This window comes from Tamandua tetradactyla, chromosome 19 (assembly GCF_023851605.1).
Source record: "Tamandua tetradactyla isolate mTamTet1 chromosome 19, mTamTet1.pri, whole genome shotgun sequence".
Taxonomy (NCBI): Eukaryota; Metazoa; Chordata; class Mammalia; order Pilosa; family Myrmecophagidae; genus Tamandua; species Tamandua tetradactyla.
Window position 1 is genome coordinate 69024576 of NC_135345.1, and position 144179 is coordinate 69168754.

Here is a 144179-nt window from a genome sequence, read left to right on the forward strand (position 1 = left end):
GTTACCTTCTCTTTCCCAGACCAGAGCTATGGCCTTTTAGGGAGTTCCTTACAGTGAATTGACCAAAGAAGAGAAAACTCGGGCCTGGTTCACAGATGATTCAGCATGATATGCAGGTACCACCCAAAAGTGGACAGCTGCAGCATTACAACCCCTTTCTGGGGTGTTCTTGAAGGACAGTGGTGAGGGAAAATCCTCCCAGTGGGCAGAACTTCGAGCAGTGCATCTGATCGTTCATTTTGCTTGGAAGGATAACTGGTCAGACGTGTGTTTATGTACTGACTCATGGGCTGTTACTAATGGTTTGGCTGGATGGTCAGAGATTTGGAAAGACTATACTTGGAAAATTGGTGACAAAGAGGTCTGGGTAAGAAGTATGTGGATAGACCTTTCTGAGTGGGCTAAAAGCATGAAGATATTTGTGTCCTATGTGAATGCACACCAGAGGGTGACTTCATCATAGGAAAGTTTTAATAATCAAGTGGATAAGATGACCCGTTCTGTGGATACCAGTCAGTCTCTTTCCCAAGTAACTCCTGTTGTTGCCCAATGGGCTCATCAACAAAGTGGTCATGGTAATAGGGATGGAGGTTATACATGGGCTCAGCAATATGGACTTTCACTCACCAAGGCTGACTTGGCTACAGCCACTGCTGAGTGCCCAATCTGCCAGCAGCAGAAACCCACACTCAGCCCCTGATATGGCAGCATCCCCAAGGTTACCAGCTGGCTACGTGGTGGCAGGTTGATTACATTGGACCACTCCCTTCATGGAAAGGGAAGCAATTTGTTCTAACTGGAATAGACATGTATTCTGGATATGGTTTTGCTTTCCCTGCATGCAAAACTACCATCCATGGGCTATGGAACGCTTTATCCATTATCATGGTATTCCACACAGCATTGCTTCTGATCAGAGAACACACTTCACAGCAAATGAAGTGCAGGAATGGGCACATGCTTATGGAATTCTCTGGTGTTACCATGTTCCCCATCATCCAGAAGCAGCTGGATTGATAGAACAGTGGGATGTCCTTTTGAAAACTCAATTATGGTACAAGTAGGTGGCAATACCTTGCAGGGCTGGTGTAATGTTCTCCAGGAAGCTGTGTATGCTCTGAATCAGCATCAGCTGTATGGTGCTGTTTTTCCTATAGCCAGGATCCATGGGTCCCAGAACCAAGGGGTGGAAATGAGAGTGGCACCACTCACTAATACCCCTAGTGATCCACTAGGAAAATTTTGGCTTCCTGTCCCCGTGACTCTGAGCTCTGCTGGTCTACAGATTTTAGTTCCAAAAGGGGGAGTGCTTCCACCAGGAGAAACAACAATGATTCCATTGAACTGGTATCTAAGACTGCCACCTGGTTACTTTGGTCTGCTTATGCCCCTGGATCAACAAGCCAAGAAAGGTACTACATTACTGGCTGGGGTGATTGACCCTGACTAACAGGGGGAAATAGGACTGCAACTATGCAATGGAGGTAAAGAAGTGTTTTCTTGGAATATAGGAGATCCCCTAGGGCATCTTTTAGTACTACCATGCCCTGTGATTAAAATCAATGGAAAACTGCAACAACCCAATCCAGGCAGGACTACCAATGACTCTGAAACTTCAGGAATGAAGGTTTGGGTCACTCCACCAGGCAAAGAACCATGGCCAGCTGAAGTGCTTGCTGAGGGTAAAGGGAACATGGAGTGGGTAGTGGAAGAAGGTAGTGATAAATATGAACTATGGCCGCATGATCAGTTACAGAAATGAGGACTATAATGCCATTTTTTCGTGGTATACTGTTTAAGTTGTTAGATATCAAGTTTAAGAATAAATATTACCCAAGGACTTGCACCCTATTCTGGAGAGATTTAATGTGTTTCTGGTTATATGCAGGATAGTTGAATATTGTTAGGTGAGAAAAAAAAGTGTCTTTTATTGTTTTCTATTTAGAAATTAGGTATGGTTTAAGGTGATGAATATAGCTGCCAAGTTGACAAAGGGATGAACTGTCATGGTCAAGTTCGGTCAACTTGGCCAGGTGTTTGTCTGATTGGGCAAGTGCTCCCTGTCTTTTGCTGTGAGGACATTTCATAGGAATAAATCATGATCACATCAGTTCCATCCACTGCTGTTTCCATTTGTAATCAGTCCAGGGGAGTGTCTTCTCTAATGAGTGATGCTTAATCTAATCACTGGAAGCTTTTTAAGGAGGATATAGAAGAGACATGTCTCTTCCTGCTTCAGTCAGTGATCCTTTCCTGTGGGGTTTGTCCTGACCCTCCATTGGAATCATCAGCTTCATAGCCTGCCCTACAGATTTTGGGCTCTACGTTCCCACAGTTATGTGAGACACTTTTATAAATTTTATAATTACAAATATTTCCTGTTGATTCTGTTTCTTTAGAGAATCCTAAGTAACACAACAGGAGAGAGGGGTTTAGAGAACAGCATGAGTATGGTTGAAAGAAGGAGGCTAGGGGTATGTACAATACCGGAAGGAAAGATAGCGGTATAACCTCTGTTCTTTTACAATGTTTATTTTCTCTGGAGCACATTCCCAAGTTAATTTTCTTCATATGGTGTCCATTGGTGGCAAACTTGCTGAGTCTTTTCATTTTGAGAATGTATTTTATCCTCACTTGGTTCTATGGCTGGGTATAAATTATAATTTTAAAATCATTTTACTTTGAAGGACTTTGAAGAAATTGTTTCTTTGTCTTAAACTATGCAGTATTGCTGATGTGCTTTCTAATGTCCATTCTTGCTCCTTTGTAATGACCTTGTTTCATTTTTCTCTGAAAGCCTTTAGGACTTCCTTTTTATCATTAGGAGTTCAGAAAGTGTTATCAGAATGTTTCTAAATATATCTTTTCTCATTATTTCTTCTTGGCCCTTAGGAGATCCTTTTCTTTCTTTACCTCAAGAACATTGTCTTCTAGTAATTCTTTTCTCCTCACTGTCTCTGTTCCCTCTTTGTGGAATTGTTATTAATGTACCAAGTGGATCTATCCTCCATGTAACTTAACTTTTCTTATTTCATCACTTTTTAATTTAATTTAATTTGTTATTTGTATCTATGTATACTTTATCTTTCAGATTGCTGATTGATTTTTCAAATGTGTCCTTTCTCATTTATCATGCCTACTGAATATTTTATTTTGGCAATTATAATTTAAATTTCCAAGAACACTTTCTTGGTTTATAGTTCCTTTTGTAAAAAACAATACCCTTCATTGTTTTATGCATCCAATTTCTTCTTCAATATTTCTGAAGACACTAACTAAAATTCATAAATTTTACATTTTCTTCATTATTTGAATTGTTTCTGTTTCTTCCAGGAGCTGGTTGTTTTGCCATTTTGTTCAAATCTGTCCCTTTCTATTTTTCTTCAGGTATCAGTTTACTCCGCAGTTTGGCTGTTCTGTTTCCTCAATAATCCTTTCACTTGGAAAGAAAGATTGATTTCTTTGAAGGGCATGACACTTGTCAGCAGGGATTTTCCCTATCGGATGGGTAGCCTGTGAACAGCCAAAAGGCAGACAGGGCTGGCACTTTACAAGTTTACAAAGCTTTTCTCTGGAGACAAGTTGCTTAACATTTTACATTTCTGGGTGCTGCTGCCTTTTCTTTTACTTTCCTGTCTCTATTTTGGAATACCTAAGCTCTCTCTTCTACATTCTCAGGGCCCATATCAGGAACCTTCCCCAGAAAATGATCTACTTCTTTGGAAAATGTGATGCTTATCCTATTATCTTGAACCAGAAGCCTCTGAGCTAACACCTTAAACTTTACCCACCATCTTCTAGCTTGTAGATATGATTAAACTTAAATAAAATTGTGATGCTGCATCTTGCATTCAAAAGCAACAGCAAAATTACTTTGCATTTTATAGCACTTTATTGTTTACATAATCTTATCTATCAACACATAGTAGGTGCCCACTAACTATTTTTGTAATGTTGAATGAAATTAAGCACCTGCATATGTATTACAACTGAGTTGTAATTAAATATATATAGCAGAACAAAAGTATTAAAATAACAATAATTTTTATGTTCAGCATCTATCATTTGTTAAAGTACATCTTTCAGACTACTAATAACTCCTTGGTATCTTTATGGGGTTGATTCGCTCCACTGGAGTGAACAGTTGTCATCAAGAAGTTTCCTTCCATCTGGATCATCAGGTAACATGATTATCCAAATTATGAAAATGATCACAAAAGATAAATCCCTAAAATTAGCTTTTATTAAAATGTTGTTTTCACAACTCCATTGGTTTTAGCAATTCCATTACAGCTCATAAAATTTGGTTTACTAAAAGCATGTTATGTTCTTCATATTACTCCCACTTGAATCATCTGAAACTTTGCTTTTGAAGACCTACTTTACGCTGTGAAGAAAGTTTACTCTAACTAGTAAGTGTTTGTGCTAAGATTTCAATTGTCAGAGGAAGAAGATGCTAAGATATTCAAAGGACCACTAAAATCTCCTGTACTATACATATTGTCCATACAAATAGCATCAGTGGTTTGCAACCTGCATTTTCTGCTGCCGTAAACAGAATTCTTGTTGGTAGGAAATGTTAACTCATAGAGACCTGTGCTGCTTTGAATCTGTTATGTATCTCAGAGAAGGCTATGCTCTTTTCATCCATCCCTGTGGGTACAGACCTATTGTGAGTGGGACCTTTTGCTTAGGTTGTGTCTATGGAGTGTGACTCAGCCCATTCAAGGTAGACCTTAATCCCCTTTCTGGAGTCATGAATGAGAGAAGAAAAAGCAGATGCATTTTAGAAAGAGAAAGAAAATGCTCCCAAGAGAACCCAGAATGACCAGAGGAGCTGAGAGAGCCATTTTGAAACCAGAATCCAGGAAAGAAGGACCAGAATATGTTGCCGTGTGCAATCCCATGTGATAGTGGAACCCCAGAAGCCAGCAGCCTTTCCTCAGAGAAGGTATCTCCTTCTTGATGCCTTAATTTAGACATTTTTGTGAACTTAGAACCGTACACTTGTAACCTAATAAATCCCTTTTGTAAAAGCCAATTCATTTCTGATATATTGCATTCCAGCAGCTTTAGCAAAGCAAAACAGAGCCCTATATAAACCTGATCCTTCATTGGATAGAAATCTAGCTGCTGTAACAGCTCAGAGTTTCACAGCTTAATCCTGTAATAACTATTATTTGCCTATGACATTAATTTTGAAGGATTTTACATACTAATGTGGAGAGGAAGGATCTGAAGTACTTGATTACTGAGAGAAAAAACTTTGGGGGACTGTGTTCTCTTCACAAGAGGGCACTGGAGGAAAATAAGGTGGCAATAGTCAAATAAGGAAGCCACCATTTTTTCTTCTCATATACATTCTACATGGATTACAGAGTAATCAAGGATGCCCCAAAACAACTATCCATGAGTTCCAGAAAGGCTAGGATATCACAATACTCTGAGGCCTGGGGAGGCTGGATATAGTAAGAGTATGCATGAGATAGTCTACTGAAGAGATTTGGGAAATTCATTTCATCTTCTTCTATTATAAATTTGCCAAAGGAACATAGTAATATTTAACAGAAAGGAAATGAGTTTGTCAATTTTTTGTGTCAACGTCTGCTTTAACATTCGTTATACAGTAATTTTTACTTATTCAGTTTCTTAATACAAGCTAAGAACTCTAACATAGGGCTTAGGCTCATTTCTCTAATAAACATTTTTAAAAGAATAGAATGATATTTCCTTAACACTGGAAAGAATATTTATCTTAAGCCAGTATCTTACTTAACAATGTAAAACTAGCTACACTACTTTTAAAATCAAGGATTAAACTTTGTTTTGATAACTCTGGCCAAAGCATGAAAATAAAAAACCTAAAAGAAAGCTATATCTCCTATAAAAGAAAAAAATAATTGTACACACATGCAGATATATTTTGTGAAAATAATTTACATACTAAATTTAGATTTCTTGTATAAATCTAAGAAAATCACCTAAAGCCTTATCAGAATTAATAAGTTCAATAAAGTGACTAGATAACAGATAAATACTGCAAAAAATTGACTATTCTCTAATATCCCAGCACTAGTCACAAAAAGATATTATAAGGAGAAAAAGTAATCTGTTAAAATAGAAACAACAAAATTAAATATCATATGGTAAATTGCTAACAATTGCCTTGTATCTACACCTTTTGCCATGTGACATTGAAGTTCCTCTCACTTGAAATGTAGAGTCTATTGTTTCCCCAAAATCAGAGCTTGCCTTTTGAATTGCTTTGCCTAATAGAATATGTGCAGGCCTCTAGAGGCCTTGAATGTTTTTGCTTGCTTAAACTTTTCCTTTTGCCTTGGGCAGAAGAATGTCCCTGGATATCTAGCTTGGTAGAGAAGGAAAGATATGGGGACCAGAGTCATGTTGCCCCAGCCAGGCAGTCAAAGCCATCCTAGATCAGAGAACAGCTAGCTGGCCCCCAGACATGTGAGTGAGCCCAGCGAAGATGAACAGTATCACTTAGCCAACCAGTACCTAACTGCAGACACAGAAACAGTCAAGAGCACTTAAGCCCTGCCCAAATCAGCCAATCCCTGAAAACTCATAAGACGAATAAATGTTTAACGTTAACTGACACTGAAGACCTGTATTTGTTACGCTGCATTCTCATGGCAGTAGATAACTGATACATACCATTTAAAAACATTACTAATGTAGAAAAATACTATTTCTATATTTTCTAAAAGGCTTCAAAATTATATGCTAACATTCATATAGCCTTTACTATTTGTTATCAATATCCCTGGTTAAAATTAGTATTTCCCATTCAATAAATGATGTAACTTAAGGCACAAAGATGTTAAGTAAATTTTCCTAAAACTCATAGCTTCTCAGTGTTGGAGTTAGGATTAGAATTCCAGTAATATGGCTTCATTATAGTAGCATTTGGACATTTTGCTTTCATAATTAGAAATGTATACTCATATATTTTAATTATAAATACACACATATATGTAGAGTAAATGGAATTTTAGTGAAATAAAACCATTTTTGTATATTGGCTCAGCCTACCGACAAAGGAAAAATTGCACCAGACGATGTAAACTGTCACGGAGACTTTATTCAGGGACTGCTCTAGCAGGGGAGAAAGAGAAGGACTCAAGTCTGGAAAAACAAAGGACCACGATTCTTTTAAGGGCTGGGAGTGATGTGGAAGAAAAGCACTGGAACAGAGTGTGGTGGTGAGATTCAGTAGTCAACTTGGCCAGGTGAAGGCACCTAGTTCTGTTGCTGTGGACATGAGCCAATGGCATGTGGACTCTCATCTGTCGCTGATTACATCTGCAGTCGGCTAGGAGGTGTGCCTGCTGCAATGAATGATGTTTGACTTAATTGGCTGGTGCTTAAATGAGAGAGCTCATTGTAGCACAGCCCAAGCAGCTCAGCATACCTCATATCAGCAGTCGTAGCTCAGCCAGGCCTTTGGAGATGCAGAAAGAAATCACTCCAGGCAAGTCGTTGGAACCCAGAGGCCTGGAGTCAGGAAGAAGCATGTCTAATTTTTTTGTCAAGCTAAAGGGAAGTTAAGACACTTTTAGCCACTATATTCAATCCTACCTCCACACAAACCTATACTCTAACAATGTTTAACTGATTGGATGAGGTGGACAGCTAATTGAAACTAAGCTAGTCCTATTATGTCTCCTGAAAGTATAAAATTAGGACCATGTCAGAATCTGTCAAAACTTGCACTGGGAGGGGAGATGACCTCGGCAACTATAGAGGGTCATTTGTGAAGCACATGACCAAAATACAGTCTACAAAGAAAGAGACAGAGAAGCAGATTCACGAAAAGAAACAGAGAACAAAGAGCATTTGGCCTCCCAAAGAAAGAGAGGAACTGTTTAGTGTCTGGCAGCTTTCTAGATCTTGGTTTCAATTATTTTTGAAGTACAATAACAATTCCTGCACTTGGTTCCTATAAGATACCTATTTGTCCCCTTATTAAATGCTCCATTCTTTCTTAAACCAGTTTGAGTGGGTTTATTTTATATGCAACTGATATAAGCAGAATAATGGCCCCAAAGATGTTCACATTCTAATCCCCAGGGACGTGTAAGTAGTTTACTCTACATGACATGCTGATGTGATTGATAGAACTTTTGAGATAGGAAGACTATGCCAAATTGGACAGGTGGGCCCAAGGTAAACACAGGAGTGCTTATAAGTAAAATAAATAAATAAATAAAAAGAGAGAGCGGTTGGAGATTCAAAGTAAGAAAAGCAGATATGATAATAGAAGCAGAGGTCAGAATGAGGCAGTTGCTGGACGAGGCAGGAGCTGGAAAATAAAAAGAAATGGATTCACCCTTCAAGCTTCCAGAAATGAATGCAGAAGTATCCTGCTTATACCTTTATTTTAGCCACATTTAACTCATTTCTGACTTCTGACCTCCAGAACCCCAAGATCATAAAATTGTCATGTTTTAAGCAGCTAAGTTCATGGTAATTTGTTCCGCCAACATAGAAAATTGATACAGCAAATAAAAACCTTGATTAAGAAATTTATTCTAGAAAATAAAATTCCAAGAAGCAGACCTATGGGTTGGAAGAACGTGAGAAATGATCTGTCCTGGCACGAGCAGCTTGTAGTCAGTGTTGTATCGAAGTAAAACAGGTGGTTAAGCTATTACTTGAGTCTCTGGAGACACTAATCACATGTAACCAAGGATGAGAAGCTAGAGAGCTTGCCTTTTGGAGGAAAGTTGTCAGGGAGAGATACCCTCAAAGTAACATCCACACTGGACTTTGCATGAATGAAAAACTTTTGCTGTATAAGTCACTGACATTTTGGGGTCTTTTTGTACAGCAAATAGCTGTACAATATATACAGCTGTATACGTGTGTATATACATATGTATATAATTTACATCATTTATATATTATTTATATATGATATAAATAATATATCTAAGTACAAACTAATATTTTCATGCTATTTTGCCTACTTTACTTAAAGCCAATAGTAAAGCTCTTAGAGCATAATTATTCCCTGATTAGCATATATTCATCATCCCCACCACCACCAGTCACACTTTTAAATTCATAGAGATCTCTCTCATTGAGCTAACACATTCTGATGTTCTGTCTGATAACAATAAAGAAGAGCTGGGAAATCACTGAGTCCTTTGGGTTGGGGGTTGTTTTAGTTTCCTAGGCTACTCCAAGAAAATACCATGAAATGGGTTGGCTTATACAATGGAAACTTATTAGTTTATAGTTTTGATGCCATAAAAATATCCAAATCACTCATTTGCCCTATTGATTGAAGAAAAGTGATGTTTTTTTCACAGAGACCAGCTGACAGCAATCCTTGGCTCCTTTGCCACATGGCAGTCTCTCCTTGTCTCTTCTCTCTGGGTTCTGTTTCCGCTTTTTGCTTCCTGTGACTTTTTCTTTCTTTCAGTACTCAAGCCACTTATAAATATTCCAGTAAAAAGATTAAGAGCGATCCTGAATGAGGAGTCACTCCTTAACTGATGCAACATCATCAAAAGGTCCCACTCAAAATGGGTTCATGCCAACAGGAATGGATTAACTTTAAGAACATGTTTTTCTTGGGTGCATACGGTTTCAAACAACCGCAGGGGTACAGCAACATGGTGGATACAATTTGTGGGACAAGTTACTATATGGTGTGTGACGGGAACACAGGCTTGGGCACAGAAGAGATTTTCAGCAAATGATCACTTTATTACTTACATAGCATAAAGGGTCAAAAAGAACAGGTAAAGAGGTCTCATTGTGGCCAGTCCCACAGAGAGGCCAACTGCTTGGGTCAGGGTTGGTGAATGGGCCTAAGTGCGAGGTTATACCGAGGGGGAAGGAGTCCTGCCACTCAGTAAAATGCATGCATCAAGCAACCTTTTTGCAGAGTTCCTGCCTTGGAAAGCAGCTAGCAGCTTGTTCCCAGTCTTAGGTTTGTGATATGGTCAGGCCATTTCATTTCTGGGTAACTTTTTTTTTCACAATTGAAACCTAACATCTCCCCAGGCTGTGAAATAGATACATACTGAAATGGAAACAAACTGAAATAGAAACATCTGCATGCAAAAAAAGTAAGGGAGAAAAGTAGGGGGTAGGCAAGGGCTGGCAGATGTCCCCTTACTATGTCCATGACTTCCTCAGCACTATTGGCAAAATATATAGAATTCTGAGAGTGATATCAACATGGTTACGTTTAAGAGCATTCCCTGAGAAAGCATCCCCAGAGATTTAACAAATAAAAAGACAAAACCCACTGGCTTAGAATTCTGAAGGATGCTAGAGACTGGAGAAGAACTCTATGAACACTGAATTAAAGAAACAAAAATATCAGGTAGGAAAATTCTGTCCTGGACTACCAATCCATTCTGATTCCCCTCTCCCTCCCTGAGTCCATACAGAGAAAGCATGATTCAGACTGTAGAGTGATTCACAGGAACAAATTGGAACTCCATGCATATCCAGGCACAGGGACTTAAGTCTGCAGCTACCCAAGGTGGAACAGAAGCCACTGAGGAGGGCTGCATACAAAAAGTTCCCTGGGGGGGGGGGTTAAAAATAGAAAGAGGGCAGTTAAATGGTGGTTCAGTGGCAGAATTCTCACCTGCCATGCCTAAGATGTTTGATTCCCAGAGCCTGCCCATGCCAAAAAAACAAAAAAAAGAAAGAAAGAGAGAGAGAGAGAGAGAGAGAGAGAGAGAGAGAGAGAGAGAGAGAGAGAAAGAGAGAAAGAAAGAAAGAGAGAAAGAAAGAAAGAAAGAAAGAAAAAGAAAGAAAGAAAGAAAGAAAGAAAGAAAGAAAGAAAGAAAGAAAGAAAGAAAGAAAGAAAGAAAGAAAGAAAGAAAGAAAGAAAGAAAGAAAGAAAGATCCTGCAGTAGAAATGCTGACAAAAGCTGTTGTACCCTAACTTAATCCAGTTTCAGTTGGACCACCAAAAGGCAAAATAGACTTCTCTGAAGGGACCAAACTTTCTTCCTGCTGGGGTGGAATACCTTAGGAAGGGAAGAAACCAGAGGCAGAAAATCCTCACAGAAAAAAAGAGGGGGTTAAACTAAACTGCTGAAGGATAGAATGGGTCCCAGAACTCATATGAGCTGGGGAGAAAAGTCTGCCAAACAAACAAATACAACAGATCAAGATTCTTGGAGAAAGAACAGAGAAAAGGAAGCTCTCTCTTAGAGGTGAAACAATGTCACATAAAAGGGAATCCTAAAAATTGTACCGTGTGCCCAGGGCAAAAACCAGGTGTAGAAAACCTGAGAAAATCTGAGCAGTTATATATGGGCTATTCTAAAGGTCTAGAATAAGTTAGACCAAGCATCAAAGAAGAGCCTTAAAACAAAGCCAATCAGCAATGAACACTAGACAAGAGGGAGAAACAAACCTTCAGGTTAACTCATCAAGATAATCAGATGCCTAGACATCAGCAAAATATTATGTCATACAAAGAAACAGGAAAATAGTTCTCAGTAAAGGGAACAAATAAAAACTTCAGAGAAGATTCAGAAGTTTGAACTAATCAAAGGTATTCAAATAAATCTCCTAAATCAATGCAGGAAAATATGCATTAGTAGATATAGTACATTAAAAAGACAATGTGTGACCATAAAGAAGAATTTGAAAGTATATAAAGACACATAGATATTATTGGGATTAAAGACACAATAGCAGAAATTAAAAATTCACTAGAGGCATAAAACAGCAGATTTGAATAGCCAAAAAAATCAGTGAACTAGAAGATAGGCAATTGAAATCTTACAGACCAAAGAACAGAGAAAATAGAAACTATTGAGCAGTGGCCCAATTTGAGTGACAGCATGAAGCACACAAACATACGTGTTGCTTCCAAACCAACATACATGCAGATTTCTGGAGAAGCAGAAGGGGCTGAGAGAGCCATTTGAACTTAGAAGCTTGGAGAGAAGAAATCTCTGGCCCTGGGAGATGCTAAGCTAAGAAATGAAACCCAGAGTGTTTCCCCAGAGCAGTTAAGTAAAGGGCCGCAGAAGCTTAGATAGGAAGCCACTGGAATCAGCAGCTGGAAGCAGTGGAACCAGGAACAAGGACCAGCAGATGCCAACCACGTGCCTTCCCATGTGACAGAGAACCCTGTACAGGAATCAGCCTTTCTTGAGTCAAGTCATCTATAGTGGTTTGCTACAGCTGCTAGAATGCAACGTACCAGTGATGGAACAGCTTTTATAAAGGAAATTTGTTAAGTCACAAGTTTACCATTCTAAGGCCATAAAAATCCAAACTAAGGCACCCACAGAAAGATACCTTGATTCAAAAAGTGCAGAAGACATTCAGGGTTTCTCTGTTAGCTTGGAATGCACATGGTGATGCCTGCTAGCTTTCTCTCATAGCTTCTTGTTTCAAATGGCTTCCCCAAGGGCATTTTCTTTCTTCATCTCTAAATCATTCTGTTTCAGCTCTGGCTGCTATGAGCTCTTTCCAAAATATTTCCCCCTTTAAAGGACTCCAGTAAACTAATCAAGACACCTTAAATGGGCAGAGTCACAGCTCCATCTAATCAAAAGGTCACACCCAAAATTGACAGGATTATATCTCCATGGAAACAATCTCACCAAAGGGTCCTACCCTGCAATATTGAATGAGGATTAAAAGAACAATGCTTTTCTGGGGTACATAACAATTTGAAACCAGCATAGTATCTTTTTCTGGATGCCTTAGTTTGGACATTTTTATGGCTTTGTAAATGTAAACTGGTAACTTCGTAAATCCCCTTTATAAAAACAGTTCCACTTCTGATATATTGTGTTCCAGCACTTTAACAAACTAAAACAATCAGAAGGGTAACTAAAAGGGTAAATGTAAAATGCAACGTACAACTTGTACTTTAATTCATATAAATATCAGAATATAATTGAGCATGAAAAAGAAATATTTCCTGATAAGCAGGCAAGCAAAATACACAGTGACAAAGTGGGACACAAACAACATAAAGGGAGGAAGCAGGGGGATATGGAAGCAGAGAAAATGTATACGTGATTTGAAGCTGTTAGTAACAAATCAATTAGTAGTTTCATAGATGTAGTTTGTGTAATACAAACACCAGGAGAACGACAAAGGAAATACTTTTAAAATATACAGAAACAGAAATGAGAAAGGAATCATTCAGATTATGACTCAAGAGATCAACTACACAGAAAAAGAGATTGCAATAGAGTAAAAGAGAGACACAAAATATATGACATATAAAAACCAAAGAACAGCTTCCGGGAAGATGGAGGACCCGAGTGGAGTGAGTTCACTCCTGCTCCGTGAAACAAAATACAAAACGCGAAGAAAATGTCCAGGACTGCAGGTCCCAGGCTGTGAGTAGTCTAGGAGGGTCTTTGGGCTAAATTTGGGGGGGGGGGGGGGGGGGGGGGCAAGATATTAGAGGGAAAGTGAGTGGATCGGGTGATGGGGGATCCCCACTGGGCAGGCTGTGGTGCACCGGGGAGGTGCGATTGGAGGGAATTGACCCTCCTCGGCTCCAGCATGCACAGCTGCCAGCTGGGGAAACTTCCCTATGTGTTTGTGGTGGGCAGCGCCCGCAGGGAGCCTGGAGGCCAGTAATTGTCCACCACAGGCCAGGCCTCGGGTGGGGAGAGTGATCATCCAGTCAGGTGCTAGAATAACTACCCGCAATCATGGTGTCTGGCAGGTCCAATGCTGCGGATCAGCTGAGCAGCTGATCCCCGGATCCCCCATGCACGGGTCAGCTCCCTGGACCCGCCAGAGACCTGCTAGTCAGCTGCCCCTGTAGAGCATGCGGACCTGGAGTTGCTCTGGCCAGGAGGAGTGGGGCTGAGGCAGGAGGAGACTCTATCATTTCAGCTGCTGGCCAGACCGGATAAGTACTGGTCGGCCGCATTAGACAAGTAGGGGAGAGCTTGAAGGTGGAGCCTTACGGTCGCCACCTGCTGGGGAGAAGTGTAGGCAAGCTAACTATATCCCTAGGTCTTTATTTTCATTTATTTTATTTCTTCACATTCTTTTTTACTTTCCACCTTTTAAAGCGTATTCTTTCTATACATATTTATTAGTAATATAATCGTTCTTTTCATTATTTTTTAAATTTTTATAGATATATTATTATATTTTACTCATTTCCTATATTTTATTTCACGTAGTATTTTTATTATTCCATTTCATTTTGGGGGAGGGGGTATGGTCCGGGCCTCAAACCCAGGTCTCCCATATGGAAGGCAAACACTTTACCACTGAACAACCCATGTACTCTCATTTATTTTTATTATTGCTATTATTATTTTTCTCTTAAATTTTCTCTCCCTCTAGTGTACAACAGCCTAACTTCACTCCCAGTATGTTCTGAGGTGTTGTCTTTTGATTCTGGTGCCTACTACTGTCGAGGTGTATTTTGTTGTGGTTCTTGTTTTGTGTTTCATATTTTTATTATATTATTTTACTTTATCATCATTATCATTATTGTTGTTGTTGTTTATGCATCGGTTAGGACTTCAGCTTGGGTTTCTGCATGAGAGTCAACCATTCTGCCACTGGAGTACCCATGCACCCTGGCCTACCTTATAATAGACCTTTAAGTTGAATTGTATCCCCTACATGAGATCCAGACCTTGATTTGGCAGAGAATAGCCTACAAAGTGCAAAATAAAACATTCAGCAAAAACTATGTAAATACAAAACTTTAGAAAGAGTGAAGGAAACCAACTTGCATAATAACCATATCAAAATAATCAAATGCCCAGAACACAACAGAAAATCACAAAGCACACAAAGATCCAAGCAGAAGTGGCCCAGCCAAATGACCAAATCGAAATTCCAGAGGGGACACAGAATATGAAACAACTACTCAAGGATATTTATAAAGAAATAAAGGATATCAGGAGGACAATAGAAGAGCATAAAGATTCAGCAGGTTAAATAGAAAAATGGCAGACCTCATAGAATTGAAAGATACTGTAGACCAAATAAAAAATATACTGGAGACACACAATAGCAGATTTGAAGAAGCAGAAGAATAAGTGAGTTAAAATATAGAGCAATACAACAAGAGTGCACAAAAGAACAAATGGCAAGAAAGATGGGAAAAAATGCAACTGGATCCTAGGGAAAATGATGGACAACAAAAGGTACAAAAATATAAGAATTATTAGTGTCCTAGAAGAAGAAGAGTAAAGGGTTGGAAAATTAGTTGAAGATACAGTTGGAGAAAACTTCCCAACCCTTATAAAAGACATGAATATGCACATCAAAGACATCCAGAGAACTCCAAATAGAATAAATCCATACAAGCCCACTCCAAGACTCATACTAATCAGATTGTCAGGTGTTGAAGAGAAATTGAAAGTCCTGAAAGCAGCACGAAGAAAGCAATCTACTACAAGGGAAAACACATAAGACTGAACTCAACAGGCACCATGGAAGTCAGAAGGCAGTGGCATGAAATTTTTAAGATCCTGAATGAGAAAGGCTTTCAACCAAGAATTCTTTATCCAGCCAAATTATCCTTCAAAACTGAGAGAAACATTAAAATCTTCAAAGATAAAGATTGAGAGAACTAGTCAATAAGAGACAAGCCCTAAAAATACAAAAGGGAGTTCTGTCAACTAATAAAGATAAAAAGACAGGCGAGGGTGGTGTGAATGTGGCTCAGCAGGTAGAAGTCTCGCCCGCCATGCTGAAGACCCGGGTTTGATTCTCGGTGCCTGCCCAAGGGAAAAGAAAAAAAGAGACAAGAGAGGGAGGTCTGGAGGAGGGCACAGAATTGAAGAATATGAGTAAAGGTAATTTAAAGGAAAAGAGAGACAGAAGGAAAATAATATACAGCTCTGACAATAAAAACTAAAGAATAAGATGGTAGAATCAAGAACTGCTTTTACAGTAATTACTTTGAATGTTAAGGGGCTAAACTCACCAATTAAAAGATACAAACTGAGAGAATGATTAAAAACATAATCCATTTATAAGCTGTTCACAAGAGATGCATCTTAGACTCAAGGGCACAGTTAGATTGAAAGTGAAAGGATGGAAAAATAAGTTCTATGCAAGCTGTAACTAAAAGAAAGCAGGAGTAGCTACACTAATATCAAACAAAATAGACTTTAAATGTAAAGACATTATAAGAGACAAAGAAGGACATAACATATTAATAAAAGGGAAAATTCACTAGGAAAAAATAACAATCATAAATGTTTATGCTCCCAATCAAGGGGCTCCAAAGTGCATGAGGCACATATTGGAAAAACTGAAGGGAGCTATAGACATATCAACAGTAATAGTGGAAGACTTCAATACACCACCCTCCGCTGTGCATGGAACAAGCACACAGAGGATCAGCAAGGAAATAGAGAACATAAACAATAAAATAAATGAATTAGATCTAATAGACATATATAGACTATTACATCCCTAAACACCAGGATACACATTCTTCTCTAGTGCACATGGAACGTTCTCCAGGATGGATCATATACTGGGTCATAGACTGAGTCTCTATAAATTTAATAAGATTGAAATTATCCAAAGCTCTTTCTCTGACCACCAGAAAATAAAGATGGAAATTAATGATCACCAAAGAACCAGAGCTTTCACAAATATGCAGAGATTAAACAACATACCTTTAAATAATCAGTGGGTCAAGGAAGAAATTGCTAGAGAAATCAGTAAATATCAGGAGATGAATGATAATGAGAATACAACATATCAGAAATTATGGGATACGGCAAAGGCAGTGCTGTGAGAGGAATTTATTGCCCTAAATGTCTGTATTAAAAAACAAGAACGAGCAAAATTTGAGGATTTAACTGCTCACCCAGTGAATTTAGAGAAAGAACAGCAAACTAACCCCAAAGCAAATAAAAGAAGAGAAACAATAAAGACTAAAGCAGAAATAAACAAACTGGAGGAAAAAACAAACAATAGAAAGAATCAACAAAACTAAAAGTTGGTTCTCTGAGAAAATTAATAACAATTTTGATCTTCATCTCCAGTATTTGCTTGACTCCTTTTCAGAACTACTTTTTATGAGACTCAGATCATTAGTTCATCATTCTCTTGATATTCTTTATTCTCCATGTTCTACATTATTTTATTTGAGTACATTGAAGATCTTTTTTGTTGTTGTTAAGTCTTTGTCCAGTTTGCCCAAAGCCTAGTATCTTTCCTTGATGGTTTCTGAATTTCGTCTGTTCCTTTCAATGGGCCATTGCTTCCTATTCCTTTATCTTATAATCATTTGCTGTACACTGTTCATTTTTATATTTTACATCTAACTTTGCAATTTAGTCACTGTGCTGTCTGTTCTTTAAGTTTGCAACCACCTATTGATATGACTGAGATTTCCTTGAGTGCCAGCAGCTAACAAAAACAAATGCAAAAAAAATATCTTTCACAGTCTTTGGAAATTTGCTGTTGGCTGGTGATGACCTTCCGAGCTTTGCCCTATTAAGATCAGCCTGGGCAAAGTGGAGGGTCTTCTTGATCTTCCCTGAGTCTGTGTCTTGTCTGGGCAAGGAATCCATTTACAGGAATCTGAATGCCTTCTCAACTCCCCATCTGGATGCTCTCTTCTATTCCTTAAGGTCAATAATGCTTTGCCTCTGGCTCTTTCTATTTAATTTTTTCTCACATTGCATTTTTGCCCACATGTGCTTCTCCCTGCAGGGCAAATTCTGGAAGGGCAAACCAAATAAGGTTGTACTGTCTCAGTCTTTCAGGCTTACACCAGATGGACTGGCACTGGCTTACAGGCATCCCAATATGCACATAAGGGTTGCTCTGCTCCTCTGGAATAGGATCGGAAACACCCAGTGGAAACATGGGTCAGCTCCACATCAGAAAAGGGGGAAAGGCTAGTGCTTCTCCTAACATTTTCATGTTGCATTTTCTCAATTTGGCACTGTTATGCAACCCTTGAACTGTTTTCCAGAGTTTTGAAGAAGATGGCTCTAACAATTTTTGCTAATTGTTCAATGAATCTGTGGAGGAACAGAACCCTATAGCATCTTAAAACACACCACCATCTTGATCAACTAGAAGTAGGTCATATGATTTTAGACAAACTAACAAAGCAATTCAATTAGGAAAGGAATGTCCTCAAAATATGGTGCTGGAACAACTGGATATCCATATGGGGAAAAAAACTGACCTTGACCCAACCTCACACTATAGAAAAAATAATTAATTATAGTTGGATCATAGACTGAATATAAAAGCTAAAATTATAAAAGCTTCCAGAATAAAATAAAGAAGTATATCTTTGTGACCTCAGGGTAGAAATAAATTTCTTAAAACAAAAAAACATAAATTGCACTTCATATTAATTTAAAACTTTCATCCATTAAAAAACACCATGTTAGGAAAGAAAAAATTCAACTCAGTCTGGGAGAAAATCTTCACGATACATCAAACTTGTCTTATATATTGAAAAGACAATGTCTGGTCTCTAGAATATTAAGAATTTCTACAACTAAATAACAAAAAGATGAATTGTCCAATTTTTTAAATGGACAAAGGACAAATAAACAAAAGAGATATATTCAAATGGTCAAAAATTGCAGATGACCATCACTTTTCAGGGAATTATAAACATCCTTGAAAGACACAATTTCACAATACGATATCATTTCAACCTACTAGAATGGCTAATATAAGACTGCCAAGTGCTGGCAAGGATGGAAAGTAACTGTAATTCTCATAATGTGCTGATGGGAGTATAAAATTTTACGATCATCTTGCATAACTGAAACATTTAACATATGCATATACTTTAACTCAGGAGGTCCATCATAGGTAACAACCCAAGAAAAATGGGTACTGTCATGGTCAGGTTCATGTATCAACTTGGCCAAGTGGTGGTACCTGTTTGTCTGGTTGGGCAAGTGCTGGTCTGTCTTTTGCTATGAGGACATTTCATAGAATTAAGCCCTGATCACGTCAGCTACATCCACAGGTGATTCCATTTGTAATCAGCCAAGGGGAGTGTCTTCTTTAATTAAGTGATGCTTAATCTAATCACTGGAAGCCTTTTAAAGGAGATTCAGAAAATACAGGTTATCGTCCTGCTTTGGCCAGCAAGCCTCTCCTGTGGAGTTCATTCAGACCCTTCATTTGAATTGTCAGCTTCGCAGCCTGCCCTACAGATTTTGGACTCTATGTTCCCACAGTTACGTGAGACACTTTTATAAATTTTATGTTGACAAATATTTCCTGTTGATTCTGTTTCTCTAGAAAACCCTAACTAATACAGGTACATATGTCTAAAAAGAAAAAAAAATTGACAAGAATGTTCATAGTGACTCTATTCATAATGGCCCCAAATTGAAACCACTCAAATACCCTTCAGCAGGAAAATAAATTATGCTATGTGGAATATCATTCAGCAATAGAAGAGTAATGGAGAACATAGAACAATATGGATGAATCTTAGACATATTGAATAATCAAGTGTATTATATAGTTTTAGAACAAGTAAAACTAATCTACACTGATCGCTATCAAAATAGTGGTTTCCTGACCAAGAAGGCAGAAATAGAGTTGGCAGGAACATGCTTGGACAGAAGAGGAAGGAACTTTCTGGAATCGCAAATTTTGTGGGGTACATCTAGGTGTGAGATATACTTGTCAAAAATGCTCAGAATAGTGTTTGGGTTGCATTTAATTATATGAAATATATCAATAAAATATATGCTTCACTTAAAATATCAAAACATTGAAAAGAATAGAGCAAAATCTGGCACTAAATTCAACCTGTCTAGATAAAGAGACTCAGAATCTTATTGTTAGAGTAGCAACTTTACAACGTAAACTGAAATCTCAATCTTGCATGGTGTCTGCCATTAAAGTGAGGGCATTTATTGGAAAGGAGTGGGACCCTGAAAAATGTAATGATGATATATGGATTGATAATGATGTGGGGTTGAGGTTGAAACTCTAGGTCATGCTGAGTCTTCTCTAGATAACCCTGTAATAGTCTGCCCTGAGGACATAACCGCCCCATGTCCAGCCTGCCTTGTGGAGTTGGCCACCCAACCTCCTCCTGAAGGGATTAGACCTAGAGTGATTAATCCTGTTTCACCAGATGAAATTGCAAATGAAGGCCCTGAAGCAAATGGCTTGGAAGATATTTCTAACTCTTTTTCTGACCCACCCCCACCACCCCTCATTTCTTCCAGACCTATAACGAGACTAATTTCCCAACAGACCCCTAAAGGTGAGGTACAAAATATCACACATAAGGAGTATAATGATACTCCAAAAGAACTGTGTGAGTTTTCCAATTCATATAGACAGAAATCAGGGGAATATGTGTGGCAATGGATTTTAAGGGTGTTGGATAATGGTGGGAGGAATATAAGGCTGGATCAGTCTGAATTTATTGATATGGGCCCACTAAGCAGAGACTCTGCATTCAATGTTATAGCTCGAGTGGTTAGAAAAGGTATTAACAGTTTGGATGGTAGGTTGAAACATGGATCAAAAGGTGGCCAACATTACCTGAGGTTGAAATGCCATAACTGCCCTGGTATAATGTAGATGAGGGAATCCAAAGGATTAAAAGAGATTGGAATACTAGAGTGGATTTATCATGCAAAGCCTGCTCTTACACCCCAGGAATGCCTGGAGACTGCACCTTTTACCAGAACAGTGAGAAATAAATTTGTGAGGCTAACACCATCATCCCTGAAGAGCTCAGTAGTTGCACTTCTCTGTAGGTTAGACATTACTGTAGGAACTGCTGTCACTGAGCTGGAATCTGTGGAGGGCCAGGAGCAATCAATCAGGCCCAAGCAGGAACAATCAATCAGGTCCAAGCAGGGAAAGTCCCCACAACGTTGTGGCGGAATGTCCCCAAGAATTAAACAATAACCAATGTTAGGAAACTGAGAGAATGGGATGTGTTTTGGTAATAGCTAATGGCATTTTTCTGCTTCTATGATACACTTGCTTGCTAGCAACTGCAAAACCACAACATAATTTTAGCCTTTATAAGCACACCTTGAAAACATCTAGGTGCTGCTCTCTGAATCTTCCTTCTTGGAAGTTTCTGGGGCAGTCGCCGGCTGGTTAATAGACTCCAAATTGGTTTGCAGTTTTGAATTATGTGGTCTCTCTTTCAGTGCTCCCCACAACAGAATCCTTAAACACAATGGGGATGACAAGATCCCAAGTTGGCAAAAGCCAGGTGGCAGCAATTAATCACCAAAGACGGTAGACGTGGCAATTATAATAGACAGCAAACTCAAAGCAGAAGTCAAAATTATACGACTTGCAGAGATATGTGGCATTGGCTAGTAAATCATGGGGTACCTAGAAATACAATAGAACGGCAGTCTACTAAATTCTTGTTTGAGCTGTATAAACAAAAGAGCTCTAGGTCAAGTGAACAGAAGTCTAACCTGAATTACAAAAACACAGACTCACAGCCCCTTAATCAATTTCCAAACATGAGACAGTTTACAGATCCAGAGCCCCTAAATGAAGGGGAGACCAGGTCCCTTTGGGGGAGAACCCTATTACACTGCCACAAATTTATACTATTAATCTTCCTCCAAGCCTTCCCCAAACAGACTGACAGCCTTTACCAGGTTAACTGTGCATTGGGGAAAAGGAAATGATCAGATATTTCTGTAATTATTAGACACTGCTTCAGAAGTGACATTACTTCCAGGGGACCCAAAACGTCACTCTGGTTCACCAGTCAGAGTGCGGGCTTATGGAGGCCAGGTGAACAATGGAGTTTTAGCTCAGGTCCATCTCACAGTGGGTCCAGTGGGCCCTGGACCCATTCTGTAGTTATTTCCCCAGTTCCAGAATGTATAATTGGTATAGACATACTGAGAAACTGGCAGAATCCCCACAATGGCTCTCTAACTTGTGCAATGAGGGCTATTATGGTGGGAAAGGCCAAGTGGAAGCCACTAGAACTGCCCCTATCAAGCAAAATAGTAAATGAGAAGCAATACTGGATTCCTGGAGGGATGGTAGAGATTACTGCCACTCTTAAGGACTTGAAGGATGCAGGGGTGGTGATTCCCACCACATCCCCATTCAAGTCTCCTATTTGGCTATGCAGAAAACAGATGGGTTTTGGAGAATGACAGTGGATTACTTTAAGCTCAATGAGATGCTAAGTCCATTTGCAGCTGCTGTTTCAGATGTGGTATCATTGCTTGAGCAAATAAGTACATCCCCTGGTACCTGGTATGCAGCTATTCACCTGGCAAATGCTTTTTTCTCAATAGCTATTAGCAAGGACCACCAGAAACAGTTTGCTTTCCGCTGTCAAGGTCAGCAATATACTTTCGCTGTCCTACCACAGGGGTATATCAACTCTCCAGCCTTATGCCATAATCTTGTCCACAGGAACCTTGAATATTTCTGCCTACCAGAATACATCACACTGGTCCATTATATTGATGATAGCATGTTGACTGGACCTAGTGAGCAAGAAGTAGCAACTACTCTAGACTTACTGGTGAGACATTTGCAGGTCAGGATGGGAGATAAATCCAACAAAAATACAGCAGCCTCCCACCTCAGTGAAATTTGTAGGTGTCCACTGGTGTGGGGCATGTCAAGATATCCCTTCTAAGGTGAAGGATAAGTTGCTGCATCCTACGACCAAAAAAGGAGGCACAACACCTAGTTGGTCTCTTTGGATTTTGGCAACAACATATTCCTCATTTGGGTGTGCTACTCCAGCCCATTTGTCGAGTGATCAGAAAAGCTGCTAACTTTGAGTGGGGACCTGAACAAGAGGAGGCTCTACAAGAAGTCCAGGCTGCTGGACAAGCTGCTCTGCCACTTGGGTCGTATGATCCAGCAGCTCCTTAGTAGAGACCAAATGCTTAACAACAGGCCACCAAGTTACCATGAGACCTGAGTTGCCTATCATGAGCTGAGTGTTATCTGACCCACCAAGCCATAAAGTTAGGCATGCAAAGCAGCACTCTATTGTAAAATGGAAATGGTATACACGAGATAGAGCCAGAGCAGGTCCTGAAGGCACAAGTAAGTTACATGAGGAAGTGGCCCAAATGCCCATGGTTACCACTCCTGCCACATTACCTTCTCTTTCCCAGACCAGAGCTATGGCCTCTTGGGGAGTTTCTTACAGTGAATTGACTGAGGAAGAGAAAACTTGGGCCTGGTTTACATATGGTTCAGCATGATATGCAGGTACCACCCGAAAGTGGACAGATGCAGGACTACAACCCCTATCTGGGGTGTCCTTGAAGGACAGTGGTGAGGGGAAATCCTCCCAGTGGGCAGAACTTCGAGCAGTGCATCTGGTTGTTCATTTTCCTTGGAAGAACTGGCCAGAGGTGTGATTTTATACTGACTCATGGGCTGTTGCTATTGGTTTGGCTGGATGATCAGGGACTTGGAAAGACCCTAATTCGAAAATTGGTGACAAAGAGGTCTGGGTAAGAGGTATGTGGGCAGACCTTTCTGAATGGGCTAAAAATATGAACATGTTTGTGGCCCATGGGAATGTGCACCAGAGGGTGACTTCAGCAGAGGAAGGTTTTAATAATCAAGTGGATAAGATTACCCATTCTATGGATACCAGTTAGCCTCTTTCCCCAGCAACTCCTGTCATTGCCCAATGGGCTCATGAACAAAGCGGTTATGGTGGTAGAGATGGAGGTTATGCATGGGCTCAGCAACGTAGACTTCCACTCACCAAGGCCGACTTGGCTACAGACACTGCTGACTGCCTGATCTGCCAGCAGTGGAGACCTACACTCAGTCCCCAATATGGCACCATTCCCCGAGGTGACCAGCCAGCTACCTGGTGACAGGTTGATTACATTGGACCACTACCTTCAAGGAAGGGGCGGCGATTTGCTCCAACTGGAATAGACACATACTCTGAGTATGGGTTTGCTTTCCCTGCACACAATGCTGCCAAAACTACCATCCGTGGGCTTACAGAATGCCTTTTCCATCATCATGGTATTCCACATAGCATTGCTTCTGATCAAGGAATATACTTCACAGCAAATGAAGTGCAGGAATGGGCATATGTTCATGGAATTCTCTGGTCTTACCATGTTCCCCATTGTCCAGAAGCAGCTGGATTGATAGAATGGTGGAATGGCCTTTTGAAAACTCAATTACGGTGCCAACTAGGTGGCAATATCTTGAAAGGCTGGCATGTTCTCCAGGAAGCGGTACATGCTCTTAATCAGTGTATGCTGTATGGTGCTGTTTCTCCCATAGCCAGGATCCATGGGTCCAAGAATCAAGGAGTGGAAATGGAAGTGGCACCACTCACTATTACCCCTAGTGATTCACTAGGAAAACTTTTGCTTCCTGTCCCTGAGACCCTGAGATCTGCTGGTCTACAGATTTTAGTTCCAAAAGGGGGAGTATTTCCACCAGGAGAAACAATGATTCCATTGAACTGGAATCAAAGACTGCCACCTGATCATTTTGGGCTACTCATGCCCCTGGATCAACAAGCCAAGAAAGGAATTGCAGTATTGTCTGGGGTGATTGACCCTATCGGGGGAAATAGGACTGCAACTATACAATGGATGTAAAGAAGAGTTTTCTTGGAATATAGGAGATCCCCTAGGGCAACTTTTTTAGTACTTTTTAGTACCATTTTTAGTACTTTGATTTTTGTGATAAAAATCAAGGGAAAACTGCAACAACCCAATCCAGGCAGGACTACCAGTGGGTCTGAAACTTCAGGAATGAAGGTTTAGGTCACCCCACTAGGCAAAGAACCATGGCCAGCTGAAGTGCTCGCTGAGGGTAAATAGGAACATGGAATGGGTAATGGAAGAAGGTAGTGATAAATATGAACTATGACCACGTGATCAGTTACAGAAACAAGGACTGTGATGCTGTTTTGTTCCTGTTATACTATTTAAGTTGTAAGATATAAGGTTTAAGAATGAATATTACCAAGGACTTGCACCCTATTCTGGAGATAGTTACTGTGCTTCCAGTTATATGCAGTACAGTTGAGTATTGTTAGGTGAAAGAAAAAAAATGTGCGTTTTAATGTTTTTAATTTAGAAATGAGGTCTAGTTTAAGGTGATATATATAGCTGCCAAGTTGACAAGGGGTGGACTGTCATGGTTAGCTTCATATGTCAACTTGGCCAAGTGCTGGCCTGTCTGTTGCAATGAGAACATTTCATAGAATTAGATCATGATCATGTAAGCTGCATCCATAGCTGATTCCACTTGTAATCAGCCAAGGGGAGTGTCTTCTGCAATAAGTGATGCTCAGTCTAATCAATGGAAGCCTTTTAATGAGGATTCAGAAGAGACAGGCTCTTCTCCTGCTTCAGCCATCAAGCCTCTCCTGTGGAGTTCGTCCAGACCCTCCATCGGAATTGTCGGCTTCACAGAGTGCCCTGCAGATTTTGGACTCTGTGTTCCCAGGGCATGTGAGACACTTTTATAAATTTTGTATTTTTGAATGTTTCCTGTTGATTCTGTTTCTCTAGAGAACCTTAATACACTACAGAATTACAATTTTGTCAAATGGGACGAAGATGTTTGGGCTAATATATTTAAAATAACTTCAGGAATAAGCTGAATTTGTTTCTGCAATTTGTTTCTGACATTTAACCAATTTTTTTCTCCAAATCTCCTTTACTTTTCTACATAATCTTAGTTCTTCCGGTGATTTTAAGAGGAAAGCCTGGATTATTGTGCAATGATCTTTTGTACTAACTCTCCTTTCATCAAGAGAGGAGCTGGAGCAATTCATTTGAAATGCAGGGGTAAAGCTTCAGCAGCTCCAAGAAAGAAAAAAGTCAGTGACATTTTAAAGGCAGATTCTTAAATTCATGAAGTAGTAGGATTTCCTACATATTAACAAATTTCTCAGCATGGCAGACTGCTTTCTATGCTATAAAAACATAAACAATAAAATGGCAATTTTGACTTCTCTATGATAAACAGCAATATTTTGTCTGGGCCTACCCAACATTTGCAGAAACGGCACTCAGTAAATGTGTTTAACAAGAATGCACATCATTTTTATATTGTCTTAAATTTTCTAAGATGTAAGTTTCCATTAACTCATGATATAAATATTCTGATAAAGCTCAAACATTGCCTATCATATCAGCAAAAATACCATGACATTTCCCACAAGGAAATGTATTTAAGCCAAAAACTGAGGTAAAAAGTAATTTCTACCTTTTTTAAATTTAATTTATTTGCACTTCAATATTCTTTCCTAGTCAACTCAACAATATATTTCGAAAAGCTGATAAATGTCACTGCTTGAAATGTGGATTTCTGGGTAGTGTTCATTTCATTATTCATCAATTTCTGAGTTATATGTGTTCTATCTCTAGGAGGCTCTTAATCTATAAAAGCATTTAACTGTCTAATATAGACCTAAAAAGGGGTTGGCCTAAAGATGATTTATCATGAAACACCAATTTCTTCAGAGTTAATTTTAATTAATCATGTATCTATATAAAAGAAATCAAAATTAGACTCTTTAGCCTCTATTTGTTTGTTGAAGCATTTCATTTTAATAGTAAAAGGGGAAGGGGAACCAAACATAGCTAGCAAAGGCAAAGGGTACCTCCTTCAGCAAACAAATAAAAAAAGCAGAAAAGGTAAGCAGAAATATAAGGGAAAAGAAGTTTATATATAACTGTTGGTTTAAATATATGCTACTCCCAATGTACCATTTACCACAGTTCCCTATTGGATTATTTAATGATTAATAATATAAAACTAAGATATGGAAAATATTTTTTTAAATGAATAGGCTTAATAATCAGATTTCTTGTGACAAAGAATTGTCAGAAGAACAGTGATTTTGGTGTTCTTGATTATTAAAATAATATGGCATCACTACAGGCAACGCATATAGTTGTGGTAAAATCAGACAACACAATGGAACTTTGAAAATGTTTAACTGATACAACAAGTACACACAAAATAAAAATTTTATTTTAAAACATCACAAGGAATTACAAAGTTAAACGTCTCACTGTACAAATTTGTATAAACACTGTTAAACTTTGTTTCATCTTTCATCTTTTTATCTGAGTAAAAAAAAGAACACTTTCCTCATTTAGAAGATTTTTGATGTTGTAATAATTACCTAAAAATGACACAAAATAAAAGCAAGTTATTTCCATAGGAATCATTTCCTTTTGATTAAGTACTCAGCCATCACCATGGCAGTTATAATGTATAACACAAAATAAAAACGATGAATTTACCTAACCCAAAGTAACTCTTATTTAATTTTAAATTTATTAATCCAAAATTAATCCACCTGTGAATCAAATAAGGCATGAAACAATATAAATTCTGCATCATTTTAATAACAAAGCAGACATGAGATAAGGGTGCAGGAAGAAAAAATAATATTTTCCTGTAAAATAACCAATGGATTACCCCAAACAGAAACACATATATAGGTTAGCATAAAAGGTGAAATGTTAAATAAAATAAAACATCAAAGTTAAAAACAGGATATGCCACCATTAAATAAACTTAGATAATAAATAATAGCAAAAATAAGATACAGATAAAAAACATAAGATAGGGTTTACTAGCACTGAGTGATACACTGGTCACTCATTGCTGATACTTTCCATAAATGAGAAATTAAGGCATTTTAAGATTAACTGAACTAATAAATGTAAAGTGTTCACAACGTGCTGGCATATACTACAGACATATAAATACAACTATTACTGTCTCTTTCTGTTAGAATGTAAGTCTCCATGAGGGCAGAAGTTTTTGCCTGTTTTGCTTACTTATGTATCTCAAACTCTGGCCATAGTCAACTTCAACCATATTTGTTGAATAAATAACTGAACAAATGATTTAAAATTTCTATTTCCAAAAACCTGTGTTCTTCAATAACTGATAGCACATGTTCAGTATATTTAAAATAACTCACTAAAAACTATCTGACTACATAATGTCTTAAAAGATAACATGGGAGAGAGAATTTATCTTCTACCTGGGATATCATGTATCTACTAATTATTTCTAATACAGCAAAAAACAACTCTTGTTCAATTTTCATGTATTGAACCATTAATGTACTTACCTAATGATAAAATTAAAATATGAATTTGGCATCAGTCACATCACATTTCATTCTCTGGCCTCGATTTTCATGGTGTCCATAAGCAACTATATAAATATATTGTAACTACAAATAAAATGTCTTTAATTATTCTTACCTGAAGGAACATAAAACGAATCTCCAGTAGATATTACATAAGGTGTTTCATGTAAGGTACATAAAAGGTCACCAAAGTTAACATAAAAAACCTGTAAAATTTAAAATAAAAATCTTATTTCAGATTGACCCAGAACAATGATAACATTCCAAAGAACCTTAAGAGATATATGGTGGCAGCATAATGGCCTCCCAAAGATGTACACATTATAGTCCCCAGAAACAGTAAATATGTTATATTACGTGGCAAAAGGAATCTCAAAATGGGGAGATTATCCTCGATTGTTTCCTTAAAAGTGGAAAACTTTCTCCTGCTGTAAGCAGAAGAGAGATGAGGAAGAAGTTAGAGACATTAGAAGCATGAGAAGGATTCACATTGTTGACAATGATGATGGTAGAAGGGGGCCAAAAGTCAACAAGGAATTGGGAATTTCAGTTCTACAGTTACATAGAACTGAATTGTGCCAAAACCCTGAATGAGTATGGAAGTGGATACCTCCCCCAGAGCTTCCAGAAGGGAACACAGCCCTACCAACACCTTAATCTTGGCCTGGTGAGACTCTAAGCAGAGTATCCACCCAAGTCTGCCAGGTTTCTAACCCACTGAATCATAAGATAATAATGATGTTGCTTTAATCCACCAAATTGCTGATAATTTGTTAGGGGAGCAAGAGAAAAACTAAGAGTGTTTAAAATTTCTTTTCTCCTTCCTATTCATAAACTTATGAAAATTTAACATCACGGTAAAGAAAATCACCTAGCTAAACTAGAAAAATAAGTAGGTTTATGTGCTCCTCTGTAATGGTTTGTGCTTAGTATGCCAGACTATTCAATCTGACTAATGAATCAAGGAGACAGTAAAAAGACAAAAAAATTAAATACAATTAACAGCACCTCCCTAAAAAGCGAAAAAAGCTACTAAATGATCCTAAAGAAACTTTTACACTTAAATAAGAAAAAATTTTGTATTGCATTCAGAATAAAACTTGCCCGAACTGAAGAAACAAAAGTTAAAACACTGTCCAGAGAGTCAAAAGTATTTATTAGTAGGTGTTTTTCTTTTGCTTTTTTATCTATTCAGTGTGGCTCTCTTAACCATATCTCTGTCTCAGTTTAACAAACATTCTCTAACAGAGGCTTTTAAAATTCATAAAAATAGAACAGTATGATGAACCTCCATGTATATCTAACTCCAACAACCTACCCACCCAGAGTCTACTTTCACAATTCTATATTACTTTGAAACAAATGCCCAGCATATTTCACCTGTAAACACTTCAGTGTGTATCTTTAAATGTCAAGGTGCTTTTTTGTAAACCTGACCACAAAACTATTATTCCATCAACAATATCAAATACCAGTCAATGTTCAAATTGCCAATTCTCTTAAATACCATATTTTCAAGGCTTTGTTTGAGTGAGGATCCAAATAAGAATCACACATTGTGATTGGTTCATTTGTCTCAATCTATAGCAATGCTTATTAACCAGGTTGACTTTGCCAACCCCACCCCTCAGGGGATATTTGGCAGTGTCTGAAGATATTTTTGACTGCACATCTTGAGGAATGTTATTGGCATCTCATAAGCAGAGGCCAGGAATGCTGCTAAACATACTATAATGCAGAGCATGGACCCCATACAACAAATAATTACCTACTCCAAAAAGTCAATGCATGGTTGAGACCTGGCACATAGTTTCACCCTGATCTCTCATTTTTATTCCTTGCAGCTTATTTATTGAAGTAATCAAGCAGTTTGCCATAAAATTTTTTGCACAGCTGGATTTTAAGTGTATCCCTGTGGTGTCATTTAAGATTCCACTACCCTATGTATTTCCTATAAACTGATAGTTAGATCTAGAGACTTAATCAGATTCAGGTTTTTGGGTTTTTTGTTTTCTGTGAGGATGGACAAAGCGAGGCCATTTCACAGCTAATGTTGTGTTCTTCTATCAGGAGACAGACAGTGTCTAGTTGTAGTGCTTTTTAAGATGTTACAGCTATTGATACTCAATGCCTATACCCAACTTGTCAGAAGTTCATCAGAAATTATAAAAGGGTAATATTCAATGCTAATATCCCTTCTTCATTTTACTAACTGGAATACATCTAACCCCAGTCTATGAATGTGATCCCACTGGGAAACAGGGTCTTTGTAGAGTTGTTAATTAAGATGAAGCCTAACTGGATTAGTTATTAGTTAAGATATTGGCCCTAATTCACTGTGACTGATGTCTTTATAAGGAGTAGAAATTTGGACACAGTCAGATAGCCATGTGACAGAGGCAGAGAATGGATTATGCCATGAACCAAGGAAAACAGGATTGTTGTCAAGCCACCACCAGAATCTACAGACTTCAGAGGAAGCATGGCCCTGCATGCTTGACCTTGATTTTGGATTTCTAAACTCCAGAACTGTGATAAAATACATTTCTGTTATTTTAAGCCACCAAGTTTGTGATACTTAGTTACAGCAGCCCTAGAAAACTAAGACAACAATTGGAAAAGAGGAATAACTCACGGTTCTGCTTATGTAAATTTTATCATTTTCATCATCTCACTGGGCTTTGGCCCAATATTACCCCCCATACTAGGATGCTGTTGCTCTGCTTTACAGTGGCCATGAGGCTAAAAGATCTACGGAACGCAACAGGTAAACAAGTAAAACATCCTAAGCTTTCTCCCACTGATTTGACTTGTGCTGAAGCATGTTCAGCCTCAGCTACCCTTATCATCTTCCGTCATCCTAGAGGGTTCCCATAATTAGTATGTTAGCTCTTCAAATTCTTCTACAGATTTTCTAACATTATGAATTAATTTTGCTAGCACTCCATCTTGCAAACTCTATTTGTTTTTCAAAAGCATATATCTGTGTGTGCTTTGTGTATTAAGAATTTAAAACTATTTGTTATTTAAAAAAACTTTAATTCTGATATTCATGATAAAAAGTTAAAGGAAATATTCAAAATAAATAAAAATAAACTATAATCACAAAGTATAAAATCAACCAAACAAAACAGTTAACACATTATTTTCTGTATTTCCTTCAAGTTTTTGTCATTTGCATTTCCAGATTCTGGTCAGATTAAATATGGGAAATTTTCTACTTGGCACATTTTTCTCAAAAGTTTATCCTAAACGACTTCTTTTAATCTTCAAAATAATATGCTTAAATTAATGTAAAAAATTATTAGTACAGTGCCTGGAATATATAAGTGCTATATAATTGCTTATTATCACATAATAGTATAACCATTTCCTTTCGGCAGCACACTTCAATAGTTTTTATTTTTTTGCAATTACAGTGTTGCAATATTTAACTTCATATGTTCAACTTCCCCTCCCCCAACTTTTAAATTATTTCATAGGATAAACTTCTTGAAATGAGATTTATACATCAAAAGAATGAACATTTATTTAATAAGTTCTATTACCTCTGAAAGTATAGAGAACAGTTGTTTTTAATGTGGATTACTTTGAATATCAATCAGTTAAACACTTCAAACATTTGCTACTCAAATTTCCTTTTGCATAATAAAGGCATTGGAGTTTAACAGGTAATTACAATTAGTTCAGTGGTGACATTTCATATATTTAATTGCACCTTTATCATATTACTGGGACCATTTCTCTCTTTAGTTATTTCAATGCTATTTTTACTCTTCTAATAACTCCTGGTCAATCTGAAATATTTTAAGACTAAACAAATGAATATTTTAAAATATTTAAAACAGGATTCTAGTTTTACTGATATAATAATAAAAATTTAATCTTAGATTTCATGTATACCTTTTCCTTATCTTTCCTCACTCAAGGTACCCTTATTTACTAATACAAGAGTCTTGATGCTTTCTTTTTTCTCTTTTGAATTTATGTTAATTTTGCTAGCAAAAAGAATAGTTTTGAATGTGATACTCCAGATACTCATGATTTCACAGATTCCTATAATGTCAAAGACTAAAATATGTCCTTAGAATGTAATATTTTTAAAATGTTAATATAACATTAAATATTCTTAAAATTTGATACTTTTCAAATTCTATAATTTTTCTAATTAAGAATACAGATATATAATATTTTGTACTGTTGAGGCTTCTATCTCCAATGGTATTCTTTTCTCCTAGAGACATTCCAATGATACACAGTCTACTCTATAATGAACTGAGAGCTGAGAAAATCACAACTGAGTTGAAGCTGAGTTTTGTTTTCTCTTGTTGGGTAGTTCATGTAATTTGAAATGGAGGAAAGGTAATCCAAAGGCAGTAGAAATTTAAAGGCAATTGTATAAACTGACTACTTGTACATTTAACTTTTAACAACTTGCTTTATATAGAGAAATAAACCACAGAGCAACAGAGACACTCTCCCCTTCCCTCAGACAAACTGCTTGTTCATTAAACTGCTTCCTCAACAGTTTAAAATATAAATATGACATTACGTCACTTTTCACAGTATGTTCAAGTTAGTTATTTAAGTATCATCATCACCCTACCCCTAGAGCAGAACTCCTTGAGAGTGCACCCTAGTAGGAGATCCTCCATAAATGTTATTGGACTAAACCTAAGATAAATGTTTACAGAGAACATTTCTACTTCTTAACTGAGATGTCTAAACTTTAATTGTATGATAAAGACATTTGATTCCCTACCTAAAAAACTGAAATTATCCTAATCATATCCTCTGTAATATAACCTTACCCAATGTATAAGAAATACTATAACTGAGAAAACTATAAGCCCAGCAAAATCTCAGTTTATGGCTGTTATTCAAAAACATAATAATTAATAGTACTCCCCTGTTCACCCTCAAAAATGCTCTGATTTGGAGAATAAAATTATGGTATTCAATTATTTTTCTCTACCCACAGAAATGGCAATTGTATAATGTGCTGGTTTGAAATGATGTAGGTACCCTAGAAAATCCATGTTTTAATTCTAATCCCATTTTGTAAAGGCAGCCGTTTCTTCTAATCCCTATTCAGTATTGTATGCGTCAAACTGTAATTAGATCACCCCCCTGGAGATGTGATTTAATCAAGAGTGGTTGTTAAACTGGATTAGCTGGAGCCGTGTCTCCACCCATTTGGGTGGGTCTTGATTAGTTCCTGAAGTCCTGTAAAAGAGGAAACATTGTGGAGAATGAGAGTGATTCAGAGAGAACAGAGCAGAACGACATAGTCACAAGAAACAGAGTTCATCAGCCAGCGAACTTTGGAGATGAAGAAGGAAAACGCCTCCCGGAGAGCTTCATGAAACAGGAAGCCAGGAGAAGAAGGAAGCTAGCAGATGATGCTGTTTTTGCCATCTGCCCTTCCAGAGAGAGAAATCCTGACCGTATTCACCATGTGCCTTTCCAGATGAGAGAGAAATTCAGACTGTGTTCGCCATGTGCCCTTCCACTTGAGAGAGAAACTGCACTTCATCAGTCTTCTTGAACCAAGGTATCTTTCCCTGGATGCCTTTGATCATACATTTCTATAGACTTGTTTTAATTGGGACATTTTTTCAGCCTTAGAACTGTAAACTAGCAACTTATTAAATTCCCCTTTTTAAAAGCCATTCCGTTTCTGGTATATTGCATTCTGGCAGTTAGCAAACTAGAACACATAAGTTCAGCTAAACTATTATTTTCTTCTTTACTACTACACATCACTACCACAACCACACATTCCTGAACAGCTATTTAATCCAAACTGATTTTCCCAAAGGACTAACAAAGGGAGAGAAGTAACTACAGTCACCAACTAAGTAGTACCATTAGATGGTGTTTTCAATTCCCTAAGCCTAGTGGCTTTCATTTTTTATTCAATTTCTAACAAATTCTTTGTATCTGGGGAACTGGCACTATTTTGACACGTCTGCCTTTAAAATTTTGAGATTTTTAAGACTTCAGGAACACAAAGCAATTTGTTGTGTTCAGAATCTTGTCTTTATTGCCTCTTTCATGTTTAACCGTGACTTCCATACTTTTATTCATATTGTTTTAAATATCTTCAACCCTTCTGGAAATGGCTCCCTTCTCCCCTAAAATTATCTCTATCCTCTTCGAAGCTATTCTCTAGTAACACTTTCTGCTAATGCAGATGATACAGCAGTAAAGTGTATAAATCAGAAGCCTAACAGAGTGTAATTAACTAATTGGGTGAACCTGGGCAAGTTACTTTACCTTTCTAAGCTACTATGTATGAACTTCTTAGCATGATACCTGGCACTTAGAAAGTGCTTAAAGTAAAGGGTACTTCAACGTGTGTGTGTGTGTGTGTGTGTGTGTGTGTGTGTGTGTTTGTGCGCGTGCGCACAAGAAAGCAGGAGAGAGAGAGACAGAGAGAAAGCAAGTGTAAGAGGAGATTCACGCAGGATTTCGTTTATACTTCAGCCAGTAATACTGGTATATATATATATATATAACAGTATATTGCTTGGTACATACAGAAGTAACTATTTAGTGCCTAGTCCTAAATTTGCTGCTAATAAGTAATGTGATATTTAAGAAGTTTTTTTATTCTCCCTATTTCTCAATTGTGTAATCTGAGAAATGAGAAATATAACTTAATCGATATTCCCTCTAGTTCTAAAATTCCAATGATTTATCTGCAAATCTAAATTCTAAAATTCTTGTAATACCATTCCTTACACTTCTGAATCTCAAGGCAGCACAGAACAAGTGCTTTAAGTTGGTTGGCTATAAATGAATGAGATAAAAATTGTCTGTGCACTACAGTAATAGGATTTTCATACAAATAAAACTTGGCATTTTAAATATCTCATCAAACCAGTAAATCAGTGCTGTGCTTATAGCAAAAAATAAATATAAGGAGAAACACAGATACTTACCAATGTATCAGAGCCAACATGCTGCTTTCCCTTTTCTTGACATGGCCCTAATATCAATTTTCCAGAAGAAAAATAGGATGTATCCAATGTTTTATATACTTTCAACTCATGATGCTCAACAAAAAATTGATATGTATCTCGTGGCCTTATAAGATCTAGGAGAAAAAGAGAAATATACATAATGCAATAGCAATGATACTGCTCAATGATAACAACATACGCAAATTTCTAACAAAGTTATTTCTAGATATAAATTTGACTTAGAGAGATAGAGGCGGTTTAAGAGCACTAACTGAGGAGCTAAATTTTACAGAAGAGGAAACAGGCAAGAGAGAAAAGTCAAATTCTGCTTCAGTCTTACAAGCTGTGTGACCTTAGGCAAGTTCCTTAACCTCTCACTGGGCCTCCGTTTCCTTTTCTGTAATATGGGATAATAACAGTTCATCTACGTTAAAGAGCTGTAAATGAGTTCAATGTGCATACAATATTTAAAACACTGTCTGGCAAAGTAAGCACTCATATTAAGTCTTAGAAATTAGCAATAATGGCAGTCATTTTTGTTCAAAAGATAAAATGAGCTGACAGACAAGAATTTCTTATCTTTAAAAAGTTTAAATAGCCCACAATATAAAAGTATCACCAGGTCAACAGAATTTTTTTAGTTTACTTGACCAATGATTAGATAAGATCTTTATCAAGTAAAAGCTATGAGAAACCAGAGTTCTAACTACTTTTTACAAATTACTATCTCACCTTGGAACTTCTCTTTCATTTACAAACATTTCTACATCTATAATTCATTCCTTCTATCAGCAATCAGCTTCTGCCTCTGTTTCCTGGATATATAAGAATGTTTGTGATCCTAGACTACATGATATAGAAAATATACTGACTGAACAAAAAAGTGATGAACTCTTCACAATAGCACTCACAACTTTTCTAAACTCGTACAGTATAGCAAGACTACACTAAACAAAATTCTCTGTACTGCTACCTCTGCTACCAAATAAACGACGTGACTATGGACATAACTTCGCTACTTAAGATATCAAGTAGAATCTATCTCATAGTCAAATTAGGTCTGTTTTTGACCTATCTGTCTTCTGACTTAGGACAAATACTCCTCAGTACACACTGGTACAGTTAAAAATTAATTATATATTTCCTGTATGTAAACGTTACCTGGTTGGTAAATAGGTGAGTGTCTTCTGCTACCCCCCACAAACTATATAGCACACCCCCCATACTTCTTGTGGCGTTTCCTACTTTCTAGGAACTAAATGATTAAGGACATCTAATATATTAAAGCAGGAGGCTTCTAGGACCTTGTCTTAAGGCTAGCATTTGTCTGCTTGATATGTGCCCTTGCTAGACATATCCTTACTATACACTAAAGTAAGTATTTTCAATATCATGCCTAATCTTACCCATGAGAATAATCTCTCTTGTGTCTGGGTCCTTTACTCTCGTTGGCTGAAAAGGGTCTCCTAGAGGTATATTCAGATTTGTCACTAATTTATTCTCTGCAAAAGAAATGTCATTGATACAAACTATTTACTTAAATTTCTTCTCAATTATAAAGAAATTCCAAAATGAAATACAGCTATGAGTTGTAAAAGAAAACTGCCAGAGGCATAACAATGTCTTTGTTTATAATGGCTACTATGATAATCAAAAATTCAAATTCAAAAACCTACAATGATTTAATATAAAAGCAAACATCCTAAATTTATGAAAACTGTAAGCTCATTATAACATTACAACTCTTAAACTCTTACAGCATAAAGTAATTAAATTGGATTACATTTTGCATATTCTCTAAGACAACTGGAAGCACATAATATACTTTAAAAGAATTTATTGAAATGTCTATTTTAACAAGAGGTTGGGCATAGAAAAAGGTAAGCTTTACTTGACTGGGCAAATGATTCGAGAGGAAATCTTTTATTCTATGCTACTAATGATTTTTTTTTTCCTAAGAATAAAAAGTTTACTTTAAAAATCTGTAGAAAAATGAAAAAGCAAATTTTTACCTATAGTATTAAGTCTGAAGTTTTTAGATGTAAATTTCAAAATCTGCAAAGAGCTTCTTCTCAAACTACTATGTTATTAAAATAAAATCTAAAAGTTATTTTCAAGAATAAGGTCATACTTCTTTCATCGTTATCAAGGCAGATCCTTTTCCTATTAGCTATTTTGTTGACTTTTCCCATGTTTCCTTTTGCCTTCCTTTTAGATGACATTTCGTCTGGGGATAGTATTCCACTAATCACAAATCCTCCTGAAATTTAACAATGACAATAAAAAAGTCAAAATAAAAAAATACCATACCTGGGAAATGAAAAGCTTAAAACAAAACTTTTCAAATTAATTCAGCATATTTCCTTTCAAAACACCAAAGAATACATCATTACACATTCTACAGCAAATAGTTCAAATAACATTGATACCAACCAATTTCACTTATATCTCTACTACCCCAAATCTAGATGCATTAATGAAACATGACTCAATGATTTCTGTTGCTTGATTGAATCAACAACTATCAGTGGTTGTAAAACATTTTTTAAATTAAGAAATTTTTAAAAGTCCAGGAATGAACTGTTTATAATAATCAACACTTTAGTTTAGCTCCTTTAGTTTAGGTATATTCAAAGAAAGGAAACAACTTTAACAACACTATATTTTTCTGCCTACCCCCAAATATTTTTGTAGCAAAATATAAAGAAAAAAGATGAGAATAACAACAATGAATATTTTATCTTTACTATTTTTTCATGTTCTGATTTAATGCTTCATTTTATTCAATTAGAAATCTTGTTGGATAACACAAAAATAACATTCTATTAGGTCATATACTGCTTCAAATAGCTATCATAGAGAAAAAAATCACCATCTCTATAGGAATCAGACAAGTCTGATTTTGAATTCTACTCATATTACATTTTAGTAATTATTTAGTAATAATTTAGGGAATTATTAAATGAATTATTAAATTATATATATAATGTTAATTAATTAACATAAATAAATATGTAGAACAGTGCCTTGCCCACAGTAAAAATCAATGAACTATAGCAATCCTAAAATATTTTTTTATCATTGACAGACATTAAAGCATAAATTGAATTTTACCTGATGGCCTTCCTTGATAATCTATTCGCTCCCCTCGCCAGTATTCCAAAGGTTTCAATCGTGTTCTCTTGGTCCTGCGAACATTTGGTGTGTTGGAGGGCAACACTGTAAAAAGACGCACACATATAAATGTCTAGTTGGATGATACTCTGCACTATGGAAAGATTGGACTGATATTACCACCTTTCAGAACATTAATGGTTTTAGAAAAATGAGTAGAAAATGAAATGTTAGGATGTATTCGTGCTGATAAGAAATCCTAATTAAAAAAAATAGGCTACCAGATTGGCAAAAATTTAAAAACCTGATAATTCTCTGTTTGGGCAATTTTAAAGAAGCACAGCACTCTCATATACTGTTGGTAGAAATTTTCACTGACTGAAAACAATCTGGCAATATGTACGATTATACTCTTTGGCCAAGCAATTTCATCTCTAGAAATTGAATTTGCAAAAATACAAAAATGGGCAAAGGTATAGGTATAAGAATATTTATGGCAGTAATGTTTATAATAGCAAGAAAATGCATTGGAAACTATCTCAATGCTCTGCAACAGGAAACTAGACAGGGGTGAGATTATGTGTGTGCATGTGTGTGTATATACATATATATATATACACACACAGAGACGCTTATTTTATCTTAACAATACAAAGTTACATATATTTGAGTTTACTGGCTATAGTATTAAATTTCTACATCTTTAACTATTTTGTCTATTAGAGCTGTCCAATTATGAAAGCAGTTTATTAAAATGCACCATTCTAACTGTATTGTTTAAATGAAAATCTCCTGGCTGTTTATATTAATTTCTTCTTTATACATTTTAGTTGCAAGGTTGATTGGTACATGAAATTTATGATTTTTCTATCTACTTAATATTTTTCTATCATCACATGCCTTTCTTTATTCTGTTCAGGATTTTTAGCCTTAAATTCCACTCTCTCTATTAAAATTCTACTATTTCATTTTGTTTACATTTGCCTACATAATCCTTTGACTATCTTTTACTTTAAAATCTGTTTTTTATGTTTCTTAACATATAGGTTGGCTTGATATATTGTTTAACCAAATCTGATGTCTCTATCTTATCAGAGGAATCAATCCATTCATATTTACTTAGTTTAACAAGTAATACACTTTCATTTATTCCTTCCATTTCATTTTTTTTTTAACATGGGCAGGCACCTGGAATTGAACCCGGGTCTCTGGCATGGCAGGTGAGAACTCTGCCACTGTGTCACCATTTCCCACCTCCTCCAATTTACTAACTTACATTTATTGACTTTTCTTTCTCATTTTCATTGCTTTCATCAAATTACCATTTCTTTCCTTTCCCCTACCTTTGATTATTTCCAAGTTTGCTGTACTTTTTCACTCTAACATTACCCCCCCATTTCAGACACTGAAAAATCAAACTCCTATTTCTCCAGGAAAATATCAAAAATGATAATCTTAACCAAACTACTACATTCTTTCCTTTCTCCTACTCAGTAAAATGAAACTCTGAGATTATTTTCACTACCTATCTTCCACCCCTACTCTCCTCCGCACCATATCAAATTTTCTTTAAAAAGACTGGATTATAAGGGACTATTACAAAAATCCTTATTTAGTATTAATAAATCCCCAATCACTTTAGTATTAATTGGTAGATATACCATAACGTAATCTACAGTGAGTCACACACCTTTGTATAATGCCCCCAGCAGAATGCAGGAAGGACTTCTGACCTTCTAATCAATAGACTATAGCAAAGATGACTGGATATCATTTCTGTGATTATATCATTATATATTTATATATGAGAATATAGTTAAGAATGTCTAGCAGAAACAGAAGGAGATTCTTCCTTGCTGATTTAAGACCTAGCTAACACATTTTGAAAGAGTCTATGGTAACAATCACATAGCAAGAACTGCATGTGACTTCTGGTAGCTGAGTGTGGCCCACTGTTAACTAAGTGAGTAAGGAAATGGGGACGACTTCAGGCCTCAAGGAAGTGAATTCTGCCAACAATCATGAAAGCTTGGAAGAGGACCCTGAGCCTCAAATTGGACTACAGCCCAGGACAACACCTTGTCTGCAGCATTTTGAGACACTTGAGCAGAAGACCAAGCTAAGTCATGCCTGAGCGCCTCACCCACAGGAACTGTGAGAGAATAAATGTGTGCTTCCTAAAGCCACTTAATTTGTGGTTTTAGTTACACAACAATAAAACACGAATATACAGTATTATTTACATTTAAACATATATACTATAATTCTCATTCCTTGACCATTTCCTCCTTTTGGATTCAGATCTGATTTACATATCTGGTTAGAAAACCTCATATGGATATTTCATATAGGGGATACTTAGCTCAATCTTGCATTATCTGCACATATAATTCACCTATCACAAAGATATTTTGGCCAGATTATTATACACTATAAATATTATTTTGTTGTCTTCCAATATTACACAGATAAGCATTGTCAGTCATTTTTTTTCTACTTTGTATTCAACTAGTTCTTTCTGTCCAGAAGCTTACCTCTACCCTTGAAATTGAAATCACTTACGTTTAGAGGTGTATCTTATTAAATAACCCTGATTGGCACTTGGTAAACTCATTCTAACTGGGGACTCAAGCCTATCTTTAATCCTGAGTTGTTTTATTGCACTACTATCTTTAAATGTTTTCTCTCCTCCATCTGTTTTGCTTTGTTTCCTAGAATTCCCATCATTTTCATGTTTATCTATTCCATGTTATTACCACTGAGATTACATATATTTTTCCTGAAGGCTTTCATCTTTTTGTATTTATGCTCTGTTCTAAAGAATTTCTTCCATGTGAACACCATCTAACTCAGCTCTCAGCAGTGAGTCTCCTTGCCTTTAGTTCACCAACTGACTTTTTAAACTAAAAAAAAAATCATTATTTTTAGTACTAGCAATTCTTTTATGCTTTAACTGAATTTCTGAAAGTGCTCATATTTCTTTTATTGTTAAAACTGTCATCCTCTATCTCCTACAGCAGTTCTGTTAACTACTGTTAGAAGTGGTTAACGACTGTTCTTGGGCATAAAGCTTGATTTTCTTATTTCTGGATGCCAAAACCTCTGTTCAGGGATATTTTTCTTTCCTTTTGCCTACTCCTTGCTCTGTTCATCATTTTATTAAGCACTGAGAAGTACAGCAGTCTCTGTTTACTAGGGTGGCTAGATACAGACAAGATGGTGAATTTTCAGATGAGGCAATGAGAAAAGCCTCACCATTACCAGTTCTCCTCAGAAACAAGTACAGGAGCACTCCTGGCCTCAAATATAGGAAGAAACAGAGAAGACTGTCCTATGATGCCACAAAAGTGGGAGTTCCCATGAATTTGATTAGTAAATATCACTATGGGGCTCTAGTCCTGAAATGGGCTTCTCCACTGGTTCCCAGCTCCTATCTCTGCCTATTTAGCCCAACCTAGCTACCTCTTTGTTAAGGAGTGAAAACTGAGTAAAGTGTGGGAAAAGGGGTTGTCAGAAAGGCCATCTTGCTAGCAGTTATGTTTTTTGATAAAATTTTCTACTCTTAGCTTCTTAGCCTAGGTGTGGTATCATGCTCCCTATGATGAGGGCGAAGGGCAGGAGGGCTACAGGATTTATATATGGACAAGAGATTTATATATGCACAAGAGAGTAACTCAGTGGCTTGTGATGATTTACCATTCATGGAAACAGAATACATAATTTCAATTTATCTGAATATCCAAATAATATTTCCCCCCACTTGAGAAAAAGTAGTTCATATTTAGAAATGAAAGTTCTATAATAGTATTTGCGCCAATGAAAATTTTATTAAAAGAAAGAAAAATAAAATAATCTTACCTAATTTGTGATGTATTTTGTCCTCTGTTACTTTAAAACTTTTTACTCTTGAGTCATCATCTACAAAATACAAACAATAATATCATGGAGCAATGGCCAATTCCAAGTTGAATTAGAGTGTGCTACTTGGTCAACTTCAATATAAGTGTTTTAAATAAAATTTGATCCAGTAATACATCTTATTTCTTCTTTTGCTTTTCAGAGCAGAGGAATGAAAGCTAAGGAAACAGAGTAGCATTTCCCCAGAATTTGCTACAATAAATATATCTAAAGGGCTTAACAGTTACAAACAGCAAAAACAAAACAAAGCAAAACAAAAATAAAAGGTTTCTATTGTTCATGAATAGATGAAATAAGCCACTGGGTAGATAAAAATGTAGGACACGACAATAAACGATTAATATACTAATAATGTAATCTGTGACTTATCTGTGACTTTCTCTTTAAAGTTCTCAAACAGTACAATCATACTGACTTTAGCAGTGTGCCAATTAGGTCAGAGATTCTCAACCTTAGTATGGTAGATAGCAGCCATCGATTCTTCCCCTTCCTGTGTACAAATGTTGTTCCTCATCAAGAGGCAGAAATTAAGTCCCTTCTTTTTTTAATCTGCACTGGCCTTGGTGACTCACTTGAGAAGACAATAAATACAGCAGAAATAACCCTCTCTCCTCTCAACATCTGACACATCACAGATTCTCTATTTCATTGTCTGCCATCCTGCCAACCTACACCCCCAACACAGTAAGCTCCAGGAAAGGAAGGAATTTTTGTCAGTTTTGTTCACTGCTGTATTCCGAGCCTTTTGAAGAATATACAGTAAGTATTTCACGATATAACATAAATACCTAAAAATTTCATAAATATTTAAAACATATACAAAAACATATACCCACTTATATTATTAGATTAAATGGGTATAAAATTTTTAATCCATATCTGTACAAACAAAATAGTATTTTCCTCTTTTTCAAGCTCCCATGGAAGAACTAGAAAAACTAATCATACACTAAAATACAAAGAAAACCTTAATAAATTTCAAGAATAAATAGTTCAGGCCAAGCTCTCCAGCAACTGTGAAATAAAATGTTATTAACATATTAACAAAAGCACAAAAAGATAATATAACCTCTTAGAATAACAGCTATATTTACAGAGGATTTAACATACAATAAACATTAAGCTAAGCATGGAATATGTATTCATCCTTTTATCAGTCTATGCAATTCAAAATGACATCACCATTTTACAGAGAAGGAAGCTGATGCCAAGGAACACTGAAATTTCTCATTCCAGATCACACAGCTAATAAGTGGCAGAGCTGAATTCAATCACAAGTCTCTAATTCTGAAGACTAAGTTCTTGACTAACGCATACTCTGGATCAAAGAAAAATCACCAAAATTTAGAGTATTCTGCAAAAGAAATATCTAGAGAGCAAAGCTATAAAATAAAGCCAATATTATGTCAAGGAAATTCAATGCTTCTTTATCAAAAAAATTCAGAAAATGAGAAAAAACAGTTTAACAGATTATGTTCAAGCATATATTCTTCAGTGGCAAAACCTAATCATCTTTCTAGTCTAGTCAGTAAAAAGGAAGAGGACACAAATATACAAAACTAGAAACAGTTATTCAAGTACAGATGGTTACAAAACAATACATAAGACAAAGATGCTCACTGTCACCATTGTTATTCAACGTCATACTGGAAGTTCTAGAAAGACAAATTAGACAAGAAAAAGAAATAAAAAGCAACCAAATTGGAAAGGAAGAAGTAAAACTCTCACTGCAGATGACACAATACCATATGTAGAAAATCCTGAAAAATCAACAGCAAAGTTACTAGAGTGAATAAATGAGTACAGCAAAGCACCAGGGTACAAGATCAACACTCCAAAATCAGTAGTTTCTATACACTAGTGATGAGCAATCTTAGGAGGAAATCAAGAAAAAAGTTCCATTTACAACAGCAACCAAAAGAATGAAATATTTAGGAAGAAATTTAACTAAGGATACAAAAGATCTATACCCAGAAAGCTACAAGAAATTGCTAAAAGAAATCATGCAAGACCTAAATAAATGGACTGGCATACATGTTCATGGACTGGAAGACTAAATATAGTTACGATGCCAATTCTACCCAAATTGATTTAGAGATTCAATGCAATACCAATTAAAATCCGATAACTTACTTTGCAGAAGTAGGAAAAACCAAAAGCTAATTTTATTTGGAAAGGCAGGGTGCCTTTATTTATTTTTTATTATTTATTTATTAGAACAGGTAAAAATACCTTGAGAAAAAAAATGAAGTTGGAGGTCTTACACTACCTGACTTTAAAGCACATTATGAAGCTACAAGTGGTCAAAACAGCATGGTAACAGCACAAACACAGATATACTGACCAATGGAATTGAACTGAGTGTTCAGAAATAGACCCGCTCATTTATGGACAACTGATCTTTGATAAGGCAGTCAAGCCAACCCACATAGGACAGAGTATTTTCTTCAATAAATGGTGTTTGGAGAACTGTATATACATATGCAAAGGAATTAAAGAGGATCCATATCGCACACCCTATAGAAAAATTACTCAAAATAGGTCAAAGACTTAAACATTAGAGCTAGACTATAAAACTTTTAGAGTAAATATCTCATAAATCTTGTAATAGGAGGTGGTTTCTAAGACCTTACACCTAAAGCATAAGCATTGAAAAAAGAAACAGATAAATGGGATCTCCTCAAAATTAAACACTTTTATGCATCAGAGAACTCTGTCAGGAAAGTAAAATGGTAACCTATGCAATGAGACACAATACTTGGAAACTAGGTATGAGATAAGGATTTAGTATCCAGAAAATATAGAGATTCTTCAACTCAACAACAAAAAGACAAACAACCCAATAAAAAAAAATGAGCAAAAGACATGAACAGACACTTCTCAGAAGAGGAAATACAAATGGTTAACAGGTACATAAAAAGAAGCTCAACTTCACTGACTACTAGGGAAATGCAAATCAAAACCACAATGAGATATCTTACACCCACTAGAATGCCCAACACCAAAACAACAGAAAACGACAAGAGCTAGAGAGGATATGGAGAAAGAGGTACACTTATTCCCTGTTGGTAAGAATATAAAAAAGTACACCCACTCTGAAAGGCAGTTTGGCAGTTCCTCAGGAAGCTAAATATAGAAGTACCATATGATCCAGCAATCCCATTATTAGGAGTGTCTTCAGAAGAACTGAAGGCAAGGACACAAATGAATATCTACACACCAATGTTTATAGCAGTCTTATTTACGATTGCCAAGAGATGGAATCAACCCAAATGTCCATCAACACGTGAGTGGCTAAAAACAGTCAAAACAGAGGCAAAAACAGCTGTGAGACAGAATAAAGTCATGAAGCATGCAACAACATGGATGGATCTTAAGGACATTATACTGAGTGAAATTAGCTAGAAACAAAAGGATAAATACTGAATAGTCTCATTGCTGTGAACTAACATTAATGAATGAACTTTGAGAATTGAAGTTAAAAGACAGAAACAGGGTAGAGATTGGGCATTTAGTGAAGGAATGCAGATTGTGTAACAGGACTGATTTTAAAATCTCAGAAATGGATAACAATATTACTTGATTGTAGCACAATCATATAAGTACACTAAATGAAGGTGAATGTGAGTATGATTGAAGAAGGCCTGGTGGCACGTATGAAATCAGAAGGAAAGGTAGAGGATAAAAACTGAGACCGAATGCCTAGAGTGAACAATGACGGTGATTAAAGGTAAATATAAAAACATTTTTGCATGAGGGAGAACAAATGAATGTCAACATTGCAAGGTGCTGAAAATGGATGGTATTTACGAAAAAGTACAATTATGCAAGCTAGGGTCTACAGTCAACAGTAACACTGTAATGTTTTTTCACTGAATGCAACAAAGAACTTACGCCAAAATTAAATGTCAGCAGGCAGGGGGCATGGGGGAGGGGTATGAATTCTTTGTGGAAGAAAAGGAAATGTCTTCATATAGATTATGGTGGCATAGGCATTTATACAGGTTGGATTGTTTGTGTGAATAAAACTAATTAAAAATGAACAGAGAGAAACAAGTGCCAGAAAAAATGTGGAGAACAAGATGTACCTATTTACTGTTAGTCAGGAAACAGAGAGTTACAGCCCCTTGAAAGGCAGTATGGTGGTTCCACAGGAGGATAATGGTGGGGTTGCCATAGGAGCCTGCAACGCTGCTGCTCAGTATATACCAGGAGGAACTGAGTGTGGGGACAGAAATGGACATTTGCACAGTGGTGTTTATAGTGGCAGTGTTTCTAATTTCCAACGGATGGAGGTGGCCTAAGGATACAATGACTGAAGGATGGAAGGGGGAACTGTGGTACATACATACAACGGACTACTGAGCTACAACAAGAAGGAATGAAGGTGTGAGGCATGCAACACCTGAAGGTTCAACATGAACCTTAAGGACTGTACATTGAATGAAATGTCAGAAACAAGAAGACAAGTATTATCATGCCTCACTCATGTGGACTAATTATAATATAAAAACTTGGTGAACTGAAGTCAAGAGCATGGGTTATCAGGTTGGGGCCTAATGTAAAGGGTCCTAGATTATAAGCTCTTACAACATTCACATCTATTCTGGAGTTATAACTCCTATCTATAAATTCTGAGATACTGAGCTGTTTGTGTATAACCTGGTCATTCCAGAAACTTCAGGTATTTATGTGACACCTGAAACTCAGAGTTAAAGCTCTGAAGCTATGAAAGTCAGCATTACCCCATACAGTAACTGTTTAAAAAGATGAAAAAGGGATCAGACTTTGACCAGACATATGAATGAAGCTGATTTGGATAGGATTAAGGTAGATCAGAATACAGGGTAAAGGATGATATATGTCCACGTTTTAAAACTTCAACTTCTATGTGAGACCAAAGGGAGAGATGTTTATTTGGTGCAAAATTTATATTCTGGGTAGCGCATTACCTAATTTAACTTGTATGGTCAGCTTAGTTGAACACTGTAAGTACCTGGAATCATGAATAGGGCGTGAGATTTTGTTGATTTGTCCAAATTAGTGTGGTTCTCCAATATATCCCAGAATAATTTGGGCAGTGAATAAAGAAGCATTTGCAAAGTCCCCTAGGGGGAATGGGGAGAAAGGAAAAAATATTCAACTTCCCCATTTGGAAAATTCCTGATATTCTCAACCAAATCAACAAGCTGAGCCCTCAATCTTGGGGTTCGTGCCTATGAAACATATTCCTGAAAGGACAGGCTAGATCTACTTATAATTATGCCTAAGAGTCACCCCCAGAGAACCTCTTTTGTTGGTCAGATGTGGCCTCGCTCTCTAAGCCAATTCGGCAGGTAAACACACTGCCCTCTGCTCTATGTAGGACATGACTCCCAGGGGGTTAATTCTCCCAGGATGAAATGGGACCCAGCATCATGAGAATGAGAAAGTCTTCTTGAACAAAAGGGAGAAGAGAGAATGAGACAAAACAATGTTTCAGTGGCTGAGAGATTTCAGAGTCAAGAGGTTATCCTGGAAGTTATTCTTATGCATTAGATAGATATCCCTTTTTAGTTTATGGTGTATTGGAGTGGCTGAAGGGAAGTACCTGAAACTGTTGAGCTATGTTCCAGTACCCTTGATTCTTAAAGATGATTATATAATGATACAGCTTTTACAGTGTGACTATGTGATTATAAAAACCTTGTGTCTGGTGTTTCTTCTATCCAGGGTATGGACAGATGAATAAAAAAAGAGGGATAAAAATACATAAAATATAGGCCTACAGGGGACAACCAAATCAATAGGCTGAGCCCTCAATCTTGGAGTTTGTTCATAGGAAACTTATCCCTGTAAAGGATAGGCTAAGCCTACTTCAAATTAGGTCTAAAAGTCACCTCCCAGAGAACCTCTTTTGTTGCTCAGATGTGGCCTCTCTCTCAGCCAACACAGCAAGCAAACTCACCAACCTCCCACTCTCTACATGGGACATGACTCCCAGAGGTGTAAACCTCCCTGGCAACATGGGACAGAAATCCTAGATTGAGCTGGGACTCAGCATCAAGGGATTGAGAAAACCTTCTCAACTGAAAGGGGGAAGAGAGAAATGAGACAAAATAAAGTGTGAGTAGCTAAGAGATTTCAAACAGAGTTAAGAGGTTATCCTGGAGGTTATTCTTATGTATTATACAGATATCCCCTTTTAAGTTTAAGGTGTATTAGAGAGGCTAGAGGGAAGTTCCTGAAACTGTAGAGCTGTGTTCCAGTAGCCATGTTTCTTGAAGATGATTGTATGATAGTTTTCACAAAGTGACTGTGTGCTTGTGAAAACTTTGTCTGATACTCCTTTTATCTACAGAATGGACAGATGAGTAAAGCATATGGATTAAAAATAAATAAATAATAGGGGGAACAAATGCTAAAATAAATTGAGTAGACTGAAATACTAGTGATCAATGAAAGGGAGTGGTAAGGGGTATAGAAAAAAAATAGGGGAACAAGATTAAAATATATTGGGTAGGTGGAAATACTAGCGGTCAATGAGAGAGACAGGGGTAAGGGGTATAGTATGCATGAGTTTTTTCTTTTTTCTTTTTATTTCTTTTTCTGGAGTGATGCAAAGGTTCTAAGAAATGATCATGGTGATGAATACACAACTATGTGATGATATTATGGGTCACTGATTATATACCAAGAATGGAATGTTCATATGTTAAGAACGTTCGTGTTTGTATGCTGTTATGCTTTGTCAATAAAAATTTAAAAATATAAAAAATTAGTCTGCCTACTGACAGAGATATATTATCAAAAGGGGATAAAAGTCTCACTACTTTTATGTTTGTATGTTTGTTTGTCCAAACTTACAATTCACTATTTTTAAATAGTAATGAAAATTAAATACCAAAAAAAAAACTCGTTAAGAAATGTGCAAAGCCTACATGAAAAAAAATTATAAACCTCTCCATTAAAAGGCAATTTAAAAACTGTATTATGGAAAGTTTCAAACATATTTAAAGTAGGAAAAAAGCATAATAAATGTAATATATCCATCAGCTAATTTCAGAATTCATCAATATATGGACAATCTTGTCATGAATTTAACATTTTTAAATACTGGAGTAAATACTATAAAAGCCAATATTACAATTACATCCTACCTTAAAGAAAAGACTATCAATCATCCCTCCCTCTCTCCCTTCCTCCTTTTCTCTTTAACCTAGGTACAGAGTCATACAAACCTCCAACTATGTAATAAAGTTCTTAATAGGTACTCAATACATGTTTGCCATCAGTAACAACTGGCATAAAACAACAAGCACCTTATTCCATATGCATAATGCCAAAAAAAACTAGATGGCAGAAAATAAACAAGAAATTACCTGAACTTTCCTGAACTTCATTTTCTTCCACATCATAATTATCATTCTTCTTTCCAGATGCTAAATAATTCTGGAGCCTTGAAGGTCCACTTAAGAAAAAAAAAGGAAACCACAAAGTTAGTGTTTTTATAATATATCTATCTAATATATCTGTCTTAATAGTTATTCTTCTTCTAGAACCCCCACCAAAAGATTTTTTTTTGTAAAACCAAGAGCAATGTTAAGTCAACAAAAATATAATACTTGCTGCAATTAATTCATGATACATTCTGAATTTTATAACCTTCTAAACTAATTTATGGATCAGAGCTATGAATTTAATCAAATCAAACAACAACATCCATTGGTAAAAATCTATTGATAAGAATAAAAATTAGAAATAAATCAGCTTATCTTAATTTTTAAAAACTATAGCCAAAACAAATAGATTGTAAAATAATTCTCGTCTGCCATACCAGAGACCTGGTTCAATTCCTGGAGGCTACCCATACTAAAAGAAAAAAAACATATATATATATATATATATATATTGCCCAGAAATTGTCCAGGGTGACAGGTTATTTCAGTTCTAGAACTTTTTCTTCCTATCATCAACTCAGGATAGGACTTCTGCCCAAATAGTAAAGAAAATCTTAGAAATCCCTCACAATTCTGAGATTTTGCTATAACTTAACATTTACTCATTTTAAAAAATGTATTTGACTTCAGATATGTAGAGCTAGAACCTAGTTCCTCCCACTTTGAATGTGGTCTGGACTTAATGACTTGTTTCTAATTAACAGAATAACTGCAAGTAACAGTGTGCAACTTCAGAAATTAGGTATCATTAAAACTCAGTGTGGCTTCCATAGTACTCACTCTCTCTCCCAGACCACTTGCATTGTGGGAAGCCAGCTACCATACTGAGGAGCACAGTGGAGAGGTCCACATGGCAAGATTCTTGACACCTGGCAAGGCAGGAGGTCTCCAGCCAACATCTATGTCATAAGTAAATCCTCTAGTTCTGTTAAAGTCTTCAGGGGACCACAGCTAGATAAACTTGTGGACTATAACATCATGAGAGTCCCTGAGGGAGAACAAGCCTCTCCCAGATTTCTGACCCACAGAAAATATCAAATATTAAAGATTTATAGGCCACCAATAATATTAAAATTAAGTTGTGGGGTAATTTGTTATGTAGCAATAGGTAACTAACATAAAGAATAATCATTGTCATCCTTAGGACACATGCATACCTTTCTTCCAAAATTGAAGTTTTAGGCTCTCTAGAATTCAAATTAGACTCCACTGGTGTCTTAGATGTATATGCATTGATCTGAGACTTTAGATGAACATTTTGTGCAGTTGCAATACTAGCTGAACAGTTTTGATCCTGTGAGCTACCTGCAGCACTGTGAAAATCAAAGTTTATTATTATTTACCAAAAGACATTTCTTCCAGAAACAATACACAGGTGGGTAGAGAATATATTGGCTAAAACAAATATCAGATCACCCTATTCAGACTGTAAGACTTATGACTAGCTCAGAAAGGAAATTTTATTTTTGGATAATTCTAATTTAAAAATTCTGATGAGAGAAATGTTACAAAATTGACCTAAAAAGATGGAAATACTGATAGAAGGAGGGTGCGAGGGTATTTCAGTGGTAGAATTCTTGCCTACCCTGTGGGAGACCCAGATTTGACTCTCATCCATGCCCTTCCCAAAAACAAACAAGCAAGCAAAGCAAACAATTAAAAAAAAAACAAGCAAACAAAAATTAAACAAATGATGCTGCAAAAACGGGATACTCAAATGGGAAAACAGAAACGTGACCCTGCCATACATCATACAAAAAAAAGATGCTGATGGATGGACACCAACAAACATCACCTACAGGCAGCTTGTAATCCTACATAAATGATACTGGTTTTTATTTTATATTCCTAGTCAGCTTACTGAGTGACAATACCTACACTCATCTCTGCTAGCTGTTATCTAATTGGTTTAGCCCAAATATATGATGAACAACAAATTGTACTGTACATGTAAAGAAACATTACCCAAAATCATCAAGATTTTTCTTCTTGGTCAGGCCTGTCTGGTTACTTTCCAACAAATTATTCTGGGAATGCCTGGAAATTTCTTCATTTTCAGTGATACCTCTAGAATCTTTAACATTTACAAACTTCTGGGTTCTTGAGCTCCCTTGAGTAGCTGTCTTCTGTTTTTTAAGTGGAGCAATTTTTTTCCCAATAGTCTTAAATGACAGATTTGTTTCTCTGGCAGATTTCTGTCTACTTCTGTGATGTACTGATAATTCATTTCTTATTGGAGAAGAATTGTTATAAACAGGACCTGGAAGATTCAGTGATACCAAAAGTTAGCGAAATATTTCTCCAGATTATCTGGCTCACTGGAATACCACCATTATTTATACTTACCCATAAATAAAGATATATTGATCACATGCTAAATTTGTTTCCAAATTAAATTCTTAAACTATGCAGCTCTTCACTTTATAGATACATAGCTCCAGACCCTTTAAATTGATCATAAATTTCTAAAGCCCCCACTACTCTGGCACTCCCCACTACTCTCCTGGCCATCCTTAAACTACTGATGTCCAAATTTCAGCTTCTCATCTACATACCTCTTTTAAGGGACCTATCTACCCCACAGATCGAATTACTATTTATATGATATCTATAATATCCACATACTACTCTCCCCAAACCTATCCCTGTTGCTTTATTCCCTATCTTCATGAAAAATAAACCTTCCATCCAGATGCCCAAAATCTAAGCCATCCTGTTACCCCTACCCACAACCAATCCCCAAACCTTATCAGTTCTATTTTCTTGATGCTTCTCAGATCACCTTCTTTGAAGCTCTATTGCCCATCATTAGCAAAGGCTCTCATCATTTCTTGTCTAGGTTACTAAAATAGCATCTTAACTAATCTCTCTTTCTCTAGTCTTGTTTTTTTCCAATCCATTTTTCACATTGCTTCAAGAATCACCTCTGGAAAACACAAACTGGATCAATACAACCCTGCTTAAACTCTTTTAGTGATTGATTATCCATAACTTCAGGATTAATTTCATCATCAATTTCTGTATAAATCTAGAGCTTGCTTATTCATTAGCCACTGCTCTCAATAATCTCCTTCCAAACAAACAAACAAAACAAACAAAAAAAACCAAGCAAAGTCAGCAGTACCAAACTATATGCAGTTTTTCTGAAGAAGTGGTTGTCAAAGTGTGTTCCTTTTACAACAACAACATCAACACTTAGGAATTTCTTAGTAATGCAAATTGTAGGGCCTCACTCAGATCTACTTAATAAGAAAATGGGAATATGGCCAGTAATCCGTGTTTTAAAAAAGCCCTCCTGGTAATCATGGATGCATATGGTGGGCGGGTGTGTGGGGGGGAGGGTGGATGTTCAAGCTCTCAGCTCTACATGGAGCTTCTGTTTGAAACATTCTGCTTCCTCTTCACCTTACCAAATCACTGAACTAACTGCTAATTCATCTTCCAAGATACTTTCCCTAATTCCAAAGTCTAATTTAGGTAGTGCTCTCAAGTCTTTAATGTCTGTCATACATCTGATTGCTTACATGTCTCCCCTTTCCCCCAGCTGACTTATGATTCCTTGAGATGGAGATTAAAGTTTTATCCTTATTTATTTATATTCTGAATACCTAACATCTGGAACAGGACTGCAGTGAGAGGCGATGAGTCAGAAAATGTGACGAGGCACTCACCCTCAAGACTGTAGAAGTACTGAGACTGAACCTGCACAATTCTGAGAACAAGCATATCCTTAAATTTCATATCCTAGGTGGCTCTCTTGTCTCACTTACTCATGGCACAGCTTAAAGTCATTCTTTGCTCATATGTATTCAATAAATGTTTCTTGGTATACAAGCAAAACTCTGATATATTGCAGGTTCATTTCCAGACAACCGCAATAAAGTAAGTCTTTATTGAGTGCATTTTTTGATTTCCCATAAATGTTATGTTTACACTATACTGTAGTCTATTAAGTGTGTAATACTATTATGTCTAAAAATAAATGTATACATCTTAATTTAAAAATACTTTATACTAAAAAATGCTTGCCATCGTCTGAGCCTTCAGCAAGTCATAATCATTTTGCTGGTAGAGGGTAGTCTGTTGTCTGCACATAAAGGTTGTGGGCACTAACCTTCATACTCAGGCAACCCTTGACCCATTTCCATAGTGTCATACAGCCTCACTCTACCCTCCCTGAACTCTGAGCATCAGTTTACAGTACTCCTAGACCCATGCATGCTCATGGGCCAACAATCATGTCATTCACCTCAGGGAGCCTTAGTTTACAGCAGTCCTAGAACTGCACAGGCTCACAGCCCTCAACCACACTTTCCAGCTCTGAGAAAGTGCTGACCTGCAGAGCCGGGTCACATCAGCCCCCAATCCATGAAGACATTATGCTGACCAGATGCCACAGCTATATACATGCCTGCGCACAAAGAGCCCTGTACCTTAGACCAGTGTACACAAGGGTTACGCACACCCACCCGGCCAGTGTACACACACAACTACATCCTCTCTAGCCACTGGGTGCCCACGTTCACAAGCATCAGCATAACATCCCCAACCTGCACCTGTACCTGCTCTGAAACAAATCACAGCACCGAGTGCCGAACCCCATGCCAGGATCCCAGCTGTACAACCATCCCCTAAACACAAGGCCTTAGACTATTGAAAGAAATCAACTCCCAAAGTAAATCAATAAAGATGTTTACATGCCACAAAGACAACAGAAGATCACTAAGCATATAACAATGCCTAATGACCAAATTAAAACACCAGAGGAGACACAAATGTTGGAACAACTAATCAAAGATGTCATACAATGCTACTTAATAAAATAAATGGGACAGTAAATGATATAAAGGAGATCAAGAAGATAGGAGAAGAGCATTAAGAGGAATTTGAAAAAATAAATAGAAAAACAGCAGATATCACAGAGATTAAAGACCCTGTTGACCAAATAAAAAATATACTAGAGGCACACAACACCAGACTTGAAGAGACAGAAGAAAGCATAAGTGATTTAGAGAACAGGGTAACTGACTTCGAAGACTCAAAACAGCAAATGACAAAAAAGATGAAAAAATTTGACTTGGATCTCAGGGAAATAATAGATAAAACAAAGTGGGCAAATGTAAGAATCACTGGTATGTCAGAACTAGAAGGGAGGAATAAAAGGCTAGGAAGAGTAACTGAGGACTGTATTAGTTAGGGTTCTCTAGAGAAACAGAATCAACCAGAAATATAAGTAAATATAAAATTTATAAAAGTGTCTCATGTAACCGTGGTAACATAGAGCCCAAAATTTGTAGGGCAGGCTGCGAAGCTGACGATTCCAATGGTGGGTCTGGACGAACTTCACAGAAGAGGCTCGCCAGCCGAAGCAGGAAGAGAGCCTGTCTCTTCTGAATCCTCCTTAAAAGGCTTCCAATAATTAGATTAAGCATCACTCATTAAAGAAGACCCTCCTCTTGGCTGTTTACAAATGCAATCAACTGTGGATGTAGCTGAGGTAATCAGGATTTAATTCTATGAAATGTCTTCATAGCAAAAGACAAGCCAGCACTTGCCCAACCAGATAAAAACGTGCCATCACTCGGCCAAGTTGACACATGAACCTGACCATGACAAGGATATAATAGGGGAAAACTTCCTAACCCTCAAAAAAGGACATAAATATACAAGTCAAAGAAGCCCAAAGAACTCCAAACAGAATGAATCCAAATAGGAATTCCCCAAGACACATACTAATCAGTCTGTCAAATGTTGAAGAGAAGCAGAAAATCCTGAAAGTGGCAAGAGAAAAACAATCTACATATAAAGGAAAACAAGTAAGACTGAGCTCAAACTACTCAACTAGCACACTGGAAGCGAGAAGCAGTGGAATAATAAATTCAAGATCCAGAAAGAAAAAGACTTTCAGCCAAGAATTCTGTACCCAGCGAAAATGTCCTTTGAAACTGAGGGAGAGATTAAAATTTTCACAGATAAAGAAGTCTTGAAAGAATCTGTCAATAAAAGACTGGCCCTACAAGAAATACTAAAAGGAGTTCTGCCAGCTGAAAATAAAAGACAGGAGAGGGAGGTCTGGAGGAGCGTACAGAATTGAAGAGTACCACTACGGGTAATTAAAAGAATACTAAGAGAAAGAAGGAAAAGAATATATAGATCTGACAAATAAAATAAAAAAAGATAAGATGGTGGATTCAAGAAAAGCCTTTTCAGTAATAACTTGGAATGTTAACAGACTAAACTTACCAATTAAAAGATACAAACCAGCAGAAAGGATTAAGAAACATAATCCAGCTACAGGCTGTTTACAAGAGACTCATCTTAGACCCGAGGATACAAATAGATTGAATGTGAAAGGATGGAAAAAGATGTTCCATGCAAGCAGTAACCAAAAGAAAGCAGGAATAGCTATATTAATATCAGACAAAACAGACTTTAAATTTAAAGACAGCAAAAGAGACAAAAAAGGACACTATACATTAGTAAAAGGGGCAATAATGAAGAAGAAATAACAATCACAAATATCTATGCTCCAAATCAAGGAGCTCCAAAGTACATGAGACAGACACTGGCAAAACTGGAGGGAGAGATATATGTTTCATCAATAATAAGAGACTTCAACACACCAATATCTACCACACTCAGAAAACCAGACAGAGGATCAACAAAGAAATAGAGAACTTAAACAATTTGATAAATGAATTAGACCTAACAAACATATATAGGTCATTGCACCCTAAAACACAAGGATACACATTTTTCTCTAGTGCTCACGGAACATTCTCTAGGATAGATCATATGCTGAGGCACAAAACAGGCCTTTATAAATAGAAAAACAGTGAAATTATGAAAAGCACATTCTCTGATCACAATGGAGTGAAGCTGTAAATCAGTACCACCAAAGAACAAGAACTTTCACAAATATATGGAGATTAACATACTCTTAAACAATGCGTGTGTCAAAGAAGAAATTGCTAGAGAAATCAGTAGCTACCTGGAGATGAATGAAAATGAGAATACAACATATCATAACTTATGGGATGTGGCAAAGGATGTGCTGAGAGGAAAATTTACTGCCCTAAATGCCTATATTAAAAAACTGGAAAAAGCAAAAATCAAGGACTTAACAGCACACCTAGAGGAACTTGAGAAAGAACAGCAAACTGACACCAAAGCAAACAGGAGAGGAGAAATAAAGATTAAAGCAGAGATAAATGAATGGGAGTACAAAAGAACAGAGAGAATCAATAAAACAAAAAGTTGGTTCTTTGAGAAAATCAATAAAATTGATGGGTCACTAGCAAGACTGACAAAGAAAAAGAGAGAGAGGATGCAAGTAAACAAAATCAGAAATGAGAAGCAGTGCGTTACCACAGACCCTGAAGAAATAAAAGAAATCATAAAAGAATGCTATGAACAACTATATGCCAACAAAATAGACAACTTAGATGAAATGGGAGGCAAATTCCTGGAGACACACAAACAAGCGACACTGATTCAGGAAGAAATAGAAGATCTCAACAAACCAATCACAAGTGAAGATATTCAATCAGTCATCAAAAGTCTTCCTACAAAGAAAAGCCAGGGACACATGGCTTCACAGGGGAATTTTATCAAACATCCCAGAAACAACTAACAACAATCCTGCTCAAACTTTTCCAAAACATTTAGGAAAAGTAACTCTACCTAACTCATCTCATGACCAAAACCGGGTAATAACGAAAACTACAGGCCAATCTCCCAAATGAACACAGATGCAAAAATTCTCAATAAAATATTAGCAAACTGAATCCAAAAGCACATTAAAAGAACTATACACCATGACCAGGTGGGGTTTATACCAAGAATGCAAGAATGGTTCAATGCAAGAAAATCAATTAATGTAATACAGCACATTAACAAATCAAAAGGGAAAAAAAATCACATGATCATCTCGACTGATGCTGAAAAAGCATTTGACAAAATTCAGCATCCTTTTCTGACAAAAACACTCAAAAAGATAGGAATCAAAGGTAACTACCTCAATATGACAAAGGGAATATATGAAAAACTGATAGCCAGCACGAAGACAGATGAGTAAAAAATATGAATTATAAATAATAGGGGGTACAAATGTAAAAATAAATGGGGTAGAGGGAAATACTAGAGGTTAATGAGAGGGAAGAGTAAGGGGTATGGTATGTACAAGTTTTTTCTTTTTTCTTATTTCTTTTTCTACAGTGATATAAATGTTCTGAGAAATGATCATGGTGATAAATATACAACTATATGATAATACTGTGAGCCACTGACTGCACACCAAGTATGGAATATTCATGTGTTAAGAATGTTTGTGTTTGTATGTTGATTGGTTTTATTAATAAAAATTAAAAAGCTAAAAAAACCAATAACCAGCATTGTACTCAATGGAGAGAGACTGAAAGCTATCCCCCTAAGATAAGGAAGAAGGCAAGGATGCCCACAGTCACCACCATTATTCAACATTCTATGAGAAGTTCTACCTATAGCAATCAGGCAGGGCAAAGAAATAAAAGGCATCCAAGTTGGAAAGAAGTAAAACTCTCATTATTTGCTGATGACAGGATACTGTACTTAAAAGATCCTGAGAAATGTATACCAACGTTACTTGAGTTAATAAATTCAGCAAGGTGGTGGGATATAAAATTAACGTGCAAAAATCAGTAAAATTTCTATACACAAGCAATGACCTGAGGAGTCAGTTAAGGAAAAAATTCCATTCAAAACAGCAACTAAAAGAATCAAGTACTTAGGAATGAACTTAACTAGGTATGCAAAGGACTCATATACAGAAAAACTACATAATATTGCTAAAAGAAATCAAAGGAGATCTAAGGTAGGAGGAAAGAATTCCCTGCTCATGGATAGGAAGGCTAAATATAGTTAAGATGCCAATCAAAATTCCAACAGCCTACTCTGAAGACTCTCAAGTTTCATAACTTGAAAAGCAAGTTATGAAACTCATCTGGAAGTGAAAGAGACCCTGAATAGCTAAAAAAAGCATCCTAAAAAAGAAGAACGAAGAGAGAGGATTAACATTCCCTGACTTTAAAACCTATTATAAAACCACAATGGTCAAAATTTGCATGGTACTGGCACAGAGATAGAAGCACTGACCAATGGATCAAATCAAGAGCGCAGAAAAAGACCACCAAATCTATGGTCGACTGATTTTTGACAAGGCCCTCAAATCATCTGAACTGGGACAAAATAGTCTTCAATAACTGCACATGGAAGAACTGGATATCAACAGCTAGAAGAATGAAAAAAGGCTTTTTCATCTTACACTCTACACAAAACTTAACTCAAAGTGGATCAAACACCTAAACATAAGAACTAGCACCATAAACCTTCTAGAAGGAAACGTACGGAAACACCTTCTAGACCTAGTAATAGGAGGTAGCTTCCTAAACTTTACACCCAAAGCACAAGCAAAAAAATAATAGATAAAAGGCAACTCTTCAAAATCCAATGCTTCTGTGCCTCAAAAGACTTTGTCAAAAAGCTGAAGAGGCAGCTAACTCAATGGGAGAAAATATTTGTAAATCACATATCAGACAAAGGTTTGCTTTCCTGTATATACAAAGAAATCATACAACTCAACAACAAAAGAACAAACAACCCAATTATAAAATGGGCTAGAGATATGAATAGGCATTTGTCTGAAGAGGAAATACAGGTGGCTCAAAAGTACAGGAAGAGATGCTCATTTTCACTGGCTATAAGAGAAATGCAGATCAAGACTACAGTAAGATACCACCTCACACCTGTAAGAGTGGCTGCTATTAAATAAACAGGAAACTATACATGTTGGAGAAGATGTGGAGAAACTGGGACACTTATGCACCGCTGGTGGGAATGTATAATGGTGCAGCCACTATGGAAGGCTGTTTGGCAGTTCCTTAGGAACGTAAGTATCAAGTTGCCCTATGACCCAGAATAGCACTACTTGGTATATACCCAGAAGACCTGAAAGCAATGACACAAACAGATATTTGCACACTGAATGGTCATAACAGCATTATTCACAATCGCCAAAAGATGGAAACAAACCAAATGCCCATCAATGACGAGTAAATCAACAAAACATGGTATATACATACGATGGAATATTATGCAGCAGTAAGACAAAGACAAGATGGACGAGCCTTGAGGACGTAATGCTGAGTGAAATTAGCAACACACAAAAGGATACTGTATGACTCCACTTTTATGACCAGCATAAAGGTATGAGAGGCTTATATTATAGAATATAGGGAACTTTGAGATACGTAGATGCTACAAATGGGTGAACCATTAGCTAATGAGGTTGAACTTCAATGTAATGTAAGGGAATAGACAGGAGTGAAGGTGGTTCTCTAGTGGGTATATAAGTAACATTAACCATATTGAAGATGAAAAGATTGAAAGGGGTTTATAGGCCTACATGTCCCACTGATTAACACTAGAAATATGAATTAGGTCTCTCAAGAATTCCTTCAAAGGTCCAATTATTTTACAAAGAGTGTTTAAGTCCAGGGTACACGGGGAAAACTGCTATTACATGATGCTATGAGCTATGTTCAGAAGGAAACCATCAGCACTACCACAGCAACAGCAGAGGTAAATAATAGGGAGAGGGACAAGAGTTAAGAGAAGATTTAGATTTCCTATTGGGCAAGGGTGTGTTTATTGGTTTTCTTTCTCTTGGGAACAACGAAATATTTAAAATTGAGAATGTTGATGGACTGTGGACTTTGGACCCTATACATGATGCCTGATAAAAGCAAGAGGATGAAGGACGCACTGACGGAGCAGATTGGAGAACGACGGTATGTACTTATGAACGAAAGTTGTGCTGTTACAAAAAGGAACAAAGTCGTGAGGCATGCAACAAAGCGAATGAACAGATGGGATCTTTGGTGATACAAAATAAACCAGAAACAGAAGAACAAGAATGGTATGGTCACCTTTCGAAAATGTTTATAAGAAAACAGGGGCCTAGATTCTAAGCTTTTAGAGCAGACACATTAAGTCTGGAGTGGTGATTATTATTTTCAGATTCTGAGAGGTTGTTTTTTATATATAACCTGATATTTAGAGATAAGAACAAAGCTGAACAGGTTGGGGTTAAAGTAATTCAGAACACAGAGTTTATATTTTAGAACCGCACATACTCTTTGAGACCAATGGAAGAAAGATTTATTTGGTCTGGAACTGAAATTTTCTGTAGTGCATAATGTAATTCGACCTATCTTTATATCTCATTTGAACAATTAAAACACAGGGAGCCCAGATAAGAAAGAGGTCCTTTAATCCTGTATACATTATTGTAATGCCTGGATACATCCTAGAGTATATTAAGCAGATAATCAAAAAGATTGGCAAAATCCCCTGAGGAATGGGAGGAAGAATATGAAACTATTAAACCTTATCATCAGGGAATCCCCTGATATTTTGTCACATTTTAGGGACACTCAAATCAATAGGCCATGCCCTTGATCTTGAGTTTTACTCTTGTGAAGCATGTAGGTAGCAGAGAAGCTTAGACTATCTATAGGTATGCCTATGAGTTACTTCTGGAGGACCTCTTTTGTTGTTTAGATCTCACCTTACTCTCTCTAAGCCCAACTCTTCAAGACCCAGAGCCTCTTGAATGAGAAGGCCGGGTACCCTTGAGGAAGGAGCCTGTTAAACTGCCCAAAATTTACACTGTTAATCTTCATTCCAGCTCTTCCAAAGTAAAACAATTGCCTTTTACTAGGCAACTGTGCATTAGGGGAAAAAAAATGATCAGATATTTCATGCTGGTTCAGAAAATGACACTACTTTCAGAAACCCAAATGCAATGCTGTTCCACCTGTCAGAGTAGAGGCTTATGAAGGCCAGGTGCTCAATGGAGTTTTAGCTCAGGTCCATCTTCCAGGGGGTCCAGTGGGTCCCCAGACCCATTCTGTGGTCATTTCCCCAGTTCCAGAATGTACAATTGGAATTGACATACTCAGCAACTGGCAGAATCTGCACACTGGTTCTCTGACTCATGGAGTGGGAACTATTATATAGAAAAGGCAAAGTGGAAGCCACTAGAACTGCCCCTACCTAGAAAAATGGTAAATCAGAAGCAATACTGGGATTCCTGGAGGGATTGCACAGATTACTGCCACTATAAAGGACTTAAAGTATACAGGGATGGTGATGCCACCATCTCCCTATTCAACTCTATTTGCCTGTGCGGGAAACAGATGAGTCATGGAGAATGACAGTGGATTATCGAAAACTTAACCAGGTGGTAATTTCAATTTTAGCTGTTATTCTGGATGTGCTTAAGCAAATCAATACATCCCCCAGTACCTAGTATGCAGCTACTGATCAGGCAAATGCTTTTTTCTCAATAACTGTTAGTAAGGACCACCAGAAACAGTTTGCTTTCAGCTGGCAAGGTCAGCAATATACTTTCACTGTCCTACCTCCGGGATATATCAACTCTCCAGCCCTATGTCATAACCTTATCTGTACAGACCTTGATCATTTCTCCCTCCCACAAGACATTGTATTATTCCAGTATACTGATGGTACCATGTTGACTGCGTCTAGTCAGCAAGAAATAGCAACTCTAGACTTACATGTCAGGAGATGGGAGATAAATCCAACAAAAATATAGGGGACTTTCACCTCAGTAAAATTTCTAGGTGTCCAGGAGTGTGGGGCATACTGAGATGTCCATTCTAAGGTGAAGGATAATCTGATACATCTGGCCCCTCCTATAGACAAAAAAAAAAAAAAAAAAAACAAAAACGGCCCAACACTTAATTTGGCCTCTTTGGACTCTGGAGACAGCATATTCCTCATTTGGGTGAGCTATTACGGCCCATTTACTGAGCGATCAGAAAAACTGCTAGTTTTGAGTGGGGACCAGAACCAGAGGCAGCTCTGCAACAGTTTTAAGCTGCTGTGCAAGCTGCTTTGCCATTTAGACCGTATCATTCAAGTGCTGAAAGTGTCAGTGGCAAATAATGATAATGTCTGGAGTATCTGGCAGGCCCTTATATGAGAATCACAAACCAGGCCATTAGGACTGGTTTTGGAGTAAAGTCTTACCATCCTTTGCAGGATAATTACTCTCCTTTTGAGAAACAGCTACGACCTGCTACTGGGCCTTAGTAGAGACTAAATAACCATGGGCCACCAAATTACCATGAGACCTGAGTTGCTTATCATGAGCTGGGTATTGTCTGACCCACCAAGCCATAAAATTATGCATGCATAGCAGTACTTCATTATAAAATGGAAATGGTACTTAAGAGACAGGGGTTAGGTAGGTCCTGAAGGCACAAGTGAGTTACATGAGGAAATGGCCCAAATATCCATCAACCCTACTCCTGCCACATTACCTTCTCTTTCCTAGCCCAGAGTTATGGCCTCTTAGGGAGTTCCTTATAGTGAGTGACAAAGAGAAATGACAGAGAAAACTTGGGCCTGATTTGCAGATGGCTCTACATGATATGCAGGTACCATATGAAAATGGGCACTAAAGCACTACAGCCCTTTCTGGGATGGCTTTGAAGGACAGTGGTGAGAGGAAATCCTCTCAGTGGTGGGACTTCAAGAAGTGCACCTGGCTGTCCATTTTACTTGGGAGGAGAAATGGCCAGATGTGAATCTGTATACTGACTCATGGGCTATGGCCAACGGTTTGGCTGCATGGTCAGGGACTTGGGAGGAATATGATTAGAATACTGTTGAGAAGAGTTCTGGGAGAGAGATGAGATATATGGGTATGCCTTTCTGGGAAGGCAAAAAACATGAAGATATTTGTGTCCCATGTGAATGTTCACCAGAGGGTGACTTAAGCAGAGAAAGGTTATAATAATCAAGTGGATAAGATGAGTCACTCTGCCAATACAACTCACCTTCTTTCCCCAGCCACTCCTACCACTGTCCAATGGGCTCATAAACAAAGGGAGTATGGTATTAGGGAGAGAGATTGTGCATAGCCTCAGCCACATGGACTACCACTCACCAAGGCTGACATGGATACAGCCACTCCTGAATGCCCCATATGCCAACAGAAGAGACCCATGCTCAGTCTCTCATACGGCAACATTACCTGAGATGATCAGCCTGTTACCTGGTGGCAGGTTGATTATACCAGACCACTTCCATCACGGAAGGGGCAGTGATTTATTCTAACTGGAAAAGACACACTCTGGATATGAGTTTGCCTTTCCTACACACAATGCTTCCACCAAAACTACCAACCCTGAACTTATGGAATGCCCTATCCACCCTCATGGATGTTCCACACAACTTTGCTTCTGATCAAGAAACACACTTCAAAGCAAATAAAGTGCAGGAATGGCAAATGCTCACAGAATTCTCTAGTCTTACAATGTTCCTCATCACCCAGAGGCAGCTGCGTTCACAGAATGGTGCCTAGGAGGTGGCAATACCTTGCAAGGCTGGGGCAATGTTTTCAAGAAGGCTGTGAATGCTCTGAATCAGCATCCACTCTAGGCCACTGTTCCTCCCACAGCCAAGAGTTATGGGTCCAGGAATCAAGGGGAGGAAATGGGAGTGACTCGAATCACTATCACCCTAGTGATCCACCAAAAAAATTTCTGTTTCTGTGTCTGAAATCTTAAGTTCTGCTGTCTACAGGTCTTAGTCTCAGAAAGAGGAATGCTCCTACCAGGAGACACAATGATTCCATTGAACTGAAGTTAAGAATGCCACCTGGCCATTTTGGGCTTCTCATGCCTCTGAATCAACAGGCAAGAAAGGGTACGACTATTCTGGCTGGGGTGATCAATACTATTAAGGGGCTGTAAAACTGCACCTAAACAATGGAAGAAAAGAAGAGACTTCCCAGGATACAAGATTCCTTAAGGCATCTCTTTAGTACTACCTTGCCTTATAATTAAAGTCAATGGAAATTTGCAACAACCTAATCCAGGCAGGACTATTAATGGACTAGAAACTTCAAGAATGAGGGTTTAGGTCACTCCATCAGGCAAAGAACCATGTCCAGCTGAAGTGCCTACTGAGGGCAAGTGGAACATGAAAGGGATACTGGAAGAAGGTAGTGATAAATATGAACAACCACCATGTGACCATTTACAGAAACAAGGACTGTGATGGTATGAGTATTTCTTCCCTCCTTGTTTTAAGTATGTTTGCATCTGTACCTAAACCAAATATCTTATTTTTCTTTTTATCATATGACATAAATTGTATCGTTCATGTTATAATATTTAAATTATCGGATATCAAATTTAAGAGTGAATGTTACAAATTAGAGGGCTTCCAGGAAGATAACAGACTAGAGTGGAATATGTTCACTACTATTCTGTGAAACCAGATAGAAGACGGGGAGGAAATGTCCAGGACAGCAGGTCCTGGGTTGCCAGGAATCCATCTTGGGTCTCCCACATGGTAGTCAGTCATTCTGCCACTGGAGTACCGGTGTACTCCAGCCTAATTTATAATAGACCCTCAAGTTGAACTGTATTTCCTACATGAGATCTGGGCACTGGTTTGGCAGAGAATAACCAACAAAGCATAAAAGGAAACATTCAGCAAAAACTAAGGAAATACAAAACTTTACAAGAGTGAAGGAAACCAACTTCTATAATAACCATATCAATATAATCAAATGTCCCAAATACAACCAAAAATCATAAAACACATGAAGATCCAAGTAGAAATGGCCCAGTCAAATGACCAAATCAAAATTCCAGAGGCGACACAGAATATGCAACAACTACTTAAGCATATTTATAAAGAAATAAAGGACATCAAGAAGATACTAGACCAGTATAAAGAATTCAGCAGGCTAAATAGAAAAATGACAGATCTCACAGAAATGAAAGATATAGTAGACTAAATAAAAAATATACTGGAGACACACGACAGCAGATTTGAAGAAGCAGAAGAAAGAATAAGTGGGCTAGAAGATGGAACAATAGAATTAAAGTGAACAAAAGAACAAATGGCAAGAAAGGTGGGGAAAATGCAACTGGATCTTAGGGAAATGATGGACAACAAGAGGAACAAAAACATAAGAATTATCGGTGTCCCAGAAGGAGAAGAGAAGAGTAAAGGGTTGGGAAAATTAGTTGATGATATAATCGGAAAAAACTTTCCAAACCTTATAAAAAACAGAATATACACATCAAGGAGCCCAGCAAACTACAAATAGAATAAATGTGAACAAGCCCACTCCAAGACACATATTAATCATACCAAGAATTCTTTATCCAGCCAAGTTATCCTTCAAAATTGAGGGAGAGATTAAAATCTTCAAAAATAAAGAAAGATGGAGAGGGCTAGTCAATAGGAGAGCAGTCCTAAAAGAAATACTAAAAGAAGCCTTTCAGCTGATAAAAAAGACAGGAGAGGGAGGTCTGGAGGAGGGCACAGAATTGAAGAATATGAGTAAAGGTAATTTAAAGGAAAAGAGAGAGAAGGTAAATAATATACAGATCTGATAAATAAAAACTAAAGGACAACATAGCAGAATCAAGAACTGCTATTACCATAATTACTTTGAATGTCAATGGACTAAACTCACTAACTGTAAGATACATACTGACAGAATGGATCAAACAGCAATCCATCTATATGCTGTTTACAACAGACACATCTTAGACTCAAGGAAACAGCTGGACTGGAAGTGAAAGGATGGAAAAAAATCTTCTATGTAAGCTGTAACCAAAAGAAAGCAGGAGTAGCTATACTAATATCAGACAAAATAGACTTTAAACCCAAAGATGTCATAAGAGACAAAGAAGGACACTACAAGTTAATAAAAGACACAACTCACCAGGAAGAAATAATAATGATAAGCGTTGTATGAAATACATGAAGCACATATTGGAAAAACTAAAGGGAGCTATAGACATATCAACAGTAATAGTGGAAGACTTCAATACATCACCCTCCACTATACACAGAACAACCACACAGAGAATCAACAATGAAATAGAGAACCTAAACAATAAGATAAATGAATGAGATCTAATAGACATATATAGATCATTACATACCCCAAAAAAACACCACATAACACATTCTTCTCTAGTGCATATGGAATGTCTCTAGGATAGATCATATACTGGGACATAAACTGAGTCTCTATAAATTTAACAAGATTGAAATTATTCAAAGCACTTTCTCTGATCACAACAGAATAAAGATGGAAATTAACAATCACCAAAGAACCAGAGCTTTTAAATATATATGGAGATTAAACAATATAACATTAAATAATCAGTGGGTCAAGGAAGAAATTGCTAGACAAATCTGTAAATACCTGGAGACAAATGATAATGAGAATACAATATATCAAAAAGTATGGGATGCATGAAATGAGACAATATAAAGTGCCAATGGCTGAGAGATTCCAAACAGAGCTGAGATGTTATCCTGGAGGTTATTCTTATGCATTAAACAGATATCACCTGTTCAGGTAAGGTGTAATAGAGAGGCTAGAGGAAACTGCCTGAAAATGTAGAGCTGTGTTCCAGTAACCATGTTTCTTGAAGAGGACTGCATAATGATATAGCTTTCACAATGTGATTGTGTGGTTGTGAAAATCTTGTGTCTGATGCTCCTTTTGTCTACCTTATCGACAGACGAGTAAAACATATGGATTAAAAATAAATAATAGGGAGAACTAATGTTAAATTTAGTAGATTAAAATGCCAGTGTTCAATGAAAGGGAGGGAAGGGATATGGTATGTATGAATTTTTTTCTGTTTTCTTTTTATTTTTTTTCTGAATTGATGCAAATGTTCTAAGAAATTATCATGATGATGAATATACAACTTTGTGATGATATTGTGAGTTACTGATTATATAACAAGAATGGAATGATCACATGGTAAGAATGTTTGTGTTTGCATGTGGTTATATTTCATAAATAAATTTTTAAAAATTGTGGAACTGTAAAAAAAAGGTATAGGATGCAGCAAAAGCAGTGCTGAGAAGGAAATTGCCCTAAATGCCTATATTAAAAAACCAGGATGAGCGAAACTTGATGATTTAACTGCTCACCTGGAGAATTAAGAAAAAGAACAGCAAACTACCCCCAAAGCAAATAAAAGAAGTGCTGTATATCCTATGCTGTATTTTCTCTTTTATCCTAGTAACATATACACAATCTAAAATTTCCCTTTTAACCATATTGACATACCTAATTCAGTGTTGTTCATTACATTCATAATACTGTGCTACCATCGCCACCATCCATTACCAAAATTTAAACAATCCACCCAAAAGAAATTCCGTGTAACTCAAGCATTAACTCCCCATTCCCTAACACCAACCTAGACAGTGGTAACCTATACTCCAGATTCTGACTCTGAGTTTGCTTATTCTAATTATTTCATCTAAGTGAAACCATACAATATTTGTCCTTTGGTGTCCAGCTTCTTTCATTCAACAGAATATCTGAAAGGTTCATCCATGTTTTCATATGTATCAGAATTTCTTACCTTTTATGGCTGCATAATATTCCACTGTATGTTTTTATCACATTTTATGTATTAATTCATTGTTTGATGGATGCTTGGGTTGTTCCCATCTTCTCGTAAATGTGAATAATGACACTATGAACATCAATGCGAAATATCTACTCAAGTTCCTGCTTTCAATTCTTTGGGATATATACCTAGTAGAAGATTGCCAGGTCATATCATAATTCTATACACAAACCTTCTGAGGAACTGACAAACTATCGTCCATAGCGGATGCACCACTTCAGATTCTTACCAGCAATGACTGGGTGTTTCTATTTCTCCACATCCTCTCCAACACATGCAATTTTCTGTTTTTTAAATAGTAGCCATTCTAGTACATGTGTAATACTATCTCATTGTGGTCTTGATTTGCATTTCCCTAATAACTAATTGATGTTGAGCAGTTTCTCATGTGCTTTTTGGCCACCCACATATCCTCTCTGGAGAAAAGTCTATTCAAATCTTTTGTCCATTTTTAAATTGGAGTTTTTTGGCTTTTTATTGTTGAATTGTAGGATTTTTTATATATTCTATATATTAAGAAATATCTCAGATATGTGGTTTCCACATATTTTCTCCCATTGTGTAGGTTATTGTTTTATTTTCAACATAAAGTCCTTCGATGCATGAAAGTTTTTAACTTTGATGTAGTCCCATTATCTACTTTTTATTTGGTTGTGTGTGCTGTGGATGCAAAATCTAATATTTTCTTCCAAGAGCTTTATAGTCCTGGTTCTTATATTTAACTCTCTGTCCCATTTTGAATTCATTTTTCTATATGGTATAAGGCAGGAGTCTGTCTTCATTCTTTTGCACAGGAATACTCATTTCTCCCAGCACCATTTGTTGAAGAGACTATTCTTTTACAATTGAATGGTCTTGGCAGCCTTGCCAAAAATCAATTGGCCATAAAGTGAGGGCCTATTTCTGAACTTTTAATTCAATTACCTTGATCTACTCTAATTATCCTTGCGCCAGGACTGAGCCATTTTGCGCACTGTAGCTTTGTAATAACTCAAAATCAGGAAGTGCAAATCCTCCAACTTCGTTCTTTTTCAAGATAGTTTTGGTTATTTGGGGCACCTTACCTTTCCAAATAAATTTCTGATGATTGGCTTTTGCATTTCTGCAAAGGATGTTGAGACTGAATCTGTAAATCACTTTGGGTAAAACTGACTTTTTTTTTAACTTATCTAAAATTTTATTCTTTCAAGTAGCAACCTTGGAAACAAATATATCAGGAGACATAAAGGCAAAAGCAGAAGCCAAAAACAGGTTGTTTTCCCCTAATTTGTAAGACTGGAACAGAGCTTAAATCGGGCCAGATCCACTTCACAGCCTAACTCTACATCCTAATATCAGTCACACTAGCTGGAAGTTAGCTTCACTGCATCCATCAGCTTAGTCCCAGGGCATTCATTACTTCCTCAAGTCTGAACATTCCTCGCTCCTGTCGCTGGCAATGTCATTCGGCCAAGGACTGGAGCATCTACTTGGTCCAGAGATTGTACAAAGTAGTCGCCACAAACCACAACCTCAGTGAAGTCTGAGAATTTCAGAACTTTCAGCTCAACTACTGCCTGGCTTACTTTCTCAATGTACGAGATTCAAGAACCATCTTGGCCAAACATGACGTCCAGCAGCCACATCTGCACCTGGAACACCTCAGGATCTTTCAAGTCTTCAGGAACTTTCACCCACATGGGATGTAATTTCATTCCAGGGGCTTCCCCATCTTAAGTTTCCTGAGACCATACTCCAGACAAGCAAGGGCTAGGCCACTCTGTAGGCGCTTGATCTAGCTGGTTACCTTCTCTGCAGCCTTCCCAGACAGTCAGAAACTCCTCTCCTTCAGAACAGGTGGAGCCAGCTGTTTCTGAGCTTACAAATGGCTCCCACATGCATCGGTCCTTTTCTTGCACACCAGAGTCCTGCGAGTTTGGGGGTGGAGAGACGTGACTCCAGGATGCGGCTGACTCTTCCCTCTTCCCTCTAAGAACAACCTCAGAGGCTGGGATTCCAAGTTTCTTGGTTGCTAGGATCACACATTCCAAAGAAGGAGCTGTTTTCCCTCATCCAGAAAAGGACAGACCCAGGGCTTCACTTAGCAGGGAATCCATGAAGCTTCCGGCAAATCAGGAGATATTCCTGCATTACTCAGCAAAACCTTTTACTCCTCCATGCTTACAGGTATCAGTCTTAATTTTATCTCCCACAATGTAATTTGTTTATGTGCCTCCAACCTGAGTCTGGCCTAGAGGGACTACTGTGAGCACACAAGAACCAAAAAATCCACTCTCAGCCCCACAATTCCAGATATTACCTACTAGCAGCAATCTCATTTTAAGCAGGTAAGAACTGCACCCACAAGTACCTACATTACCACACATCATAGCCTCCTCTCCAAGTCAACATTCAGGCTGCTGGGTATTGTCAAGACCAGGAGTGGAGAAACAAGATCACCCTCACCCCAGGCCTCAGAGGCAAAGTAGTTAAACTCCAGGCATGCTGAGCCAGAGGGTCCAGAGTTATCTGAGGCACCTAGGGCTTGCTGCTGGGTGCCAACGTGGGTCTTCCAGAAAATCGCAACTGGATAGGGTCAGTTACACCCTCAGTGTGACCCCAAGATTCACGAGAGTCAATGGCTGGGCCTCCCACCCAGTAGCTTTTAATCCCGACCCTACCCAGGAACCACTCAGGGTGGCTCTGCCTTGTCCCAGGTGCCCCTAGATCAGAGCCCCAAATAAGAAAACATTCGACTCCTAAGGACACATACATCAGAAAGAAAGGCAGTCCTGACAATACTCATTCCACTCCTCACCAGGTTCTCATAAAAAGGCTGCTACAAAAAGCTGGCATCAGCTGTGTGGCAAGGGAGTCCCTATGGGGCCCTGGGTCCGGGATTCTATGGGAGGTGGGGAGATCAAGGAAGTAAGTATCCCACCCCACCCCCACCCCAGTGAAGACACTGTGGCCCAGATTCCCCCCAATTAATATTGCTTCTTTCCCTCGGCCCTCTACACTTGGGCTATTGGTTCCTCTCTGCAGTGATTCTGGTTTTCCTGGTGTAGAGCTATTGAGCCTGTGCCTCTGTCCTGGCTGAGAAGCAGGTCAGAGCCCAGGGTTAACTAGGCACCTACAGCTAGAAACACATAAACAAGTACCAGAGCCGATCTTCTGTCTTTTCGCCTGGCCTTTTTGGCCAAGAGTTCTCCACTTAATTGTTCTAACAGAACTGTTAAAACTTAATCAATGTCACTCCCTCTCTTTCTGCTGCCATCTTGGTTCCATGTTCATCGCACAAAATGCCCAGTGAAGCCAGAGAAGCCATCCCTGTTACAGGACAGGAACTGTCACAGCCCCAGGCTACGACCGGGTCTGGAACAGAATCTGAAAGTGACACATCAATACCAGAGCTGGAGGAATGGAATTCCACACAAGCAACCACACAACAAGCTCAACTGGCAGCAGCAGATCAAACTGATGAAGAAATCAGTCAGTAAAACAAAACAGAGTCGAGTGAAAAGAAGGAACAGAAGGTTATATCCAAAGTGGATCTTCGACAGGTACAGGAGTTACTAGAATCAATATCCAGAAATCTAAAAATATTATTGTCATCACACAGCCAGATGTCTACAAGAGCCCACCTTCAGATACCTACATAGTTTTGGAGGAAGCCAAGATGGAGGCTTTATCTCAACAAGCATAACCAGAAGAGCTGAGAAATTCAAAGTATAAGGTGAAGTTGTCTTGAACATTCAAGAAAACACATAGATTCCAACCACAGAAGAGGAGAGTTAAGAGGAAGAGGTTGATGAAACAGGTGTGGAAATTAAGTACATAGAATTGGTCATGTCACAAGCAAATGTGTAGAGAGCAAAGACAGTGTGAGCCCTGAAGAACAACAGTAACGATATTGTAAATGCTATTATGGAATTAACAATGTAACCATCTGAAAATGAGGACTGTTTTTGGTGTTTCAAAAGAGTAACCTGCAGCTTGGTTTGAAATCTGTAGTGTTTCTATTATCAATAAAGTCATGGCTTCTTGGTGGATGAAAAAAGGAAAAAAAAACTCAATTGCCATGTTCAGTTTTCTTCTATCTCCAGGTGCACTTTCAGCACATTCGGGACTTGCTTGAATGCCAGGACCTCAGTGACCTGAAAGCTGGTGTCACGACATCTGTCTGCTATAACCTGGAGGATGGACTCCACCCACTTCCTGTGCCATAGACAGTGAAAGATAGTGAGTTCAGTATCCCCCAGTGGGTTCTGCCATTTTTACATACAGTAGCAGCACTTTCATGTCCAGAAGGACTTTTTTCACCTTGAAGATCTGAGGGAGGATCATACCTGGACCGGTGGGGTGATACAAGGAGTTCGGAGGCAGACTGGCCCAAAAGATGGACTCCAGCATCAACACTTCAACATGCATCACCAGTGTACCCCACAAGTGAGCTGACTGCAGCCACCACCCATTCTTATGGAGTTTCTTCCACGGTGGGAGCCCCAAAGGCCAAGCCACCACCATTTTCAAGTCCACCTCCATCTTGACTTGCTCTGCCTTGGCTTCAGCATGGCCAGGCAATGCACAGAGAAAGGGTGTATTCTTTTTGCTAGAACTGACATCTTAACAAAAGTCTTCAATCCATAAGCACAAAATATGCTTCCATTTATTTAGATCTATTTTCATTTCGTTTAGCAAAGTTCTATAGTTTTCCACACAAAGTCCTTTACATCCTTGGTTAAATTTATTCCAAAACAACTGATTTCTTTAGATGCTAAATTTACTAATTTTACTTTAAAAAATGGAATTTTACTCTTTATTTCCTCTTCAAATCACTCAATAATAAACAGAAACATTACTTATTTTTGCATGTTTATCTTGTACCCCACCACTTTGCTATTTTTGTTTATTAGTTCTAAAAGGTCTGCTATGGATTGTTACATATTTTCTGTATATGGGATCATGTCATCTGCAAAGAGAGAGAGATTTACTTTTCCCTTTCCAATTTGGATGCCTTTTATTTCCTTTTCTTGCCTAACTACTCTGGACAGAACTTCCAGTATAATGTTGAATAACAGTGGTGACAGAGGGCATCCTTGTCTTTTTCCAGATATTAAAGGAAAAGCTTCCAGTCTTTCACCACTATGTATGATGTTAGCAGTGGGTTTTTCATATATGTGCTTATGCTGAGGAAATTTTTGTATTACTAGTTTTCTAAGTGTTTTTAATTAAAAAAAAAAAAGGATGTAGTATTATTACTGTAAAACAGTACTTGTATCAGCCATTTTTTCCTTTGGTTTTTATATGCCATATTGCTTTTCTCTCTTTTTCTTTATCATAGCCTACTTATCTATACAGTTGATGTTTTATGGTGTATCTGATTGATCACTTTCTCATTTCTATTTCCGTATATTTTAAAAATACTTTCTTTGTCATTATTCTAGAGTTGTACGATATAATCTACACCTCTAACCAACTAATTTGAAAAGATATTAAAATCCCTTCAAAACATACACATTCTCTGTTCCCCGATCCCTTCATTTTCCCTGCTTATGTTTTTTATCCCACTTACCTCTTCATTTTGCATGTACATTATCAGGTAATGTGACTGTTTCTTATTCTATTATATTTTAACTCCTATAGGAAGTAAAGGTTAGAGTTACATAGTAAGGATACACTACTACTGGTTTTACCTTTACCCATTCAATTACATTTACTGAAGATCTTTGTTTCTTCACACTACTCAAAGTCATTTTCTCTTCTTTTTTAACCAGGACTCCCTTTGGGGATTCTTGTCAGGCAAGTCTTTCGGTGATGAACTCTCTCAGTTTTATCTGAGAATGTTTTAAACTCTCCCTTATTTTTGAAAGACAGTTCTGCTGGATAAAGAATTTTTGGCTGGAAGGTTTTCTCTATCAGTACCTTAAATGTATCATACCACTGCCTTCTCACCACCTTGTTTTCTGATGAAAAAATCAATACTTAGTCTTATTGAGGGTCCTTTTCCTCAATAAGGATAAATTTCTTTTCTCTTACTGCTTTCAGAATTCTTTCCTATCTTTAGCATTTGACATTCTGGTTAATATGTGTCCTGGGGCGGGCCGCGGTGGCTCAGCGGGCAAAGTGCTTGCCTGCCATGCCGGAGGACCTCGGTTCGATTCCCGGCCCCAGCCCATGTAAAAAACAAACAAACAAACAAAATACAATAAAAACAAGAAAATGTTTAAAGATGTTTCCCTTTCTTCCTTCCTTCCTTCCTTCTCTCTGTCTTTCCTTCCCTTCCTCCCTCTTTAAAAAAAAAAAAAAAAAAAAAAAAAAAAAAAAAAAAATATGTGTCCTGGAAGAGGTCTATCAGCATTTATTCTGTTTGGAGTATGCTGTACTTTTTGGACATGAATATTTATGTCTTTCATAAGAGTTCAGAAACTGGGGGCCATTATTTCCTCAAACATTCTTTCTGCCCATTTTCTCTTCTTTTCTTCTGCTGGGGTTCCCATGATGCATATCTTGGTTTGCTTCATGCTGTCCCTCAAGTTCCTCAGACACTACAGTTTTTTCTCTTCTTTTCTCTACCTGTTCTGAGACTGTATGATTTTGATGTTCCCATCTTCTAGTTTGCCCACTCTTTGTTCAAATCTGTTGCTGTATGCCTGTAGTGTATTTTATCTTCATTATTGTATTTTCTTTCCTATAATTTATGCTTTTTAAACTTTCTAACTCTTTTTGTTCACACAATATTCTTTACATCCTTAACTCTGTACTACCATTAATTTATTTCTATCCATATTTCCCTTCATCTCCTTGAATTGATTTAGGAGATTTGTTTGAACTTTTTGATTAGTTGTTTCAAGGTGAGTGTCTCTTCTAAAGTTTTCATTTGTTCCACTGACTGAGCCATATCTTCCTGTTTCCTGGTATGGCTTGCAATTTTTTGCTGATGTCTAGGCATCTGATTATTTTGATGTGCTAACTCCAAAAGCCACTTCCTCCTCTTGTCTAGAGTTTTACTGTAGACAGACTATGTTGTAAGGTTCTTCTTTACACTTGATCCAACCTACACTGGAGTAGTCTGTATTTAAATGTTCAGATTTTCTCAAGTCTTCTGCACCTGATTTTTGCCCTGGATATACAGCACAACTTTCAAGACCGTCCTTTTATGTGACATTGTTTTAACTCCAGAGAAAATGTCCTTTCCTGTTCCTTCTCCACGAATTTTCATCTGTTCTGTTTTTGTGTACAATATTCTCTCCAGCTCCTATGATTTGTTTACCTTTACTTCTTCACTCAGTGCCTCCTTTTTCTTATACTTTCTGGGTCTGGGACCTGTCCTGCCTTACACCAGGTTCAATTTCCCACCTCGCCTTTTTTTACATGAGTCTTTTCTGCCTCTCATTACTTCTCCATTAGGGTACTCCATCCCAGGAAGCCAGACTGGGTCAATCAAGAATCATCTAATTTTTAACAGGGCTGAGTGTGTACACGCTTGCCAACAGTTCTACCATGGGCTTTTATTTTGGGGGGACCTTTCTGAATGCATATGACAGCCACTTGTGTTCTGCCCCAATTCTCTATGGACTGAGGTTCCTGTGCCTGCACATGCATAGGGTGTGAACTCACTATGAGTGGCTGTATGGTCTGCATCCACAGCAGGAGATGCCCAGGATGTGCCTCTGCTGCCTTATGTATGACTCATAAGCTGTGCAGGACAAAGTGTAGTGGAGGGATCTAGACTGGTGGGTCCAGTACTAATCTCCTACTCCTTGGGGTGTTTTTTTTTTCTTTCTCTTCAACTCAATATTTGTGGGGTCCTTTCCCAGTATCTATCATCCTCCAAAGTTCCAATCAAGTGGAATTTGTCCTTTCATTAGCTGTTTCTAATGCTCCATGTCAATGACGTCATTTTCAGTGAAAATTTTAACACTTGTCCCTACCACGATATGCCATTATCATTTGAATATCAAACTTCTAATAATCTCTGCCCTTCATTCATCATAATCTTTGACTCCCACAGTTGTACCTGCAATCAATTATTCCACTACTTCCAAAATTTCAGTTAGAAGCATCCCATTAACTGACCCTCAACACACTTAACATCAATATACTTAACATCATGTTCTCCTCTACAACAATTCTTTTACTCTTTGGACTGCTCATTCATCCTATCCACTTTCAATATAAACCACTCCTCCACTTCCTTCCTTTCCAGCTTAAATTCCATGATTATCATCATAATGATAATCATTTACAAATTTCAACTCTCTTGCCCCTTTTTCCTCTATCAAAATCTCCTGAAACAAGTTCATTCCTTGGTTTAATTCAACTCTGCATCTGTGTAAGGTTTAAAAATATCTTCAGAAAAACATGCAAACATGTAGACTGATCTCACACCAATTCTATGACCATAGGCTTCAAGAGCTCAGCACTTCAACAATATTAGATTTCCTAGTTAATTCAGTCATTCCACTATTCCCACAACTCTTACTTCTCTTCAAAATTTTTATATAGCCTTTCTCACTTCACTTTCAGCTTGTGACATTATTTCAGTGAGAAAATAGTCAGAAAAGTGTCATCTTCCCATTATCAAATATACCAACCTTTTCCATCTGTCCCCATATACTCTGCCTTTTACATGATGAACTGTCCTCATTTCTAAGACTAACCCTTGTACAATGTACTAGATCACGATCACACACCCTAAATCTTGCCTACTCAAGGTCTGTGATCCTGTATTTAGCACCCACCTTCCTACAGAAAAAAGACCTTCCTTAACCCCACATTCACTTCCCCACCATGTCTTATCGTCTTCTCCTTCCTCACTTTCCATTCTCTCTTGAATTCATTCCACTCTGGCTTCTGATCTCACCATTCAACTGTAACTATTTATACCAAGGCAACTAATAAAATAACAAACCTCCATGTTGCCAAAACCGTGCTTTCAAGTCTTAGTTCTCACCCAGTTCAGTTCAGACCATCAATAGTATTTAACACAGTTTATCATTCCACCTTAACACATTTTCATTATTGCACTTCCAGGAAGTTCTAAAGTCTTTGCATTTTCCTTCAACCTAATTGGATATTTCCTCTCAGTCTTTTTTTATGAACCTTCCTCTCCCTTCTATCAGTGGAGTTCCCCAGAGCTCTATCCTTGGTTTTCCCCTCTCCAGCTATTACTAGGTGGCTTCAAGTAATCCCAAAGTTTTAAATGTGCTCTACCTAATGATGTTCTCCCATATCTCTTTCCTGAACTTTAGCCTCATTTATGAGGCTACCTCAATATATTCACTTTGATATCTAAGATAGCTCAAAATTAACATCAAAATCTGACATCTTGATATCCTTCCTAATTCTGCTTCCCCCATAGCTTTCCTCATCTCAGTAAATAGTAACCCCATTCTTCTATTTGCACAAGCAAAAAAGCCTATAAGTCATTCTAGACTTCTCCCTCTCTCGCACCCCAATCCACCAGTAATATCCTATATCTAACTACTTCTCGCTGCTCTCAAGGTTACCTAGTCCATGCCACCGGTATCTCTTCCCTCCAACAGTCTCCTAAACTAGTCTCCATCTTCCATTCCTGCCCAGCCCAGATTCTTATCTATATAACCAATAAGAATAATTCTTTTAAAAGGTGAGTAAATTTTTTAACTTCCTAAAACCTTCCAACACACTTTCCAATGCACTTCATCCAAACTTTTAATTATAGCCTGCCTCTGACTTGATCACCTTACTCTGTTCCTGAATACAAGCATTCCTTCTCAAATGTGCCAAACATACTCCATCAGGAGCTTTGTAAATACTGTTCCCTTGGTCTAAAATGACCTATTCCAGATTTTTTGTGCTGCTCCCTCCCTCACTTTATTAATGTATGTGCTCTTAAAGTAATGGCCTCCTGCAATTACCTTTTATAAAATCAATATCCTGCTCTATCCTCCTATCTACCACCACCTCCTGCTATCTCCTTATTTATCTCTCTATGCATTTAGCTACTTTATTTTTCTACACCACCTCCCATGGCCTCCTTTATCACCCATCACTGCAAGACATTCTAGAGCTACATAGGTTATCTTTCCCCACTAGAATGCAAGATACTTTAGAGCAGGGACTCTGTTTTTGGCTTTTGTTTTTCCACAGCTGTATCCCCTTACCTAGAATATTGTATATGGTAGAGCCTCAATTAATAACTCTTTAATTAACTGATTTAATATTTCTATTGTCCTTCTGGAGAACAGAAGTATAAATCAAACATAAAAGTATCATTTTATATGATGGTTTCTTATGAGCTCCCAATGAACACAATTTAAACAAAAATAAATACTTACTATGCTCTGATTTTACCACCCACCAATCAGATGGACGCCTGGAAATTCTTCGACTTCTAGTAACAGTCAAAGTCACTTCATCAAGTACAAGTTTCTTACTGGGCCCATTTGAAAAACGTCTGTTTTTGGATTCTTTCTTATTTTTTTTCTGAGAAACGCTGGTGCTACTTTTCTTCTTTTCTAAAATACAATAAAATAAGGACCATAAAAATAATTCATAATCTTCTGAACTAAGGAATTTTCACAAGACCACAACAGATTTTAAAAATCAAAATCAAAAACATTACCAAATGTAGGAACTTAAATTTATACTGTGGGCTTTATTTCTTCTCTATTTTTTTTTTGTTTGCTTGTTTTTTGCATGGGCAGGCACTGGGAATCGAACCCAGGTCTCCGGCATGGCAGGCGAGAATTCTGCCTGCTAAGCCACCGTGGCCTGCCCTATTTCATCTCAATTTTTTTAAAAAGCATATATTCTCAGTAAGACCTCTAATTTTCTGTCATTAAAATGCAACTTTTCACACTGCTTGGCAATTACTTCTAAGGCAAAAATAAGCACCATCTAGACAGGAAAAATAAAATATATAGCTCCATCTTACTTACCAATGTCCCAGGTAAAAATAGGTAATTACTGTTACGTTTTGAAATGACCAGTGATTTTCCTTAATCTAATTTTGGAAGCTTTAAAGTAAATTTTCAATAAGATATTTTCTATATGGAGAAAAGATGGTTTCTGTGAAGAGAAATCAATAAAGAGAAAATAGAAGCAGAAGAAAACATGGATACAGCAAGCAATAAATAAACTAAAGAGTTTAGAAACAACAGTAATTTCATTTTACTATGAAGATAGACAAGTAAGAAAAAAACTCTGAAAGAAGGGACAGATAAATTGTACTTCTGCATTTGTGACTGACAACGAGGAAGAAGAGGAAAACAGGGTTTTATTTGTATATAAGCTATTATAATACAAATATTGCAGCTGAGAAGGAACAAGACCATGAAAATGGGTTTAACAGAATTTCTTTTTCTTAGAAATGAGTTTAAAACATCAGATGTTAGTAGACTAAATGACTATTGATCAAATGAATCAAGAAACAAGCACTTACTAAGCACCTGAGCCAAAAGAATAATCTTCAGGTCAAATGAAGAAATCAAAATCCTATCAAGTAGGAAACATTCATAAAGTAAATAAACTGTACAGGGAGAGATATGTAATTCCTACAGCACAGGCATTATATATAATCACATAACTAAGTATTAAATTTAAAGAACAAAAAAAAATAAGTTCAAGAAAGGAAAACATGACAGGGGTTGTAATCATGGATTGGAAATACAGGATGAGAGCTTTCACTAAGAAGGTAAATTTAGAGAAATAACTCATACAGAGGATGTATAAAGAAAAGGAATAGTTTCCCCAAAGTGTGAATGTAAAAGAGGAACAAAGGGCAAACTATTAACTTCAGAGGATGTGGGAAGAAGTCACTAAAATTTATAAGTGATAAAAGGAAAAATAATAAAGAAGATACAAAAGGAAGACGAACAATGAAATAGGGAGATGGAACAAATTATAGCAAAAATAAACTAGTGCTTCATTAGGCTAGAATGCAAACTGATGAATCTTAGTTTTCTTTGCTATCTATAATATATAACATCATGTTTGGCACATGGGCACTCAATACAGTGAAGTAATGAATTCTAAATGAAGCCAGTATTTCATCAGGTAACGAAATCAGAAATAGTGCTACCTAACATTCTTCCCCCTAAATGACTGTGCACATTAGCTTTTTCTAAGTTGATTCATGGGCAGGGTAGCACTATTACTATAATTGATGATGATGATGTATTCCAATGATCTACACAGATGATAATGCTAGGCTAAACTTTGGGGAATTGTTTTAGGGATAAGACAGATAAGGTTCCTGCTCTCATGGAGCTTTGATCTAGACTCAAGAGGAGCAGACAGAAAGCAAGTAATTATAAGTTTGATAAAATAAAAATGGAAGTACTGGATGCTAGTGGAGCACATACAAGAACAAGGGGGGTGAGGGTGACAAGGAGAGATAATCAAGGAAAGTGATATTTAAACTGAGACCAGAGCTTACAGGGGACAGGGGACAGTTAGGAAAAATGTTTTGAGTACAGAGAACAGCAGGTTAAAACATCCATAGGTGAGAGGGAAAGTGGTCTGTTCATGAAGCTGAAAAATCCATTATAGAGCAACCCAGAATTCATAAAATTTAGAATTTTATGAATTCTAAAAAGATGTCAGAGAGTTATATGCATAAACCATACTTATACATATGGCTAAGGGAATAGGGTGTCAGGAAGGATGTAGAAAATTAACAGATTTGAAAGCTACTTAGGAAGCTTTTTTTTTATGTGGGTTGATAAAGAGAAATTAAAGATGACTCGGGTTTCCTTCTTTAACTACTAATCATATTACAGCTGATTTACGAAGATAAGGAAAATAAGACGAGGAGCAAATTATAGGGGAATTTAGTTTTTAGCACATTTGAGAAGCCCATGTGAGACATCAAAAGTGGAAAAACCAAGTGGCTCCACCCTAGTCATCTGTTTACGCATTACAAATTTCTCAAGTGCCTTTTGAATTAAAGAAAAATTATCTTTAGACTAAAATGTCTTTGGAATTAAGTATCTTCATATTATTAGTCTTTGAAAACAGGTATGGTAGACAGAATGGCCCCCCAAAATATGTGTATGCCCTAATCTCCAGAACCTATGAAGATGTTATCTTAAATGGCAATAGATTTGCAGATATAACTAAAGGGGGAAATTATTTGGATTATCTGGGTTAGCTCAATCTAATCACAAAAATCCTTAAAAGTTATTATCATAAAGAATGGGACAAAGAAGAGACACGAGAAATCCTAAATATGAGAAGACTGAAATTGCTGATGGAAGGAAGAGGGCATAAGTCAAAGAAAGTGAGTGGCCCTAAAAGCTGGGAAACTCAAGGAAACAGATTCTGTCCTAGAACCACTAGAAAGGAATACAGCCCTGCCAACACCCTGATTTTAGCCTAGTGAGACTCATATCAGACTTCTGATCTATAGAACTGTAAGAAATAAATGTGTATTGTTTTAAGCTATGAAATTTGTGGTAATTAGTCATGGCAGCAATAGAAAACCAATACAATACAAGTGGTATGGAAATTAATTTGAACATTATATTCACAACCAACTTAGATTCAGATGAATTTAATATACATGAAAATTAATGTGTAAAATATAGTAAGAACTCAACAAATGTTTAAGATTTAAAACTGTAGAGCGTATCCTTCAAGCATTCTTCATATAATGCTTTTTCCTAAGAAATTAAGGATAAATCAAAATTTTGTACCTTCAAATTTTGTGAATTCACATTCATTTAAGAGAATAGTAAGAAAAGAACCTTCCTGTAACTATCCCTCTAGTTTACTCAGATTCTTTATGTTGTGTTTTCTTAAATGGCCAATTGCTGATTAGAAACTTAAAGAACAATTACAATAAAAAGCATATGGGGACATGGCAGACTTTACAAATCAGGTCCACCATAGCAGAAAGCTTTCCAATGGTTTTGTCCCTCTATTTTAAGCAGAATTTTTGTTTTATCTATAATAAACTGCATTTCATTTTTTTAAAAAACTAACAAATATTTTGCTTTAGTGAAACTCTTGTCCCTCCATTCAGCATATTGTAGTAAAATATTAGTCATCTAAAACTTCCAGGCACATATACAATTCTGGGAATTTTCTGATTAGCTATTTTTTTCTGTAAGAATAACTTTTATATTATTAAAAAAGCTGTACCAAGAATATAAATTTGCCTTTTCTTCATGATTTAGTATCATCATTACAAACCCCAAACATCATTCAATGATGACATAAGCAGGGCCGCTACTAGGTTTACCTTGGACAATCCCAGTTTATACCTACTGCCTTGACATCCTCCCACTCTCCCAAAAGTATCCCCATTTAGATGATAAATATATGGTCACACAAAACATAAAGGTTTATTGGCACATCTTTCAGATGATTCTTCACTGTGCTTCCATTATCATCCATTGCATGTATGTATAGTTATCCCTTGGTTCAAATAACTGACCAGAATGATCTTTTTAACAGCAGAAACTGTCTTAGTAATCTTTGTAATTGCGGTGCTCAACATAATGTCTGTAATTTAATAATTGGAAATGGTTTAACATAGAGTATGAATTTTTGTCTCCATAAGAATTAACTGCATACTATCCTGTTTTTCCTAATTTATATTTTAATAAATCTATAGAATTTATGACTGTCTTATTTGCATTCTGAAAAACAACTTGATACTAGCTTTCCTTTTCATTTTTCCTACATATGCTATCATCTTAGAAACTGTACAAAAATCAAGTAAGTTGGAGGGTGGCTCACTGGTATAATGCTTGACTTCCAAGCAAGAGACCCAGATTCGAGCCCTGGACCATAAACCAAAATTTTTTTATTTTAGATAGATAGATAGATAAAATTAAATTAATAAAATAATCAAGTAAGTTGGAATTGAATTATATGAGAAATAAAGAGACAGTAGAAGTCTGTACGCTTTTGAGGTTCTTTGTAGACTCAAGTTTACTTTGTCTACTTCCCAAATTAAATAGGTGTATTACAAAAGATGAAGTGGTAGAATGATGTTTATAGTTACATTTAATATAAATACATACCCGTAGGTAACTTCTGTTTTTTGGAAACATGATCATTCCTCATTTCTTCACATTCTTCCATATCTGTGTCTGAATTTCTCTGAAATGTGTCTTGGGCTATATGTGACATACTTATATTTTTATCTTTAGATTGTTCCATATCAAGCTGTTCTTCATCTGCATTAGCCCTAAATTTTCTTCTTCGTTTTTGTTTTACCGTCCTTTTGTTTCCAGACAATTTTTCTGCATTATCAGAATACGACATATATTCTGTAGATCTACAATTATTCTCCGTCTCATCTCTTGAAACACAATTTCTAACCACTTTTTTTTGTTCAGAGGGCTCAGATTTCTGTATTGACTGAGCTTTATGTGAATGTTTGTTACTTGTTAAAGTCGCAGATGTTACATTCTGATGTTTATCTTTCAACTTCTTTCCTTCAAGAACTACAGTGCTCTCAACACAGGATCTTGTACATTGTCCAGTCTTCCTTGGTATGCTAATCCAAGATCGACCTGCAAAACTTCTATCTGACTCATCAATTATAAATTCATCCTCTAACAATTTCACATCGTTTGGAGAAGACGAATGAGGTGGAGTAGTTGCTATATGCCTAACAATACAACTAAAACAAAATATCACAATAAGCAATAAGAACTTTAAAAATGAAGGCTTTACATTTGCTTAGTGAATGAAAATAAAACAATCTACACGGGATATAAAATCTACATATATTTTAAAGGGCAGTTCAAATGTCTCCTCAATTTTCCCCTACTCTTAAAAACTTTTCCCTCCTTTGAATGTATGTTTATCTAATAAACCCAGTTTATAATACTACCGGGATCATAGAATATTATAGCTGGAAGAAAGCCTAGACATCAACTAATCTGATGCTCTTAACTGCTTATATTAAAATATTGAAGGAGATGTAAAATTATAACTCAGATATACTGACTCCCAGACCAAAATGCATGACACCATGTTTATATTAAATTATATGCCATGTATAGTTGTCTCTTGCGGCCTGAATTTCCTTACATCCAAAACAACAGTGGCCAATATTATTTATGAAAAACCTCCAGTTCTAATATTCTTAGAGAATATTACTGAATTATAAGAGATCAGGGATAATTTCTTCTGATCTTTTAACAGCCCATAGGATTTCACGCATAGCAGTACCAAATAAATATTTGTTAAATGAAAGGAATATAAAAATTATTAATGTCACTAAACTACATAATGTAAAAATTAAGTTTAAATATTTCACACATTTTCATAGATGCTTTAACGTAATATTTTTAAAATTGTAACGTAATCAAAATACAGAAATTTATAGATTGTATCAGAAAGGTTACATAAAGACAAAAAGAATATGAACACAGAAAAGGGAAAAAAAATTATAAGATAATTCTTATTACAAGGAGTACAATGGCACATAATCCATTATAATGAGGTCAAATATTTCCCCATTTTGACCTTCTCCCTCCATATCCGTAGCTCAAAATTTATTTTACTAAAAGATAGAAAGCCTAAGTCATGAATATTATCATCAGTTTTGCCAAACCCAGTGTTGTAAAAGGTTAACATAGTTAAAAAAGAATTAAGCTACAATCTTATGGTTTATAATCTAACATCAACAGTAAGTCTCAAATATTAATAAAACCATGTACATGTTAAGTACAAATAAAGCGATCCATGCATTTAGTGAGGTGGTAAAGTAAACTAGTATATTGTATTAAAAAGCACCTCTTCCAATTGGTTGGAAAAAAGCTCTCTAGAGAAAGAAAGAAATTATTCAAAACATGATAGTCTCATTTTGCATCTTCCTATTTTTTATGGCAAAAGCCTTAAGCAAAATACATATTGAAGTGATATATACAAAATGAAAAACTTAGTAAACATATCCAAACTGTAACACTAGCATATGCACTTCTGCTTCCTGCCTCTTTCACTTGGGCAGGATGCTTAGTTATTTTCACCATAAACAGATGCAAATCTAAAATGGAAGAACTGGGTTAGTAAGTCTGATTTTTTTCTTTTTATCAAGACATACAAAAATATTATGAAATAAATACTCACTCTCTATACCTGATAAATATTATAATGTGAAACAGCACATATACTACGAAATACACTGTCTTCTAATGGTAGAATTTTATAAGTTTATATAATTAGAAAACCTTATTATGAAAATAACAAAGTCAATATAAGCTAAAAGAAAGCCACAACGAATGAATGTTTAAATAGAAATATTTATATTTCAACATTCATAAAATAGCCAAATTGTTATAAATAGGTAATCTACATTATTGTATATTATCTGTAATACCTGTTAGTCTCTGTACATAAGTGATGCTACAAATTTAAAAGCAAAGCCTTTTCAAACTCAAACCAACAAGTACTCTCCAAATCTGCTCCTATCCTAACCAGTTATTTAAACTGGTTAAGGAAATATCTTTGATACTATCAGAGTTCAAAATAAAAAAAGATGATCTCAGGGTAGGTGAAAAAAGTCAAGAAAGGCTTTAAAAACAGATAAGATTTGACCATAAAGAACTTTAAGAAAGACAATCTTGTTATATACAAAACAATGAAGCAAGAAAACAGGGAATATTATGTAGTTACATATGGCTGCAACAAGAAGACATAAAATTAATTTTACTTACCTGTTTATCAGAAACTACATTAAAAAAATTACTTTTTGGATGTGCACTAACTCATAAGTGTAAGGTATTTGTTTCTGACTTGGGGACAACATCTATACATAGAGTAAAGAAGAAATACATGTGTATAATTGAAAAATCAATTACAGGAACAGGGACTGAGTAAAAGACTGATTTCAATCATTCATTTTTACATAAACTTGCTAACACATTCACGAGTACTAACACCAGAGAAAATGCCAAAGAAATTAAAAACTCCTGGAAAGGAGGTATTATGTCTTAATCTACTGAGGAAAACATATCTAAAATAGTTAAACTAATAATACAAAAGGCAGGAAACAATTTAAAAAACTGAAGAAGGGCTTGATAAAACCTGGAAACCTAGTAAGGTCCTTAAAAGAAAATGGAACTTGACAAATGACAAGGGAAAAGGGCAATGAGCAGGCAAGTGAGCACGTATGACCAAATCAGCAGAAACAGTGGAACAGGGAGGGTGAAGGCCCTAAATACAACTGACAAATATGAAGTATATGCTATAAGCCAGTGCTTCTTAACCCAACTGCCACTGAATCTAGTTAATTCCAGTGTGTAGCCACAGTCGAGAATCGTTGTATGGGCATTGTAGAACACTGGGGACTGAGTTTCTTAAGTAGGCAAGAACATGTTAATTTTGTTTTAGGGCTCTCCTTTTATTAGCACAATCAGGAGAAATAGAAAAACATATTTAAAACCTATATTAGTGAAATATAGGCACTGTGACATAATTATATCTCTAAATAATACCTTCATGCCATATAACCAAACTAGAAAGTTTTGAAAAGCAGAAGCAATGAGAGCCGAATAAACTTATATTTCTTTCTCACCTAATCTTGGATCTATTAAAAGCTGACTTTCAGGGTGATCTACAAGAAACTACATTCTACTTACTGGCCAGGCAATATTTCACCACTAATTTATCTGTATTATTTGTGTTAAAAGATTAACTTCTACATTAAATAGCATTAGGAACATCCTTAGACATTGCTCATAGAATTTTAAAGAAATCAAAGGATGATTTCTTAACTCACCTGGATTCACCTTTTCTTTTTACAGTTTCTAAAAACATTGTTGAAAAACTCTTTTTAGCTTGTGGTTGAATTTCACATTCTGTATCTTGTGTTCTTTCCTGAGATGTTTCTGATGATTTCCTTGTTTGTCGTCCTTCTGACACTTTATCCTTAATTTCTGATACTTTATCTACTATTTCTACTTTTTTCAAAATATCTTTATCTTCAAAGTTTAACCTAAAGGCAAAATGAGGGCAAGCTGAATGCTATCAAAAAATATGCTGAATTCTAGGTCATCCTGAACCCCTAACAGTGACAATACTATTCATTTACAAAATTTTGCACCAGGCTTTATGTAAATTCTATAAATGTTGATTTATAAACTCTTACACAAAATACGCAAAGAAAAATGCCCAGAAAAAAAAAACAACTTTCGTTCCTATCAATAGAAAAAAATAGGAGAAAAGAATGATTAAATTATATTCCATGGAAATGTGCAGCTTAGAGCACTGGTTCTGAAACATTTAATGTGATTCAAAACACCTGGGAAATCTGATTAAAATGCAGTTTCTGATTCAGCAGATTCAGGGTAGGGATGAAATTCTACATTTCTAAAAAGCTCCTAGAGGATGCCATTGCTCTTAATCCTGAGCCACAGCACACACTTTGAATAGTAAACTCTTAGAATATACTTAAGTCCTTGGCTCCAAGGCTCTAGAAAAAAATTACACTCATTGCAGCAAGGTTCTCAAACATAAGTCTCTTGAAGATCATCTTCATTTCCTGAAGGCCAAAGGAAAAGCCTCAAAAACTCAATCTGGTTTGACCACCATTCATCCCGATTATAATTTATGCTTTGCAACCCTAGAATTGACCTGAGATAAACCCACCTTTGCAATTACAAATAATACAGAGGAAGTATAAATCATTTGTCTTAAGAAGTTACAGTAAGCTTATTATGAGAAAGAAAACACATTTTTCCATAGATTATAGAAAATTTTATCCACAACTTCTCTGACATACACTGTAAGACCTGACTAAATATGAACTAAATATGATATATACTGAATGTTTAAAATGATCTTTTCATAGCAACTTAATATTCTTTAATCCTTACTATAAAACTACATAAAAGACTAAAACCCACTTTTAAATATATAAAGTAGAATTAATATTGTTTAAATATATGATTACCTTTTTTTGGTCTTAAGAGATACTTCCATACTTGAAGGAAGCAGATTTACTGACTTTTCACAAGTGTAAGACCCTCTTTTTTGGGTAACAGATGGCATAGCACTTTGTGAGAAAGACGTTTTTGCATCCAAGGTAACAGAAGGTGAGCCCACAGATAAGTAAAATTCTCCATCAGCTTCCCTGTGGTGAACATTTAGCTCTTCACTTGACACATTTTTCAAGTCAGGTGTATTTTTAGAACCAACATCAGTTGCCAGAATTTTTTCATGAACTTCATGGGCCTGCTCTAGAAGAAAATTATATGAAGATACTTGTCAATTAAAAAATATTATTAAACTCCAACATGTTTTTTTAAATTCAGGAGTAATTTAATTAGAAACAGCTTTCACAAGACTCACAGGTCATTAAATTAAGAATCAAAGATCTACAATTAAAAATATGTAATTACTTTAAAAAGTTCCATTTGTGAAATTAAAGAATTGAGGCATGTATTTAGTTCATGCTACCTCCAGTTTCAAAATCCTCAAGCACAGAATATTCACAAGTTTACCAATAAGTAGTCTTGAGATAAATCTATGCACAGGTAAAATAATGAAGTAACCCAAAGAAATTATGAGATTCTTTCTTTAGGCTAAGAGTTGGTAAGCCAGAGCACTCAGATAAGCACATATTTACACACATATATACATAGAAAAAGATATAGGTTGATTGATACATACAAATACTTTTTACGTCTAAACCTTCAATTATCAAACAATATACTGCTGGGTAGTATTCAACTGATTCCTGTTCTTAAAAAGCAAAGATTAAAAACTTAAAAATGAAACCAAAAAGGGCTTCTGGTTCTGGAACAAGACAGCACAGACTCACTTTTCCCTTTCTCTTCTCTAAATATAACTAAACACTCAGGAAATTTGCCCATCAGATAATAATAATACGGCTCTAAAAGGTGAATGGAAGATGATGGACTGGTTAGGGACTTCAAGACTTAAGGAATGACTATGTGGTAAGTTCTGTGGGTTTTCTTTTTATTCATCTACCTCTGGACTGAGTATCAGCAGGCCTGCAACTAAAAACAGGCATGGCAGTGGAGGAACAGAGAAACAAAAGTCTACACTCCGGCCAAAGGATGTGTGGAGAAGGGGAAATCCACCAGAGACTGAGTGGGGAGCCATACCCTTACTGCACAACTTGCTAGACACTCAACTCCTGACCTGCAATGTTAGAACACTGAAGACATGAGCTGTGGCAGCCCCAGCTCCAAAATCCCTACAGGCAGGTACACCAAAAGAAAAAAGGCCTGGACCAAAGCCCTTTAAAAAGAGGATGTGTGTGTGTCCCCAGGCCAACCAAATCCCCACTCCACAATGAGGGAAGGTAGTTGATCCAATTAATAGGCAGCTGCAGAGTAGAGAAGGTTCTGACCTTCTCAGATCCTGCCTCACAGCCCAAGACAACATTTTGATCTACTTTCTGTATTGACACATTATGCTATCTTAGCCCTCAAATGGCCAGAGCACCAGCTGACAGTCTGATCCACCACAGGGAGCATCAAAGAGCCCTACATCAACCTGTGCTTTATCCAGTGGCATAAAGAGACCCAGGCCCAGCAGCTTCAACCCCAAACTCTACATACAGTTTGGCCAAGGACATCAGGAAGTTCAAGGAAGCACTCTACCCCTCCAGATGCCACCAGAAGGAACGGAGCTGAAACCTCAACACCAGAAAATGAAGCAGACCAGAATACTGATCCAATACTCTGGAAAGTATCTATATTGGAAATGAAATCCAGAAGAGTAAGCCAGAATACATACATCAAACAAAAACAGGGCAACTACCTGCCATGATAGAAGATTTAAACAGGATCAAAAGTCTCTGAACATAACAAAAAGGTCCACAATAAAATCTAAATGATGCAGCATACTAAAAACCAGAAAAACCACAATTTTGGAAAATTTAATCCATAGATACCAATACCAACATGAATCAGATACTGGAATTTTTTTACAAGAATTTTAAAATTACTTTTTTTTTGGCATGGGCAGGCACCAGGAATCAAACCTGGGTCTCCAGCATGGCAGGCAAGAATTCTGCCACTGAGCCACCATAGCACCACCCACAAATTATCTTTTAACAAAAGAAAAAATAAAAATGTGCAAAGAGTAGAAATCATAAAAAGAACCGATTTTTGGATTTTAGCCATTCTTACAGGTGTGTAGAGGTACTGCTCACTGCTGTTTAAATTTTAAATTCCCAAATGACAACTAATGTTGAGCATGCTTTCATAAGTTTATTTGCCATCTGTACACACGCTTTGGTAAGGAATATGGTCAGATCTGTTGTCCACTTTGGCATTCAAACTCAGTGGCAATAATGGAAACAGACACGAAAATAATAATGAGATCACTTAATATACATCAATTGGCAATAAAATACAGCAGTAAAATAGAAATCTACCAGATAAAAGTTATTCTCATACATTGTTAATGTGAGAGAAATTCATTAATAGCTTCTTCTCAAAGCACTTGTGCACACACACACACATCCCCTCTACATGTTTTGTTATAAGTACCAGTAAAGGTACAGGATTCAAAACAGAAGAAATTATTAGCTTTCTCTGTTTTCTTTTTAAACATGGACAGGCACCGGGAATCGAACCCAGGTCTTCAGCATGGCAGATGAGAACTCTGCCACTGAGCCACTGCTGCCCACCCAGCTTTTTCTTTTAAATCTCTGAATCTATTACCTCAAATGGAATACTTGTGAAAAATACAAATAATGAGAATTTTTTTAAAGTAGCAGCACATATAACTAACTAAAGGAAATGAAACAAAAGAGTGAGAAAAAGGAACCTGGAGAGGAAACTGAAAACAACTTCATCCAACTCACAGTTCTGCCCAGCTGACCCTGACCTCATTACTCAAACCAACACATGCACCACCTTTACCATTTCTAAACTTTTTACGATCTCTAAGCAAATAACATCCATGGAAACGCCACCAACCTGATATGTTAGCAGCTTCATTTGGTTCTACAGGGAATGGCAGATAAACTTCTTTTTTCCTTGAAGAAACCGGAACTGACTTTGGAAGTGATTTCTGGCACTGAACAGGAGAGATACAACATTCACTCTATTTTATTAAATTACCAATTTTGATTAAACAAATTTGCTTATTGTTTGTTTTTGGGTGCATGAGCCAGGAACTGAATCCATGTCTCCCATATGGCAGGTGAGCATTCTAGCACAAATGAATTTTTAATGTAAAAAAACAAGTTTTTAAAAATAAACCTGCTGGGAGAGTTGTAAACTTAAATGACTACTTTGAAAAACAATATATTAGCTAGTAAAGTTTAAATTATATATAACACAATCACAGAAACAATGCAGCAAAATACTCTCTACTGACAAGAGATTGGATAAATAAATTATGCCATGGTTATATAACAGAATATTATATATACAACAGTGGAAATGAATAAACTAATAGTAACATCATAAATGGTTATGTTAACCAAAAAAAAAAAAAAAAAGATGCAGAAGTAAAGAATAATCCCATTTACATAAAATTCAAAATAGACACGACAACATGTAAAATAGCACAATTTTCTGAGAATTACTCTATATAGGAAAGAGCTAATACCACAGGCCAGATCATTTGAAGGGCCTGCTTGCAGGGATAGCTTTTGGTTTGCATCTGGGAACTTGACTTTCAGAATGTTCCTTCCATTATCAACTGATAAGGCTGCACATACTGTGCCAGTCTGTTTATTTATATAGGCAATGCCATTTATGATAAATACCCACTTACCTTCTGGAAGTCTGGAATTTTGGTGGGCAGAGGGCACCTACATGATCTGGCCCAATAAAAGAGGCCTAAGTTTCAAATGGGCTTCCCTGGGCAATAGCACTGTATGTATGTTATTGCATTTCACTGCTGGAAGCAATCAGTGTAATTTGTGTGTCTCTTGGAAGACAGCAGAGAGCACAGGAAGCCTGCATATGGATGTTTCCAGACTCTACCTGATGTGTTTTTCCCCTTAATGATTCAGTTGCCTATACTATGTGACTATAGTAAATCTCAGCCATGAGTACAACTATATGTTGAGTCCCATAAGTCCTTCCAGTAAAATATCAAACATGTGGATGGTAGTGGGACATATGACACAAGCGGTGTCAAAAATGTTGATACAAATATTATCACACACTCATAGGTGATAAAACTATAAACTAAAGGATAGGAGTGATACACATGAAATTCAAGAGAGTGGTTAACTCTGCACAAGAGGAAGACAGAGAATAGAATCAGAAGGGTATTAGATCAGATAGATGCTTCAAAAGGTATTAGATCAGATAGATGCTTATTATCAGGAATAATAATTATTATTATTAGAATTACTATCCATGAGTGATGGGTAAATGAATGTTCACTTATTTTATTTTTAACACCTTACATGCAATATATATATTTTTTATGAAATGCTTCGAGCCATAAATTTTTAAAATCTAGAAATAGGAAATCTCATTCACATACTACAAGTGGGAAAGAAAACCAGTAAACCATTCTGTAGAAAAATGTGACAGTATTTAATAATTTCACGTCAAATGTGCTTATCCTAGAGAATTACAACTTACAAAATGCACAAGGAGGCATGAACAAGAATGTTTATCACTGTTATTAGCAGAGCTGAAACAGGCTAGCAATGGAGAAAGCCTGGAATCAGACAGGTTTATACTGTAGCAACCCATAAAGGTTCAGTAAATGTAAGTACAAAACATCTCTAAAAGGGAGGTGAGGGGGAGGCTATACAGAAGTGGTCTACAAGCACATGAATTGTTAAAAATGCATACAGGAAATAATGTGACCCACAGAGCCTCTCTCTTTCCTACCCATGAGGATCAGATATTTACTCTTGAGTTTCAGGATCACAAAGACTCCCAAATCAGTGATATCAGACATAGTTAGAGGTAAGGGTAAACAGAGATATTAAGTAGAAGGTTTCAAACTATATCTTCCCTTCCCCAACCCACCATCCGCCCTTTCCAGTGGGCTTAGAATACTTAAAGTTAGAATCAACTTCTGGGCAAGAGAAAAGATTTCTCTGTCAGTAAAACTTGCCAGGTCAAGAGAAAAAAAAAAAAAACAAAAAACTATAGATACTGATACCTAGACATTACAAAATGAAATTTAACTATGCATTTAAAACGTACCAATCACATTCTTTTTAATTTTCACTCTTAAATGTGAGAAGATAGCCAAGGATCCCTGGACATTTGACAAAAGGCTATAGTTTGAAAGGCAACAAGCAAAGTAAACAAAAAGGATACACATAGGTAACAAAAACTTAAGAAGAAAACTGAATGAAAAGGATTAGAGAAACCTACATCAAGGAGTAATTTCAGATCACAAAAGACAGATGACAAGATAAAAAAGTTTCCAAAGAGGAAAAATCAGTCATCCTCAAAGGCTCGAGAATCAGAACATTCTCAGCAACACAATTTGAAGCTAGAAGAAAAGCTATGTCTTAAAAAATCTGAGGGAAAGTAATTTCCAACCTAGAGTTCTGCATCCACCCAAATTACCCATGATGAAGGAAAAACATAAGAAATTTCAAACATTTAAGATCTAAAACTTTCAAGAAGCTACAAAGGGATGAGCTCCACCAAAAACAGATAAAATAAAATGAAAATTTAAAAAAGATCAAGAAAAAGGAACACTTAGGATCCAAAAATTTAAGACACAATACAACACATGGATCCAGGAAGGATTTCTCAAGGAAAAAAAAATTTTTAAGGATGAATTCCTTGATGCATCTGCATAAAAACCTTTATACTTCTGTCAGAGAATTTGGGTATACAAAAAGTCAACAAATGTAAAAGCAAGACAATTCGAGAAAACTAAGAGCTATACATAAAAGAAAATCTAATGACTAGTATTTTGCAAGATTCAATTGTAGATATTAAAATGGTGTTAATAATGTAAAGACTAAAGACTGATCCCACCCACCAAAATACATGGTATGTACTAACAAAGGAAGTGTGTATGTTGTGGTGGCAAAGGGGAGGAAAATAACAAATAAAGCCTAAGCATCCAGGGTAGAAAGTGTCAATAGATACTAGCAAAGATTAAAAATCAGGAATATAATCATTACTCAGAAACATGAAAGTAAACTACCCACAAGAAACAGCTAAAGCTAATGGTTGGTGGTGATGGTCGCATCACCATACTATGAATGCAATTATGACACTGAATTATAAATATTCGAACGTAGTTAAAAGTAGAAATTTTATGTTGTTTACATGTTACTAGTATACAAATTTAAAAAAATGAAATAAAATCATAGGACTACACAACTGAAACAGAGAACCCTAATGCAAACCATGGACTATGGCTAATTGTACAATTATAAAAATATTCTTTCATCAATTGTAAAAACTGTGTATGAGAACTTTATTTTTTGCATAATTTTTCTGTGCACCTACAACATCTCTAATTGAAATAGTAAGTATATATAAAAACAGTAGAGAAGTGGAAACTGAAAGGGGATGAAAGTAGAGACTACTTACTGTCTACATAATATACCTTTTAGAACTTATTTCTACTTCCATGTAAATAAGGGCTTTGATCTTAAAAACTATTCTTTCAACAAATCAAAAGGAAAGAACGTAAAATATGTTTAAGAAGACAGGGGGCGGGCCATGGTGGCTCAGCAGGCAGAGTTCTCATCTGCCATGCCGGAGACCTGGGTTCGATTCCCAGTGCTTGCCCATTTCAAAAAAAAAAAGAGGAAGACAGGAAACAGCCAGACCCTTCACTGGAGCCACCAGCTTCAGAGCTTGCCCTACAGATTTTTTTGGACTCTTTCATTTCCACAGTTGCATAAGACAGCTTTATAAATCTCATATTTACAGATCTCTCCTGTTACGTTCTGTTTCTCTAGAGAACTAAGTCTAACACACATAGTTTCTGTGAAGTAATGACAAATTTCAAAACTTAATTACATAAATTTACATTCATTACTAAAAAAAAAAAAGACAAGGAACAAACAAAACGAAATAGTGAACAAGCACTGATTTTCAGAAAAGGCTAATGAGAGAGAAAAACCTCTGCAAGACTGATTTTTTTTTAAGTTACAAATAAGCAAAATATTGAATAAAAAGGAAAAGATAACTTGTGAAGAGGATCACAAAAGAAAATTAGTTATACACGAAATCGAAAGGAGAGAAAATACATGCTTCAAGAAAAACATAAAATACTAAAACTGGCAAAAGAAATGGAAAAAAAATTAGTAGATGAATAATCATAAAATAAATTTAAGTGTTAATCACAAATATCCCAAAATGTGTCAAACATACGTTTTACAAATGATTTAAACTTTCATAATAATATAATCCAGATAATTCTTGCATAATCAAGTTTTCACCAAAAAAGAGAAGAAGCCAATATTTTAAGAAGCTATATTGTGTTTCAATTAAAATCTGAGAAGTCTTGCCTTATTTTACTTAAAGGCATACAAAAATGCAATAACAAGACATAAAAATCTTAAGTTCTCTAAGAGAAACCTTACAAAATACATTTAGTCTTAGGTTAGGTTAACCAAGTTGATTTTAAAATGAAATGAAAAAATTTCTTATTTCTTATACAGAAGATTGTGGCCAAGCTTACTGCTTGTAAAGGTCATATCTAGAAAAAAAACTGACATTTTTAAAGTTTCTTTGTTGTTTCTAAGCATCCAACTCAAAGAGTTAAGGAGAGGAATATAACAATTAAAAAAAATGAAAACAAAAAGTGAAATAAAGAGAAAAATAATGAAACTAAATCAGAATATATGATAAAGAGGCTCAACAAAGTCAAACTTGGTTCTTCGAAAAGACAGAATGAAATTGATAAACCTGACAGGACTGATCAAATAACTAATGTCAGGAATGAAAAAGGGATTATCACAACAGATCCTGAATACATTAAAATTATTACAGAAAAATTATTATCAACAACTGTATCACAACAGATTGACAATTTAGATGAAATGAACATATCCCCAGGGGAAAAAAATTAGTAAAATTGTCCAAAAACAAATTAAAAATATGAACTATCTTTCAAAAAAATAAGTAGGAACTAAATCTTCATAGTCCATATTTATTTAGAAGGTTGTTGTAGAAATTCATCAAAATACACACTTAGGATCTGTGTATTTTAAGATGTTATATTTTATATGAAAAATAAGATGAATTCATATTTTAAAGCATTCCCAAACAGGAAATTCACTATAAATTTTATCAAATATTTAAGGAAGAAATAACATTAATCTGTAAAAAAAAATATGGCTTCAGAAAGGTAAAAAAGGAAGGACCATCCTGCAACTCAGTTAATGTGCTCAGCATAAACACATGCAGGATAACCCTGATTCTCAGTATTTATTTCCAAACATTTGTTTAAAGTTATGAATTTCCACCTAAACATTATCTAGTTAAATCATGCAAATTTTGGCAAGTTGCATTATCACTCAGTTTAAAAGTTTTATATTCACACTGTGATGTCCTCTTTGGACCAATGAGAAAACACCAAGCATGACAAAAAACAAAAATTTTATACTTAGTAAAGACAAAGAAAAATACTTGAAAGAAGCCAGCAAACACCTTCCTTACAGAGGAACAAGGACAAGAATGACAGCAGACTACTCATCACAAGCAATGCAGTAAGAGAGAGACTGGAGTGAAATACTTAAATCAGTGAAAGAGAAAAATCAAACAAACCAGTAACTAGAATTCTGTGTTTAGAAAAACTATCCCTAAAAAGTGAAAGAGAAATAGAGACTTTGTCAGGTAATAGAAAAACTAAGATACACGCCCTGAAAGAAACATTAAAAGAAATTCTTCAGAAAAAAAAGTAAATGATAAAGACCAGAAACTAGTTTCTACAAAAACAAAGGATATACTAAAAGAAGGTATAAATGAAGTAAAATAAAATCTTCTAAATTCCTTATGCATAATTGATCTAATAGTTAACCGCTTGTTCAAAATAAGATTAATGAGATATCAAAACACACACACACACAGAGAAAGGCAGGAGTAAAAAATAAGAAAAAAGAACAAACAAAAACCAAGAAATAAAATGTCAGACTTATGCCCTAACTTATCAATAATTCCATTAAGTGCAAACTGCCCAAATATACTAACCAAAAGACAGGGATTTTTAAGAATAGATTTAAAAATGTGCTCTAACCATATGCTATTTATAACAAACTCACTTCAAATGTAAGTATATAGGCCACTTAAAAGTAAACGATGGAAAAAGATACATCACACAAACAATACTAAAACCAAGTAGGAAAGACCATAACAACACCAGATAAAACAGATTTTTATAACAAACAAAAATACCAATGGCAGAGAAAGATATTTTAAAATGATAGGGGGTTAATCTAACAAGAAGAAATAATGTTAAATGTAAATGTAACAAACAACAGAGCTTCAAATCCATGAACCAAAAACTGATAAAGTTGACAAATAAAATAGATAAATACAAAATTACAGTAGAAGACTTCAGTAACCTACTCTTAGCAACTGATGGAACTACTAGATAAAATATGAGCAAAGAAATAGAAGAAATGAACAATGCCATTTATCTACATGATCTAATTTGACATTTACAGAGTAATATACCGAACAATGGTAGAATACACTTTCTTTTCAAGTGTTTATGGAACATTAAGATAGACATTTTAGGGGTCATAAACAAACTCAACAAATAAAAAGAATTAAAATAATACAGTGTGTTTCTGCCACCCAACAGACTCAAGCTGGAAATCAGTAACACAAAGATAAACAGGAAATATATCCAAAATTTAGAAACTAAAAATACATTTCAAAAACAACACATAACTCAGAAAGTCCGAACAGAAATAGAGCAATGTTATGCAGGGCTGGGAAAAGACCGAGGGATTGAGAGATGACTGCCAAGGGGTATGTGGTATTTCTTTTAGGAGTAATGAAAATGTTCTAAAACTGACTGTGGTGACTAATACACAACTCTGAACAGTAAAAGCCACTGACTGAACAATTTGGATGGACTTCATGGTATGTGAATATATCTCAAAACTGCTTTTTAAAAAGAAAAGAAAGTCTCAAGAACAAAAGTATATTGAACTGAAAGAAAATGAAAATACAACATATCAAAATCTGTGGGTCTAGCTAAATCAGACAGCACAAAAAAATGAAAATACACTAATATCCTTCATGAATAGAAATAAAAATTAATAAAATATTAATAAATAGAATTCAGCAATATACAAAGGAATTATACTCTATGACCAAGTGGGTTTATTCCAGGTAAACCAATATCATCCACCATGTAATCAGGCCAAAGGAAAAAACAGCACATGATCATATCAACACACACCAGAAAACCTTTGACAATATTAAAAACTCTCAGAAAAAGGAATACAGCAGTGTTCCTCAAGTTGATAAAGACATCTACAAAATACCTACAGTTAACATTATACTTAATGGTGGAAGCTCTCACCCCTCTTATACAACATAGTGTTGGAAGTTCAAGCCACTGGAAAAAAGCAAGAAAAGGAAATAAAACCTCAAAGTTAAATGGGAAGAAATAAAACTGTCCCTATTCCCAGGTGACAGGATAGTTTACCCAGAAAACCCAAGGAATCTACTAAGAAATTAGAACTTACTGAGTTCAGTAAGATCATAAAACACAAAATAAACATACAAAAGTCAATTTTATTTCATGCACTAGGGTAAATTTCCAGAAACCTACAACCTCCAGATGGATCCCAGGACCTGATAAGTACTGAAATGAAGGGGGGCAAGCCTCTCCAGAATATCAACTAATCCCATCTCCCTATCCCATATTACCAGCAGCCCCTTCCAATATGAAAAATTAGAACTGGCATAGCCCACATGTCCTTAAAGAGTGGGAGAAAGATCAAAGCTGAGGGTGGAGTTTTACAGAGAAGGTAGAGTTTAAAAAAAAAAAAGAGTATGATTGCTGAATCATTATATTGATATTTCTTTTAATCTCCACTATCTTAGAGCAGCTAGAAATAAAAACCTAAAATTCTGGAATTGTAACCCATATCAAACTCTGAAATCTGTTCTACAACTGTTTGGTGTGCTTTGAAATTTATTACTTTTTTGCATAGATAATATCTTCACAAAAAAAAGAAAAAAAAGTCGACTGTGATGAGTACATTAAGTCATACAATAGAGCACCCAGGAGGATGTCAAAGTTCATTTCAAAAGAAGTAGAAGGGGCATTCAAACTCATGTAAACTGTAAATGAGGGAAATTCTGGAAGACCAGGAGTAAGCAGAAGCACAAGAAAAGAATCTGGCTCCACAGCTCCACAATGGCTCTGATAAGATAGACTAAGATCCTGGACTTGATCTAGTCCTTGTTTCCACAGATCCTGTGTCTTTAAAAATTATGTTTGCATTTTTTTTTCTAACTAGCTGTTACAAAAGAAGTTCGCCTACTGCAATCTGTTACATTTTACCTGGAAGAGGACCTTCTAGCACACTGATACCAAAGCCCTAAAACAACATTTTGAGAAATGAAAACCAGAAGACAATTATTCCTGAACACAGATATAAACATTTTAAATAAACCATTAACGAACCAAACCAATAATTATAAAAAAGATTAATACTTTATAACCAACTCAAGTTTATCCCAGAAAACATAGTTGATTCAACTTTCAAAAAAATCAAGGTAATTTATCAAATAGATTAAAAAAGGCTTTCTTCATTCTTTGGAACTGAAGGCTCTGTCTCTTTATTGTTTAATGATGAAGTTTCTAGTGAATGCTATTTCTAGCACTATGTGATTTTTCTAATTCAATACACTATTTAAATAATTTACCTAGAATCATCAGCTTCCAGATCCCTATTTGAAACTATTTTGTATAATTAAATGTATCTATTAAGATACATAATCAATTAAAAAACAGATTTCCTTGTATAGCAGTAGCATCCCTTGAACTTTCAGAAAATGATCTTGTCAGTCTGGTTAGAAACTTGAGTATCTGTCCAGTTCCCTAAGTATCACTGCCAAATAGTATTTTAAGAGAAGTGAAAAATGATTCTGTGGCAATTTGATAATTCTAATCCCAAAACTCTCAACTTCAAATGCAAACTTTCGAAGAAATTCAAACAAAAATTTTCACATAAAATCTCTAAATTTTGTAAGAAGGCAATGGGAGCACAGGATTTCCTTTTAAGTATAAAACTTACAAACAACTTAGTTAAAATGTAGGAAATTACACTGTGTATTGCTTCAAAACTAGCAAGCTCCCTCATTTTAGCTTACCTCTTGACTTGGCGACTGAATAGAAATGTCTTTTAATTTAGGTGTTGAACAAAGCACTGATTTTGTAGAATTTGTGCTAAAATCATTGGAAAGACCTAAAAGAAAAAAAAATGAAATATGGTGTAATATGTTAAATTACAAGTAGTCTTATATTGCATGTGAGGAAATCTGTTCATCTTTTAAACACAACTAGCTTAAATGAAATACAGACTTTGATCCAATATTCAAATGTTCCTGGAAAATAACAGAAACTGGGAAAGGCAAACAAGGTTCTTGAAGATATAAGTGCCAGCTCTTCTTTCAGAGTTTTTATAAAAGAAATGCTTTTCCATCTGTCCTCATTTCTTTCATTGGCCTTTTATCTTTCTCCAACACTCTGATGCCAATCTGCACTAAGAAAACATTTTTTGGCCGTAACTCACCACTTCTTTAGAAAGGTACATAAATCACCAAATATTATCTCAAATTCTCCAAGAATTCTGCACATTTATCTCCACTATATGAAAGATTTTCTCTTTGTATAATTACTGTTTAAGGACTTCAGAAGAGGAAAACAGTGTGAACTAAACAGGGTAACAATTTATTCTCGTTTTTGTCAGTTTTATCCTTGTATCACAAGGTACATGAAGGACTAGAAGTATTCAAAATTCTTGGGTACTAACTCATATTTGCTGCATTTGATATTAATTAATCTGACAAATTTGTATTTTCATCTATCCCAATCTTCAAAGCCCATTTAGAAATGAAACCTTACTTTTTTCTTCAAAACAGTCCTGTAAAATTTCCAGTATGTTCTGGCCTTGCTTCGTATTAATGTCAGGTACCCTAAGAAGGAAAGAAGGGAATATATAACATCATTTCCAAAAGACCCTTATTATTTATGTTATCATCTACTGAGAAAATTCCTTATCTCCTTATAATAGCATATTAACTTACGGGGAAAATATCACCTTTACTATTTCAAGGTATTACAAGTACTTAAAGGTCCAAAAGAAGTATGTGACAATATGCCATTATCTACATTAACAATTATATTGCTTTGCAAAGTCCCTTGAGAAATGGGAGAAAGAATATGGAAGTATTAAACCTTACCATCAGGGAATCCCCTGATACTGTGTCAAACTTTAGGGACACCCAAATCAATAGGCCATGCCCTCAATCATGAGGCTTACTGTTGCAAAGTTTATGTAGGTACCCGAGAAGCTTAGACTACCTACCTATAGGTATGCCTAAGAGTTACTTTAAGAGGACCTATTTTGCTGCTCAGATGTGGTCTCACTCTCTGCAAGTGAAAGCACTGTCCTCCCCACCACGTAGGACAGAACATCCAGGGGTCAAAATCTCCCTGGCAAAGTGGGAGATGACTCCCAGGGATGAATCTGGTCCTGGCATCATGAGATCAACAATTCCATCCGACCAAAAGGGGGAAAAGAAGTGTAACTAATAAAGTATCAGTGGCAGAGAAGAGTTCAAATAGAGTCAAGAGGCTAGTCTGGAGGTTGCTCTTATGCAAGCTGCAGTTAGAGCTTGCTATCTATCATGATCTGCCAACCCCCAACGTGGACCATTCCAGCCAATCCTAAAGAATACCTAGGTTAAAATATAAGATTCCACAAGGGTTCCCTGCACTAGAGTAACTTACCAGAAACCTACAACCTTCAGAAGGGTCCTTGGACCAGATAAGCCTTGAAACCTAGTGGGCCCAGCCTCTCCAGAACATCAGATGGTTCCACCTCCCTACCCCTTATTAGTGACAGACCCTTCCAACATGAAAAAGTTAGAATTGCCATAGCCCATACACCCCTAAAGAGAGCGACAGAAAGATCAAAGGTGATGGTGGAGTTATACAAAGATGACAGGATTTAACAAATGAATATGGTTGCTGAATCATTAAACTGATATTTCTTTTAGTCTCCAGTATCTTAGAGCAGCTAGAAGCAAAAATCTAAAATAGTGGAATTGTAACCCATGTCAATCTCTGAAATATGTTCTACAATCGTGTAGAACAATCTATTAATTGTGGTGCTGTGCTTTGAAATTTATTGCTTTTTTGTATAATGTTACTTTTCACAAAACAAAAAAAGTTGACTGTTCTGATGAAAAAAATATTTAAGCCTTCTAGCCTCCTATATTCTGGAGCAGCTAGAAGGAAAAATCGGAGAGGATCTTATAGACCATGACAAACTCCGGTATCTGTCCTGTACCTACATGTTGAAGAATGCTTTGAAAACTATTGCTTTATTTCTATGCTTTGTATATATGTTATACTATACAATAAAAAAAGTTTAAAAAATCATATTCCTTAGTTGGCCATCTAAACCTGTTTTAAACTACTCCTGTCATCTCAGTAAAAACATAAACTTTTTTTTAAACAAATTTAATCAGTCCTGAAATGCTTCTCCAACAGACTAACAGTCACAGGTTCTACATTTTCCAAGTAACACACTTCCCCTTATAATTCTCAAATGCACTTTTGATTTAATATCATTAATCTTAACAGTACATTATAAATACCTATAAATCAGTATAAAATTTTAGCTAAAAAATTTATTTATAAGAATTCAAAACCACAAAGACAAAGAAACCAATTTTGAAAAGGGCAAAGGATTTGGATAGACATTTCTCCAAAGAAGATACACAAATGGCCAAGAAGCACACGAAAAGACGTTCAATATCATTAGCCATTAGGGAAATCTGTATTAAAACCACCATGAAATCCACCTTACACCCACTAGAATGGCTATTATTTTTAAAACGGAAAACAACAAGCGTTGTTGAAGACTCAGAGAAACAGGAACATTAGTACATTGTTGGTGGGAACGTACAATAGTGTAGCTGCTAAGGAAAACAGTTTGGTGGGTCTCCAAGAAGCTGAACATCAAACTACCACATAACTCAGAGATGAATAAATAGACAGAATAAAATAGCAATATGGTAAAATATTATATTGGTGAATATGGGAATCTGGGTAGAAGCCAATGTTCTCTGTATGGGTTTTGTATTATTTTTATAACTGTCCTATAAGTTTGAAATTACTTCACAACAAAAAAGTATTTTAAAAAATGCTATTGATAATTACAGATTCACAAAGAAATAATAGAGAGATCTTTGTACACTTTACCCAGTTTCATCCAATGGCAACATTTTGCAAAATTATAGCATAATATTGCAACCAGGATAATGACATCAATCCACAATCTTATTCAGGTTTCCCAAGTTTTACTTGTATTCATTTATCTGTTTGTGTATTTATGTATTTAGTTCTATACAAATTTCATCTCACGTGTAGGTTCAGATACCCATCACCATTTAAATACTGAACTATTCCATCCTAACAAAGATGTCCCCTTCTGATGCCCTACTATAACCCCACCTACCTTCCTTTCATGTCTTTCCTGCTTCCTTCCATCGCACATCCTCCACTAAGCCACCCATTCTTAAACATTGGCAACCATTAATCTGTTCTCCATTTTCTGAAAGTTTGTCACTTGAAAAGTGCTATATAAATGGAATCACACAGTATACAATCACTTGCTTTGGCTTTTTTCACTCAGTCTAATTCTCTGGAGATTCGTCCAAGTTTTTACATGTATCAATAATTCATTCTTTTCTACTGCTGAGTAGTAGTCCATGGTATTTGTGTACCACAGTGCTTAACTACTCACGTGATAAAGGACATATGGACTTGAATCATTATAAAGTTTCAACACACATCTACAAAGATTGGCAATTTCTGCTTTAAGTGCCAGATGGTATTATAAGCACAACGACCATATGGACTTCCTCACAACTACTCAACTCTACTATCACAGTTCCAAAAGCAGCCACAGATAATATGTATATAAACGGGTATGGCTATGTTTCAATCAAATTTTATTTGCAAAAGCAGGCAGTCAGCTTGTGGGCCACAGTTGCTGATTTCTGATCTACATTTCCATTTGTAGACCTTTTGAGCATTAATAGCAGAGCTTATAGCAGAACACAGGTCACTATCAAAAATTCTGGCCTAGTTAGCACTCCCATACAGCACATGGACCTGCACAGGTACATACAATGCACAACTATAAATGCAACCTTGCTATCCCCAAATTATGGATGTGGAAAGTGAGACCCACACAAATTAAATGGCTTGCCAGAAGTAGTGATGTAGAATCAGTATTAGAACACAGGTTACTAATACATAATCTAGACTACTTGTCAAGCAAGAAGTTTGACTGGCACAGTATGGATGTAAGCATCTGGCAGTTATCAAATGACTGAATCAGTTTCTTCTACTTTTTACACGAAAAAAGAAATCACAACCCCCTCCTTAAAGCTATACTACTTGCAAACAAAGTATCCTTCTTCGCTTTTATAAAACGCGTGTGTGTGTTCGTACGCATGTTTACACATGGTCTGTTTTATTCCAAAGAGAATTTAAGACAGTTTATTCAATTCTATAGATGCCTAAAGCCTAACACATCCATTTCCTTACCCGATTCATACAACCTTATTTTCCACTTCTACCCAACACATTTCACCCTCTTGTCAGACCTGTCTGCCACTGAAGACCAGGATATATGTACTACTATTTTGATTCCTTTGCTTATGCTATTTTCTATCCTGGAATATACTTTCTCTTAGTCTTTAAATATCTATTCAAGCACCATCTCAATTCACACTACAACTTTAAAGCTATCCTTAATATAAACATGCAAAGATCCTTTCCTAGCTCTTTTTTAACTTCTTGAATGGCTGCCTACACTGCAAGTTAAGACCTAATCATATATAAACCTACTGCATGTAATATAATTACTATTTATGATATTATTACAAGAATTTTCTTATTCATTAAATTATTTCACAAATAGACATATACTTACTTATAGGAATGCAAGCTTCTTGTGGTTAAAGTATCTATTTCTTTGCCCCACTGGGCACAATAAAATCACAGCTCAATGAATATTTATTTTTTGATAATATCTTTGCTTTTATAAACATGCTGTTCATCCTATTACTATTCAATATTTAACTAGAAAATTAAACTTTACAGATTAAGCATCCACCTAATAATTATATGACCACAGGCATTATTTTTCTTTTTGTACAACTGAATGGGCTGAATCTTTTTAATATCATTCAAACCACTCCACAGTGACTCAAAACTCAAAAGTCTCAAAACTTAAGACTACCTCTTCTCAGTCTCCCCTTTTATGAGGTGAATTTCTTACTGCCACTATCACTAAGTCATTACACTGCCTGCATTATTTCTCTGTTCATATAAAATAATAAGATGATTACATATAATCAGTGGGTATAGAAATCATTCTTATGGTCAAGGGTGGTAGTTTTTTCATTTTACATTTATAAATTTACCTAATAAATATGGGAACAAAGATCAAATTTAAAAGCATAAATATATAAATCACCTGGCAGGTCGGCAAAATCTTCTTCTATAGTCATTTTTCAGACGATCCTGGAAAAAAAATAAACCATCAATCAGTGCCATGCCAGGAAATTTCAGTTCTTCATTTATTCATTCAACAAGTATTAATTAATTGTATACTATAAAGAGGAATTCTTCTCTGAAAGAGAGTAACTTGTTTCATAAATCTAATGTTTCCATACCTTTGCTTATACTATTTCTTCCCATTGAAGTTTTGTCCATTTTCTTCATCCCTCCCCCAGAACCTCTACCCATACCTTTATTACCAGCAAAATTCTAATTCTCTGAGCCTTCCAGTAATTCAGTTTGGTTAATTAATCATATCTATTCGGCAAAAAGCAACAAGAGTAGGAAAAGGAACCACATGTGGGCAAATTTAACAAATTTCTGGAAAACAGAAAGCAATGAGGTGTGATAATTAATGAAACCAAATAATTTTTTTTTTTTTTTGCCTTTTGATAACATCTGCCCTTGATGAGAAAGAGAGCTGATCTACCTAGAGGAAAGCCATAAAGATGCAGAACTAGGAAACTTGAGATCTGAAGGAAGCAATGAGTGAGATAAGAGAGTACAAACACACAAGCAGAACAGGAGACCACACCCCCCCCACCACCCTAATAAAGAGAAGACTCCCAGTCAATAATATGTTGACTCAGACTCAAATATGACCAACATGTATAGTTCACCAGACATTTAAAAGTCTCTAAAACAAAAGAACAACATTTTTTAAAAAGATACAATTTAAAAAAAAAGAAAGAAAAAGGCCCAAGTAGAAATTAATATCATATTATGAAAAAATAAAACTTCATAAAATAACTGTTTACCAATGTTCTTGGCAGCACTATTTATAATAGCCAAAAGGTTGAAGCAATCCAAATGTCCATCAGAAATGAACAGACAAACAAAATTTGGTATATACATACAATGAACTTATCCTAGAAAGGACTAAAATTCTATTACATGCCACTTCATGGATTAAACATCACGTTGAGTGAAAATAAATCAGACACAAAGGGACAGATATTGTCTGATTCCACTTATATGAAATAGCTGGAACACACAACAATGCATAGAGACAGAAAGAAAACAAGTTACTATGGCAAGAGGTATAGTGTTTCTTTTTGGGGGTAATGGGAAAATAGATGGTGGTGAGGGTAGCATAATATTAGGAGTGTGATGAATCCCACTGAATGATATGCGTGGTCCTATAAATGGCTCTACAATTTTAGAAAAGAGAGAAAGAGCAGCTAAAGAGACAATGACAATTAAATGCAATACATAATCCTGGACTGGATTTAATACTGGAGGAGAAAATACCCAATAGGACACTATTGGGACATATGAAGAAAGTGATATAACTGAAAGATTTACATCAATGTTAAAGTTCTTGAACTTGATATCAGTGGATATGTAGGTGTATAATATACTTATTCTTAGGAAATGTACATGTTCAAGGAGCATGATGTATACAACTTACTCTCAAATGCTTGGAAAATTGATAGAAAACTAGATAGACAAACAGATCAACAGATGGACTGACAGACGGACAGATATAATGAAACAGGATATGTAGCAAATACTAAAATTGGTGGATCTAGGTATCTGGAGAGGTATGCCGGAATTCTCTGTATGGGTTTTGTATTATTTTTGTAACTGTGTTGTAAGTTTGAAATTATTTCAAAATAAAAAGTTTAAGGAAAACAACAGCACCGAAAAACTTATATTTGATATTTTCAAGAAATATTTAAGATATAGGAGATAATACTGCCCTCAAAAAACAAAAGTGGTCAACTATAAATACTAAACTGGGAACCAGAAAAGCTCTTAAAAATAAAAAAACATACACAGATTGTCTATCAGGAAAAAGCTGAGGTTACTTCTCAGAAAGTAAAATAACAAGAGATCAGTTGGAAAATGTGAGAGAAGGTAAAAGACAAAGATTTTAAAAAATCAGGAGGACCAACTTTTTAGTAAGCATTATCCAAGACAGAACAAAGAAAAAGGAAGAAGATATTCTTTAAGAAAACATTTAACAGAATTTCTTAAACCTGTAAGTCATGAATAGTCAGCATAGGAATTGAAGGATATCCATACCTAAGAACACAATAGCAATATCTCAGAAAAATCAAGGACAAAAAGATTCTAGAATACTTTCAGAAAGAAAAAACCAATAACCTTGACAGAAAAAAAAAAAAGAGGCAGTAGCCCCAATTACTGAGAGCAACAGGAAAGATAAGGCACAAAGATATGCTGGGAGTTAGGGGGCATATTTGGGACTCTTCAGGTCCTACCTTTTAATTGTGAAATCTATAAATTACCTAGTTGAATATTGGATAGTAAGCATCACTTTTAGTCTATCCAATGGAATATAAAGATAGTAAGCATCACTTTTAGTCTATCCAATGGAATATAAAGAAAGTACATGTGGAACACTTTAATTAACAACAATACAGTATTTGTTCTATGCTCACCTTATAATTTCTCTGTCCCAAACCTGAAACCCGCCGTTTTTCCAGAGAGACCTAGCACCTTTTAGTGGATAATGGTGTTCAGAAAACAGGGACAGGTTTATAATAGGAATACTTATTGTTTTGGGGGTACTGCCATCTGCTCCCTGGCCTTCTCACTGCACAGAAGTAGGTAATACATACATGTTTACATATACACCACACATTTAAATCTATACTTCTGTTATCTATAAATAAATATTGAAAGCATTGAGCTCATAGTAATACCCAAAATTTCAATCCAAAATCACAAGGTTCATTCTATTTTCTTCTTTTCTACACTTTTAACTCCCTTCTCCAACAGTGTGAAAACTGGCTTCCATATATATACTCACTTGATAATTCTTGCTATATATACCAATCTCTTCACTCCACTCTGAATCCAACAACTCATACTGTATTCATCTTCACATTGACACTTTCTTTACACTGCTTGGACTCAGCTACCACGTAGTAAGCAAGTGCTACCACTCAAACCTCCCATCACCTACCATTTGGACTACAGCGGCCCCTACCATCTGGACTACAGTCACCCCTCCCACATAAACTGTCTTCTCATCCCAGATCAGGTTTTGACATCTTGTAGCCAGCACACCCTGCCAATATCCTTCCACCACTCAGAGTCAAATTCCCCATGCTGATGGTATTGGCATAAAGATAGATATATTGACCAATGGAATCGAATAGAGTGCTCAGATATAGACCCTCTCATCTATGGACATTTGATCTTTGATAAGGCAGTCAAGTCAACTCACCTGGGACAGAGCAGTCTCTTCAATAAATGGTGCCTAGAGAACTGGATATCCATATGCAAAAGAATGAAAGAAGACCCATATCTCACACCTCATACAAAAGTTAACTCAAAATGGATCAAAGATCTAAACACTAGGTCTAAGACCAAAGAACAGTTAGAAGAAAATGTAGGGAGATATCTTATGAAACTTACAATTGGAGGCAGTTTTATGGACCTTAAACCTAAAGCAAGAGCACTGAAGAAGGAAATAAATAAATGGGAGCTCCTCAAGATTAAACACTTTTGTGCATCAAAGAACTTCATCAAGAAAGTAGAAAGACAGCCTACACAATGGGAGACAATATTTGGAAATGACATATCAGATAAAGGTCTAGTATTCAGAATTTATAAAGAGATTGTTCAACTCAACAACAAAAAGACAGCCAACCCAATTACAAAATGGGAAAAAGACTTGAACAGACACCTATCAGAAGAGGAAATACAAATGGCCAAAAGGCACATGAAGAGATGCTCAATGTCCCTGGCCATTAGAGAAATGCAAATCAAAACCACAATGAGATATCATCTCACACCCACCAGAATGGCCATTATCAACAAAACAGAAAATGACAAGTGCTGGAGAGGATGCGGAGAAAGAGGCACACTTATCCACTGTTGGTGGGAATGTCAAATGCTGCAACCACTGTGGAAGGCAGTTTGGCGGTTCCTCAAAAAGCTGAACATAGAATTGCCATACGACCCAGCAATACCATTGCTGGGAATCTACTCAAAGGACTTAAGGGCAAAGACACAAACGGACATCTGCACACCAATGTTTATAGCAGCGTTATTTACAATTGCAAAGAGATGGAAACAGCCGAAATCTCCATCAACAGAAGAGTGGCTAAACAAACTGTGGTATATACATACGATGGAATACTATGCAGCTTTAAGACAGGATAAACTTATGAAGCATGTAATAACATGGATGGACCTAGAGAACATTATGCTGAGTGAGTCTAGCCAAAAACTAAAGGACAAATACTGTATGGTCCCACTGATGTGAACAGACATTCTAGAATAAATTTGGAATATGTCATTGGTAACAGAGTCCAGCAGGAGGTAGAAACAGGGTAAGATAATGGGCAATTGGAGTTGAAGGGATACAGACGGTGTAACAGGACTAGATACAAAAACTCAAAAATGGACAGCACAATAATACCTAATTGTAAAGTAATCTTGTTAAAACACTGAATGAAGCTGCATCTGAGCTATAGGTTTATGTTTTGATTTGTTTTGTTTTGTTTTGATTTTACTATTATTACTTTTATTTTTGTCTCTATATTAACATTCTATATCTTTTTCGGTTATGTTGCTAGTTCTTCTAAACCGATGCAAATGTACTAAGAAATGATGATCATGCATCTATGTGATGATGTTAAGAATTACTGATTGCATATGTAGAATGGTATGATCTCTAAATGTTGGGTTAATTTCTTTTTTTCCGTTAATTAAGAAAAAAAAAAAGAGAAGGGGTAATTGGAGCTGAAGGGATACAGACTGTACAACGGGACTGGATATAAAAACTCAGAAATGGACAGCACAATACTACCCAATTGTAATGCAATTATGTTAAAACACTGAATGAAGCTGCATGTGAGGTATAGGTTTTTTGTTTTTTTTTTCTTTCTATTATTGTTTTAATTCTTATTCTGTTGTCTTTTTATTTCTTTTTCTAAATTGATGTAAATGTACTAAGAAATGATGAATATGCAACTATGTGATGTTATTAAGAATTACTGATTGTACATGTAGAATGGAATGATTTCTAATTGTTTTGTTAATTCTTTTTTTAATTAATAAAAAAAAAATTTCATCAAAAAAAAAGAAAGTAGAAAGACAGTCTACACAATGGGAGACAATATTTGGAAATGACATATCAGATAAAGGTCTAGTATCCAGAATTTATAAAGAGATTGTTCAACTCAACAACAAAAAGACAGCCAACCCAATTACAAAATGGGAAAAAGACTTGAACAGACACCTACCAAAAGAGGAAATACAAATGGCCAAAAGGCACATGAAGAGATGCTCAATGTCCCTGGCCATTAGAGAAATGCAAATCAAAACCACAATGAGATATCATCTCACACCCACCAGAATGGCCATTATCAACAAAACAGAAAATGATAAGTGCTGGAGAGAATGCAGAGAAAGAGGCACACTTATCCACTGTTGGTGGGAATGTCAAATGGTGCAACCACTGTGGAAGGCAGTTTGGTGGTTCCTCAAAAAGCTGAATATAGAATTGCCATACGACCCAGCAATACCATTGCTGGGAATATACTCAAAGGACTTAAGGGCAAAGACACAAACGGACATTTGCACACCAATGTTTATAGCAGCATTATTTACAATTGCAAAGAGATGGAAACAGCCGAAATCTCCATCAACAGAAGAGTGGCTAAACAAACTGTGGTATATACATACGATGGAATATTATGCAGCTTTAAGACAGGATAAACTTATGAAGCATGTAATAACATGGATGGACCTAGAGAACATTATGCTGAGTGAGTCTAGCCAAAAACTAAAGGACAAATACTGTATGGTCCCACTGATGTGAACCGACATTCGAGAATAAACTTGGAATATGTCATTGGTAACAGAGTCCAGCAGGAGTTAGAAACAGGGTAAGATAATGGGTAATTGGAGCTGAAGGGATACAGACTGTGCAACAGGACTAGATACAAAAACTCAAAAATGGACAGCACAATCATACCTAATTGTAAAGTAATCATGTTAAAACACTGAATGAAGCTGCATCTGAGCTATAGGTTTTTTTTTTTTGACTATTATTACTTTTATTTTTTTCTCTATATTAACATTCTATATCTTTGTCTGTTGTATTGCTAGTTCTTCTAAACCGATGCAAATGTACTAAGAAACGATGATCATGCATCTATGTGATGATGTTAAGAATTACTGATTGCATATGTAGAATGGTATGATTTCTACCTTTTTAATTTCCTTTTTTCCGTTAATTAATAAAAAAAAAAAAATTCCCCATGCTGAGCTATCACTGCCCCTCTTATATGATCACCGTACTCATCCCACACCAGGCTGCCCCTCCATGGAAACACTCACTTCACCAGCACTCTCCTATGCTGAAGTCTCCTTTCCATACTCAAACTTTTCTATCACACGAAGCTGCCTCTCACCTAACATGGACATCTTGTTCACCTTCACCCCACTCGTGTTCTAATACGGTGAGCTGGGACACCCTCCAATCCCCACATGGGTTCCTATACACACTGCTCTGGGCACTGCAGTTTCCTACTCATAGGGATGCCTGCCTTTTGGACCATCTAATGGTTTCTGGATTTAACTGTTCAGGAAGGGAAAAGGAACAGGAAGACCAAGACCTCTATCAAGTTTTAAGCAACTTGAGAGCAACGACTTTGTCTTATGCTAATTTATTATTCTTTAAAGAGCCTTGCCTTGTGCATTGTATGCTACATGGAATACCAAAAAAGATACACCAAATAAAATAAGATTAAAAAAAAAAAAAAAAACTTATGTGATAAAAGAGACAGAAGCAGCACTATTGCCGGGCAGTAGAGCTGCAGAGGAACCTGCGCGGCCATATCCCTGCAGTTCTCCTAAGGCCATGGTGGCTGCCGTGCAAAAGGGATCATATCCACGTAGAAAAGAGCCGATTATCCAGATTTCATGAGGCTCCAGGTACCACCTGAGCTGCGCCAAGCCCCTGTCCACCCCGGCAGCCCACAGGACCCAGCTGGCCCACAGTAAGGAGCTGCCCCGAAGCCAGTAGGGCCTTTCGTGCAGCTGCAAGCACGACAATCAAATTTTGGGGGCCAACAGGGTGGTGAGAGCCGCAGACAACAAGGTACACGCAGGTCCTGCCCCCTGACACACTGCCCAACCGCAGTCACCCTGATTATGAGTAATAAAAATCGGAACTCCATTTTCTGGGTTAAGTCTCCTAGAAAGATTGGAACTCTGAAACAATCTGATCAGTAGTATGGATCCAGGTGTTTTTGGGGGGCCTATCATCACTAAAAAGACTGGACCTAACAAACACCCAAAAAGGATGTCTGAATGCAAACATATTTAGAGGATTTACCAAACTGGCAGATAAATCTTTCAGGGAATTTGTTTTCTTCATTATCTCAAGGAACTTTCGACTATCTTGGCTTATTACAGTCTTTAGAATTTAGGCTGAGTATCTTTTCGGTGACTGTAACATATTGTGGCTGCAACCCTGGGTAAAGGAGAGGAACATCACTGTGCCTGACAAAAGCAGTTGTGCTTATCCTAAGTCGCTGCAGGCCCAGCCAGTCACAGGTCTGAAGCAAGAACTGTTGACCTGAAATCCTCCCTTTGAATTACCATCTTTCTACATACTCCAACTCATCCTCAAGTTGTCACTGAAGGCAGTAGCCTTCCTTTTCAACACATGGCTTCATATATTAATTAGGACATGCAACTGTTATCCGATCAGGATGGGCAAGAAGATGAAACTGATGAATCACAAGGTATCTTTCTTGAGAAGGACAGGATTCACAACTGCTCATTGACTGCAAATGCCCTAACCATTTATTTCTAATATTCAGGGTGGTTCTAATGCAAATTGGGGCTGTCACATCCAGATCAAACACAGAAACAATACAAGGAACAACCAATATTTTGATACTGGAAAGTTATGCACAGTACTGCTCTCCGGAAAGGGTGATCAACAACAAATGGGATTTCAGGTGGCCAGGCAATTCCTGAGTATCTGCAGTGTACTCAGAACAATCATGGCAATGGGATATATCCTGCTAACCCATAAGATGAGAGCAGCAAAGATCTAACAGAGGTGGCTTCTGAAGATGACTACTCTCACTGTCAGTATGCAAATGATATCACTAGAGTTCTTTTTTGTCTAATCAGATGCCTCAGTTTTACAAATGCTGAGGCAACAGCTCAGCAGTTATTGGCTTACAGAGTGGAAGTAGCCAACTTTTCTGACAAAATGAATGTTATATTTGGTCTGAAATGATAGAAAAGTTTGGAAGATTTAACACGGAGGAAAAAAATCCAAAGAGCTAGGTGATATGATGACTGACATTAAAAAGTAACATCATGTTGCCTGATGAGCATGTCTTATGGCTCACACAGAGGGAAGCTAAGGATTCTACTGCACTAGAATTACTCAGTCTCTAGAGTGAATTGCTACATACTGACTAGCAAATGGAGCTCATGTTTATTCAACATATTCACTCAATTATTACCTTGGAAGCTTATGTCATCAAGGCTGCTAGTTTCCTGGGATGACCTGTACCATGTTCCAGAAAGTGGCACCCTCTGACTGTATTGGATTTTCTGATTTTGGGAAGCAAGATCCAGATGGAAACCTACGTAAGCAGCTGAGCTTTAAGGGCAATGTTTCAAATACATTTTCAAGTTTGGCAATAAAGAATACTATTGTGGAGGCTTCTATTCAGCTTCCTCCTTCCCTTTTCTCACCAAAGGTAAAAAACAGAAGCCACATCAGTTAATTATACTAGCTTTAACTCACTGAATTCTGCAATGGGAGGTTTTGTCCAGCAACTGGAAATTCAACAAATTGGCTGATAATAGAAAATGATGCACCGTGGTTATCCTCGTGATTCCCACCAAAATAGATGGTGTGAATGTAGATACTCATCCCTGTTAATGTGACACTGTGTCAAATTACACAAGGAGACAATGTCATCACAGCCTAATGGGATTTTGATTTGCTAAATGGACAAAGGTGAGTGGAAGTCAGATGGGGCTAAACACCCTACTCAGATGAAAATATCACTATAATTCAGCACTACTCGCTTAGTACCTATGTGGTTTGAACGGATTTGATGAGATCTAAATGATATATTCAGGTTTTCTTGCATCCTGTCGTTTATACTGCTGCTGTAATTCTCCTGCGTCCCTTGGCAGTCATTGTCAGTTACATATAGTATCACCGTTTGATTAGGAATCAATCTAAAGAGTTAGCATTGTGAACTTGCACTTTATTTTCCTGACCTGTGTATGGTTTTTGTGGGAGGCATAACTCAAACGAGAAACGCATCTGTCAAGCAGTTGGGATAATTCCTCCTTATTCCACTCTTCCCACAGTACCATGTGTGGGGGTAACAGCTTGAAATGTCTATAAACAAAGTCACTAAAAAAACTAAACCATACCAGGATCCAGATGAACTTCCACCTCCACCCAGACCAACGCTCAGGGTTTACCTGATTGATGGCGGCATCCCCATTATAACTTGTGGTATAAGAGCAAAAGTACACATCAAGAATTATGGCAGTCGGCCAAATGCACCTTGCTGCTGCATGGTGTGGGAACCCTCTTTGGAAAGCTTCTGTAGGCCCATTAACTTTATCACTTCTGTAAACTATATGTACTTTCTAAATACATTTATTCAATTGAAACAAGACCCTGAATGCAAGTATGAGCATAAAAAGCCTACCAAAGAACAACAAAGACTGGCAGTCAATGAAAATGACAAAATAAATCATCAGGATTCAATGCCTATGTCAATGATTTCTACACATCAGCATTGGAAAATGAGCACACTTTTCATTCTCAACTTTTGGGTGCCAACCTCATTTTGTTCTCATACATCACTTTGTAGATGTTTGGGCTTGTTTCTTTGTGTTAACCCTATGGATTGATTTAAGCTTCTTTTTGGAGCTACATAATTAAGCTTAAGCGCACTCATCATAGTTCACTGTTGTGTTAATAGGAAAGATGTTTAACTTGCCTGGATCTTGACTTACTTTACTGTCTAGGACAGAGCTCATATTCAGTGCAAGTTAACATCCAACCTCCAACTCCAGTGCACCAAAAGCAGTACAGAATCTTCATGCACAAACTAAAGTGCATCATGCTTTAAAAATTCCTCCCAAAGCTGAAAATTTGCACACTGCTGTAGCTCACTGCCTTAACCAATTCTCTTCCTTTGAACTCCACGCCTCAGTTTGATAACAGTCTGACAGAACATTCAATGGACAATGATATTAAGATGCATGTGGCACCTTCAGAAGTTCAGTTTTGAGCAAATATATACCCAATTCACCATCATAAAAACAGAAGTACAGGACACCAGACAAGCAGACTAGCAATCCTAAGAGAATATGTCCATGATTCTACAAGTGTGGGAGGAAGTGTACAGAATGGCTTACTTAAAAGACAGCCTGGCAATAACAAAGGATATTCGAGAAGTCAAAGAGCAAAGTTAGCCTACAAAGAGAAGCAGTGTGACCCACCCCAACAAAATAGCAGCGATACCTGTAGCACACTACCCAATAGCAGTAGAAACTTTAAAACGCCTCTTTCAAAGAGTAGCAGTAAAAGATGTAGAAAAGTAGTAGTAAAAGATGCCTTAAGTAAAGCAACTGCAGTGGAACTTGAAAGTCAACAGAAATCTTAAGGCCTCATCTTGGCCATTTGTAACAGACCAATTAAAAACAATGAGTAGGATGGACCCTTGCTTGGTACAGATAGAAGTGGCAATGGTAGGACTGGATTATGGATACACGAAACTACTGTGTAGCATTGGTGGGCTTCCTCAACAAAAATTCATAGAAATTATGATATTCACATTCTTTTAAGCTATAAACATTTAGAAACAAACTGTTTATAGCACCTTAGTAATTCAAAAGACATTTGAGCAAACTTCTAAATTTTGGACTGTGCTTATTCTATAGCCACCAAATGCTGCTTTTTTATGAATTTAAAAACAAAAAAAAAACCAACAACCCCTAAAGCATGACTTTGTCAAAGCATCAACCAGGACATTTTGGGAATCTGAAGTATAATTTTCTAGAATCTGTAATACCCACTTAACATTTACTTGTACTTAATACAATTAACAGGTATCTATCATGGGAAAAAAAATGAGATAAAAATGTCTTTCTTTCAGGAAGGTGAGAGTACTTCACATAGCCTATTATCATCATTATGTACCCAAGGAATAAAAGATGGAATTTATTTTATAGATGACAAAGTTGGGTGTTTGTCACAATTCACTGATGGAAACTAAACTCTAAGCACTTAGGTCTTTGTCCAGTACTCAGCATTTCAAATTACTGAAGTGAAATCTTATTCTTGAGTATCTTAGTTACCTACATTCCAAAGTCTAATTTAAAGTCACTTCTTTCCTAATTTTATGCAAATTGAAAGATTCATCAAATTTTTACACTAAAATAAATGTTTTTGAAAATTAACGAGCACCTGTAAAGTAACCTCTATTCCTCTTTTAAATACAAAAACTTTAAGGTTAAGATAGTTCATCTGTTCAAGAAACACTGGGCACCTATCACTGGGCATGAGCTATATAGGTACACTAGAAAGTAATGGTAAACAAATAAGGTCTCAATTCTAAAGTTATAATGTTAAAAGTTCTCATTTTTAAAATAAATTAAATGACTTTCAACTCATTCTTTAGTCAATTTTAATTTAAGCTTCTTTTATGCATGATGTTATATTTCTAAAGGAAGGCAATAATATACAATGCAGCAGGGTTTCTCAATCTCAGTACTTTTGGCATTTTGAACTGGATAATTCTTCCGTTGTAGGGCGCTTGGGCAGTAATTCTGTTACTGGATGCATTGTAAGATGTGTAGCAGCATCTCTGGCCTCTAGCCACTAGGTACCAAAAGCATTCCCCCGGTTAAGAACCTAAAATTTCTCCAGACATTGCCAAATGTCCCCTGGAGGGGCAAAAACTCCCCCAGTTGAGAACCACTAAAATACAGGAATGCCTGCGGATAATCTCCTCCCATCTCCCTTCCTTGTTTTAAAAATGGATTATAATACAAAGTGAGATATTAAAACTAAAAGGCTCAAAACAGCTTCCATGTTATGACAGGCATTTGAAATATGAACTGTGGGCATTTGGTAAGTTTTCTTTCTGTCTCTTCCCTCAGTAAGAATTACTTTATTGCTTTTTTCTGATTATATATAATGTAAACAACGAATGTGCTCAGAAGATTTCGTAAAAGATGACACAGAAAATAAAATAAAAATTTAGAATGAGATAACATAGGTATTATGCAGAAATCACCAGCGAAGTTTAAAATGCAGAATAATGAATACCGAAAAGGTCTGGAAACAGGAAAACAAAAGCTAAGTTGTCCCGGTTATTCACAGCTTGTACCTGTAAAGGAATAGTTGCCTTTCAGAAAACTTTACCAACAAGTGCTCCGCAAATAGCCTCAAAACTGCATACCAGGTTCAACATTTTGACCAAATATGACAACGCCAGATTACCGGTTTCTCCAGACCAGCAAGTCTGAATGAAGCAAAAGCACATTTTAATACCTATGTTATGGACAGAAAGGTATTAGAGGACTAGGAACCGGAGCTAGGCTAAGAAGCAGAAATCACGAGATTCTTTAAAGAGAAAAAATGCAACGACAGCCGAAATTTCGAAAAGAAACCTTGAGAAAATAATAAAAGTAAGTTAACTCTGGCCATCGACACACAATCACACCCGATATCAAAAATTCGCGCGGCTTTCCCACCAAAATCCTAAAAACGTCACAGCACAGACCCAACGTTTCACAGTCCCCCGTCTCGCGCGCGAAAGCAGGCGCCGGAGGGACTCGGCTCGCAAAGGGACCGGGCCCGCTCTTACCAGACCGGTCGCGGCCATGTTCCCGGGCGGCTCTGCCTGCGCAGGGGTCGGGGGCGGACGTCCCACCCGGTCGCGGCTCCAAGAGGAAGATCACAGCCTGCAGAGTCCGGCTGGGCCTGGGAGCCGAGATCTGAATCGACGCACAGTCCTTCCGCTCCCCGCCCATTGGTTCGGCGCTCCACCCGCCTCCAACGCCCCGCGCGCTCCGAGGTTTAAAACGGGCTGCACATGCGCAAAATGGACTGAGCGACACAGCAGAAGAAAGCCGTTATTGGGCCCGCCCCTCACTTCTCCCGGACACGCCCTTCCCACCCGCAACCCTGGCTCGTCCCCGCGGCCTCACTTCGGCTCCTTCCGCTGCCCCGCCGTCCCCGCGCTCCCTCCCGGCTGCCTCCGCGCCACGCCAAGGCTGGGCGGAGGAGTTCGCTTGGTTGGGTGAGCGGGCGTTAGGAACCGCGTTTGCGTCTTGAAAACAATTTTACAACTTCGCAACAGTACTGTTATGGAGTAGAAAATAATATTTGAAAGGATATGAGGTAGAAATTGTAGAAGACGCTTTGAAGAGAAAAATTTTCCTGTGCATGCTTGTCAGCCACTCCCAGTCTTCTATACATCAAATCTGGAAACAATGATGGATGATGATGGCTTGTATTCTTTCTTCAAATATGTGGATGATATTTTTTATGAAGTATTACCAACAAAATGACTTGTCTGAAAATACATCATTTATGTCTGAAGTCCTGAAAAGAGCTTAAATCAGAAGTCTGGACGTTTCTTAACCATGAGCTAGCTCTGTCAGCTAGGACGAATTGTGGCATCCTTCTGGTGTATTTGTAATAGAAACCCTAAATTAAATATTCTGAAGATCTCTTCAGCCTGGTCATTCTAGGAGTCTATGAAACTAAGTTCTATTTTATTGATTTAATTTTAAAATAGAAGAGAATTTTAATCAGAAAACAGATTACTTATTGTATAAGTGCAGTTACCAAATATTCATCTATTTTTTTACAAATTTGTCAAGCCTAAATTAACAAATGCTAACGCTTGTTTAGGCCCTTTTCTTTCTTTTTTTGTTTCTTAGGGAAGAAGGGTTATGAATCTAGACTCCAAAAGCAAACAGTTCTCTGTTTAACCCTTTACTCCACCAACTCTGTCATCATCCGCACAATAAGCTATCTGTTCTATAAAATGGAAGTATGCTAAAGTTGTCGAGATGTTGAATTAAATGATTCCTGGTTAAGATCTAAGCACATAAAAAAAAGATAAAGAATTTTTAAAAAAAAAATTTTTTTAAAAGGTCTAAGCACAATGTCTGGAACATAGATAAAATTCAATAAATAAAGCTATTGATATTATTATAGAGAATTTTGACTATGTCGAGCAGTTTTGCCAATCAATATTTATTTGGTAATGTCAAACCTGGAATAAAAATCGCAAATTATTTATTCAATGTGTTTCAGTTTGCTAGCTGCCAGAATACAACATACCAGAGACGGATTGGCTTTTAATAAAAGGGGATTTATTTTGTTAGTTCTTCAGAGGAAAGGCAGCTAAATTTCATTTGAGGTTCTTTCTTACATGGGAAGGCTCACGGTAATCTCTGCTGGTCTTCTTTCCAGGCCTCTGAGTACCAACAACTTTCCCCGGGTTGAGTTCTTTCTGCATCTCCAAAGGCCTGGGCTAAACTGCAAGTGCTGAGATGAGGTATGCTGAACTGCTTGGGCTCTGCTAGTTGTGTTCTCTCATTTAAGCACTAGCCAATTAAGTCAGAAGTCATTCATTGCAGCAGACACGCCTCCTAGCTGACTGCAGATGTAATTAGCAACAGATGAGGTTCACTTACAGTTGGCTCATGTCCTCAGCAACAAAACTAGGTGCCTTTACCTGGCCAAGTTGACAACTGGATCTCACTACCACAGAGTGACTAATATATGCCAATTTCTATTCTAAGTGCCTCACATGCATTAGTTTATTTAATCCTTAGAACATCCCTGTGAGGAAGGTACTATTCTATATGCGTAATTTCAGTAACAACAAAAATAATAAAGCTCAGCCAGCTAACACAACCAACTTAATCATCACTTAATATGTGTTTAAAAATATGTTCTTCTAAGAGGGAAACACTATTAATAACCCATTATTTTATAGAAAAGAGACACAGAGTTTAGGTAACTTGCCCAAGATCATTCTGCCGTTAAATGACAGAGCTACATATGAAACCAGGTAGTCAAACTTCAAAACTGAGCTCTTAGTCATTGCACCATTTTTACTTCTCAGTGCTGGGGAAGTCATGGATAGATGTTCAGCAGTCATCTCCCAACCCTTGTCTTCCCGCAGACTCGTTTTCTATTGTGCACAGATGTTTTAGTCTGTTTCCATTCCACAGCCCAGAAGAAATGTTAAGTCTTATGAAAAGGCCCGGCCATATGTGTATTAATTAGGGTTCTCTAGAGAAACAGAATCAACAGGGAACACTCGCAAATATAAAATTTATAAGTGTCTCGTGTAACTTTGAGAACATAGAGTCCAAAATCTGTAGGGCAAGCTGTGAAGCTGACAATTCCGATGGAGGGTCTGGACGAACTCCACAGGAGAGGATCGCCAGCCAAAGCAGGAAGAGATCCTGTCTCTTCTGAGTCCTCCTTAAAAGGTTTCCAGTGATTAGATTAAGCATCACTCATTGCAGAAGACACTCCCATTGGCTAATTACAAATGGAATCAGCTGTGGATGACCCAATAGGATCATGATTTAATTCTATGAAATGTCCTCACAGCAACAAACAGGCCAGCACTTGCCCAAAAAACAGGTACCGCCACCTGGCCAAATTGACACATGAACCTGACTACGACAATACGTTTAACCTGGAAACCCGGAACAAGCAGCTCTGTATGGTTATCAGGGCAGGAACATCAGTAGCAGGGCTGCTGCCACCAGGGTGAATGAATATCACACTCAAATGGCACAGAATTGCTTCTCCTCTCTGGTGTGAAGTGCAATGTATGGAGCTACCATTCACTGAGCCATTGGCCTCCCTGGAAATCTGACCACAATGAAAGTACTCCCCCCTGCTTTTTTGGAGCCTTCATGCTGTATAAGTAATGAAGTGGTCATTTGCTGAAAGATTCTTTTGTACCTCAGTCTGTGTTCCCACAATGCACCAAGTAACAACTCACTCCACACTTAGTGAGAAATTTTAGCAAGCATAATCAGCTATATAAATCCCATATATAAATTATACCCTCCTTTTTTTCAGTGGAAACAGTAAATTGCTCAGTTATCTTGAGAAACTTGTAATGCAAAGGTTTCTTCTGGCGTTAGAATGCAGGGCACAGAGGGTAGTGGGGATAGATTGATTTATACTAAAGAGAAATGGAAAGCTACAGACTCCACAGTTCCTGAACAAACTTTTCGGTTCCATCTGCCCCTGTTCTAGTATGTAATAGCCTATTAGGGTTTTAGTGTCCTAAAATAGCATTGCTAGTTGATGAGAGAGTAATGTTTATAAAATCCAGATTTGTCATTATAGACACCCCCCAATACATCAAGACAACTCCTTATGAGCTGCTATGACAACTAACTAAATTTCCATCACAACTACATTCCCAGGCAAGGTGTGTGTGTGGTGTCTGTGTGTGTATGTGTATATATGTATATGGTTACGTATGAGCCTATGGGAGTATAAGTAATTATATGTGTATGTGGGGAAATAAATTATCCAGAAATTAAGCTATAAGTAAAAACTGCAGTTACTTATGATTTGAGGAAAGTAATTTAAATTTTTTAAATGTTAAAACTATTTGGTCCCTTTATTTCCATCAAATAAATATGGTATGGGTATTTATCATACAAGATAAGTCTTTTCTACTAAACGTTCCATACAGAAACAGAAGTCATTACTCAAAGTATTCAAAGTGAATTGACCACTTAAAAATTATTCCCTATTCAACAGCTCACTCCATACCCCAGTTTAACATGGATATCTGTACTGGTTCATTCATCTGGTTGGATAAACATTTTTTAGGTCAGTCTCATACTGATTGTCAGATACTGTAAAACAAAAGGAAAATAAAATAAAATAGAATGTAAATTGATTGCAAAGTGAAAATCTGACAAAAGATAAGTAGTTTCATAAGGTCAAAAGTAGTACTCAAAAACTCAAATCAAATGCAAAGCCAATGACAAATGTGTATTTAGACCAATTAACAATTAACAAAAAGAAAATTGATCATGTTGATGATATCAAAAAGTGTTCTTTGGGCTCAATATCATTAGTGATGGGAAAAATGCAACTCAAAACCACAACGTGAATAACATTCTTCACTTAGAAAAAAGTTAAATCCAATTCTTAAAATGACAAAAAATATTAAATAGACACTTCACCAAAAAAGAGATTTGGAGGGTAAATAAGTAAATAAGTTAAATATTAAAAGATATTCAATACCATTATACTTAGAGAAATGTTAACAGTGAAATGCCAATACACAATTACTAGAATGACTAAACTTTTTTTAATTAAAAAACAAATATGATCATACAAAGTGTCAGTGAGGATTCAAAGCAACTTGAACTCATATGCTGCTGGTGGGATGCAAAATGGTACAGAAACTGCACAAAACAGTTTGGGAGTTTCTTTTCTTCTTCTTGATTTTGTTTATTTATATTTAATGTAATTCTCTGTACAGTGAGCGTTCTAGTTTGCTAGCTGCCGGAGGCAATATAACAAAAACGGAATGCCTTTTTAAAAGGGAAATTTAATAAATTGCTAGTTTACAGTTCTAAGGCCAAGAAAATGTCCCAATTACAATAAGTCTATAGATATGTCCAATCAAAGGCATCCAGGGAAAGATGCCTTGGTTCAGGAAGGTCAGTGAAGTTCAGGGTTTCTCTTTCAAATGAGAAGGCACATGGCAAACAGTCAGGGCTTCTCTCTCAGCTAGAAGGGCACATGGCGAACATGGCATCATCTGCTAGCTTTCTCTCCTGCCTTCCTATTTCATGAAGCTCCCCGGGAGGCGTTTTCCTTCTTCATCTCCAAAGATCACTGGCTGGTGGACTGTGCTTCGTGGTGCTGCAACATCCTTTGCTCTCTCTGAATCTCTTTCTCCAAAATGTTTCCTCTTTTATAGGACTCCAGTAAACCAATCAACATCCACCCAAATGGGTGGAGACATGTCATCACCTAATCCAGTTTAACAACCACTCCTGACTAAATCACATTATCCAGGGAGACGATCCAATCACAATTTCAAACATACAGTATTGAATAGGGACTACTCTACCTTTATGAAATGGGATTTTGATTAAAACATGGATTTTCTAGGGGGCATACATCCTTTTAAACCAGCACAGTGAGTTTGTCTACCCCATTGGTAGTTTCTTATAAAGTGAAACAGACACTTAACATGTGACTCAGCAATCCCAAGTAAATAAAAACATGTGTACACTTCTAAAAAGCTAGATGTCAATATGCAAATTAAAAAAAAGAAGAGTAACTCCTTCTTTACATCATGTACAAAGTTAACTCAAGACGGATGAAAACCTAAACATAAAAGTGGAAACAACAAAATATTCAGAAGAAAGCATAGGGGAAATTTTTCATATTGTTCGATTTGGCAGTGCTTTCATGAATATGACACCAGAGCATGAGCAACAAAAGAAAACACAGATAATTTGGACTTCATCAAAATTAAAAGCTTTTGTGCATCAAAGAAAGTGAAAAGTCAACCTACGGAATAAAAGAAAATAGTTACAATTCATATAATAAGGATTTAATATCCAGCATATATAAAGAGCAGTTACAATTTAAGAACAAAAAGGCAAACAACAGAATTGAAAAATGGGCAAAGGTATCTCTGATGGTTAGGTTCTGGTGTCAATGTGGCCAGGTGACTGTGCCCAGTTGTCTGGTCAGACAAGCACTGGCTTAATCATTACCACAAGGATATTTTGTGGCTGGTTGATAAACCACAAGGCTGATTTATTAAATCATTAGTCAGTTGATTGCATCTGTGGCTGATTACATCTATCATCAACTAAGGGAATGTGTTCTGCAGATGAGATATTCCAACCATTTGGATCAGATCCAATCAATTGAAGACTTTTAAGAATTTTTACAGTTTCTTCAGCCAGCTAGGCCCTCTTGTGGAGTTTGTTGAGATGCTTCATTGGAGTTGCCAGCTTTGTAGCCTGCACTATAGATTTTGGAATCTTTGTCCCCATGGTTGCATGAGGCACTTTTATAAATCTCACATTTACAGATATACCCTGTTGGTTCTGTTTCTCTAGAGAATCCTGACTAATACAGCTTGGTACCAGGAGTGGTTCTTGAGGAACAGAATCTTTAAAATGGGTTTTTACTATTGTTTTCCTACACTGATTAGACTCAAAGGCACTAATGACTCTGTTTCCAAGGATCAAGATGGCACTGACAGTCCATAGTGTGAGCTGGCAATAGAGATATTCAAAGTATTGTCATTTGATTCTGCTAATTGTATGCTTATATGAGACAAGGCTCTGGGTAAGAGTGGAGTTAAGAGGTATAATGATGTTGACTGGCTATTCACTGGATACAGCTATGAGGGAAAGGGATGAGCTGAAGCTTCAAATTTGCAATGTAAATGCTGTAAAATTTTTTTAAATGAAAAATGTGAAAGTTTCTATGTGTGCACTGAAAGAAAATCTTATTTCCTGTGGTCACAGACTTGAGATCTTTGAAAACCAGACCAGGAGTCTTACTGTGTGAGCAGCAGGTTTACAATGTAAACTAAAATCTCAACCTTGCAGAGTGTCTGCTGTAAAGTAAGGGCTTTGATTGGAAAATAATGGTATCCTGAAACTTGGGATGGGATGTATAGTTTGATAATGATGGCAAAAGAGACATGGGAACCCTGGATTCTGCTGAGTCTTTGCAAAATAAATGTGTAAGGGTCTGTCCTGAGGAAACAGCTTCCCAGATTTCAGTCAACTCAGGGGAGTCTGTCATTCAACCTCCACCTAAAAAGAGTAACTCTTCCATGTCTGTGAAACCTGTAACCATCACCCCTATGGAAATAGCCCTTACTCCTCTGTCTGGAATCATTAATCCTGTTTCACAAGATAAAACTGCAACAGAATACCCTGAGGCAATTGGCTCAAAAGAGTAGTCACTTATGGAGGTCAGGTGATCAACAGAATCTTTACTCAGATCCATCTCACAGTGAGTCCAATGGGTCACCAGACCCATTCTGTGGTCATTTCCCCAGTTCCAGAATGCATAATTGGAATTGACATGCTCAACAACTGGCAGAATCCCCACATTAATACTCTGACTCATGGAGTGAGGGCTATTATGGTAGGAAAGGCAAGGTGGAAGCCACTAGAACCGCCTCTCCCTAGCAAAATAGTAAATCTGAAGCAATACCATATTCATGGAGGGATTACAGAGATTAGTGCCACTCTTAAGGACTTGAAAGATACATGGAGTGGTGATTCCCACCACATCTACATTTAACTCTCCTCTTTGTCCAGTATGGAAAACAGATGGGTCTTAGAGGATGACAGTGGATTATCATAAACCTAATCAGATGGTGACTTTAATTGCAGCTGCAGTCCAGATGTGGTATCATTGCTTGAGCAAATCAACACATCCCCTTGCATCTAGTATGCAGCTATTGATCTGGCAAATGCTTTTTTCTCTATAGCTGTTAGTAAGGACCACTAAAAACAGTTTGCACTCAGCTGGCAAGTCCAGCAGTATACCATCACTGTCCTACCTCAGGGGTATATCAACCCAGCCCTATGTCATAATCTTATCTACAAGGAACTTGATCATTTCTTCCTCCCACAAGATATCACACTGGCCCATTTTATTGATGATATGATGTTGGACCAAGTGAGCAAGAAGTAGCAACTATCTAGACTTATCGGTAAGACATTTGCATGTTGGGCAATAAATCCAAAAATATATAGGGCTTCCACCTCAGTGAAATTTTTAGGTGTCCATTGGTGTGGGACATGTCAAGATGACCCTTCTAAGGTGAAGGATAAGCTTTGTATCTGGCCCCTTCTATGACCAAAAAAGAGGCACAATATCTAGTTGGCCTCTTTGGATTTTGGAGACAACATACTCCTCATTTAAGTGTACTACCCTGGCCCAATTACTGAGTGACCCGAAAAGCCACTGGTTTTGAGTGGAACCAGAGCAAGAGGAGGTTCTGAAACTAGTCCAGGCCGCTGTGCAAGCTGCTCTACTACTTGGGCCATATGATCCAGCAGATCCAATGGTGCTAGAAGTATTGATAAACAGAGATACTGTCTGGAGCCTTTGGCCCTACAAACCAGGCCCTTAGGATTTTGGAGTAAAATCTCACCAACCTTTGAAGATAATTACTCTCCTTGAGAGAAACAGCTTTTGGCCTACTCCTGGGACTTAGTAGAGACTGAGTGCTTAACTACAGTTCACCAAGTTACCATGAGACCTAAGTTGCCTATCATAAGCTGGGTGTTGTCTGACCCACCAATTCATAAAGTTGCATGTGTACAGCAGCACTCCATCATAAAATCAAAATGGTATATAAGAGATAAGGGCTGAGCAGGTCCTGAAGGCACAGGTAAGTTACGTGAGGAAGTGACTCAAATGCCCATGGCTCCTACTTCTACCACATTACCGCCTCTTTCCCAGCCCAGAGTTATGTCCTCTTGGGAAGTTCCTTACAGTCAGTTGATTGAGGAAGAGAGAACTCAGGCCTAGTTTACAGATGGTTCCACATAATGTACAGGTATACCACCTGAAAGTGGACAACTGCAATAGTACACCTCTTCCTTGGATGTCCTTGATGGAAATAGTGAGGGAAAATCCTCTCAGTGGACAGAACTTTGAGCAGTGCACCTGTTTGTTCATTGTGCTTGAAAGGAGACCTGGCAGGAGGTGCATTTATATACTGACTCAGGGGCTGTTACTAATGGTTTGGCTGGATGGTCAGGGACTTCAAAAGAGCATGATTGGAAAATTGGTGACAAAGAAGTCTGCAGAAAAGGTATGTGGATAAACCTTTCTGAATGGGCAAAAAAACATGAAGATATTTGTGTTCCCACATGAATGCTCACCAGAGGGTAACTTCAGCAGAGGAAAGTTTTAATAATCAATTGTATAAGATACAAATCATCCTCTTTCAACCCAGCCACTCCTGTTATTGCCCAATGGGCTCATGAACAAAGTGGGCATGGTGGTAGGAATGGAGGTTATACATGAGTTTAGCAGCATGGACTTCTACTCACCAAGGCAAACCTGGATACAACCACTGCTGAGTGCCCAAGCTGCCAGTAGCAATGACCCACATCAGTCCCCGATATGGCACCATTCCTCAAGGTGATCAGCCTGCTACCTGGTGGCAGGTTGATTATGTTGGACCACTTCCATTATGAAAGGGCAGTGATTTGTTCTAACTAGAATAGACACATACTCTAGATATAGGTTTACCTTCCCTGCATACAATGTTTCTGCCAAAACTGCCATCTATCTACTTACATGCCATATCCACCGTCATGGTATTCCACACAGCATTGCTTTTGATCAAAGAATCCACTTCATAGCAAATGAAGTGTGGGAATGGGTGCACACGCTCATGGGATTCTGTGGTCTTACTATGTTCCCTCCCTGTCATTGAGAGGCAAATGGGTGATAGAACAGTGGAATGTCCTTTCAAAGCCCAATTATAGTGCCATCTAGGGGGCAATACCTTGTATGGCTAGGGCATTGTTCTCCAGGAGGCTGTGTATGTGCTGAGTCAGCCTCCTCTGTATGGTGCTATTTCTCCCATAGCCAGGATTCACAGGTCCAGGAATCAAGGGGTAGAAATGAGAGTGACACCTCTAGTGATCCACTAGAAAAATGTTTGCTTCCTGCCCCTGAAACTCTAAGCTCTGCTGGTCTACAGGTCTTAGTTCCAGAAGGAGGGGTATACCTACCAGGAGACACCACAATGATTCCATTGAACAAGAAGTTAAGAATGCCACCTGGCGAAGATGGCAGCTTAGTAAGACGCGTGGGTCTTAGTTCCTCCTCCAGAACAGCTACTAAAGAAATAGAAACAGTACAGAACAGCTCCCGGAGCCACGAGAGAGAACAGAAACACAGCATACCCCATTCTGGAATGGCTGAACCGGCTAAGAGAATCCGCTGCGGTGAGGTCCCTGAGAGGCGCATCCTTCCCCGGGCCGTGGCGGCTGGTGGCCGGAGCCCCTCCCTCCCTCCTTCCTGGGCAGACTGGGAGATTTGGATCGGCGGTCCCTCAAGCCGCGGCGGGAGCTTTGGATCACCACCCCCCCAAGCTGCGGTGGCCGGCGCCCCCCCCATGCGCGGCTTCCTGGGCTGGCTGGGAGATTTGGATCAGAGGTCCCCCAAGCCATGGAGACCAGCGACCAGAGCCCCTTCCACACACGTGGCTTCCCAGGCCAGCTGGGAGATTTGGATCGGCACTCCCCAAAGCCGCGTCGGCTGGTGACCCTCCCCCACAGCGAGAGTCTTCCAAAGTTAAAGGAGCCACAGCATCTTTTACTGGTGGGACCCACAGACAGATGAGCACCACATACTGGGCAGGATAAGAAAAACAGAGCCCAGAGACTTCACAGGAAAGCCTTTCAACCTGCTGGGTCCCACACTCAGGGAAATCTGATTAAATGCCCAGACGCCAGCAAAAAATAACAAATCACACCAGGAAAATTGAAGATATGGTCCAGTCAAAGGAACAAACCAATAGCTCAAATGAGATACAGGAGCTGAGACAACTAATGCTGAATATACGAACAGAAATGGAAAACCTCTTCAAAAATCAAATCAATAAATTGTGGGAGGACATGAAGAAGGCATGGGATGAACAAAAAGAAGAAATAGAAAGTCTGAAAAAACAAATCACAGAACTTATGGGATTGAAGGACAAAGTAGGAAAGATGGAAAAAACAAGGGAAACCTACAATGGTAGATTTAAAGAGACAGAGGCTAGAATTAGTGAACTGGAGGGTGGAACATCTGAATTCCAAAAAGAAACAGAAACTATAGGGAAAAGAATGGAAAAATTTGAGCAGGGGATCAGGGAATTAAATGATAATATGAAGCACACAAATATATGTGTTGTGGGTGTCCCGGAAGGAAAAGAGAAGGGAAAAGGAGGAGAAAAACTAATGGAAGAAATTATCACTGAAAATTTCCCAACTCTTATGAAAGACCTAAAATTACAGATCCAAGAAGTGCAGCACACCCCAAAGAGAATAGACCCAAATAGGTGTTCTCCAAGACGCTTACTAGTTAGAATGTCAAGATCAAAGAGAAAGACAGGATCTTGAAAGCAGCAACAGAAAAACAATCCATCACATACAAGGGAAACCCAATAAGACCATGTGTAGATTTCTCAGCAGAAACCATGGAAGCTAGAAAACAGTGGGATGATATATTTAAATTACTAAAAGAGAAAAACTGCCAATCAAGACTTCTATATCCAGCAAAATTGTCCTTCAAAAATGAGGGAGAAATCAAAACATTTTCAGACAAAAAGTCACTGAGAGAATTTGTGACCAAGAGACCAGCTCTGCAAGAAATACTAAAGGGAGCACTAGAGTCAGATATGAAAAGACAGAAGAGAGAGGTATGGAGAAGGGTGTAGAAAGAAGGAAAGTCAGATATGATATATATAATACAAAAGGCAAAATGGTAGAGGAAAATATATCCAAACAGTAACATTTAGTGTTAACTAAATGTTAATGGACTGAATTCCCCAATCAAAAGACATAGACTGGCAGAATGGATTAAAAAACAGGATCCTTCTATATGCTGTCTACAGGAAACACATCTTAGACCCAAAGATAAACATAGGTTGAAAGTGAAAGGTTAGGAAAAGATATTTCATGCAAATAACAACCAGAAAAGAGCAGGAGTAGCTATACTAATATCCAACAAATTAGACTTCAAATGTAAAACAGTTAAAGGAGGCAAAGAAGGATACTATCTACTAATAAAAGGAACAATTAAACAAGAAGACATAACAATCATAAATATTTATGCACCGAACCAGAATGCCCCAAAATATGTGAGGAATACACTGCAATCACTGAAAAGGGAAATAGACACACCTACCATAATAGTTGGAGACTTCAATTCACCACTCTCATCAATGGACAGAACATCTAGACAGAGGATCAGTAAAGAAATAGAGAATTTGAATATTACAATAAATGAGCTAGACTTAACAGACATTTATAGGACATTACACCCCACAACAGCAGGATACACCTTTTTCTCAAGTGCTCATGGATCATTCTCAAAGATAGATCATATGCTGGGTCACAAAGCAAGTCTTAACAAATTTAAAAAGATTGAAATCATATGCAACACTTTCTCGGATCATAAAAGAATGAAGTTGGAAATCAATAATAGGCGGAATGCCAGAAAATTCACAAATACGTGGAGGCTCAACAACACACTCTTAAACAACGAGTGGTTCAAGGAAGAAATTGCAAGAGAAATTAGTAAATATCTCGAGGCGAATGAAAATGAAAACACAACATATCAAAACCTATGGGACGCAGCAAAGGCAGTGCTAAGAGGGAAATTTATTGCCCTAAATGCCTATATCAGAAAAGAAGAAAAGGCAAAAATGCAGGAATTAACTGTCCACTTGGAAGAACTGGAGAAAGAACAGCAAACTAACCCCAAAGCAAGCAAAAGGAAAGAAATAACAAAGATTAGAGCAGAAATAAATGAAATTGAGAACAAGAAAACAAGAGAAAATCAATAAGACCAGAAGTTGGTTCTGTGAGAAAATCAATAAGATTGATGGGCCCTTAGCAAGATTGACAAAAAGAAGAAGAGAGAGGACGCAAATAAATAAGATCAGAAATGGAAGAGGAGCCATAACCACTGACCTCACAGAAATAAAGGAGGTAATAACAGGATACTATGAACAACTTTACGCTAATAAATACAACAATTTAGATGAAATGGACGGGTTCCTGGAAAGGCATGAACAACCAACTTTGACTCAAGAAGAAAGAGATGACCTCAACAAACCAATCACAACTAAAGAAATTGAATTAGTCATTCAAAAGCTTCCTAAAAAGAAAAGTCCAGGACCAGAAGGCTTCACATGTGAATTCTACCAAACATTCCAGAAAGAATTAGTACCAACGCTGCTCAAACTCTTTAAAAAAATTGAAGTGGAGGGAAAGCTACCTAATTCATTCTATGAAGCCAACACCACCCTCATACCAAAACCAGGCAAAGATATTACAAAAAAAAGAAAACTACAGACCGATTTCTGTAATGAATATAGATGCAAAAATCCTCAATAAAATTCTAGCAAATCGAATCCAGCAACACATTAAAAGAATTATACATCATGACCAAGTAGGATTCATCCCAGGTATGCAAGGATGGTTCAACATAAGAAAATCAATTAATGTAATACACCATGTCAACAAATCAAAGCAGAAAAATCACATGATCATCTCAATTGATGCAGAGAAGGCATTTGACAAGATTCAACATCCTTTCCTGTTGAAAACACTTCAAAAGATATGAATACAAGGGAACTTCCTTAAAATGATAGAGGGAATATATGAAAAACCCACAGCTAATATCATCCTCAATGGGGAAAAATTGAAAACTTTCCCTCTAAGATCAGGAACAAGACAAGGATGTCCATTATCACCACTATTATTCAACATTGTGTTGGAGCTTCTAGCCAGAGCAATTAGACAAGAAAAAGAAATACAAGGCATCAAAATTGGAAGAAGTAAAACTATCACTGTTTGCAGATGATATGATACTATACATCGAAAACCCGGAAAAATCCACAACAAAACTACTAGAGCTAATAAATGAGTACAGCAAAGTAGCAGGTTACAAGATCAACATTCAAGAATCTGTAGCATTTCTAAACACTAGCAATGAACAAGCTGAGGGGGAAATCAAGAAACGAATTCCATTTACAATTGCAACTAAAAGAGTAAAATACCTAGGAATAAATTTAACTAAGAGACAAAAAAACCTATATAAAGAAAACTACAAAAAACTGTTAAAAGAAATCACAGAAGACCTAAATAGATGGGAGGGCATACCATGTTCATGGATTGGAAGACTAAATATAGTTAAGATGTCAATCCTACCTAAATTGATTTACAGATTCAATGCAATACCAATCAAAATCCCAACAACTTAAAACGAAGCTGGAGGTCTCACACTGCCGGACTTTAAGGCATATTATGAAGCCACAGTGGTCAAAACAGCATGGTATTGGCATAAAGATAGATATATTGACCAATGGAATCGAATAGAGTGCTCAGATATAGACCCTCTCATCTATGGACATTTGATCTTTGATAAGGCAGTCAAGCCAACTCACCTGGGACAGAACAATCTCTTCAATAAATGGTGCCTAGAGAACTGGATATCCATTTGCAAAAGAATGAAAGAAGACCCGTATCTCACACCCTATACAAAAGTTAACTCAAAATGGATCAGAGATCTAAACATTAGGTCTAAGACCAAAGAACAGTTAGAGGAAAATGTAGGGAGATATCTTATGAAACTTACAATTGGAGGCAGTTTTATGGACCTTAAACCTAAAGCAAGAGCACTGAAGAAAGAAATAAATAAATGGGAGCTCCTCAAAATTAAATACTTTTGTGCATCAAAGAACTTCATCAAGAAAGTAGAAAGACAGCCTACACAATGGGAGACAATATTTGGAAACGACATATCGGATAAAGGTCTAGTATCCAGAATTTATAAAGAGATTGTTCAACTCAACAACAAAAAGACAGCCAATCCAATTACAAAATGGGAAAAAGACTTGAACAGACACCTCTCAGAAGAGGAAATACAAATGGCCAAAAGGCACATGAAGAGATGCTCAATGTCCCTGGCCATTAGAGAAATGCAAATCAAAACCACAATGAGACATCTTCTCACACCCACCAGAATGGCCATTATCAACAAAACAAAAAATGACAAGTGCTGGAGAGGATGCGGAGAAAGAGGCACACTTATCCACTGTTGGTGGGAATGTCAAAGGGTGCAACCACTGTGGAAGGCAGTTTGGCGGTTCCTCACAAAGCTGAATATAGAATTGCCATACGACCCAGCAATACCATTGCTGGGTATCTACTCAAAGGACTTAAGGGCAAAGACACAAACGGACATTTGCACACCAATGTTTATAGCAGCATTATTTTCAATTGCAAAGAGATGGAAACAGCCAAAATGTCCATCAACAGACGAGTGGCTAAACAAACTGTGGTATACACATACAATGGAATATTATGCAGCTTTAAGACAGAATAAACTTATGAAGCATGTAATAACATGGATGGACCTAGAGAACATTATGCTGAGTGAGACTAGCCAAAAACTAAAGGACAAATACTGTATGGTCCCACTGATGTGAACCGACGTTAGAGAATAAACTTGGAATATGTCATTGGTAACAGACTACCAGAAGTTAGAAACAGGGTAAGACAATGGGTAATTGGAGCTGAAGGGTTACAGACTGTGCAACAGAACTAGATACAAAAACTCAAAAATGGACAGCACAATACTATCTAATTGTAATGTAATTATGTTAAAACACTGAATGAAGCTGCAGGTGAGCTATAGCTTTTTTTGTTTGTTTGTTTGTGTTTTTTGTTTTTTTCCTTTTTTATATATATTTTTTTATTTTTTATTTTTATTATTATTTTTATTTTTTCTCTATATTATCATGTTATATCTTTTTCTGTTGTTTTGCTAGTTATTTTCCTAAATCGATGCAAATGTACTAAGAAATGATGATCACACATCTATGTGATGATATTAAGAATTACTGATTGCATATGTAGAATGGAATGATTTCTAAATGTTGTGTTAGTTAATTTTTTTTAATTAATAAAAAAAAAACTAAACATGTAACTACAATACCACCCAGCAGTTGCATTCCTGGGCATTTATCCCAGAGAAATGAAGACTTGTGTTCACACAAAATCCTGTATACAAATATGTTCATAGCAGCTTTATTTATAACAGCCCCAAACTGGAAACAACCCAAAGGGCCTTCAATGGGCAAATGGCTCAACAAACTGGCCATCATACCATGGAATACTACTCAGCAATAAAAAGGATGGAACTACTGATGCACGCTACAACCTGGGTGAATCTCCAGAGAGAACTGCTGAGCGAAAGAAACCCTGTCCCAAAAGCTTACATACTGCATGAGTCCATTTATATGATATTCTCGAAATGACAGATTGGTGGTTGCCAGGGTTAAGGAGGAGGTGGGGGGTGGAGGTGGGGAAGTGAATGTGACTATAAAATGTTAACACACACACACACACACAAAAAGAATGCCACCTGGCATTTGGGCTTTTTATGCCTCTGAATCAACAGGCAAGGCAGGGGATCATTGTACTGGCTGGGGTGATTGATGCTGAGTATTAAGGGGAAATAGGACTGCAATTACATAATGGAGGTAAAGAAGAGTTTTCCTGGAATACAGGAGATCCCCTAGGGATCTTAGTACTAACATGCCCTGTGATTAAAATTAATGGAAAATTGCAACAACCCAACCCAGGCATGACTACCAATGACCCAGAAACTTCAGGATTGAAGTTTTACTCATTGTAAGTATGTTTGTATTTGTACATAAAGCAAATCTTGTTTTTTTCTTATCATATGACATAAGTTGTGTTGTTCATTCTATAGTACTTAAATAACATGATATCAAGTTTGAAAGTGACTGTTACTTAGAATTTGCTCCCTATTATGGAGAAATTTAGTGTTTCCTGTTGTACACAGGACAGTTGAGAATTGTAGGAGAAACATATGATTGTCGTTCTATTCAATTTAAAAATTAAACATGAAATAGAAGCAAAAAAGAAAAAAGAAAAAAACTAAAAAAAAAATTTTTTTAAAGGGAAAGGAAAAAATTAAGCATGGTCATGATGTGTATAACTGCCGAGTTGATACGGGGTGGACTCTGATGGTTAGATTCTAGTGTCAACAGTTAATGGCATTGTCTTATCAGGTAAGCGCTGGCCTAACCATTACTGCAAGGATATTTTGTGGCTAGTTGATAAACCAGAAGGCTGGTTTACTAAATCATTAGTTGGTTTATTGTATATGGCTGATTATGTCTATGATCAACTAAGGGAGCACATGCTGCAAAAGAGATAATCTATTCAGCTGGATTTGATCCAATCAGTTGAAGATTTTTAAGGGAGAGGAGAGAATTTTTGGTTTCTTCAGCCAGTGAACCTCTCTTGTGGAGTTTGTCAAGCCCCTTCATTTGAGTTTCCAGCTTTTTAGCCTATCTTACAGATTTGGACCATTGTGTCCCCATGCTTACATAGGACACTTTTATAAATCTCATATTTACAGATATCTCCTGTTGGTTCTGTTTCTCTAGAGAACCCTGTGCAGCATCAAACAGACATTTCTCAAAAAAACATATGTAAATGAAAAGATACACAATATCTTAAATCATTGGGGAAATACAGATCAAAACCACAATGAGATAGCACTTGAAATCCACTTGGATGTCTACTATATATATATTTTTAAGGAAAGTAACATGTGCTGACATGGATGTAGAGAAATTGGAATATTTGTGTACTGCTGGTGCGAATCTCAAATGGTATAGTAATGGTGGAAACAATCTGGGTGTTCCTGAATAGCTAAACATAGAGTTATTATGTGATATGGCAATTCCACTTTCGGCATATATCTAAAAGAATTGAAAGCAGGGAATCAAACAAGAATGTGTATACCAGTTTTCATAGCAGCATTATTCACAATAGCCAAAATATGAAAACAACCCAAGGGTCAACCAAAGGTGAATGGATAAACAGATTTTGTTATCCTACATATATAGGATAACATATATATATTTTGTCCTCCTACATAACAGATTTTGTTATCCTACATATATATATTTTGTCTTCCTACATATATAGGAAGGAATATTATTTGATGATTAAAAGGACTGACTTTCTGATACATGCTGTGGTGGTTTGAAGCTGTATGTACCCTTCAAAATATCACGTTCTTAAAGCTAATTCATTTCTGTGGGTGTAAACCTATTTTGTAGGTGGGAAATTCTGATTAGGTTATTTCATTTGAGGCATGTCCCAGGTGGGTCTTAATCCTCTTACTGGAGTCCTTTAACATAGATGAAATTCAGAGAAAGGCTAGAAAAAAGAAGCAAAGAGTGAAAACCACAGAGGCTCAAAGAGAAAAGCCTAGGAAGTGGAGAAAGGACACACAGAAAACAGAGAGAAAAAACAGAAACAGAGAGGAAGCCACTGGAGCCAAAAGCTGGAAGCAACAAAAACCCAGAAGAGAACTGAAAGACTTGCAGATGTTGCCATGTGCCTGGCCATGTGACAGAAGAGCCGAGGATCACCAGTACCCAGTCTTTGGGGAAAAGGTAGCATCCTTTTGATACCCTGATTTGGACATTTAAAAAGTCTCAGAACTGTAAACTTATAAGCTAATAAAACCCCATTGTTAAAAACCAGTCCAGTAGTGATGTCTTCAACATAGCTATGAGAACAGCTACTGAAAATTCCTCCTCAGCTTCAATGAAAAAAAAAAAAGGGCAGCTCTGAATTGTTCAGAACTCTGATGGAAGTTACAGCCTGGAGAAGGACCAAAACAATGCCAAATTGAAAGAGAAAAATTTCAGATAGGAAACTTCTGTCCCAGGTCAGCCAGTTCTCTACCCACTCCCTCACTCAGTCGTTCATACACAGAAACAGCAGACAGGATCCATCCCACCAGGGACACAAAACACGAATTCTCGCATAACAGTGAGACACACCCCCATGATTTGGAGAACTGAGGGACAGGGGGAAATATTTCTAGATCCAGATCAGTAAAGGACAAAAGAGTCTGAGGAAATGTGGACTGAAACTGTTTCCAGTCCTCGGAATGAAAGCCCTTCCCCCACCCCTGAAAGAAACAGCAGCAGCTGCCTGATCCTGGCCTCTGGTTTGGCTGAAGACTGGTACAGCTGTGGGGGTTCTCTAGCACAAATTCAGGGGACGGCACAGCCCGACTTTGAGCCAGATTTTGTCCAGCAAGGTGAGAGCACAGAAGCCCTGCAATTTTAGCCCCACGGAGTCTGATGCAGCCTGAGCTCCAAGGCAAACAGCTTCTGAGGCAGTTAAGTTACTGAACTGCACCATCTGCTGGGAAGACTGGAAAGTGCAAGGCAATTAAAGGGCTTTTCAGAAACTGTCCAGACCTATCTCAGGCCCACCGGAGCTGGTCTAGACCCCATGCATGAGAACACACCCCCGTTTTAGCTGAGAAATATGGACGACCCAACTGTTAAAGCAGGGTCCTAAAATAAACCCAGATCCTGTGGGGTGGCAAAAAACAGAGTACAACTGGGAGCTAATAGATTTGTTTTACCCAAAAATAGAAACCTTGCTTTGGTGCTCAGTGCCTACCCCCATCCCTAAGGCAGGCTGGTGTGAATATCTAGTGTTTTTGGGGGGGTGGTGGTGGTGGTAAGGGCAGAGCAAATCTGACAACTGGTCAGTGAGAGAGATAAGTAGATAAAGAACAAAGCCAACCAACAAGAAGACCCTAGGCAAAAGAGAGAAAACAACTTCCAGAATAAACTAAGCAAAAAATTCAGATGCCTAGACCTAAGCAAAAAATCATGACTTACACAAGGAAGCATGAAGATATGGCCCAACCAAAGGAAAAAACTAACACCTTAACAGAGATACAGGCAAATGTGACAAAAGAATAAAAGACATAAAGAACACATAGGGTTCTATAAAGAAGAACTCAAAAGCTTTCACAAAGGGGATTTATAGAGTTGCAAGTTAAAAATCTAAGACAGTGAAAATGTCCAAATTAAGGTGCCAAGAAAAGGCTGCCTTCTCAGAGGAAAGGCAGCTGACATCCATGTTTCTCTGTCATGTGGGAAAGGACATGGTGAAGTCTGCTGTCCTTTTCTCCTGGTTTCTGGTTTCAGATAGTTCTTTCAACTTCTGGCATCTCCTGGAACATCTTCATTCTGCATCTCCAAACATCTGTTTCCTCTCCAAAATGACCATCTCTTAAAGGAGTAAGTGAATTAAGACCCAACTTGAATGGGGGGGGGGGTTACATCTTAATGGGAACCACATAATTAAAAGATCCCACCCACAGTTGGTTGGGTCGCATCTCCATGGAAACAACCTAATCAAAAGATCCCACCCATAAGTCTGTACCCACAAGATTGGATTAAAAAAACATGGTTTTTCTGGAGGTACATGACAATTTCAAACCAGCACACACAGTAAGACAAAGAACAGAACTCTCAGTATAAAGCATGGAGGTGAGAAGGTAGTGGTATTATATTTTTAAGCTATTGAAAGAGAAAAGCTGCCAATGAAGAATTTAGTATCTGGCAAAACTCTCCTTCAAAAATAAGGGAGAATACTGTACAGGTGGTTCAGTGATAGAATGCTCACCTTCTATGTGGGAGACCCAGATTTGATTCCCAGACCATGCACCCCAAAAATAAATAAATAAGGGAGGAAAATATTTAGAGATAAACAGACACAGAAAGAGTTTGTGAACAAGAGACCTGCTCAACAAGAAATACTAAAAGAAGAACTGAGGGCAGATAGGAAAAGACAGGAGAAGGAGGTTTGGGGAAGAGTGTAGAAATGAAGATTAACAGTAAAGTTAACTCAACGAATAAAAGGAGAGAAAAAAGAAGATATGGAGATAAAATACAAAACAATAAATTTTTGTAGAAAGTACTGCTTTTACGATAATAACATTAAATGGGCAAAACTCCCCAATCAAAAGACAGAGATTGACAGAATGGATTTTTTAAAAAACAACAGGATCCATCTATATCCTGTCTACAAGAGGCTAACTTAAGACTCAAGGACAAAAACAGGTTGAAAGTGAAAGGTTGGAAGAAGGTGTTTTATGTAAACGACAATCTGAAAAGAGTGGGAGTAGCTATACTAATATAGACAAATTAGACTTCAAATTAAAGCAATTAAAAGAGACAAAGAAGGGCACTGTGTATTAATAGTGTCAGGAAGACACAGTAATCATAAACATCTATGCACTAAGCCAGAGTGCCCAAAATATGTGAGATAAATATTGACAAAACTGAAAGAAGAAGTAGACATGTCTACAGTAACAGTTGGAGACTTCAACACACAACTCTCATCAATGACTAGAATATCTAATCAGTGGATCAATAAGAAAACATATTTTGAATAATATGATAAATGAAGTAGACTTAACAGATATTTACAGAACATTGCACCCCGCAACAGCAGGATATACATTTTTTTTTTCAAGTTTTTCATGGATTTTGTCCAGGATAGACCACATGTGGGATCACACGACAGGTCTCAAAAAATTTAAAAACATAGAAATTTTTTTCTGACAAAGCCCTTTCTCAGATCATAAAGGAATGAAGTTGAAAATCAATAACAGGTGGAAGGCTGGGAAATTAAAAAATATATGGAGGCTAAACAACACACTCTTAAACAACTAGTGGGTCAAGGAGGACATTAAAATAGAAATCAATAAATATCTCAAGGCAAATGAAAATGAGAACACAACATACCAAAACTTATGGGATGTTGCAAAGGCAGTGCTGAGAAGGAAATTTATTTCCCGAAACACGTATATTTAAAATGAAAAAAGAGGAAAAATCCTCTTTAGAGAGGAATTCACAGCTCACCTGGGAGAACTAGAGAAAGAACAGCAAACTAACCCCAAAGCAAACAGAAGGAAAGAAATAACAAAGATTAAAACAGAAATAAATGAAAGTGAGAACATGAAAACAATACAATCAATAAAACCAGAAGTTAGTTCTTTGAGAAAATCAATAAAATCAGTGGACCCTTAGCTAGGCTGCAAAGAGAAAAAGAGAGAGGGTGCAAATAAATAAAATAAAAAATGGAAGAGGGGACATAACTGCTAAATCTTCAGAAATAAAGGAGGTGTGAGAGGAGAACTATATGCTAACATACTAGGCAACTTATATGATATGGGCAACTTCTTAGAAAAGCATGAACAACCAACATTGACTTTAGAAGAAATAGAAGACCTAAACAAACCAATCACAAGAGATTGAATCAGTCATCAAAACTCCCCAAAAAGTCCAGGACCAGATGGCTTCACATATGAATTCTACCTAATCATTCAAGAAAGAATTAGTACCAATGCTGCTCAAACTCTTCAAAAAAATTCAAGAGGTGATAAAGCTACCTAACTCTTCTATGAAGTCAACATCATTCTAATATCAAAGCCAGGTAAAGATACCACAAGACAAGAATATTACAGAACAATCTCTTTAATAAATATAGATGCAAAAATCATCAACAAAATACTTGCAAATTGAATCCAGCAGCACATTAAAAGAATTATATACTATGACAGGCGGGTTTTATCTAGGTATGCAAGGGAGGTCCAACACAAGAAAAGCAATTAATGTAATATACCACATCAATAAATTAAAGAAGAAAAATCACATGATTTTCTCAATTGATGCAGAAAAGGCATTTGGCAAAATTCAGCATCCTTTCTTGATGACAGCACTTCAAATAATGGGAATAGAAGGAAATTTCCTCAACTTAATAAAGGGAATATATAAGAAAATCTACAGCTAACATCATACGCAATGGAGAAAGACTGAAAACTTTCCCCCTAAGATCAGGAATAAGACAAGGATGTCTACTGTCACCACTGTATCAAATATTGTGCTGAAAGCTCTAGCTGGAGGAATTAGGCAAGAAAAAGAGCTAAAAGGCATCCAAATTGGAAAGGAAGAAGTAAAATTTCACTGTCTGCAGATGACATGATCCTATATGTAGAAAATCCTGAAAAATCTACAGTAAAGTTACTAGAGCTAATAAACAAGTACAGCAAAGTGGCAGTTTACAAGATCAAAAAGGAAATATCCGTAGTGTTTCTATACCCCAGTAATGACCAATCTGAGAAGGAAATCAAGAAAAAAATTCCATTTACAATAGCAAACACACACAAAAAAATCAACTATTTAGGAATAAATTTAACCAAGGACAGAAAACTACAAAACATTGCTAAAAGAAATCAAGGAAGACCTAAATAAATGGAAGATTATACTGTGTTCATGGATTGGAAGACTAAATAAAGTTGAGATGTTGATTCTACCCAAGTTGGTTATATAGATTCAATGAAACACCAATTAAAATCCCAACAATTTAATTTGCAGAAATAGAAAAATCCATAATCATATTTATTTGGAAGGGCAGTGTGCCCTGAATAGCTAAAAATATGATGAGAAAGAAAAATGAAGTGGGAAGACTGACACTATCTGACATTAAAACATATTGTAAATCTGTATAGTGTTCAAAACAACATGGTGCTGGCATAAAGATAGATATCCTGATCAATGGAATCAAGCTGAGTATTCAGAAGTGGACCTTCTCATCTACAGCCAATTGATCTTTGATAAGGTGGTGAAGTAGACCCAAATGGGACAGAACAGCCTCTTCAACAAATGGTGCTTGGAGAACTGAATATCCATAAACAAAAAAATGAAAGTGGATGCCTATCTTACACCTTCTACAAAAATTAATTCAAAATTGATCAGAGATCTAAACATTAGAGTTAAGTTCATAAAACATTTATAAGAAAATATAGTGAAATGGCTTAATATATTGTGATATAAGGTGGCTTCCTAGACCTTATACCCAAAGCATGAGCAATAAAAGAAAAAATAGATAAATGGGAGCTCCTCAAAATTAGATACTTTTCTGCATCAATGGACTTTGTCAGGAAAGTAGAAAGGCAGCCTATTTTATGGGAGAAAACATTTGGAAACCACCTATCAGTAAAGAGTTTAATATGCAAAATATATAAAGAGATATTAGGGGTCAGTAATAAAAAGAAAAGTGACCTGATTAAAACATGAGCAAAAGACATGGACAGACACTCTTCTAAAGAGGAAATGCAAATGGTTCAAAAACTTATGAAAAGATGCTCATTTTCCATGGTAATTAAGGAAATGCAAGTCAAAACCACAATGAGATATCATCTCACACCTACTAGAAACCACCATTTTATATATAGATATATAAACAGAAAACTACAAGTCCTGGAAGGGATGTGGAGAAATAAGCACACTCATTCACTACTGGTGGGAATGTAGAATGGTGCAACTGCTCTGGAAGGAAGTTTGACATTTTGTTCGGAAGCTTAGTATAGAATTACTGTATGATTCAGCAATCCCATTACTAGGCATATACTCAGAGGAACTGAAAGCAAGGACATTAATGGACATTTGCACACTGATGTTTATAGCAATGTTATTCACAATTGTAATAAATACAATGAACCCAAATGTCCATCGATGGACTAGTGGATAAACAAACTGTGGTATATACATACAATGGAATATTATGCAAATGTAAGAAAGAATAAAGTTATGAAGCAAGCAACATTGTGGATGGATGTACCTTGAAGACATTTTGTTGAGCAAAATAAGTCAGAAACAAAAGGACAAATACTGTAGGGTTTTACTGATATGAACTAACTGTAATGACCAAATTCTGAGAGTTAGAGCTGAGAATGCAGGTTATCAGGAGATAGAAAATGATTAGAGGTTGTGAACTTGATGCTGAAGGAATACAGGACATTTAACAAGAATGATTCTAAAGATTCAGAAATGGGTAGCTCCTTACCACGTGAGATTGCACAATATTGTAAGTATAATGAACAAAGATGAATGTGAGTATGGTTGAAAGAGGAAGGCTAGGGGCATGTATGATACCAGAAGAAAAGATGGAGGATTAAAATTGGGACTGTATAACATAGTTAAACCTAGAGTGGATAGTTAAACCTAGGGTGGACAATGATGGTGATTAAATATACAAATTAAAAAACTATTTATTTGAGGGAGAAAATTGCAAGGTATTTTAAAAAGAAATATGGAAAAAATGCAATTACTGTTAACTGGATCTATGCTTAAATGTAACATTATAGTGTTCTTTCATTAATGGTGACAAAGGCAAAATACCAAAGCTAAATGTCAATAAGAGGGGGATGTAAAGGAGGGGCACGGGATTATTGTTGTTGGTATTGTTTCTCTTTTCCTTCCCTATTTTTCTTTTCTCCTCTCCTTTGCAGAAGAAATGTAAATATTCTCATATAGATCATAGTGATGAATGCATAAGTATGTGAATGTCCTGGGAACCATTGATCATACAAGTAGGATATATTGCATGATATATGAACATTGGGTATCTTTGTGTCACCTGAGAGTCAGAGTTAGAGTTAGAGTTCATCTGCTCTGAAAGTCAGCATAACTACATGCAGCACTGTTAAAGAAGCTGTGCTGGTTTGAAAGCATGTATGTCCCCTACAAAAGCCATGTTAAGTCTAAATCCCATTTCATAAAGGCAGAATAATCCCTGTTCAATACTGCATGTTTGAAACTGTAATCAGATCCTCTCCCTGGAGATGTGATTTCATCAAGAGTGGTTGTTAAGCTGAATTAGGTGACGACAAGTCGCCACCCATTTGGGTGGGTCTTGTTTG

General features: G+C 36.8%; 1 protein-coding gene and 2 pseudogenes across 1 annotated transcript; 2 read left to right on the forward strand and 1 right to left on the reverse strand.

Annotated features, from left to right (window-relative positions):
* Nucleotides 1-26939: 26939 nt before the first annotated feature.
* On the reverse strand, nt 26940-118849 carry CENPC (centromere protein C). Its single transcript, XM_077137004.1, has 19 exons — nt 118624-118849; nt 105684-105730; nt 101030-101100; nt 100276-100370; nt 90958-91057; nt 87954-88239; nt 86781-86996; nt 83071-83675; nt 78376-78555; nt 51504-51798; nt 50696-50851; nt 49461-49549; nt 42040-42099; nt 38182-38286; nt 37199-37327; nt 36474-36569; nt 35047-35201; nt 28215-28305; nt 26940-27115 (listed from the first exon to the last, which is right to left on the reverse strand). Exons 1-19 carry the CDS (start codon nt 118639-118641, stop codon nt 27045-27047), a joined length of 2865 nt encoding a protein of 954 aa, XP_076993119.1. The 5' UTR covers nt 118642-118849; the 3' UTR covers nt 26940-27044.
* Nucleotides 71356-71941, forward strand: LOC143663293 (nascent polypeptide-associated complex subunit alpha pseudogene; annotated as a pseudogene).
* On the forward strand, nt 112673-116538 carry LOC143663741 (adhesion G protein-coupled receptor A3 pseudogene; annotated as a pseudogene).
* Nucleotides 118850-144179: the final 25330 nt, after the last annotated feature.

Coding starts and splice junctions, on each gene's coding strand:
- CENPC (XM_077137004.1), bottom strand. Junction 101,101..105,683: donor AGATTTTGCCGACCTGCCAG/GTGATTTATATA, acceptor TTTCCTTCTTAG/GGTACCTGACATTAATACGA. Junction 86,997..87,953: donor TCTCTTAAGACCAAAAAAAG/GTAATCATATAT, acceptor TTTTGCCTTTAG/GTTAAACTTTGAAGATAAAG.